We start from the raw sequence: 144,179 nt of genomic DNA, 5'->3' as shown, positions 1-144,179 counted from the left end.
TTTTTGGTGGCCACAAATATAGGAGGTAATAAAAGACTTTGTTCAATCAAGTGACATTTTTTCAAGATCAAAAATTCCTCATCATCGATATTGTAGACTTCTCTAATCATTGCCTATGTCCAAACAACCATGGTCTTCTATTTCTATGGATTTTATTATAGATCTTTCAAGTTCAAATTCATATGACTCTACATTCGTAATCATAGATTGCTTCACCAAAATGGTACATTTTGTACCATATAAAAAATCTATTTTAGGTAAAGAAGTAGCTAAGCTTTTCATTGACAATGTCTATTGCTATGATAGATTGCCAAAAGATATTATATTGGATAGGAAGATTCAATTTGTATCAAGATTTTAGAGAACCCTATTCAAGATTCTAAAGGTTGATATAAAGCTCTCTTCAACTTTTTATCTTCAAATTGATGGACAAACAAAACGAGTGAATCAAGTTCTAGAGCAATATTAAGATGTACCATCAATTATCATCAAGATGATTGGACAACTCTTTTGCCATTGGTAAAATTTGCATACAATAATTTGGTACATTCTTCTACTCAAAAAACATCTTTTTTTACCAATTATAGTTATCATCCACAACTTGATACTTTTGACTTTTTAAAAGTTGATAATTCTATGGCAAAAGATTTAACAAATTATTTGTCAGAGCTACATGTAACAATGAAGATACAATTAAAAGAAGCTAAAGAATAATAAAAGATGAATATATATGCCTATGGCAAAGAGCAACCACAATTTAATATAGGTGATAAGATATGGTTATTTTGTCGCAATTTCAAGACTACTTGTCCTTGTGATAAGCTAGAATATCATAGACTAGGATCTTTTCATATTTGTGAATAAATCAATCCTATTGCTTATCGATTACATCTATCGGGGTCTATGAAGATCCACCTTATATTTCACGTGTCTTTCTTGATCCATATAAGACAGTGAATATCTTGGAAAGAAGACAAATGCCACTTCTTCTTATAGAAGTAGATAATAATCAAGAGTTCAAGATAAAAGCAGACTTAGACTCAAGGCAATGCGAAAAATAGGTTAGAATATCTTGTTCATTGGCATGGATATGATATTAGTGAACATACATGGGAGCCATCAACTAATCTTACAAATGCAATAAAGAGAGTTGAAGCCTTTCATCAATAAAATCCATCAAAACTAGGATGAAGAATAGAAAATCTTTGCTATAAAAGAAACAAGATCAAATGAAGATAAAAATCTACCTTCTGTCTTTCTTTATAGCTTTTGTGTATTTGTAATACTAAGGAGATGGAGAACCAACAACCAGCAAATTCAAGTAAAGAGCTTTCATTTGCAAACTTACTAGATGACACATTATGATTGTCACAACCTTCAAGATGACAAAATTGACATGAAGATCCTCAAAAATGACATGTTGTTCTTTGAATAGATGGTAAGATACAACGTATTTAGTATCATGACCTTCGAAGAGACTCCCCATATTTGGTGATTTTATTAGAGGTATGAACAACTCTTGATAAAGTTCCAAATGTTTTATTTGAAAGAAGTTAGGAAGGCTTAAATAACAACCAAATAACAGCATGGTCTTCTTGCCATAGTATGTGATACTATCAATGGCTAAGAGGGCCTATCAAGCATCTTCAAAGAAAGCAAAGATCACAATATGTGGCAAATACAATTTGTTACATCTTAAACTTCTTCAACATATGAAGACCATTACTTGTGGAACGAATCTCTAGAAAGGCAGGTAATATCACAAATATATACATTTTTCTCAATAGTTACTTATATGATTAGATAGAAGTAGGTAAATATAGATTAATTTTATAAAGTCTTATAAAATAGCTTTCTATAAGCTTCATAGATGCGATTTTGACTTTAGATGTATTTATAGGATAGAAACTTGGCCAATAAATTAGCTACGTGTTGGTAGCTTGTAGAAAAAGTTAATTCCATATAATAGCTTGTGGAACAAGTTAACTCCATGTAATAGCTTGTGGAATAAGTTAACTCCATGTAATAGCTTGTGGAACAAGCTAACTATGTGGCACATACATAGATAATTTGCCTTGCAAGTTAAGACATGTGGCTAGTAAAATCAACACGTTTTAGAGGTCTTATACAACATCACCACGTAATTCCTAGTTAAGAGTATATATGGATGCAAGAGTAAAGCCTTCTTCACTCTTATCAATGTCTTTTTAGTTCTTAGTCTTGATTTAAGACTTTTTAGTCTTCTTATTTTGACAATAGCCATTCTAGTTTAATATTACATCACTTTTTGAGTCACTTCTTAGTTTACTTTAGTGATACAAGAGTGTATTGAGGATTTTCTTTCTTCAAGATTCATATCCTTGACACCATAGCTTTGAACTTGATGTTGCCACCATATGGTTGCTGCATCCCTCAAATAGCTGGTTGCATATATAATTCCTTCACTGGTATTTGATTGAGATAGTTGGAAGTATTGTTGCATATTGAAGAGCTATTGACATACATTTTCTTGTCTTGAAGTTCCAGAGTATGTAGTAGGCTTAATCAATTTCAACCTAACAGATATCAACTCTCTTGTCCTTGAGGCTTCTATTTGTCCTTGCAAAGTAGCTATCTAGCTTAAAAAGTGTTGTATTTGAATCTCTATCTGGGATTGCTCTGCCATATCTCCTATACTATAATTTTTCTGCTGGACTCCACTATTGTAATGTCTTGTCATCTTTAGATTGACTTTTTAAGAAGAGCTTGTGATAGCCTCATCACAATACCTAATGTAATCATAAGAACTGATTTTGGACTAAATGATGACTATTGATATGCTATTAAAAGTAATCATTCTAACACTCGCTCTAATATCAATGAAACATGACTAAAATATTTCAAAAATTCAAGATCCTTTCAATCCACAACAACATAAGGCCACCTCACAAAATAGGACAAAACAATTGAGAACAAAACTGAACGGAACTAAACAAAATAAGACATGAAAGACAAAATTGAGCAAACAAAAATAGAACAAAACAAATGTGAACAGAAAGATGCAAAACTAAACTTTAATAAGAAAAAGGATCTAAAGCCATACTTGACTAGATGCCCAAAAAGGCCCTAGCCAGTTCTATTTATACTTTGTCCTATGACCCTAGACTTTCTAGAATGTTCTTAGGTAGTAGATCCCACCTAAATAACTGCCCTAAATCCTTTCTAGAATGTTCTATAATAGATCCTACTTGGTCCACTAACTTAAGTCCAATTTTAGAAACTTCCATGGTTCTAATTATCTATATTATTATCTTATCTATATCCTGTTACATGTGATTACGCAAAGTACATAGTTTGATTATAGATTGCAACAAGAATCAATGTAGAAACAAAAAAAACATCAATAAAAAGACTTAAATTTCAAGATAAGAAAAAAACATAAAAATATAAAATATTTAGTTATTTTTTTTAAAAAATTAAATAATATTTAAACAAGAAAGCAAAAACCATATAGAAAGAAATAAGTTTTATGTGTAGGTACTTCATGTAAATTCATATGTAAATATAAATTTTCTTATATTTTTTTATTTAATCTTATTTAATTTTATAATTAGCTAAAAATAAAAATAAAATAATATCATATTCTATGTTATAATTAAAAATTTTAAAATTTATATTTATCAAAGTTATAAAGAAATTATGCCATAATATTGCTAATTCTTTCTTATAATTATTATAAATATTCTTTAATTTATCAATTTTTAATTTTTGAAGATAATAATAATATTTAATAATTTAAAAATATAGAATAATAATAAAATAATTAATAATTTCTTAGAAGTATAAATATGTATTTTTTTTCAATTTTAATTGGTCTATACATGTATCTTTTAACTTTATATCTGAAAAATGTCATCTTTAATACTTGTCTAAATTTGATAAGATTATATATCAAATATAATAAATTTTGTGGTACCTTTTATATAAAATATTACAAATTAACATTAAGTCAATATAATTGACTTTTAATGATTTGAAAGGATGTTTCTTATTTTTAGTTTTGAATTTTTAGTTTTAAAATTTAATTATTTATTGTTACTAATTATAATTTGATAAGATATATATTTAACTATTTATAATTCCAAACTTGATAAGAGATATATGGTTGTTTCTTAAGTATTTTTATTTTTTATTGAAGACAATATGATCTGTAAAAACATTTAATCTTTATTTACAAAAAATCCAAAAATATGCCACAAGTCAAAAACCATATTCATGTAGGTGCATTTCATATTTCATTTTTTTAAGGTTTTGTATACCATTACACATGAATATTTGCTTAATTATTATAACCATATTCTTCATCATGGGTAGGTCAATTTAGTAAAAACCTGGGTCTATTCAACATTCCCCTAAATATAAATATAAGAAGAGCAAAGCAAGGGCATTGAATGGTAACATACAAACCGTCGTAGAAACAAAGTGAGGAATACAATACAAAATACTACAAACGCCGAATATTCCCTCCCCTTCATGCATGCGGTTCCAGCCTCGGCCAATAGATGCGGGTCCCGCCAAGTCGGAGCTGTCCAGCTCGGATAGGTATAGCCAGGTGGCGAACGGAAAGGGGTCGGTGGAGCACTTCACAATCAAAGTGGGGGCACGGGCATCGATCACCGCAGATCGGTCATAAAACCCTAGTTTCTGGAAGCACGCTGGAAGACTGCTACTGCTACTACGAAGGAGAATCGAGTGCTTGATTTCGGAGGCACAGATTCTGCTCCCTTTCAGCGCCATCCAGGAGCCCGCTTCTCCTTCGGCGACGCGCAATCGCATCTACCTCGTCGCGTCTCGCTTCATTTTCACACTCATTGCTCTTTTCCGTGTCCGATTCCGTGCATCATTGCTCTGGTAAGCAGCTGCTGAGCTCTGGGGCTTGGGATTTCTATTTGCTTGCGCATTGTTGACGTTTCTGCGATCGTTTGGTGCTTCGGGAGCGTTAGCAGAGGTCCTCGTCTGGCATCTAGAGTGTTTGCATGCTCTTGTGCGTGTGTTTCCGCATTGTTAGCGCCAGAGTTGTGTAATTCGGTTCGTGAATTTCAACCCGGTCAAGGTTCAGAATGGAATATCTTTCGAGGTTTTTAAATTTTTTGATTTTTTAAAAAGAGTTGTGGTTTAAAAGGTTTCGTTGAATTTGTAGGTTGAGTTCAGCAGTGCTGCCCGTAGTCTTTATTGTTGGATGGTGATCTTCTGGCATTTTCTTTTTGCTGTTTTGTTTCCGTCATTGAGGTCTGTGTAGTCTTCTTATCCTGAGCCTGAGTATTCCTGAGTTTCATTTTATTTCATATTTCCGAAATGATTTCAGTGCCATGTGGACCAGATTTTTTTTTAGTTTATTGTGATGTCGTTGACTTAAGATTTGAATTCATCGAATTCTGAAGCTTCTTACTAGCACCTACCCTGGTGTTATCTGCTTTCAATAACGTTCATTGGGCGTAATTCTTTCTCCTAGCATGTGGTGTGCTGTTCCCAGCACGATCACTAAAATGATAGTTGGAGAACTCACCTGCATTATGGGTCCGTAACGTTCATTGAGCGTAAATCTTTCTCCTAGCATGTGGTGTGCTGTTCCCAGCATAAATATTAAAATGATAGTTGGAGGACTCACCTGCATTATGGGTCCGTAACGTTCATTTTGGACGTTTCCGCTCATTACCCAGTACCAGATCATGAATTTCCCTCTTTTCCTGAGGATCTGTCGTTTCTCCAATTTTCACATTATTATGTTGATGAAAACAATTGTCTATTTTGTGGTCGACTGCTGAGGCGCTGCTTTTAAATACTAGAAGCACACATCTGTAATAGCTGTATTTGTTTATTAGTTTTTAAAATTCCTAATTGAAGTCGTTGACTGTGTCTTTCATTCCTTGAAAGCAGATATTTTATTATGTGTTTTTACCACGGTATTGTTAACTGTGGAACTCACAGTGACTTGTTTCAGTCTGCAGCAGATAAGAGTCGCGTCGATCTGCGCGCTCCTTAGGGAGTCATGTCGAGAGCAGTCATTCGTGAACTTGGAGTTCCTAAGCATCTCCGCCCCCAGACATGCCGCTCTAGCATATCTCGATCCGCCTCTACAGTGGTAAACATCCCGAAAAGTTTGATTTCACACATTGACTAAACCCTAAACCTGGTTTTGCATAGATATTGGAGATTTTGTAGTAAAAGGCAAGAATGTCTCAGTAGCAGTGTAGGCTACTGTCGGTGCAAGTCCTTGTATACCACTACAGTAGTCACATGTGCACTGAGTGTTTGTTTTCTCCCGCCAAGTAAAATTCCTGCTTCATGGAATGCCTACATATCATTTTATTATTCTTTCCAATACTGTTGTATCAGGCCCAGGATGCAGGCATGCAAAAGCCGAAGTCCGGAGGAGGGGGATTGGCTGGTGTGGTTGCTGTTTTGGCTGGAGTAACGATTGTTGGAGGATCTTACTACGCAATGACAAGGGAACCCCAACCTAGACCACTTCCTCCAATGACAGTGCAAAGTTTGCCGTCTCCTGCTCCTGCCCCAGCTGTTCAAACCGCATCCCCATTCGCTCCTCCAGCAGTTTCTGCCCGCGATGAGTTGGTGCAGAGGTTGCAGGCCTTGAAATCGGAGCTTGAACAGCTGCGCAAACAAAAACGCGATAAGCTTATCGATGTGAAGAAAAAGGCAATCAAGGAGGAAATTCAGACCATTCAATCTGGTCTTGCTACTCTTGACAAGAGTGCAAAGAAATCATGAGGTGGACAATCTCTGTGATCGCAAGAAGTGTCGTATATGTGTTGGCCATGAAAAGTCTAGGAGTGTAGGTTGTCACCAATCCGTAACAAATTGTTCATTGAAGTATGGTTTACCATAGAACCACAGACCTGCGTGTACATTGTAGATCTCGACAAAATGTTTTGAATACCTCAAACTCTTCCTCTCAGTCTGATCATGCTAGAAACTTTCTAATTTCAAGCTCTGCTGTAGTTCATAATGGCATGAAATGACAAGAGGCAACTTTTCAACGTTCTGGGACGATGATGATTAGAGCAAAGCCGATCCATCTACCCTGTGAGGAGAAAATGTTTCTGGGGAGTTCCTCGTACGTGAAGCGTAAAATTCAAATTAGATCGAGTTTTCATTCACGAATCTTAATGTCTCTAAGCTAACTTGGAATAAAGAGTTCATCCCTTGCGCCAGGGTTGTTTCTTCGACAGAAGATCGTCGTTGTCACACTGTTCTTAAAGTAAATATGTACTGTAAACCAAGGTTAACATGCAAGCTGGATTTCTACTTTGGAATTGTTCATGTATTATCTCCTCTTAAAAACATGTAGCGTGATTAATTTGAAGAGGTTTTTAATCAGTCTCTTCAACTGTTCTGAATCCTCAAGTGAGATCAAGGCCGCTGAATGGGGCAATTTGGATCATGAGAACGCGAGGGTGCAATCCTAGCTTCGTTGATGGGGCACCCAGCCTCATGGCTGGTACTGCTGCCCCTTAGAAGGGGAACGGAGATATTTCTGCTAGGATTACTAGCAGCAGCATATAGGATGCATGTGGGATCATGGACTTGGGGTTCACTGCTAATGCGTGTCTCCGAAACGGTGGTTAAAGGAGTATCGCTCCCGACCACGACCCTCTCAAGTCGTAAGGTGAGACTCTTCTTCCGTTCTGGAGGAGGATGTGGCGCTGCACCGCTACCCTTGCCCCCACCAGCCTTCCACCCAGCCCCTACTCCGCTACATTTTTTGTCACAATTACGTTCTTGAAATTCCGGTTGGCCAGTAGATGTTACGCAGCGCTGGTACATATTGCTTCTTGGATCCACTACTCGTGGTTTTTTGATGACTTCCGGAATGGGTAGGAAACAATAGTGGGTGTTCACCACTCCCACTGTGATGTTGGTGTATCCAGCAAATGCTCCGTGAACCTGGGTACGACATTAATACAAGTTTGATAAGTGAAAATGGTGGCTTGATACAAACAGGATAACGATGACATATCAAAGTTTCATAGGACTCCTAGGTCAGACGAGAACGTGTTCCTAACTTTGACAGAATGCGAACATGCTTCGTGACATCTACATTTGGTCAAATGTGATTATAAATTGTTTGGTGCGAATGCTTACTGCATTTTGGCCTAAAATGCTACAGAAGATGTGGTCGGAGGAATTGCAAGCCCTAGCTCGGATCATGTATGTTGGATCGATGTATTTAACGTCAACTGGAAATTTTTTGGCCCCAAAGTGCGACTTCACCTGATCCAGCAGTCCGACAGTAATCGTCAACATCACCGTATATCCTGCATCACTCATCAAATAGAACTTTCCCGACTTTGTAGGGTAAGATAGTGGTTACTGTGCTAACAAAACATCCAGTTTGAGGTTTTGATCTTGCTTTTGATGTGTGGCACCCAAGAACTCACGGTCTTAACCCTCAATGAGAACCTTATGATGTCATATAACGTCGTAGGTTTCTACCTTATCATAGAAAAACTTTCCAATATCTCCTAGGATGGGATTCCCAGAAGCATCAGTTCCTCCTCCACCTCCCATCATGTCCTGCATAAGCAGAATTCTTAATTGGGATCAGCGCAAACTACAAGTAATGGAAGCAGCGAGATGGATCGATATCAAGCTCCCCGAAGAAGTGAACTAGATCACCTGACCGGCCCCTTCTGCAATGACCACAACCGCAATCCCATTTTTCTTCAGTCTTTTGTGCATGAATTCCAAAACTCCATATTCTCCTTCCAATTGAAACGGAACCTACAAGTGTAAAATAGGATTATAATCGAATCTAATGCTGTGTGAGTTCGAATACAAACATTGAGATAGTACAAGGATTTGAGGTGCATATGAAGCACCTCTGGGATCAACACAGCATCCACTTGCCCACTTGCAATCGTTGCATACATTGAGATGTATCCACTTTGCCGTCCCATCAACTTTACGATTCCAACTCCGTTAAAAGCACTGCTTGCCTATAATCAGTTTCAAAAACCTCAATGAAAGTCGGAGCTACTCAAAACCCAACAAAAGGGATTCACGTAATTGCACTTATTTTAGTTTCCCATTAGAACTTTGAACCAATTTGCTGTGAACCTATTTAATTTACCTCGACGTAGGCTGCATTGATTGCCCGCTGTGCTTCTTCAACAGCTGTGTCAAAACCAAAGGTCTTGTCCAGAATCTGAATATCATTGTCAATGGTTTTTGGGATCCCAACTACAACGAGCTTCATCTTCCGTTTTTCAACCTAACTTGTGTATCAAACACAATGCTTTTGTTTAGGTGAAATCTTCACCAACAAAGCTCCTCATTCGAGCTCATGAGTGCAGTATCTACCACAGTTTTCGGTCCATCGTTTTAACCGCCGTATTTTACGCTAGGTACTACTAGAGAAATGATTAAAGTTGTTTACATGTTGATAGATAGTATTGGCACCCGCATGCGATCCGTTTCCTCCGATCACAAAAAACATGTTGACATGCCATTCCTAGCATCAAAAAACGAATGATCGAGATTGTAATGAATTTGAAAATCATCATCAATGCAGCGGTGTGGAGCACAAGTTTAAAGTCACATTGTGAAACTGGCTATGAAAGTGGAGAAGGTAGAATTTGTGGTACACACCTCAAGTTTGCTTACAATGTCTTCGACCGGAGGACAACCGCGAGACACACCCAAGAAGCTGCCTCCCACCATGTTAATGCGTTGTACAGTCTTCCGAGTGAGCTGTTAGAATCCCGAGGTAAGATTAAACTTCCCAAACATTGCAGAGAAATCAAATTGGTTATCTGCGGTTCGAATATACTACACAGAAATAAGTCATGTCAAGCATGTACCATGATGGGCGGGTATCTCTTGTCCACGAAGCCCTTAAAACCATACTGAATCCCCAGAATTTCTTTCACTCCATATACTTCCAATGTTAGGACGATCTGTGACATGGAATGAAGTCAGCAGCATGATCCAATAGTAACGTTGCATGCATCTCTTTCGAGAGATTGTATAAAGCACTGAAATTCATGGTCCTGCAAAGTTTCGTTGTCACGACTTCTACGCTTCAAGACAGCCATGTCCACACAGTACTGTCTGCTATAGAGGCGAGACTACCTTTAAACTTAAATGACAGGCGAGACCGGCACTTGCTCTTATAAAGCGATGGTAGATCAAGAGTCGATAGGGCAATGTAATACCTTACCTGACGAACGACGTCATTTAGGCCCGGGCATAACCCACCGCATGTCACTATGGCAGCCCTCACCTGAAGAAATAAAACAGAGGTACATTTTTTCAGTAGATGATATATGAAGGGAAATGGCTTTAGAAATCGATAAGTCAGTGTTGATAGCAATAAAGATATAACATACCATCCCCTTCACGGTTGTATCTAGGGTGACATACTCAGTATTGCAGATAACGGCTGTAGCTTACGGAAGGCGGCTCGAAGTAGATCCAAGCGCGAGGTCCTGCTCGTCGAACCCTGGAAGACTCACTTATCTGATTAGGTCAAAATCGTGGCACACTCAAAGCAGACACCTGATAGAAATCAACATTCATCAGTGCAATTGCTGCCCATGCGAGATACATGAAAATTGCGTTGCCCTAACCAAAAATCTGGAAACCATCATCACCAGCAATCACCAACGTTAGCGATACAACTTCTACTCACTCTTGTATCATGGACCAAGGCCTTGGTACTCTTACCACGTAGGTTTAAACTGCCACTCGCCATCATCTTCAAGCTCTATTCCAACTGATGAGGGATGACCAAAATGAACAACCTACAGCCAAAACATAGCCAGGGTAAAAGTTTCAGTTGTAAATCATATTGACACACAATAAACATTTAAAACAACAGCAGCATTTTCTAAGTAGCCCTTGCATGAATGCCTGAAAATCAACTTTACTTGGTTTTTCAACCATTTTTGCCTCTCAAACTTGTCAACAGGGTTCGTCTGACATCAAGAGCGCACCTTGATAAGTACTCGATCATCATCATGAATATAAATCTGCTTCATATCGTCTTGATCTGCTGAAGAAGTGTCACAGACGGCCTCAGCTCTGCAAACAATTTCCAGCATAGTTTTAGGGCAATTTAACCAATGCGGATTTAAGAGGAGATTACTTACTATGAATATACAAGAGGGCATTACTGCAGATCACAATTGCACAATCGCACTGACTGATGGACATTTAAATGTAAAAAATATGAGATTTATCAGAATCATGCGCGTTGTAGAATTAGGGCTTGGATAGCAGAATTTACAGACGAGAAAGTGATGTGAATACTCTCACCCGCTCATGGTGCGGTAGGTTGTTTCCATTGGGGGCAGGTTGATGAGATCACCCAGATGAGGCAGAGCAAATATATCATTCTCTTCCTCTTTGAACTGGAAGTTCCTTGCCCTTCCACTCATTGTGACCACAATCGTTACTCAAACTACTGGAGGCTCGATTGTGCAATGGTTATCTGGTGAAAGGCTATGATAACCAAGCCTTATGACTTTCAGCTTACCTCATCGAAACAAATCCTCAGGCTTCATTCTGTTACCAGCAGCTGATTAGCATCACCCCCTTCAAGCTCGTATGCCACCAGAGTAATGAAGAAGGGCCACGCAGATGATTCCACAAACCCGGGGTCAACTTGCATATCCTATCCCAAGATGTGTCTTCGTTGCACAGAAGATTAAATTGCATCAGAAGCTCCGTTGATCTCGCTCTCGCTCACAATGCGCTTTTAATATGAAACACTAAGGTATGCCTCACGCTGGAGTCCAATCGGAGCAAACTGAAAACCAAACGCATTACTAAATTTCATGTTTTGAGGGAATGTAAAAAGATTCTTTTGTTTGGTGGTGTTCAGGTTTAAATTTGCATGTGAAAGAACTGAAAAAGTGTTCAGTTATCATTTAACAAACAAAAAAAAAAAAAAAAAAAAAAAAAACTTTGTTTCGTAACAACCTTTGATTTCAGTCTGTGCGTGAATATATATATATATATATATATATATATATGGATATTAAAGCGCATGGTGCAACTAAACACAACTTGTAACAAACACGCAACCTTCATCAGTTTCGCTCATGAGAAGATGCAATTTTAGTACAGTCACAGCATTCATCACCACCTACTATGTTCGTCAAGCATTTTTAGGAACCCAAGTTCCGCCTTAAACATCTGCGAACTTTCCAAGGAAAGATATCACCCTATTCTGACACATTCAATGCTGCCAAATCCAGACACTGGAACTGAGTCACTGTCCATCAAAAACGGCTCTAGCATATAATGAAAGGATACAAATGGTGGAACTGAATGTGGAAACATTAAAAAACAGTGACCTAAAAACGGAAGAAATCTCCAGTACCCAACAGAGTAGTCAGGCTTCCACGCGAAATCAGGCCAACCAGAGGTGAGACCAATCCAACATCAACTCTCACTCTCGGCAAATAGTGGCGATTCCCATCTTAGTGGCGGAGGCGCAGCGATCGGGGGCAGCATTCCTATAATCCACCACATTTACCCTGCGAATGTGGATGCAATTTCTACCCGCGCGAAGCCAGTTTGGGGACAAGAGGAGTGGCACCCACCTCAGATCTTAACCCACCTTGTGCCGCAACCAGCCGGCGATTTCGACAAAGGAATTCCGAGCTGCGCGAGGTTGAATGGGGCTCATGAAAGCAACCGCGAGCTCGAGGTCACGAAGGGTTGAAATCGGGGCTCTCGTGATTTCCGAGGCGGTTCAAAAACTAGTTGAGACCTTTGAATACGAAGATGCAACCTACTTTTCTCTACTTTTGGGGGTTTTTCTTGGCGGCAGGGGTGTATATTGGTGCCAAAAAAGTATAATTGTGTGTGTGTGTAAACATATATGTATATACATCTTTAAATCTTCAAAAGATTTATTTATTTATTGTCATTTTATTAAAAAGATTTGGCAGATTTTAACCTTTCCACTTACAAAAGTAGAAGGGTTTTTTGATATCTATATTATACTTTTTTAAATAGATTTTTTATTTTTATGTATATGCTTATTCTAAAATAAAATAAATTGAATAAATGTATTTGTTCCACACATCAAATTAATTGTATGACACAACTTCTAGTCTAGATTTTTGAAGAAAGTGAAATAGTGAATATGTTTAGTAAAAACATGTTTACTTATTTTTTTTCAAATTGGCATTGGCTTGAAAAAAAAGCTTTTGAAAAGAAATCATTTAGTATTTAGTTTTAGAATACTTGAGAAGTATTATGAATTTTATGGATTGTGCATGTGTTTGGAGACATCTCATGATTTTAAAATGAATCTATATATATTCTTTGTATTGCCTAGAAAAATAAAAATATGATGTGTACTTTAATCATTTTTAATAAATTTATTAAATTAAAATCTGTTTTGTGCAATATTTGACAACATACATGTTGTCTAAACTATGAGAACTATAGAATGAATATGTGTACATGGACTAAGGATTCAACACATCTTTTATTTCTAATTTGAAGAATAGAATATGTGAGATAATACTTATTGAAGTAAGTAATTAAAAATAGAATAAATTACGTAGTAAAAGATATTATCTTAGGTAAGTTATTAATGGTCAAAGGGTTGACTCTTGGTGTAAATAAAGGGCATCTTATGGATATAGGACGAGATCAAGGACCAAGAGTGTCACGGACATACGCATATAAGCCAGTAATTATATGTATAAATAAGTAAAAGTAAGTAAAAATAAGTAAAAGTATGTTAATTCTATAATATTTGCCATACAAGCTTCTTAGAAGCTTATCAAGGATATGAACTCTAAAGAAAGATAATCTCAATATACTCTTGTGTCACTCGAAAATACTTAGAAATCACTCAAAGGTGATAATATATTGAACTAGAATGGCTATTGCTAAAGTCTAGAAAACTTGACGACTCTTGAAATTAGACTGGATATAAGAAAGGAGTTGACAAGAGTGAAGAAGGCTTCACTCTTGTCTCTATATATACTATCTAACTAGGGGCTACATGGCGACATTCTATAGGACATCCAATATGTGTTGACTTTGTAGGACACTAGCCTTGACTTACAAGGCAAGTTTTTCTACGTGTGGGCCACATAGTTAGCTTGGTCTTCAAGCTAACAACATGTGTGGCACATGGCCAACTTGTTGACCACGTTTCTAATCCAAAAAGTCAATTAAAGACACCTATGAAGTCAAAACAGTGTCTATAAAGCTTCTAGGAAGCTTCCATATCAAATACTATAGAATTAACTTACTTTTATCTACTTTTATTTACTTCTACCTATTTATACATTTAATTACAAGCTTACATGCATATGTCCGTGACATTACCCCCCCTTTCTAGGGACGAGTTCTATGAAGAGCGGTCAACATATGTTGAAGAAATCTATGATGCGACAAATTGTATTCGCCACATACTTTGATCTTTGTTCTCTTTGAAGATGATTGATAGGGCCTCTCAACCATCGGTAGTATCCCATACCAGGGCGGGAAGACCAACTAATTATTTGATCATTGTTGAGGCCTTCATAACTTCCTTTGAATAGAACATTTGGAACACTATCAGAAGTTGTTCCTAGCTCTTGTAAAATCACCAAACATCGAGAGTCGCTTCCCAAGTCGTGATACCAAACGCGTTGCATCTCACCATCTATTCGAGAAAGAAGATGTCGTTCTTGAAGATCTTCATCTCGATTGCATCATCTTGATAGTTGCGACAATTATAATATCTCATCTGGTACATCAGCAAATGAAGGCTCTTCAGTCGAATCCACTGGTTGTTAGTTCTCCATCTCCTTAGTATCATAATTACAAAGAAGCTACAAACAAGGATTGAAAGTAGAATGTTATCTTATTTAGATCTTGTTTCTTTTATAAAGAAGATTTTTATCGTGGTTTTGATAGATGTCATCGATGAAAAGCCTCCACCACCTTTGCTGCATTTACAAGATTCTTTACTGGCTCTCATGTCCGTTCACTAATATCATGTCCATGCCAATAGATAAGATATTCTAATTTATTTCGGTGCCGCCTTGAATCTAAGTCTTCTTTCACTTCAAACTCTTCTTTATTGTCCACTTCTATAGGAGGAAATGGAACTTGTCTTCTTCTTGGTATGTCCACTGTCTTGTATGGTTCAAGAAGAGACACGTAGAATATTGGATGGATTTTCATTGACTTCGGTAGATATAAACGATATGCAACTGGATTGATTTGTGTAAAAATAAAAAATGGTCCAAGCCTTCAATCGTCCAACTTGTCACAAGGATGAGTGGTCTTGATATTGCGATGAAGTAACCATACCTTATCGCCCATGTGGAATGGTGGTTGTTCCTTTCAATAGACATCTACATTTATCTTTTGTCGTTCTTGAGCTTCTTTTAATTGCGCCTTCATTGTTGCATGTAACTTTGACAATCGATTTGCCATATCTTTTGCCACAGGATTATCAACTTTTGAGAAATCAAACATATCAAGTCATGGATGATAACCATAATTGGCAAAGAAAGGTGTTTGTTGCATAGAAGAATGCACCATATTATTATAAGCAAACTCTGCCAATGGCAGAAGAGTTGTCCAATCATCTTGTTGATAGTTGATGGTACATCTTAAGTATTGCTCCAAGACTTGGTTTATGCGCTTTGTCTGTCCGTCAGTTTGAGGATGAAAAGCCGAAGATAGTTTTATATCCACTTGTAAAATCTTAAAAAAGGTTCTCCAAAATCTTGATACAAATTGAGTTCTTCTATCCAATATAATATCCTTTGGTAACCCATGATAGTGATAGATATTGTCAATAAAAAAGCTTAGATGTTTCTTCACCCATGATGGATTTTGTACATGGCACAAAATGTGCCATCTTGTTAAAACGATCTACTATCACAAATATAGAGTCATAAGAACTTGAGCTTAGAAGATTTGTGATGAAGTCCATAGAAACAGAAGACCATGGTTGTTCTGGAATGGGTAATGGCTGAAGAAGTCCAAAAGATCGATGACGAGGAGTTTTTGATCTTGAGCAAATATCACATGATTGTACAAAATCTTTAACTGCCTTCCACACTTGAGGCCACTAAAAATCCCTAGATATCAGCTCTAAAGTCTTATTGTATCCAAAATGTCATGCTGTTGGAAAGTCGTGATGAGCTTGAAGAACTCGTAAAAGTGCTTCTCCTTTTGGAACATATAGGCATCTTTCGAAATAGAGTAGATTGTTCTTGAACTCGAATTTAAAGGGATCATGAGATTTAGAAGAATTATTCTTGATATTGTGAATAAGAAGGTCTGAAGACATACTCAACTAGACTTGCTTAAAAAAAGTTAAATCAATAGTTAATGTTGATTTTATTGCTCGAAGATGAAATTTCTCCAGCTTCAAGAGAACCGTTCTTTGTTGCTCAAAAGCTGTATTTCCTTCTTTTGGTGCAAGATAAGAATGTCTAGACAAGGCATTGGACAAACCTTGTTGTTTTCCTGGTCGATAAGTTATGATGAACTCGAATCTTGATAATGACATGCTCTAACGAACTTGACTATGATTTAATATGCGTGTTGACATAAAATACTTGAAGCTCTTATGATCCATGTACACGGTGATTGGACTTGAGATGCCTTCTAGATAATAACGCCCTTCTTGAAATGAATCCATAATTGCAAGAAGCTCTTTATAATAGATTTCATTGTTAATCTCGGCTGCTAAAAATTTCCTGGAATGAAAAGCTATTGGATGGAGCTTGTCATTTTCTCCCATTTGTGACAAAATGACATCCAAGGCAAAGTCTGATGCATCTGTTTCCATAAAAAATGCCTTGAAAAAGTCGACGCAATAAAAGATTGGTGCAGAAGTAAATTCCTTCTTTAAAGCATCAAACACTACTTCAGCTTCTTTATTCCACTCAAATTTGTCTTTACAAGTCAAACACGTAAGTGGAGCTACAACTTGAGAAAAGTTCTTGATGAAGATTCGATAGTAATTTACAAAGCCCAAAAAGCATTACACATCTCATACTATTTTTGGAATCTTCCCATCTATGATAGTTTGGATCTTCTTGGGATCCATCATCACGCCTTTGTTAGAAATGATGTATCCTAAAAAGTCAACTTGAATAGTGTGAAATACAAACTTTTCCAACTTGGCATATAATCTTGCATCTCTTAATTTTTGTAATACACGACGAATATGGAATTTATATTCTTCTGTGTTTTTAGAGTAGATTAAAATATCGTCTAAATAAGAAACGATAAAATTATCTAAAAACTCACAAAAACATCATTCATAAGATATTGAAAAGCAGTTGGTACATTTGTAAGTCGAAAAGTCATGACACTATTTTTAAAATGTCCATACCTAGCTCGAAAAGCAGTCTTCCATTCATCTCCTTCTTTGATATGGATCAAGTTGTATGCTCCTCGTAGATCTATTTTTGTGTAGATCTTTGCTTGATTGAGTTGATCAAGAAGTCCTGAAATCAAAGATAAAGGATACATGTTTTTGAAGGTGATCTTGTTAAGGCTCCGATAGTCTACACACATCCATAGAGATTCATCTCTTTTCTTCACAAATAAGATGGATGCTCCTGCTAGAGATTTTGAATGGTGTATGAAGTTTTTAGCCAAGTTCTTGTCAGTATACTCTTTTAGTACAGCCAACTCGTTTTGTGATAAGCTATAGATTGGTCCAAATGACGGTTGAACTCCTTCTTGAAGATCAATTGAACAATCATAAGGTCAATATTCTAGAAGAATATCTGCATTCTTCTTCTCAAAGACATCTTGGAATTCTTGATATTGACTAGGAATACCACTTGACGTCTTTTCACTATTTGAAATGGGCATGGCATATATAGCAAAAGATGACCCCTCTTTGGTTTCATGCATGAAAGCTCTTGTCCCTACTAGTAAGGGCTTAGATGCACTACACTTATGTATTTCCTCTTGATTAATAGAATTTCAAAATAAACTACTAGGAAAGTTAAGATTACGAGAAATCCAATGTATTTGAGGGTTGTACTTTTCTAACCAGGATAGTCTTAAAATTACTGGATTCAAAAGAGATCGTATCACATTAAATATTGCTACACTATTATGATCTTTAATTACTACATCTAAAGGAACAGTCTCATGGATAACATCACCAGAAGACAACAAACGACCATCTATAACTTCCACATGTACGGGTTTGATTTTCTTGACTAATAATATTTCTTGTTTTTTAACAAAGTCTTCATGTATGAAACAAGCTGAGGTTCCTGAATCTAATAATACAAAGACTTTATGATTTTTGGGTCCTAAACACACATCTATTATAAAACAAGGTGAGGGATCTGAGGAGAGAATAGGACCTTAACTAGATGTTGCACATGGTTCCAGCCGCACGGTCCCTATTGTAGCTGGAAGAACTTGTTTTTCAACACATTATTTTCTTTTGCAATTGTACTCCTCATTTTAAGATTGCGTTGCTTCCTTGGATAATGTTGAGCAATGTATTTAGCTTCTCCGTAATATAGACATAAGCCCTCTTGACGTCATCGAGTCTTTTTTTGCTCTGTGAGGAGTTTAAAATGTATCGTATCAATTTGCATTGGCTCTGGCTTTGATGGAAAGGTTTCCAAAAACTTAGAAGGTGTTGCCATGACTTGACTTGTTCCTCTCTAGCCATATCTTTGTTCTTGATGTCTTTCAAATAAATGATTATGACATGCAATAGCTTGAGCAATGAATTATTCTAAAGAATATGTTTTTGGCATTATCAATAACAAATCTTTGACATTATCCTTTAATCCATAGCAAAATTGATTAATAAGGGCTTTATCATTCCAGTCCACATCACAAACAAGACTTTGGAATTCAGCTGCATATGTGGTGGCTGAATGTGATTCTTGTCATAGTGATACAAGCTTCGTCTCTGCTACCCTTTCATGATTACTTTCTCCAAATGTAGCCGTAAATACTTCTAAGAATGAGTTCAAATCATAGAGTAGTGGTGAATCTTTTTCCATCAAAGGTGCGAATTAAGAGAGAGCACTTCTAGATAGAAGTGCGCATATGAATTCAACTTGAGTAAATCCATCAGGGTATTGGAAAAGATGCAACCTTCAGTAGAGTTTAACTTGTTGCAAAAACCTTCGAAATCTTGATCTTGTTCTGTCAAACTTTTCAAGCATACTAATCCTTGCCTCCCTTGAGCTTGTAAAAGTAAAACTCCTAGAATTTGATTGTAAGGTTAATCGACTTGTTTCCTTCAACTGCATAACTTCTTAGCGTAGACTCTGAACTTCTTCCATAGTAATAGGAATAGTGCTTCCATGGTTGGTGTTGGTGATGAGTGAAATTTCGGTCCTAAGAGTGTTGACAAGTTCATGAAGATCTGCAATAGTTGCAAATCTATTTTCACTTCTACCAAGTGTAGCATCCATGATTTTTCCTTCCATAGACAACTCAAACGAATTCGAAAGTTAAATAAGAAGAGGGTAATCTGCAACCTCTAAAAATAAATTCCACAAAGCGGGGTAATCTACTCTCTTTAAGAAAAAGATCAATGTTAGAAAACAAGATTTTTTGTTTAAAGGTGGGTAGTCCGCAACCTTCAAAAAATAATAATAAAAGTAGGATAATCCACTCACTTCTAGAATAAAATAGAAATAATATATTAGCAGTCTTGTCAAACTATCAAGGACATGAACTCTAAAGAAAGATAATCTCAATACACTCTTGTGTCACTCAAAAATACTTAGAATGGCTATATTTTTACGCGTAATATATTGAACTAGAATGGCTATTGCCAAAGACTAGAAAATATGACGACTCTTGAAACTAGACTGGAAATAAGAAAGGAGTTGACAAGAGTGAAGAAGGCTTCACTCTTGTTTCTATAAATATTATCTAACTAGGGGCTACATGGCGACATTCTATAGGACCTTCAATATGTGTTGACTTTGTAAGATACTTGCGTTGACTTACAAGACAAGTTTTTTTACGTGTAGGCTACATAATTAGCTTGATCTTCAAGTTAACAACATGTGTAGTACATGATTAACTTGTTCACCATTTTTCTAATCCAAAAAATCAATTAAAGACACCTATGAAGTCGAAGCAATATCTATGAAGCTTTTAGGAAGCTTTCATACCAAATACTATAGAATTAACTTATTTTTATCTACTTTTACTTACTTCTACTTATTTATATATGTAATTACTAGCTTACATAAATATATCCATGACAAAGCTTCATAGACACTATTTTGACTTTATAGGTGTCTTTAATTGACTTTTTGGATTAAGAACATGATCAACAAGTTGGCCACGTGCCACACATGTTATTAACTTGAAGACCAAGCTAACTATGTGGCCCAGATATATAAAAACTTACCTTGTAAGTCAAGGCATGTGTCCTATAAAGTCAAAACATATTGGAGGTCCTATAGAACATCGCCACATAGCTCCTAGTTAGATAGTATATATAGAGATAAGAGTGAAGCCTTCTTCACTCTTGTCAATTCCTTTCTTGCTTCTAATCTAGTTTCAAGGGTCTTTAGTTTTCTTGACTTTTGGCAATAGCCATTCCAATTTCTTTTTTAATATACATATCAAGTTATTTCTATTTTTTCATCTTTCTTTGAGAGAAGTTTCACTTGTTTATTTGTTTTTATCATGTTCTTGTTCTTCACAAATTGACAAGAGTGCACTTACAATATTAGAGCTTTGTCTAATCTTGATTAAGATTGGATTACTCCTTTCTTTTGATAAAATATAAGTATATTAGAAGTTGCGGATTACCCTCTTCTAAATTGATATTGTCTTTAGTATTTTTTTTGTTCTCAAGTCCTTTCTTTTATTTGTCTTGAGCAATATCAGACATCTTCTCTTTTTTAAGAATATTATTATGATAAAACTTGCTAAAATGAAGAGTGCAATGGCACAAATGCAAGAATAATTGAGGGAGTTAATGCTTGCAATGGATCAACTCAATTTACCACCACAAAGAGCAACAAGATTAGTATAAAGTGAAGATATAGAGATGATTAGAGCTGCTTCAACATCTGCACCAAATCATGTCCCTTTTCCAATGGTAGAATGCCCTTCTAGTGTTAGAGAACCAAGAATTGCCCTACGTGAGAAGTTTGATGGCACTAGATCAAAGTTTAGAGGATTTATCAATCAATTACAACTTGAGATTGAACCTCAATCTCAAAGCTATCCAACTCTACGATCGCAAGTTAGATTCATTGGTATGCTTCTTTCAAGTTCAATATTATCATGGTTTTTATCTTTTTTCGAATGACAAGATCCAATATTAGATAATCTAGAGGCTTTTTTGGCGGAGTTTTGATCTATGTATAGAGAACATGATGCAATTCATATTACAACCAATAATATCCGTACTTTGCAATAAGGCAATGGATTGGTAATGTTGTATGCTTTACAATTTTAACAACTTGCAACTGATATTAAGTAGGATGATACTACATTTATTAGCCAATTTTTCTACGACTTACAATATGAGGTAAAAAAATTAATGCTCAACTTACCTGATCCTCAAACATTGAGTCAAGCAATTGACTTTGCTGTGAAGTATAACAATTGTCTTTTTGAATTCTGATTTGAGAACCATACAAGTAGACCTCAACGTTACTATAATTCAATGGCAACACCAGCATCTCTTCAACACATACATTCGGAAGTAGAGGATATGCAAATTGATGTGGTATGTTTCAAATCTCTTACTAAGTAAGAAAAGATTCATCATTGTCAGGAAGGATTATATTTATATTATGGAGAACCTAAGCACACTACTCAACATTGCCAAAAGAAGCAATGCAACTATAAAATGAGAAGTATGGTGATCAAAGAAGATAGCATGTCAAAAAATAAATTCGTCTAACTACAATAGAGACGGTGTGGCTAGAACTTTGTACAATGCCTAATGAAGGTCCTATCTTCTTTTCAGAACCCTCTCCATATTTTATAATAAATATTATTCTAGGACCTAAACATCTCAAAGCCTTTGTCTTGCTAGATTCAGGAGCCTCAGCATGTTTTTTAGATGAAGAATTTACTGAAAGACAACATATTTTTAGTGAAGAAAACTAAAATTTTTCATGTAGAAGTCATAGATGGTCGTTCATTGTCTTCACAAGATGTCACTCATGAAACCCTTCCTATAGAAATAGCAACTAATGATCATAGTAGCTTTATAATATTTAATATCATTAGATCTCCTTCTAATCCAGTCATTTTAGGTTTATCATGGCTAGAAAAATATAATCCTAAAATAGATTGGACTTCTTGTAGTCTTGACTTTTCTGAAAGTATAACTAAGAGCATAGTTAATCAAGTAGAAAGTCATAAGTCTAGTATAATTAAACCTATATTTGTAGGTTCAAGAACTTTCTTGCATGCTGCAAAAAAAGAATCACCTTGTGTCATTTATACCACACTTGTTTCTACTGGTAGAAAGACTTCAAGTGGCATTCCAAGCCAATATCAAGATTTTTAAGATGTATTTGAGAAGAAGAATGCGGATACTCTTCTCGAACATCGTTCCTATGACTGCTCAATTGACCTTCAAGAAGGAGCATAACTGCCATTTGGACCAATCTACAATTTATCTCAAAATGAGTTGGTTGAACTCAACAAGTATATTGAAGAAAATTTGGCCAAGAACTTCATATGTAATTCCAAATGTATAGCAAGAGCTCTAATTTTATTTGTGAAGAAAAAAGATGGATCATTGCGAATATGTTTTGATTGTTAAGGACTCAACAAAATCACTATAAAAAATAAGTATCTGCTACCTTTGATATCTGGACTCCTTGATCACTTGAATCAAGCTAAGATCTATACAAAAATAAATCTACAAGGAGCATATAATATGGTACGCATCAAAAAAAGAGATGAATAGAAGATTACATTTTGAACAAGGTATGGACATTTCGAATATAACATTGTCATGTTGTGGTTCGTCTATTATATAAAAATAATATAATTATGTATTTAATATATAATTTACTAAGTAACATGGTGAGAGCCATGTTAGTAGATTTTAGTTGGTTGTAGAATATAATTTTATTATTAACTTGAGAAAAGTTTGTTAAAAAAGATTACTATAAAATTTATATAACTTTAATTTCCTTTTGATTGTGACTTTTAAGATTGGTTTTCATTGATAGTAACTTCTAAATATTTAGAGTCACCTTTATTAGACATTGGTGACCTTTGAAAATTTATTTTGGTTCTTTTATTTGGTGTTTAGAGCATAAATTATATAAATCTTATAAGAAAAAGGATTGAAGAAGTGTTTTGGTAGCAAAGGGAGTAATTAGGGCACCAATATAGATGAATGGAGATGAATGATGAAAATCTCCATTCCTATTGGTCAAAAATCATGACCAATGGGCTTTGAGGAGGCTGCTCGAGGACATATTAGAGATTAAGGTTAGTTTTTTGGAGCCATTTGAACTATGAAGGCTATAGTTAGTAAGTTTAGGTTTTTGACTATGGTTTTGGCACAAGTTTTGTATGGTTTGGAGTTTATATGAAGGAGATATAGGCACTCAAAGTTAAGGTATTGATTTAGGAGCTACTGTCATTTTTTTTGACATAACGCACGTGTACAGAGGGCAATTGAGGATCAGCAACCATGATTAGAGAATACACTTTTGCAACTACACTTCTTGAATACTAGTTGCTAGATTCCAAATTGAAATAAAGGAGTTATTGGATTTTAAAGTCAATACATACAATCTAAAGGTAGTAAGTGAATTGATTTATTAGTGGTTATATCTTGAGCTATATCTTCAGCAATTTGATAAGGTTTTGACTTAAAATTTCAAAGTATGTGTAATTTTATGTAAGTAAACTTTTTACATATTTTTTATGACATTCATATATTGAATTCTTGAGATATTAAGAAAATAGTGCTCAAGTGCTTATAAATTAGGGTTTAGAGTATCTGCTAGGATTTCTTAGATGCCAAAAGTTTGGAAGTGAATTTGCGGTTGGTTTTTTTTGTGATAAAAGTTAAGGATGATTTCTATCTATTCTATAAATTTTAGATAAATTGAATGGTTAGATCAAAAGTTATGAATTTCTAAAGTTTGAAAAGAGAAAATCCTTCGCTGAAAAAATTTATTTTGAAGGAATTTTGTTATATTTTGAGTTTTATGCAATATAAAGGAGTTTTGGAAGCTAAAAAAAGATTCATATAAAGTTTTAAGCTACATTCTCTACAGTTAGATATCTAATGTATTCTCAAATAGCAAATCACGCTATACGACAACGTCATGCCTTTTGGACTTACAAACGTACTAGCAGTAATCGAACATCTAATGAATGATGTCTTTCGGGAGTTTTTAGATGATTTTGTTGTCAGTTACCTAGACGACATCTTAATCTATTCTAAAAACATAGAAGAACATAAATTTCATATTCATCATGTATTACAAAAACTAAAAGATACAAGACTCTATGCCAAGATAGAAAAGTGTATATTTTACACTACTGAAGTCAACTTCTTAGAATATATCATTTCAAATGATGGACTTATGATTGATCCTAAGAAAGTTCAAACTATTATAGAATGAAAGATCCCAAAAATGGTAAGAGATGTCCAATGCTTTTTGAAATTTGCCAACTACTATCGGATCTTCATCAAAGACTTCTCTCAAATTGTAGCTCTACTTACACATTTGACTTGTAAAGACAAACTTCAATGGAATCAAGAAGCAGAAGTAGCATTTGAAGCTTTGAAGACACCTTTTGTTTTCGCACCAATCTTATATCACGTCGATTTTTCTAAACCATTTTTTATGGAAATAGACACATCGGACTTTGCTTTGGGTGCCGGATTGTCACAAATGGAAACAAATGATAAACTTCATCCAATAGCTTTTCATTCCAAAAAAAATTCAATAGCCATGATCAAGTACATGATCTACAACAAAAAACTTCTTGTAATTATCGATTCGTTTCAGGAATGGCGCCATTATCTAGAAGGTGCTTCTAGCCCATTCACAATGTATACGGATCACAAGAACCTTAAATATTTTATATCAGCATGTGTTTTGAATCGTTGCCAAACTTGTTGGAGTATGTCTTTATCAAGATTTGAATTCAAGATCACTTATCGACCAAAAAAACAATAAGGTTTGTTAGATGCACTCTTTAGATGATCTTGTACCAAAAAGAGGAGATATTGCTTTTAATCAACAATGGATAATTCTCTTGAAGCCAGAGCATCTTCTTCTTTGAGCAATGAAATTAACACTAACTGTTGATTCAACTATCATTAAGCAAGTTTAATCAAGTATGTCTTTTGATCCTCTTATTTGTGATATTAAGAAAAATCCTTCAAAGTCTCATGATGCTTCCAAGTTTGAATTCAAGAAGAATCTATTATATTTTGAGGGACGCCTATATGTTCCAGAAGGTGAAGCTTGATTACATGTTCTTCAAGCTTGTCATGACTTTCCTGCAGTAGGACATTTTGGGTACAATAAAACTTTGGAACTAATATCCAAAGACTTTTGATGTCCCCAAATGTGGAAAGCAGTCAAAGATTTTGTACAATCTTATGATATTTGCTCGAGATCAAAAACTCCTCGTCATCGACCTTATAGACTATTTCAGCCATTACCCATTTCAAAACAACCATGGTCTTCTATTTCTATGGATTTTATCATAGATCTTCCAATCTCAAGTTCTTATGACTCTATATTTGTGATAGTGGATCGTTTTACCAAGATGGCACATTTTCTATCAAGTATAAAATCCATCACAGGTGAAGAAACAGCTAAGTTCTTTCTTGACAATATCTATCGCTATCATAGATTATCCAAAGATATTATATCAAAAAGGAAAACTCAATTTGTATCAAGATTTGGCAGACTCATTTCAAGATTCTAAAAGTAGATATAAAACTATCTTCGGCATTCCATCCTCAAACAGATGGACAAACAGAGCGTATTAATCAAGTTTTGGAGTAGTATTTAAGATGTATCATTAACTACCAACAAGATGATTGGATAATTTTTTTACCATTGGCAGAGTTTACTTACGATAACATGGTACATTCTTCTACAAAATAAACATCTTTTTTTACTAATTATGGTTTTCATCTACAACTTGATACTTTCAACTTTTCAAAAGATGATAATCTTGCAATACAAGATTTGGTAATTCATTTGTCAGAGCTATATGCAATGATCAAGGCACAATTAAAAGAAGCTCAAGAACAACAAAAGGTCAATGCCAATGTCTATCCAAAAGAACAACCACTATTCTACATGGGTGATAAGGTATGGTTACTTCATTGCAATATCAAGACCACTCGTCCTTGTGACAAGTTGGACTATCAAAGGCTTGGACTATTTTCTATTTCTACATAAATCAATCCAGTTGCATATTGTTGTCACGGACACAGAAATACAGAATCAAGATTTAACAAGAAGTTCAAGAAGAACTGGCAAGAATTAGATTAATCAGATGAATACAAGAACAACACCAGCGAGGTGAGTTAGAGCTCCAAGAGATGTGTTGTCGAGACTGAAGAATTCTTCAGCCTCGATTCCAATATATACTCTTATTTAGGAAGCTTCTCAAGCAACTTCTACCAACTAAGAAGCTTCTAGAAGGTTCCAGAGACTTGCTTCTAGAAGGTTCTAGAAACTTATCTCTAGAAGGTTCTAAGGACTATGTCCCTAACATCTTCTACTAACTAAGAAGCTTCTAGAAGGTTATAGAGACTTGCTTCTAGAAGGTTGTAGAAACTTGTCTCTAGAAGGTTCTAAGGATTATGTCCCTAACATCACCACCTCCTTTAGCTTCGAGGTCTTTGAGAAGCAATGTTGTTGTTAATTAGTATCAATGCAAGAAAATGAAGATCTGTCGCATAACGTCTACTATGAACTCCAACTGTTGTTCACGAGGCAAGTGATTCATCGGCCCTTGAAGCCAACGGTAGTGGCCCACTCCTTCAACTTCTGACCAAGCATGAACTTTCGTGTCTTCATTATGAAATTGTCCTACAAACACGCCTTCTGGCTGACCATCATAAGCAGGCTCGGACTCAAATTCATTCACCAATGATCAGTTACTCGGTATCCTCCATCGTCGTCGTAGTGTAGGCGATTCTTCATCTTGGGGTCGCCTTTGTAAGCTAGTCGGTTGATATAATCTCACTGGCATAGTATCTATCTCTTGGCTATCCATATCAGAAGACCAAACTATGGCTATTGAAAAAATTCTATTTTATCTTGGAGAAAATAACTATATCAACTACGAATTTTAGTGGTGCTCTCTCCCTTTCTTACATTCTTGGGTGAGCAAGCTTCAGAAGGAAGCTATCGTTGAACCGGCTTAGGTTTATGAGGATGTTGTTGATGAAACTCCTCTACCTTTTGTGGCGCATTGGCGAGATTTTCAGCTGGCTCCTACGTTTGCTCATTAATATCGTAGCTGCACCAATGAACAAGATACTCCAACTTATCCCACATTCACTGTGAATCCAACACCTTTTCAACCTCGTATTCCTCATGGTTCTCGATCTCAATACTAGGTGGCGGACATTGCACTCTTCCAGGAAAAAACGACTCTTGATAAGGCTCCAACAGAGAAACATGAAAGATTAGATGTAGCTTCATAGAAGCCAGTAATTCCAGACGGTACGCCACCGGATTGATTTGCTTCTGGATGATAAATGGTCCCAATCTTCGATAGTCCAACTTATCACATGGTCGCTTGGTCTTGATATTCCATCGAAGAAGCCATGCTTTATCTCCAATTTTGAAAGTAGGTGTTTGATTCCGAAATCTATCTGCAGACGCCTTGTAGGATTCTTGAGCGGATTGTAATTGAAGCTTCAACGTATTTTGAAGCTCTGATAGTTGTTTCGCAAATCTTTCAGCTGCTAGATTATTATTTGTTGACGGACTCAATAAATCAAGCTTCAGATGATACCCATAGTTGAAAAAGAATGGTGTGTATTAAGACGACGCATGAAAGGTGTTGTTATATGCAAACTTGGCTAGCGACAGATATGTGGTCCAATCGTCTTGCTGATAGTTAATGTTGCATCGTAAATATTGTTCCAAGACTTGGTTCACCTGTTCCGTTTGGTCGTCACTTTGAGGATGAAAAGCCAAAGAAAGCTTGATATTCACCTTCAGTATCTCAAAGAGAGATCTCCAAAACTTTGATACGAATTGGGTTCCTCAATCTGATATGATATCATCTGGTAGTCCATGATATCGATACATATTATCAAGAAAGAGCCTTGCTGTGACTTCACTAGATGATGTCTTCTTGCAAAGGACAAAGTGCGCTATCTTTGTAAGCCGATCTACAATGACAAAGATGCTGTCAAATGAGTTTGATGATGGCAGGTCCGTGATGAAGTCCATGGAAATTGAAGACCATGGTCGACGTGAAATCGGCAATGGCTGTAGGAGTCTGTAAGGGCGATGCCGAGGATTCTTGGATCTTGAACAAATGTCGCAGGAGAGGACAAAATCTTTCACATCCTTCCACATTTGGGGCCACCAAAAATCTCAAGAAATAAGCTCCAAGGTCTTGTTGAATCCAAAATATCCCGCAGCTAGAAAATCGTGGCAAGATTGAAGAACTCGGAGTCGTGCTGGTCCTTTTGGGATATATAACCGCTCCTCAAAGTATAAAAGTTCTCCCTCCACCTTGAACTTGTCGTCATTGGCACGTTGCTTAATATCAATGGCTACTAAATCTTCAATGGTCACAGCACATACCTGATTCAGGAAGTCAGCATCAATTGGCACAATAGTAGCGCAAAGCTGAAATTGCTCTGGCTTGAACAATGTTGTACATTGTTGATCAAACGCTGCTTCTCCAGCCTTTGGTACAAGATACGATCTCCTCGATAAGGCATCAGATAGTCCTTGCTGCTTTCCACGTTGATAAGTGATAATAAAATCGAATCTAGATAGCAACATACTCTACCGAGCTTGACGTCGATTTAGAACTTGAGCCGACATGAAATACTCCAAATTCTTGTGATTTGTGTATACGGTCACTGGGTGTGTAGCTCCTTCAAGAAAGTGACGCCATTCTTGAAAAGAATCCACTATAGCAAGAAGTTCTTTATCGTGGATCTCATAATTGATTTCAGCAGCAGAAAACTTTTGAGAATAGAATGCAACTGGATGGAGCTTCTTGTCTTCTCCCATTTGTGAAAGTACAGCTCTCAAAGCAAAATCCGAAGCATCAATTTCTAAATAAAAGGCCTTTGTAAAGTCTAGATGTACCAATATTGGAGCCATAGTAAATACCGTCTTCAGGTCTTGAAACGCCTTCTCTGCTAGAGGTCCCCATTCCAACTTATCCTTGCATGTCAATCGAGTGAGAGAAGCAGCAACTTGAGAGTAATTCTTGATGAAGATCCGATAGAAGTTGGCAAAACCAAGAAAGCATTGTATGTCTCTAACAGTCTTCGGAACCTCCCAAGTCACAATTGCTTCCACCTTCCTGGGATCCATCTTCAAGCCTTCCGTAGTCGCAATGAATCCCAGAAACTCCATCTCTATTTGGTGAAATAAACACTTCTCCAACTTGGCATATAGTCCTCGCTTGCATAGTTTTTCCAAGATCAAACAAATATGCTTTTCATGCTCTTCCTCGTTTTTAGAAAATATCAAAATATCATCCAAATAGGTGACAACAAAATCATCAAGGTGCTCTCGAAAAATATCATTCATCATATGTTGAAAGACCGTTGGAGCATTGGTAAGACCAAAAGGCATGACATTATAATCAAAATGGCCATACCTTGTACGGAATGCTGTCTTCCACTCATTTCCTTCTTTGCTTCATACGAGGTTATAAGCTCCCCTTAGATCAATTTTTGTAAAGATCCTTGCATGTCCAAGTTGTTCTAAGAGACCAGAAATCAAGGGTAACGGATAACGATTCTTCTTTGTTACCTTGTTGAGGCCTCGATAGTCCACGCACATCCGCAACGAGCCATCTTTCTTCTTCACAAATAAGATGGGTGCTCCAATTGACGATTTTGAATGACGGATGAAGTTCTTGGCTAGATTCTCATCGATGTATTTTCGCAACTCTGCCAACTCCATTTGTAATAGATTGTAGCTTGGGCCAAAAGGCGGTTGTGCTCCTTCCTGCAAGTCTATGGCGCAATCATATGGTCGGTGTTCCGGTAGTATGTCGGCATTCTTCTTTTGAAACACGTCTTTAAAATCCTTATATTGCTTCAGTATACATGTTGTCGAGAGCTTCTTCTCGGTAGTTGGAGCCGCATAAATAACAAACGATGTACCTTCTTTGGACGATCTAATAAACGCTCTTGCTTTAATGAATAAAGATTTCTCTATTCGGGGTTTTTTACTAGGCTTGCTCTTGGGTGGTTTTGTAGGAAAGGTCATCTACCGCAACCTCTAATCTATGGATGGGTTATGCTTTTCTAACCAAGAAAGACCAAGAATAACAGGATTTGATGGGGTTCTAATAATATTGAAAATAATATGACTACTATGGCCCTTAAACGTCACTTCTATAGGTTTTGATTCATGGGTGACACTACCAGACAATAAAGGTCGCCCATCTATGACCTCAACGTGAACAGGTTTGGATTTTTGTACTAAAGGGATCTTATGATACTTTATAAATTCTTTGTCTAAGAAATAAGCAGATGCTCCTGAATCTAATAATACTAAGGTTCTCAATTTTTGAGGGCCAATAAGTAAAGGGATTGTAAAGCAAAAGGCAAGTTGAGCGGAAAGAAAGGAACCTAGTTGTTGTTGTGATATTTCACTGTCCAGCCGCACGGTTCCTATTGTGGCTGGGCATCCTCGTTTTCCTGAACAAACGTGCCTCTAGTCCTGACAATACGTCAATTTTACTTCTTGGGGTAGTTTTCAACTTTGTGGCCTTCTTCACCACAATACAAGCATAAACCTTCCTCCATATGCCGCTTTTTTTCTTCTAGGGTAAGGGATTTGACACATACCACATCAATTTACATGTCTTCTACCTCTGAATGTGTATTCACGTTGCTTGCTGACATAGTTGAGGCGTGGCGAATCGTATGTTGTCTTGAACGTTGGTCTTGGCAGCGTTGGAATAGGCGATTATCGCACTTCACAGCTTGGCTAATAGCTTCGTTGAGTGTTTGTGGATCAGGAAGAGTTAACAGCAAATCCTTCACATCATCCGTTAAATCCTAATAGAATTGAGTCATCAATGCTTCTTCGTCCCAATTGATGTCGCATGCTAATTCTTTGAAGTCCGTTGCATAGACTGATGTAGAGCGCATCTCTTGTCATAGTGACCGGATCTTTATTGTAGCCCATCGAATCTTGTCGTGTTCACCAAATGCTTCCGCAAACGCCTCCAAAAAGGTTTCAAAGTTGTTTAGTATGGACGATCGTTTTTCAAACAAAGGAACAAACCTTGATAGAGCTTGTCATATAAGTAAGGTTTCAACAAGCCCAACACGTGATTCCTCCGTTGGATAGCGTTCGGGCTGTAAAACTGTTATCAACCTGATTTGATTGACGAATCCTCAATACTTGGAATGCGTACCATCGAACTTGTTTGGAAGGCTAACTCGGGGCTCTTTATATTGTAGAACCAGCAGTGCTTATCGAACTTGAGGCAAAGTTGCTTCTCCAAGTGTAGAAGTTTGAGGCTGGTGCAACCTAGATTGTACCATCCCAGATGTTCCATCATTATGAAGCTTTGCCACGACTCCTTCAATCTCTGCAGTTCTTTGCGATAATGTAGCGAGGGCATTCATGATAGCATCCAACTTGGACTCCAAACTTTCCGTCATATTAATATCTTGGCCCCCGGCCATTCTAAGAGAAAGACAGAAATGACTCTACAAAAAGACAATATTGGTTTAGAAGATGGTACTCCGCAACCTCTAAAATGCTTTAAGAGCTTCAAGAAAAGGGTTAATCCACTCTCTCCAAGAAGAATAAGACTCCAATATTGTAACAAAAGAAGTATCAGTTTAGAGGAGGGTAATCCGCAACCTCTAAAATACTAGTACACTTCCAAGCAGAGGGGTAATCTACACTCTAACGAGGAAGAAAGTAGCTCTGATATCTGAGGTGAGTGAAGTCTTGACAAACTGTCACGGACACAAAAATACAAACTCGAGATCTAACAAGAAGTTCAAGAAGAACTGGCAAGAATTAGATTAATCAGATGAATACAAGAACACTAGAGAGGTGAGCTAGAGCTCCAAGAGATGTGTTGTCGAGACTGAAGAACTCTTCAGCCTCGATTCCAATATATACTCCTATTTAGGAAGCTTCTCAAGCAACTTCTACTAACTAGGAAGCTTCTAGAAGGTTCTAGAAACTTGTCTCTAGAAGGTTCTAAAGATTATGTCCTTAACAATTGTTTACATCTATCAGAGTCAATAAAAATCCATCTAATATTCCACGTGTCTCTTCTTGAACCATACAAGACAATGGACATATCAAGAAGACAAGCTTCACCTCTTCCTATAGAAGTGGACAATAATGAAGATTTTGAAGTGAAAGAAGTTTTAGATTCAAGGCGGCGCTGAAATAAATTAGAATATCTTATCTATTGGCGCGGTGTTGTATTGTAAATGCTTACAGAATGTAAAAATTAGCTAAAATATATTATATGTTGATAAATCTAGATGTATGTTAGAGTGGTTAGTAGATTAAATTAAAAGGAGTTGGAATAAGAAACTTTACTTTGTTTCTTTACTTCTTTTGATTTTGACATTAAAAAAAATATATATATATATATATATATATATATAGGACTTAAATGTTTAGTATGAAGCCTTGGGAGAAGGTGGAAACCTAAGGATGAAAATCTAAACTAGTAGGAGATTAATTGAAAGGGATGAAAGTAAGGCATAGTTGGATGAAGGCAAGGAATGGAGAACTTCATCCCTACTGGTCAAATACCATGCCCAATGGGCTTTGAAGAGGCTACCCGCGACCTTAAGAAGGGTTTCGGCGACTTCAAAGGAGGCATTTGGAGATTAAAAGCTAGAGGTTGTAAAGTTTAGTATTGGGAGAACAATTTGTGTACAAAAATTAGAGGATTTGGAGTTAGAATGAAAAAGTTATAACCGTTTGAAGTTAACGTGTTTATTTAAGACATACTGTTACTCTTTTGAGAATACGAGGAGTTTTACAGCAGCTTTTGAAGATCGGAAGATGCGACTAGATCGGCGATTTCAAGGCCTACATCTTTCATATAAGAATTATTGCTTTTGAAGTTTATATGAAGGAGTTGTAAGGAGTTGAAGGCGACGCTTCCAAATCAAAGGCAGTAAGTAAGTGGTTTTGTTTGTAGTAATGGTTGGAGCCATAACTTAAGTATTCGGATAAATTTTTGGCTCAAACTTTTGGAGAATGTAAAGTTGTGTTAAAAAGCTCTACATACAAATTTCGTGGCATTTGAGCTTATATTTTGTGAGATATGAAGAAAATTGTATGCGGGTATATAAAGACAAGGGTTTTAAGTGATTGTTAGGATTTTCAAGATATCTCAAGATCCGCAATGAAATTGCGGTTGAAAATTGTTGTAGAAATTAATAAGAATACATCAGTACTTCATGTAAAATTTAAGTTTGTTTGGACGGTCGGATTAAGAGATATGAGGTATTGAAGTTTGGAAAAATCTCCACATAAGAATAAACAAGGATTTAGAAGATTTTATCATATTTTGGAAGTTGTGGGTTATTTGAGGATTGTGTATTTGGTGTAATTACTCAAAAAGGGAAAAATTATATATAAACTTAGGACTTTCCTTATTTTCAAGCTTAATTGAATAATTAGTGACAACCAAAAGCCTAGCGTTTTCTTGAGGTAAATTCTCTCTACCCTGACAATGGATATGATATTAGTGAATGTACATGGGAGCCAGTAAAGAATCTTGTAAATGTAGCAAAGGCGGTGGAGGCTTTTCATCGACGACATCTATCAAAACCACGATAAAAATCTTCTTTATAAAAGAAATAAGATCTAGACAAGATAGCATTCTACTTTCAATCCTTATTTGTAGTTTCTTTGTAGTTGTGAAGCTAAGGAGATGGAGAACCAACAACCAACGGATTCGACTCAAGAGCCTTCATTTACTGACGTACCGGATGAGATATTATAATTGTCACAACCATCAAGACGACGCAATCGAGATGAAGATCTTCAAGAACGACATCTTCTTTCTCGAATAGATGGTGAGATGCAACGCGTTTGGTATCACGACTTGGGAAGCGACTCTCGATGTTTGGTTATTTTACTAGAGCTAGGAACAACTTCTGATGGTGTTCCAAATGTTCTATTCAAAGGAAGTTATGAAGGCCTCAACAATGATCAAATAATTAGTTGGTCTTCCCGCCCTGGTATGGGATACTACCGATGGTTGAGAGGCCCTATCAATCATCTTCAAAGAGAACAAAGATCAGAGTATATGGCGAATACAATTTGTCACATCATAGATTTCTTCAACATATGATGAGCGCTCCTCATAGAACTCGTCCCTTGAAGGGGGGGTAATGTCACGGACATATGCATGTAAGCTTGTAATTAAATGTATAAATAGGTAGAAGTAAATAAAAATAGATAAAAGTAAGTTAATTCTATAGTATTTGATATGGAAGCTTCCTAGAAGCTTTATAGACACTGTTTTGACTTCATAGGTGTCTTTAATTGACTTTTTGGATTAGAAACGTGGTCAACAAGTTGGCCATGTGCCATACATGTTGTTAGCTTGAAGACCAAGCTAACTATGTGGCCCACACGTAGAAAAACTTGCCTTGTAAGTCAAGGCCAGTGTCCTACAAAGTCAACACATATTGGATGTCCTATAGAATGTTGCCATGTAGCCCCTAGTTAGATAGTATATATAGAGACAAGAGTGAAGCCTTCTTCACTCTTGTCAACTCCTTTCTTATATCCAGTCTAATTTCAAGAGTCGTCAAATTTTCTTGACTTTTGGCAATAGCCCTTCTATTTTCTTTTTTAATATAAATATTAAGTTATTTCTATTTTTTTATATTTCTTTGAAAGAAGTCTCACTTGTTTATTTATTTTTATCATGTTCTTGTCCTTGACAAAGAGTCAAAGTTAAGAGAATAAAGTATGAATTAGGAAATATTCAAAAACTAGATAAAAGTAATTAGTGTTTGGTATATGATACCCTTATAGTTAATAAAATGTCAAAGAATCTAAGGACTATAAGATATTTTCAAGATACATTAGATGCCAAAGGATCCTAGGACCTAAGATCATGTGTGTAAAAGTCAAAGAGTAGAAGTTGTATTGTAAGATAGCAACCACAACCTATAAATATTGGGTGTTGGAAATGAGAGATATCTTACTCTATATTCTCTTTGTACACAATTTTATTGATGCTATGTGTTGTGACTTCAAAGTTCTATTTCTTCAATAGGTTATGGGTCCACTCACCTTTACTTATGAGTTTTGAAGTTATTTGAAGTCTTTATTTTTATAAAGAGTAGATCTTATGGTTTTTGCTCATGTTAGGATTTGGTATCTTCTATATCTCTTTTTGCATCTAGTTGTTGATATTATTATGCTCTTACTTTTTGTTAGATGCGTTCATGGTCTTAGAGATTGTTATATACTTTAAAATCTTATTTTAAAATACTAGTGGTATGTTTCTTTGTTCACCTACCTCATTGGTATACTAACATTGAACTTTCATGTACTTAAGTTCTCAATAGATCTTCTTATAGTTAAAAGAGGTGTTATGAGATATTAAAGGTGATAAAAGAGTGGCAAAGCTTGCAAGAGAGGTTAAGATAGTGTATAAGACTTGTGAAAAGTCTTATAAGTGAAGTTGAAAGTGATCAAAGAGTGAAATCACTAGTTTACTCAAAAAGAGGGCATTTTAGGATTTTAATGCAACAACACCTTTTTGTTGATTTTTAGAGTTCTATCTTCTCTTCTCTTGATTTTCTTTGATACATATCTCCTTTAGACATGGCTTCAAGTGAGGGTGAGAATTTGAGAGTCATTGAGAAGTTTAGAGGTGACAACTTATACCATTGGAAGAAGAAAATAAAACTTTTATTGGCTTTATTGGATCGTTGGGACATTATTGATGAAAGTGAAGAGCCTCCTAGTGATGATATTGATGTCAAGGTGAAAAAGGAGTACAAAAAAAGTGAAAAGAAGGCTTTTGGCATGATTGCAAAAAATCTTGATGATGCCAATTTTTCACATGTAATTGCTTGCAATAGACCAGCAAAAGTATGTGAGACTCTTTGCAACATCTATGATAGTAGAAACCTTGATAATATTCTATGGACAAGGAAGAAGTTCTTAACAATAAAGATGGAAGAAGGAGCTGACCTCATGGCTCATGTCAACAAGGTAAAAGCACTTGTAAACCAAGAAGCAGTTATTGACACACTAGTTGATGATAGAGAAATTGTATTGACATTACACATGAGCTTTTTCGAGTCTTACAACTACCTCATTGTGGTATTGGAGTCTATCAACATGAAAGAGCTTACCATGAATTATGTCACATCAAGACTTACTCATGAAGTAATTAAGAAGAAGAAAAAAAAAAAAAAAAAAAAAAAAAAAAAAAACTTCAAAGTGATGATTTGGCTCTATTCTCAAGACAAGGCAAATGTAACTTTCTATACCAACGTGATAATTCAAAAAGCAACATAAATAATTGCTATATTTATAAAAATCAGATCATTTTGCTAGAAATTACTACAAGGCTAAAAGAAGAAATAGGAAAAATATAAACAATATTAGTGATAGTTTTGATGGAGATGATTATGCTTTTATATCAAATAAAGGAGCCTCCATGGCTGTCATGTATAAGTAGATTATAGATTAGGGTGCTATTAAGCACATGATACTACACAAGTATTTATTTGATACTTATAAAGCAATTCCAACAACAAAAGTATAGTTGGGAGATAATGACATGGTGTAAGCTATTAGAATTGGCTCCATTGTGGTGGAGATTGTGATAAAGGACCAAATTAAGAGAATCAGATTGAAGGAGGTTTTACATGTAGCAAAGATGAAGAAGAACCTTCTTTTGATGAGCAAACTTGTATCTTATGGATGTAAAGTTTAATTTGACATGGATGGATGTTTTGTGAAGACATTGAGTGGACAACATATTGCCAAAGGCCTTAGACATGGCAACTTCTACTTCATCAATTGTAAGAAGGTGAATAGAGTTGAAGTGGCAACACATGCTGATTTTCCACAAAATCAAGAGAAGTTTGGTATTTGGCATCAACAACTTAGTTATTTGAATACTAAAAGCATAAAAGACCTCCAATCTATGATAAATGGCTTGAACCTTGGTTAATTCAGCTACAATACTATGGTACTTGCTTGTAAAGATTGTATCCAAGACAAACAATAAAAAGCTTCATTTCCAAGTAGAATTGCAATACATACAAGAAAATTCTTGGAGATGGTTCATTCGGATATTTATCAACCAATGAAGACACCATCAATTAAAGGAGCAAGTTACTTTGTCATATTTATTGATGATTTCTTAAGAAAGATATGAATATACATCATTAAAGCCAAGAGTGAATTTTTCTCAAGGTTTAAAGAATTCAAGGCACTTGTGGAGAAGCAACGTAAGTGTAAGATAAAAGTATTATGTATAGACAATGGAAGTGAGTACATGTCAAAATATTTTGATGATTTTTTGAGAAATTAAAACATTACAAGATAAACTTCTATTCCTTATATTCCACAACAAAATAGAGTTGCTAAAAGAGCAAATTGCACCATTGTAGAGATGGCAAAGAGTATGCTTCATGCACAAAACTTTGGGCATGAATATTGGATGGAAGCCATGATTAATACAGTATATACAAGGAATAGATGTCCAACAAGTGCACTCACATCAATGACTCCACATGAAGCTTGGAGTGGCAAAAAATCTTATCTTTTATATATGAAGATCTTTAGATGCATTACTTATGTAAAGAAATTAGATTGCATGAAGTCCAAATTTGATGCAAAAGGAACAAAATGTGCATTTGTTGGGTATTGTGAAGGTAACAAGACATATAGGCTCATGTATTTAGAAACCAAAAAAATCATTAAAAGTCGTGTTGTAGAGTTTTTGGGATACAAGAGTGCTTGTGAGCACTTGGAGATGTGTTCAAATGGAAATAATGGTGTGTTTATGGACACAACTTTAAATCCAACAATAAAAGAAGAAGAAGATAATGATAGTGAAGATGGTGGAATTTCAAATCAAGATGAAGAAGCAAAGAAGGTAGATCATGAAGTACCTACAATTGCTAAAACCAGCAATGAAAAAAATCAAGTTGTTGAAGATGATGATGGTGTTGAAGAGTACCAACTTTTAAGTGTGAAGAGATAAATTTTAAGAGAAAATAAGATTGCAAGAGCTATTGGAGTGCATGAAGGTGAATCTTCATCAAATGAAAGGAGATATCTTATAAGAGATCAAAAACAACTTAGTACATGGTCAAAGAACCACATCTTTCCTCAAATAAGTAAAAAACATGAGCCTATTTAAACACCTTTGGATGCTAATTTGAAGTTGATGAAGCTCACAAAAGAAGAATTTTTTGAAGTTGGAAGACAAATGCAAGGTGTTCCATACAAAGTAACAGTGGACTCACTAATATATGCAATGGTTGGCACAAGGGTAGATCTTATATATGCGGTGAGTGTTGTGAGCTAACACATGTCAAAGGCTAGAATAATCTATTGAACAACCATCAAAAGAATCATCAGGTACTTAAAAGGTCAACAATGAGATATGTATTCTTTTTTGGAGTGGAAACAATTTCATGGAATTGCAAAAGACAACCAATAATTGTAAGGTCAATAATAGAAGCGGAGTACATGGCAGCAAGCTATGGTGCAATGGAAGCAATATGGCTAAGACAAATTTTAGAGGATATTACAGTAGTGCAAATGGAAGAAACTCTAATGAAGTGTGACAATTAAAGATGTCTTACTTTTGCAAAGAATCCAAAGCATTATTCAAGGACCAAACACATTGACATTCAACATCTTTTTATACAAGAGAAGATTGAAATGGGAGTAATTGATATGAAGTATTATACAACGGAAGACATGCTTGCTAATTTGTTGACAAAGGTATTAATAAAGGATAGATATCACATATTAACAAAGGCTTTAGGATTGAAAGCCCCTTGACCAATAGCAAAGTGGAAGTATTGAAGTAAGTAAGTAAAAATAGAAAAAATTATATAGTAAAAGATATTACCTTAAGTAAGTTGCTAATGATCAAAGAATTGACTCTTGGTGTATGGAAAGGACATCCTATGGATATAGGATGAGATCAAGGACCAAGAGTCAAAATTAAGAAAATAAAATATAAACTAGGAAATATCCAAAGATTAAGTAAGAATAATTAGTATTTGGCATAGGATACCTTTGTAGTTAATAAGATGCCAAAAGATCCAAGGACCATAGAATATCCTTGATGTATGTTAGATACCAAAGGATCCTAGGACCTAGAATCATGTGTGTAAAAGTCAAAGAGTGGAAGTTGTCTTGTAGGACAGCAACCACAACCTATAAGTATTGGATATTGAAAGTGAGAGACATCTTACTCCATACTGTCTTTTTGTGCAACCTTGTTGATGCTATGTTTTGTGACTTCAAAGTTCTATTTTTTTAAAGTTCTTCAATAATACTTGCTCTCAAAATAAAGAATAAAATCTTGCAAAACTTGTAGATTTTCTAACAAATTTAATACACAATTTTCTTGAAGAAACAAAGGATTTCCATGGACATAAGAGCCTTCATAAGAATAAGACATATTTTAAAGTATCTACAAATAATTAGATTTAAAGAAATTTTATCATGATTTGAACAATATTTTATAATATTTTTTTTTACAGTTACACATCTTATCATATTCTATTAGAATAAACTACATGATTTAATATTTCTTTCATGACACTATATTTTTTTTTCAAAAATTAAAAAATTTATTTATATTTCAAGGCTCCAATTGCAATTACAGACAAGAAGAGATCATAATCTATGAATTGGTTTGTGTTTTGAAATAATATGTTCATTGTTACCCTCTAAAATCTGCTTGCTTGTTATACCAATAGCTCGAGTAACATTCATTGTAATTAGCATTTAAAAAAAATTAAGAGTATTTTATGAATTAACTAATGACAAATCAAGTCAAAAAATATTAAAAAGTGAACCAAACCAATTTTAAGTTCTTTATGCAATAAGACAGTGCTAATATATATATATATATATATATAGATATATATATATATACATATATATATTGATGTTTTATGTGTATTTATATTTTTAAGTATAAATTATTGAAGACATATATTTGCTCTTCACATTACACTCAATATGTTTGAACCAATTGGAGCAAACTTAATATTAATGTTTTCTTAGAACCACTATTATTTTAAAAACACTCTAATTAAAATTGAATGGTAGAAAACCAATATTTGTGAAATGCAAGTTGAAGGTTGATTGTCATGTCCTCAAAATAGATCTCTTTAATTTACAATATAATAAAAAATATTGCATTATTTTGTGGATCCAATAGAATTGTCAAGGATTAATATAAAAATTTCTTGATAATCCAAAATAGAATCGTTTTGGGTCCTGATGCTTGGAATATTGGCTAGGGAATTCATTGACCCAAACTTCAATAATTCGACATGAAATCAATAAGAAAATTATATATAGGGGCAAGCATGGGCAGCTTTGAGCTCCAAATTCACAAAGCTAATATGACTCAACTTTGGAATAGGAAACTCTCCATAAGGATGGAAAAAGTGTTGTGAATCAAATAGATTTCACATACTGTGATCCTGTAAAGACAATACCAATAATCAAATTAACAATTAATTAATTAATTTGAAAATGTTGATTGGTATGGGAGAACAGGAGATCAGAGACAGACCGATCCGATCATTGGAGAGTAGAGAATAAGTTCATCTGGAAGAATTTAACATTATCTTTAATCGTCCACTATTGTTTGAGTAGAAAGTCTAAATTTATGATAGCCTACATCTAACAAACACAATAACGGGCCTGCAACGGTCAACTTCAACCACACAAAGCTGTAGTTATTGTTCAGTTGGCAGAACTAGGGTCAATTTTCCAACACCACATCGCAAAAGAGTGAATATATTAAGAAAAAATCACACTACAATTTGGTTTGAAGGTGATTGAATGCTGCAAAGAGTAGAAGATGATGAAGTTCAACAGATCAGAAGTGAACTCCAACGCATCCTTCATTATCTTTGCATTCAATTTCTACACTAAAAGAGGTTGTTTCACACCACTTCGAAGCTTTTGTGTGGTGAGTAAGAAAATAGTATGTATACAATGGGGTTTGTGTCTTATGCAAGCTGCAGTACATGATGTTCCACTGGACCCCAACAATCGACACCAGCACTAGAAGCTCGGCATTGGATTGTTCTTCTGTTGATGATGCCGCGGAGGCTTCCATGATCTGAGCTCCTGCAGGAACTTTTGCAGGCTTTTCGGCACTGATCCTCCTTCCGAGACTGCAGCTAACGCTAGATTTCTCAGCTTAAGGGCGTTGATCCTGCACAATGCCCCTTCCGGCTCTCTCATCAGAGACCTCACAACTTTTGAGATATGATCCTTGGTGATGAAGCCATCGGTGAGTGTGCAAACTTCGAGGGCCACTTTCGCTTCGTCCACGAGAAACCTGCAGTCAGGATGCGAGAGTTAGTAAGTGTGTTAGGGCGTGGATTGGGTGCAATGGTGATTGAGGGTTCATAGGTTGTGGACATGGTTCCCACCTGGCGTTCATGGCCTGCTCCGCTTGAATTGGCCATGTGAGCATCGGTAGTCCTTGGCAAAGGCCCTCCAGTGTTGAGTTCCAGCCACAATGCGACAAGTATCCGCCGACAGCTGGGTGCGACAGTACGTACAGTTGCGGCACCCATCCGAAGTGGACGAAGCCTCTACCTTTGATGCGTTCTTCGAAACCTTCGGGAAGCAAGGCCACATTGTCTGGATTCGGTGGTGGGCGAAGAGCAAGCAGAAATCGTTCCCCGCTGGCTTCTAAGCCAAGAGCCAGATCGTGAATTTGAGGAATAGGTACCGTGGCCACGCTGCCGAAGGATGCGTACACAACCGCAGATTCGGGCTGCGTGTCGAGCCATTGCAGGCACGGTTCCTGTTCTTTCATGTGGGCAGATGCCTCATGGATCTTGCCATTGACATAATAATCCGGTAACAATGGTCCAACAGGAAGTATGCTGAGCAGATGTGGTTCCTGAGCAGACAGACAGGCAGCAAGATGTGCGAGTATCGATTCAGGACTATTACAGTACAACTTGATGAAAAAGCGGTTCGACACATACTACTTGTTGAATTTGTCCAGTTGTACAATTGGAGCGAATCAAATCTTGGGCATCGAATCAGATAATCTGGAAGTTTAAGACTGACCTTGCCGCTGATGTCTCCATATACAGTTTGGCGAACAGTATCGATGCACGGAGCCTCTAACTCGTAGTACGTATTGATAAGAACACCAGCCGCGTCATGCATATCGTAAGCGTTTTGGACAAAGAGAGAATAAAGGAACCTAGTGTGAATCTGCAATGGCGATGGCAGATCGACTATGCGAGTTGGGGGAACTCCAGGGATATCGTGCACTAGTTCCAGCCATTTCGATCGATCTATCGGTAAACGACCCTGCCTGATAAGTTCCGGCACATGCAACATTGTGGGCAGTGCGGATGCTGGAGACGAAAACAACACATATCTGGGAATATTGAACTTGTCAGCAACAACCTGCATGAATCGAGGATACTCTAATCAGAAAATCAGCCGCTAGTTTCTGCTAACTCCACGTCCCATACCTGACGCTTCAAAACTAGGTAAAGCTCAACAAAATCTCCTTCACATAGCAGACCAAATAAAAACACCTTACCTGCGTCCACCCTAGAAACATGTCACTAACAAGACAAGCCGGCGGAGCCTCCTTGTTCTCTGCAAACAGTTTTTCCATCATGAACATGGAGTCTGGCACGAGCTCATTCGCGTGTGCCACGTAAGGGAGCTCGCCGCTCCCTTCCCCCTCGGGTGGCTGCACCCCAAGCTCCACCACTCGCATACTGTAATCGAGGCCATCTAATGTCCTGATGTGTTCTTCCGACAAGTGGCTGAATGTGTTCACAAACGTGACAACCACGTCCATCGAGTGTAGACGCTTCGCCAAGTGTAGCAACGGAATACTGTGGCCCTTCGCAGGGTACGGCAGAATCACGACGTGCAATTTTTGTTCGCTCGGGTAAATGGCCACCTCCTCCATCGCGATCGAACCCATTTCGCAACGAGAGCTTAAAGTTACACCGAACTTAAACCGCTACACTACCCGAACTGTTCCAATCTTACTTAAATAGAGCTACATAAATCGCAAACACAGAATAGAGGAGAGAGAGAGAGAGAGAGAGAGAGAGAGAGAGCTACGATATTCGCTAACGCTAAATCGGCAATGCACAGCGGCTCATGAGCTCAACTTTCGACATCATCCGCATTACTACCTACTGAACCCACTCAGGGAGTTCCTATACAACCCAACTTCTACTTCAATATTGTACAGGCTTCATAAGTACTGACTTGACATCTACAACGGAGAGTATCTAGCAGTGCCGTAGCCGAACGACCCGCAGTGTCCTTCATCCGAAAAAAACATAAACTACGCGCCTAACACTACGCTGACTGTAGAAGTGAAGCACAGCTCCAAAAACCCCACAACAAAAATCAGGAGACAAAACTTCGTTGAGCCAACCACGTCAGGTACCGTAACACTAATCAGAATCCACCTACAGTGCTCAAGTAATGCAACACAACACCAAGGGTTCAGATCCCGGGTGCGAAGTGCATCAATGCCCTCAAACGCCTTGGGATTCCCTCACTATACTCACCAGATAGAGAGGCACAGGATATAGAAGCTCAATGCGCGCCGACGCGATGCGGTGGGATGCAGCTCCAGCACCATGAACTATCACTACTGATACTGATACAGCAACCAATAATAACATCCATGAACAACAAGAATACCGAGGTGGGGTCGCGGAGGAGGAGTGATTCCATTCCATTCTATTCGTTTCCATGGCTGCAAGTCCCTCGTGGGATTGCCTTTGTTGGTGCGAGTCCCCGATCTGAGCAAAGATTGAGCGAGTGAGCGAGCAACGTGGGTCTCGGGGCTTGACGCGTCCGGCTGCCGGAGGCCACACAATACTCCTACTCTACTCTACGCTACTGTTATAGTGCTTCATTCTCGTTTTTTTCCTTCCTTCTTTCTCTGTTTATTTCGCCGTGTTGTTCAGTTGGTGGTGGTGGGTGGACTCGACTGTCCTTCACTAATTTGCATTAAAAAAGACGTTGGGTCGGTTTGTCTTATTTTGATCGTGATCTTATGGGGAGAGATTGGCAGTCCTTTACTACTGTTTTGATAGTGTGTGTGTGGAGGAGGAGGGCGTTGCACAGTGTGTGTGCTTTGGTTTGAAATAAGAGGGATTGTAAGTGTTATTGGGCAGGGCAGTACATTTCTTGTGATTCTCTTTATTTGGTGTTGTTTTTGGACGGATGTTGTTGGACGTTTGTTTGAGGTAGAGGGTGGGCAACTGCTTTACCAGTTGTGTAGGGGATTGTTTGTCACCCTTAATCCTTGACATCTTCTACACTTTAGTCCTTTAGCTTAAAACTTTTAAATCTCTTACCTTTAAACATCTTAATCCCTTAGTCCTTATTTCTAAATTTTAGTTAAGCGAAAAGTGTGTGTAATGAGAAATAAAAATGTGTTTGTTTTCTCCAAGATCTTGGGCAACAATAAGATGCAGTAGATGGACATCACGAAGGATAATTATTTGAAAGATCTTTTGGAAGAAATTTGTATAGAATATCTTTTTGAATTACTTATTGATTATTTGCAGGATTTTTTAAATTTTTTATTAAAGTTAGTACAAAGATTTTTGATTAAAGTTAGTACAAAGATGTCTTGTATAACATATTATATATTATCATTAAATAAGACAAAAATCTAAAAAAATAATATACTCTTGTATCAATATAAGAGAAAAATTAGACAAATAAAAAACAAATATAAAATAAAAATAATCTAACAAAGATATTGCTAATTATAAATAAGTTAAATAGTCTTGACTTAAAACTTAAATACAAGAAAGGTATTAATAAGACTAAGGATGGACTTAGTCTTGTTTCTATACATTCTAAATTTCAAGGTCTTATGGAAGCTTTGGAAGGACCTTGAGGCTTGTATCCCAAGCATTAAGTTGTAATTTGCTTCTAATGTAATTTTCTAAAAAATTATAAAATAAGTCTCAATATCCATGTGGCATATATATAAGATTTTAAATATCTAATTCAAATCTTTAAAACTTTTATAAAATTTTATAAAAAAGATATTATCTATCTAAAATATTTCTATATTTTTCTATATACTTCTATTTGCTTATATTTATTTAAGTAATAAAAACATCCATCACATTACATCTCTTTTAGATAAGAAGTGATAAAATGACCAATCAAATTATTTCATAAGTTGATGAAGTCTAAAACCTATTGAATAATACTAGCAACAAAATCTAATCTATATTTTCTAATAATATCATTAAGCATCAAGAGTCTCTTTTAAGATTGTAATATTAAATATGCTATATTTTGCCATCTATTTGAAAAAGAACATGTCTTTCTAAAGAATCTTCATACGAATATCAATATTATCTACATTAAAGCAATCCAAGTCCTTCAACTCATAATTCTATAAATGACATGTCATAAAATGAATCTATTGGATGTTTAATTCTCTATGTTACAAAGAAATTTTAAATTTTTTTTTCCAATTTTTTTTTTGCATTTATTTATACCATCTTTTTTTCAATAATTATTCATTGGTTTTTATAGATGCTGTTAATAAAAAGCAACAAGTTCTAATACATTTATAAGATTTTTAAATGGCTCTTATATGCATTCATTAGTATCATATCTGCATCAATGTACAAGATATTCTAACTTATTTTAATACTGCTATAAATCCAAGACTCTTTTTATCATAACTTTTTAGTTGTTATTTATTTCAATAAAAAATAATAATAATTACTTTTTTCTAGTATCTTGATTGTAATATAAGACATAATGATAGACAAATGGAATATAAGATAAATATTTATAGATTTTAGTAATTGCAATCAATATGTATTTAAAATAATAAATATGATAAGTCTTTAGTAATCCAAATTTTTATAAGATTAATTTGACTTAATATTGCAACAAAGTAATTGTATCTTATCACTAGATTTAAATGGGAGTTTTTTATTTTTATTTTTAATATCATTATCTAATTTTTATTATTTATGAGTCTATATTAATTTATCTTTAAATTAAAGTACCATATTATAATATATATAATTTATTAATGATATTAAAATTATTCAATTGCTTCAAAAATAGTTGATTATGAATTTTAAATATTTTTTCAAAATATTATTTTTATGTACTTGTAGTAGCAAGATCTTTAAAATTCACTTATAAAAATAATATATTTGAACTTGCTTGTTTTAATTGTACAATTTTTTAAAAAAAACACTAAAATTTATTATTCACTTCTTCTACATGTGCAGCAAAAATGCTTCTATACTCAAGATTGCTAGTACATGAGATTTTTGCTTAAGGAATATTAAAATGGTTTTAAAGATTTACAATAGTTACAAATTAATTGTCACTTATTCCAGGTGTAACATGTATAGTTTATTTTCTTGCTATCTAAGTTGATTTAGATTTAAAATAAACAACAATAACAAGCACATAAGTTAAATTAAAAGAGAGTAAATAACATTCCTAATGTTAAATGACTTTTTAAAAAGAAATGTAATCTACTCTTTTTTAAAGTAAAAATATAGTACTATAAAAATAAAAAATAAACAATTGATAATATTACTTTAAATGTGAATAATTTGCAACCTCTAAAAGTAATAATGTTTCTTAAGAAGTAGGATAATTTACTTACTTTTAAAGAAAAAAACCAAAAAACATTAATAGTCTTGTCAAACTATCAACAACATAAAAAAAATAGCTGTTGCTAATTATAAAGAAGCTAGACAATCTCGAATTAAAATTAAAATAGAAAAGGTAATAAAAAGTTAGTGGATATCAAAATAGTCTTACCTCTGTATATATTATATACTAAAAAGAACTTGTAGAAGCTTCCTAAAAAATTTAAATCTTATGGTCCAACCATCAAGTTGTGAATTGCTTCCAATGCAACTTTTTAAATGTGAAAAAATAATATTACAAGTTTCAATAGCAATATAACATCTTTATAAATGTTTAAATATTTGATCTAGGAAACTTTATAAACTTTTTAAAACAAAACCACTATCTATTTGATATTTTTATATCTACTTCTACATACTTCTATTTGTTTGTATTTACTTAAATGATATAGGCATTTGTTATCCATAGTAAATAAAATATCAAATTTAATAACATGTAATATATATAAAATAATCTTTGAAGATGTTTATTTAACATCATTTGTTAATAAAATATTATAGATATAAAAATAAATATTATATATATACATACAAATTATTATTATTTATGTGATTATTTATATGATAAATATAATATTTAATATATTATGTAGTAAATTATTTATATTCTTATAATTAGATGTGTAGTTATTTTATTTAAACATCCATGTGATATTTTGATATTTGAATTGAAGTACATAAATTCTCTAATTTTGGTTTTAAGATCTTATTAAAATATGTAGCACTAATTATTCTTTTAAATCTCTATATACATATAATAGCCTTAAAAAATTTAAAAAGAACAATATAATATTAGATTAATAGTGAATCTTAAATTTTCATATTTTTGTTTTTATAAGTGTGTATAAATATTTTATATATATATATATATATATATATATATATATAGAGAGAGATATTCATAAATATTTTATTCACAAGAGAAAAATAAATAATTCATAAAAATATGATATAAATTACATCAACTAAAATTTTGTATTTTTACTATTTAACAAATTTATCGTGAAATTGGAAATGTAATATTTAGTATAGAAATATAATGTGCATCTTTAATTTCTTCTTGAGCAATGGCATCTATTTTTTTTAAAACAATTATACTTAAGAAATAAGGTGAGAGGCCAAAACTTTTAAATCTATTGATTAGTTAAAATTAAGAAGCATCTTTGAATTAGCAATTTACTTCTTTTTTAAAAATAAAAAATTTAATGGCACTAAAAAAAATCTAAGGTAGAATGCATTTTTTTTCTTACATAGTATTAATAGTACAATCTATTAGAAGTTTTATTGGATCTTGATGGGAGGTTTTTCAAAAAGTTCAAGAACACATGTCAAAAATTACTTAAAAAATCTTTAAAAAATAATGTATTCCATTTTTTTTATGATCACTACCATTGTTTAAATCAAAATACAAGTAGACATATATTGACTTCTTGTGGAAGAGTGATTTAGTCCATTTCACAATCTCTTTTCACTTTATACTAGATCTAAGGGCAAATACCTTTTATGGAAATTTTTTTTTTTTTTATTAAACAAGGGGCATTGGTAAGGCTTTTAAATTATAATCTTTTAAAATGGGATTTTAGGTATTAAAGATGTATTATTAGAAATAATAATATTAATAATAATAAAATAAATTTTAATATGCATGTATATAATTTATAATAAAATTGTGCATAAAATAAATATGCATTTAAAAAAAAATTAAAGGTTACACTTTTTAAATAAAAATTAATAACTAACATACTAAGATTAATATATATATATATATATATATATATATATATAAGTTTCATTCAAAATTGAAACAAAGATCTAAATTTCTACACATCTGTATTTTTAATTTATAACTATAAAAATTCAAATCTTATTATTTTAGTATAGTTTGTTTTAATAGCTCTAATTTTTAGATAAGTTAAAAATTAATAAAAATATTTTTTTATCCATATTAAAACTCTAAAATTGATATGAATAAAGTAGATTTTATTTTATAATACATTTTTATAGAAGTAAATATTAAAATATAGTTGCAATGAACTACATTTTTCAATAAAATCTGTTGCAACTATATTTCAATATTTACTTCTTCAAAAAATAATTACATTATTTATGGTGTGCCTAACATTATTAAATATTTATTTTTTTACCATCATCTTTTTTTATCCATATTTTATTATACAAATAGATATTTAAAAGTAAATAATAAAAAAGCCAAATTAAAAAATAAGATTAAGTATTAAATAATATTAATGGTTTTAATATCTTATGAAATTGTACTTAAAATTTAATTATTTTTTATTAAATCAACATTAATAAAAAAAAGCCACAAGAATTTATTTTATATATTTAATTATTGATGAAGAATTTTTTTTCAAAAGGGATATTAAAAATAAAATAATTTAGATATTATTTTTTATTATTTTTATATGATTTTTATTAAAAAATAAAATTTATTTAATTTTAAACATTATAGAATAGTAGTTAAAATATATTCATAATATTTAAATTTTAAAATATATAAAATAAATTTTATCATAAATTTTTAAGATTATTATTCTTTCTAAATCTTGGCCTTTTAATTTTCATCTCTAATTCTTAAACTTTAGTTAATATACCTAATAATAATAAAAAAAAATAAAGAATTAAAAATGCATATTTGATTTTTCATAAACTTTAGCCATCAATAAGAAAAATGAACATTATAGAGGATATTTATATGAAGAGACATATTTTACAAGAGAATCATATAGAAAGTATCATGTACAACCACATACAAATTATTTGCAAGAAAAAAACATATTTTATACAAGAATGAAGTTAGAAGAAATATTTCTTTTGAATAAGATATCATTTTTTAAATAAATGTCCATGTCAAATACATATAGGTGATTGCTTGTTTGAATTTGAAATTGATTTGTTAGTAGTACCTTTATTTGATTGCTTGATCATGATGTTAAACGTCAATTCTTTGATTTGACATCTTAAATTGATGGGTTGTTCTACCTTACTCTTATGTCACTTATCAATTCATCAGTCCAACTTTGCAGCTTTTGGATTGAGAGTCAATTGTTGATTATTTTTTCCTAAACTAGAGTTCAACTTGATTTAACTAGGATCTTTGATTATATATACTTAAGAGACACTTAAAGGATATTTAAGATCCCTTATGACTATTCTAATCTTTCTAATACTAAAATATGGTATTTTTAGCCAAAATAAATAAATAAATAAATTACTTTCTCTATTTAGCCAATATGTAATAGGAAACCATGAAATTGGTCTTCGATAATAGCTTACAAGAAAAATTTGAAAGAGTTAATCAATCCCTTAAGTTATATATATATATATATATATATATATATAATTTTTAAAACATGTACGAGATTTAAAGAATACGATTCAAAAATCAATATTACATTACATAAGAAGTTTAATTTTTTAAACATATGTTTATATATAAATACATATAAGAATTTATAATATGTATTTAAAATTTTAGAATTTTAATTATTCTATTTATTATAATAACATTAATTTTTAAAATATATATTTATAGTTCTTTTTGAAATTTTTATTTAAAAAATATTATAATATATATTTATGAGTATCTTTTTAATTTTATTAAATATGTAGTCTAAAGAATTTTAATCTAATAAATATATTTTCTGATTAATGCTATTATAATTTAATTTCTTTTATATTAATATTTAATTTATATAAATTCCTTTAATTACAACTATTAAGTTATTCATATATTAATAAGATAATTAAAAAATTATACTTAATCTTACAAAAAATATTAAAATATATGATTTTTTCTATTATAATAATAAGAATATATATACTAGCATATATGGTTATAAAAACTTATTTATAAATAAACCATAAAATCCATGCTTCTATCTTATAACTCTATTTTATTATCTCTTTTTTGTGCTACAATCTTATATGCTCCAATTTTTATGTTTAATGTAAAAGTATAAAGACATAAACTTTCTAACTTTTTATTATTTTTATTATTCATCAATATAAAAAATTAATTATTTTTGTAGGATGTATGGCACAAGAGATTTCTACACAATAAAAGAGATGTATCTACCTTATCATTGTTTTTTTTTATTTATCCTTATTACAACTTCAATGCTCATACTAATATGATATGTTTATATCATTTTATGAAAGAGATTATCAGCCAAAATCATAATTTAACAAGTATAATATATTAAAATAATAATTATTAATTAAATTATCTTTATTTAATGATATTATTGATATAATTATTATGTAATTGTTTAAAAAAATACATACATTTGTAGAGATTTATATATATATAAATTATACATTAAATAAATAAATAAATATATATATATATATATATATAATGCTTTTAATATAACATAATTCCATACATTAATAATCCTATAAAATATTTTTAAAATATAGGTAAAAATAAAATATTATACTTTGTCTTATCTTTAAAAAAAAATCAAATATCACAATTATTACTCTACTACTTAATAAACTACTTTTGGAGCTCAATAATAGTTAAACTTGCTAAAAAAATCTACTTTTTAAAATATATATAAAAAAATGTTAAAAAATGACCTATCCATTTATTAAATTTATCCACCTTTTTGTAAAAAATGAGAATGATCAAGATGAAGAAGAAAGAAAATAGAAGCAGCAGAATTAAGAAGAAGGGGACTAGAAATAAAGACCATGATTGTAGTAATGGTTTTTAGAGATGATTAATTTTTTTAATAATAGTTATAATGTTGTATGATAATATGACTATATAGTGAAAGAAAAAATTAAAGATTATATTATGAAGGAGCTTAAATGAAAATAATTTAGTAAATTATCTTAGAAATACAAATAATAGATAATGAAGTAGCAAAAGTTAATAAATACTAATGTTGTATTTTTAAAGAAATTTGATGTAAAAAATGTAAAAAATTTGATGTCAATTAAGTGTTTAGTTTGAAGGTTGTGAGAGTTTTTGTGGATTATGGTTTCAAATGATTAAAATTTAGGATTAGTGTGGATTTTTGTAATCTTGCAACATTTGCTAATTTGATTGAAGCAAAAATTGGTGAGAGCCATTTAAACTTAAAAATCTATATATTAATCAATTTTTGAAGCAATCGAATAATGGAACAACGAGAAATTGCTAGTGAAAGGTCAACATTCAAGTTGAAGGAGGACAACCATCATGTGAAAGATTTTGACATAATTTCTTTCAATCAATGAATTCAATTCTTTTCAAATTTCATGTGATTGTTAATTGCAAGTGGATTGAAATCCAAGTAAAATTTTAGTTAATAACAATAATTTAATCAATATTTATTGAGATTTTAATCCAACTATAGTAACTAAGGAATATTTATTTAAGAATTTTTTTAGATTATTTAGAATTTGATTAGGATTTAATAAGGATTTAGAATTTCTTTAAATTTTCTTTAAGATCTTACTAGGATTTGATCTAAAATTTAAGATTTAATTAGATTTTTGTTAAGATTTAATTAAAGCTACATCACGATTTGAGAAAAATTCTAGATTAATCTAGAATTTATTTTTAAAAAAAATTAAATTTTATTTTTTAAATTTTGTTTTTAATGTTTTTTACTTAAATATAATTATTTGTCTTAAGTAGTTGTTTTACTATTATTTTAAGTTTTTTTTTTGGGGTTAATTTATAACTTTTTATGTTTCTTTTGCAATTTTGTATAAATTTATTTTGGATTGGTTAAAATTTAATTAGAATTATTAAGAATTACTTAGAATTTTATTATGATTCTATTAGATTTGGTAGAATCTTGTTGCATTTTCTATTTACCTTCTTAATTACTCAATACATTTTCAAACAAAAATTCACATTATATAACAAAGACAAGATATATCAATTTGGTAAAACAGTCGGTTATTTTAACATTTCTCTCTCTATCTCTCTCTATATATATGTGTATTCTAACAATTTAAAATTCAAAGAATGCATTTATTCATAAAAATAAAAAAATAAAAAAATAAAGGATTATGCATTTGAAAATGACAGATTAATTCAGAATCAACAACCAATGTGAAGTAAGACACTAGGTTCAAAATTTAATATTATGTTGAAGATAAATGTAAGAGAATCTGATGATTATATTGAAAACATAATAAAGGGTAGAACTAGGATCTCCTCCATGGCACTTCAAAATAATGATCTCCAGGATGTTACTTCTAAGTGCCCATCTCCTGCATGGTACTTCAAAATGTTTATCTCATGTTTCAGTGACAGCAGTAAAATCGATAAATTCGAAAGTGAGTGTCATGGTTGAGAAAAAGTACCTGAAAAGTTCCCGTAAGAGAAAAAGATGCGTGTATGCTGAAAGTAAGAAATGACGCATCCAGCTTCAAAACATCATTGCAATGATGCACACCTTGGATGCCCGTAGGCAAGTCAATCTTGAGACTCCGCCACTTTTCTCCTAGATCGCTGATCTAATATTTCACTAGTTGCAGCTTCTCTCACAGCATGAAAACAAGTCTTTGAATATCGCCCCCTGCACAAGTGCCCACATAAGAGTTAAAGACCTCTTTCCAGCACAATTGAAGAGTAGCGGTCCATCACAAGCAAGAAGGCATCCTAAACACATACTAACACCTTTTAAGCACACTCAAGTTATGTGCATGACTAATACTACTACTCTCATACAAATTGAGTGTACGCACAGCAGAAGTGGGAGAGAATCTTTTGACGTGTTCCCACTCCAGGCAATGAACTTTGAGAATAACCAAAAGTAAAACTTACCAAAAATGATTCTTGCACCAGGCAGCATAAGGGTAAGCAGGGCTCCATAGTCCATGAAATATACGGGCAACTGCTCTGCCATTGAAATTCTTATTCTCATGAGTTTTCAAAAAGACCTGCACAGGAGGAGAGTATACCAGTTTGAGTGCCATACACCAGTATATCAAAAACAATTCTGTTAGTCGTGTTCGGTTAAGATCAGAATGAATGTTTCACAGACGATCCAAAACAGTTATACTGACGCACACGTTCACCTCAAACAACGCCAACTTTGTTTCTATAAGCACTGAATTACTGTGGAGCTTCGTTTCTTGGTATCATAGCTTTACTACAGGATGACAGTAAGCATACCTTGATGTCTGCCTTCAAGAAAGAGCTGCAATCACAACCGTCCTATCAGTAAAATGAAATATTTCTGAAAACGCAACATTCCAAGAAAAGAAACCATGCGATATACAAGGACAGCTGACTGATAGCAATGTGGACAATGACGCTCAATACTGAAATCACCAATCTGAAATTGGCTTCAACCTTGTGGACTCCACGATACTGGGTACACTTTGATTAATCAAGTCGTCTTGATTTTTGCTAAAGTATGTAGCGATGCAGCTTTGCAGAGATAGCTGTTGATCTGTACATACAGATCCTACGTTCTTGTCTTCGCTACTAAGAGCCGTAGCAGCTGCGGCTGCAGTATACATAGCATCAAGCTTCGCCACCTGATACATTCAAGCCCACTGGGTATGAGACAAACTGAGCGCTGCTTTACAGCGTCTAAAGTGATCGCGCTTTCGGTAACATAAAGCAGAAATGCAGCGCGTTTAGAGTGATGACACTATTGAAATCTGTCGTTCATATTCTGGATTTCATTCTCACCATCCCTATAACTAAGTGCGTTCTTAACATATCTCTAGCGTGGAGTTTAATACACACCTTGCATCTTTCTACCTCGGACAATCGTGCAGAAATCGAAGAAGTCAGAGCACATATATCGTCCGGCACTTCTAGAACGGAGAAGCAAAATGCGAGGTCCTGAAGCTCGTATGCAATTTCTCCAGCGCTCTGTATATTCAAAAATAAATCAAATGGGGTTAGTTTAGAGCTCCCACTCAGATCCAATGACCACACTATACCAGCATAGGTACAAACCAATGCTCAGTTCCGATTCAATGCTAGGCTAGTGGAAAGCCCCTGGGTACAAACCCGATGCAAATTCCGAACTACTCGTCAGAATTTCATTGGAAATACCTGTAATCTTTGGAGCTCTTGCTGCACTTGCAATAAGGAGAGACCGGCATCATTTGCGATGGCAGGAACCTGAAAGGTGTAGTTTCCATTCTTGGGCTGACATCTGCTCAAGCGAAACAACGTACAACAGCGGCGGCCCGTCAACTAGCCGAGATTCATTGAAAGGCTCAAAACAGGTTCGCTCTTTATTTAAAAATGAAAAACCTAGGCAAATGAAGAACATAGTCTCACAACTTGAATCCTAAATACTTGGCGTATGAAAGAGGGCAACACGATCACAATCGCTGACTACTACTGTTCATTCAATAATCTAAAGCGAAAAATACGGATGCAGAAAAAAGGAACATACTTTTGAATGACTGTGGCCACCAACGCACTATGTTTGGCGAGGAGAGCAGCAGATGTCTGACACACAAGCAGAAGACTAATCAGTTCAGAATATTGGATGAAGAGTACAAGTGCAAACCTTAAACTGTGTGCATTAGTTTAAGAAAAATTAAAATAAATTAAAATAGCACTACTCTTACTGCGTAAAATGTTAGGTTGCAAGTTGCTTTAAGCTTGGAATGCACGTGTACATACTGCACGTCCCCTACTTCCATAAAAGATAAAATTGTAGCCATGACCTGTAAAGCCCACGTTTGAGTTACATCGGACAAGAATCACAACGCCCGGCAATATTACTTTTAACTAAAACACCGGAAAGCTCTAACATTGCTAAGGCTTTGAATGTACAGTCGAAAAATCTCGCCAAAATGGAAAGGTATGTTGGAGAAAGTCTTCTTACCTCTTCTTTCAGATCCAATTCAGTGGCTGTCTGTTCAACGTTGATCGAAGTCATAGACTTAGATGCATCTGGTGGGCTCTGAAACACTCGACAGAGAAATTTGTTCACAGCGAAGGTATCTGCGCCGTCACTGCAGTAGAACCGATGTGTCAACTAATTGAAACTGAATTGTCAGAAAATGACCGCGAGAACACACATCATAAAATAAGATGAGAGCCGTCACGTTGATCCTGGACAGTGTTACACGGCATTTACATAAAAAATTATCTTTCTGAACGTTTCAGAGAAGACTGTCCTAAAGAGTAAGGATGCCAACATAAGAGAACCTGTGTGCCAAACTACGAAGTTTCAGATAATCTGTGTCATCCAGAAACAAGTGGCAAAAAGCAGCCTTGCCATCACGACCTGCACGCCCAGTTTCCTGAATCAAAATAAGTTACCGACATTTAGTTCAATCTGCGGCAAAGGGATAGAGTGGTTCTTGCAGAAATTCGCCTCTGAGGAGATAAAGTTGACTACCTGAACGTAATGCTCGAGACTTCTAGGCATATTGTAGTGAATCACCTGCAGCAAAAGTTAACATTCAAGAAGAATGCTCAGTCATCCCACATGCAAAAGATGAAACACAGTATAAATGAATCCTTTTACATGGAAGGAGAGCATGAATTACAAATATTGAACGTTTGAGGCATTATTGACTTACCGAACCAACATCACTTTTGTCCAAACCCATTCCAAAGGCAACAGTGGCAACCACCTGCAAATACACACGGCATGACTTCAACTGTGAAAATAATGATAGAGAAAAGTATCCTGTGTCACTCTTAAGAGCATTGGTATTAAGTCAAGGACAGATCTTACTAGGAGTTCAACTCGGCACCTTTGAGGATCACGAACTGCCAACTTACCACACGTAGTTTATTATGGCAGAAGAGCTGGTACACACGAGTCCGCTCAGAAGATGATACACCGCTATGGTAGCTCTGCAGCAAGAAAAAATCGGTAAAACAGTAACTATGCCTAAGAAATTAACATTCTAAAATAGAACTTGAAATAGCTGTAGACCCGCTGCATCCAACTCTGGTGAAAAGAATCAGATGCTTAGAAAGGCAGACAGACCTTAGCAGCGATCTTGTTCTCCTCCAGGTATCTGCTGATATCATCAGCTTCAGCCTGCACTACCGAGAACATTGTTCAGAGAGTGAACGTGGACAAGGGACACGTACCCACTAAGACTTGACCTAAACTCCACAAATTCAACTTTCAAATGGATACGTCCGGCAAATTTGATACCTGATAGGTGCAGTAGATGATGATACTTTTGATGTCTGAAAATGGAATGGACTGCAGCAGTAAGAGAAGATCTTTGCGTCTGTGGGAAGGAATAAGTCAGGTGCATAAATCATTCCTAAAGATCATTCGGATACGCACTAACTACAGTTTGTATTTCTTGAAGACAAATCTAAAGAAATTCATCCCATACAATCCACTTGTATCAGAAGGAGCCTAGAGTATGGGCCATCAATACCGTAGTGAAGAGCTTGTGATGTAACTTGCCTATGTGAAGATCTTGAAACAGATAGACGAAGATTATGACGAACGCAAGATGCTTCCAGTATTCCAGATGATGGAATAGAGAGGGCTTTAGTGATGGAACACTCAGTATCCTTTGTTGCAGTTGCAGTCAATGCTAGCAAGCATGGAACGCTCAAACGCTGCTTCAATATTTTGCCAAGCCTGTAATATGAAGGTCTAAAGTTGTGTGACCTGGACGAATGAAGCAATCGTTAGTCCCAACAAAAAGGTGACAATATCAAAATCAGGGACCCAGAAAATCTGAACACCTTCAGAAGAACGTATGGCTTAGTTAACATGTATTAAGCATTTCACGTGAAAAGATATGTCGGACATTACCATTCCGAAAGGCAATGTGCCTCATCAACCACAGCCAACGAAATTTCGGGGAGGGAATCCATGGCTGTCAAAAATGTCTCACTGAACAGACGCTCTGGCGAGATAAACAGCACCTTCAATGCAAGAAAACAGGGTACCAAATGAGGTTTAGTTGATAAGCACTACATAGATGTTCATCAAATTGGCTGTAGATATACGATCTCAGTGGTCATCTCATAGCAACGCGCAGGTTGAGGGCCTGCCTTCAACAAAAAACAAGGATACCTACATAGTCATTGGTCGTAGGCAGAGAAATTTGTATTAATTAACAAAATTTTAAATTTTAAAAATTAAACAAGTAGACATTCAGCTGGTAGGAAACGAACCTTGATGTGGCCAGAGATAACTTTACTCATTATTTCGGTGCTCTCACTAGCTGTCTGGTCACACGCAGAAAATCATAATCCGGTAAGTATTTCGTCAGGTCTTGTGGGTGCTGGTACTAATGTGCGTTTCAAGACTCTGGTGCAAAGGGCAAAGAATCCATCAACAAGAGTGTAGATAATAGCAATCGAGATTCTCCAGAAGCACATGTCTATTACGAGATTTATACCTGAGAACTATTAATTAGACCTCCAGGAAGCAGCGGAGGAAGCTTTTGGAGCTGGTCCGCCATTAATGCCACCAACGGACTAATCACCAATGTGAGGCCTGTTAAAATGTACGCTGGGAGCTGCATATCGAACAGTTCGTATACAATGTCACAACGCCACAGAGAGAATCAAGCAATTAACTCCTACGCTAGAACAGTAAGGATGAAGCTACAATTATTAGTCACACTTTGGTCGACCAGAGATGGAAAGAAGCGCAAGACGTTTTCGGAACCAACGGGGCATTTATAGCGTGCACTCACCTGATAGCTAAGAGACTTCCCAGCACCTGTAGGCAACACCAACAAAGTAGATTTCCGAGCCAGAACACGTTGGATAGCTACCAATTGTCCTTGCCGGAATGTCTCATGCCCAAATACGCGCTTCAATATGAAAGACAAATTCTCTTCGGTCGGGTCGAGCAAGGCCTTATTGGCAGCTTCTTTGCAGCGCTCGAGATCCTCCGGGGACTTCTCCACAGGTACTGGGCACGATGTAGCTGCGATTTCCGTAGAGACACTTTTGTTAAACCAACCTTCGTCAACCCACAACGACCGCCCTAAAGTCGACGCACCACAGGCATCCACTCCGTTTTGATTCTTCATTACAGGTTTCCGTATGCTTGGCCCAACCGTTGTATCCACGTTGTTATCACCTTCATCTATCACCGGTTCGCCATCGTCCTGAGATGTTTTCTTGTATCTTTTGAATGTCTTCCGTCGGCCATATACACTTGGCCTCTTAGCTCTGATGCCATTAGTAAACTTACGACGTCCCCCTCTCCCATTTATATTCAGTTTCACGAAGTTGTCTCTCTCCCCGGTTCTGAGCTTGGTCGGTCCGCTCGCAGGCTGTACTCAATCAATGTTTACCAATTATCAAGAAGGATCGGCGGTCAAACACGAATGTAATAGCTGTCGACAAGCAAGCTAATATCCGCGTTGCATCATCGCAAACCAAACCATGTGGATATGTCAAAATGAAAAATAAAATTAGGAGACTACCCAAGGGTCTGGTTCCATCATTCGAGGTCCAACCTACCTGTAAACTACCAATTGAACTTCGATTAGCTTGAATTTTTTTCTTTAAAGCCTTTGGATTCGACCAAGAACTCTCTTCAACTGCTTCTGAGGACGACACCCTCGGCCTCCCCCGTGATCTTTTCGTTGGAAGCTTTTCAGCATTGCTGCCGGATGTTGAGGGCACATCCTCTCCCTCATGTGATTTTGAAGGCAAGTCCCATTGCTCTTCCACATTGATTGAAGTTTTCCCTGCATCGCAAGGATCAGAACTGCGAGTGGTTTTCGCTCCTAGAGTCCTCTTAACACTTGGAGGTGAAATTTCTTCGTTCGATAATTGAGATAATGAGCGATTCGGTTCTTTATCAGGATCATCAGATACACCTCTGTTTCTAGAAGACCGCCGCACCGGCAAAGGCGCTGTAGCCTGGGTGTCTTCCTTAGCAGTAGAACGAGAGAGTGGACGGAGTTTCTCAGACACGGCAGCATTCGGAGCTAAAACTGGTTCAGCTAACACCCCAACATTTGCACTCTGTCCAGCGGTAGGACACACATTCATGAACTGAGACAACCGTGAAACAGTCTTCTGCCCCACAGTTGCCTCGAGTGCAGGTTGCGAATCCCTTCTTACAACCGAAGCAGAGCCCACCGAGGCTGTCTCCAAAGACACGTCGCCTCTTGAGCTCTTCCCGACCAAACTAAAACGTCCTACACTAGCAAAGGAGCCTGCACTCACGGCATTAGTATCCCTGTTCTCCGATACATCAGTTGCCCTACCATGCCGGTGCACTTTAATTGTGAGCCCCAAAGGACCGCTTAGGGGTGAAACAAGCTCCCCAATCCGACCACCCAATTTCCCGACCTCTCTCTCCAATCTCTCTGGTTGAACGCTTGTTTCCTTCCGAGGAAGCCTCCTCTGGGATGCCGCCTCACTACGGGAACCTTTGAATCCCAGCCCCAGGCCCAGATTACACTGGCTCCACGACTTCAAATCATGGCTACAACTACCAATTCGATGACCAGAACTGTTTCTATGCAGTGCGACTGGATTCGCAGCCTTCAAGCTTTCCTGCTGCATCTTAATCTTCTTACAGGCTTGCAAAGGCTCATCTTCATCCGGCCCATCGACCGAGACTCGCTTCCCTAGCCGGCAACTCCTCAACTGCGCCTTCGTATTCTCCTTCTCAGATTCCGATCCCTTACCGCTCAAGCCTCCGTAAAGCTCCATGGCCGCCAGGACAAATTACACTCCAACGAAAATCCACCGGCTTCCCATTCACCAACAAATCTGACAACGAGCCATAGCCCTCTAAATCAAACACGACCACCTCACGAGCATTCGCACTCCATGCTCCTCATCTACTCAGCCTAACTCAGCCATTTCAAACTGCAATTCTCTCGATCTCAACTCACACGACTGTAAGCGGGGCTTCCGCTCAGATCAACATCAACCCTGCAAAGGGAACCTGCGAATTCAAATTCAGCAAGGACCGCAAATGGTCACGGATTGCAATACCGGTCGACGAAGACACACTCTGATACTTCACATGCGAAATGGCGGGAGCACGTCAGCGCGGGAAAATAAACCATTTGTTAATCTTTCCAACCGTTACTGGTAAGAGCGGGTACTGCGGGAAAGTGTCCTACGTGACACTCCCAGTGTTGGGGAACGTCGCGTTCACATGGATTTAAAAGATCGTGAATTAGTATACATTTTTATCGTTCCGAGCTTTGGAAGGATAAGGGATGTCCAGGTTCGGTACCAGACCCAACTCCAACCCAGATGCAATTTAGAGCATCTCCGGCCCACGTCTCAATTTACAACTACAAGCTCGTATTTCCCCTCAAGGAGGAATTCCGTCTTAGTTTGATTGTTGACTGTGATGTGGTGGATTTGAGCAGAAACACGTTAGAACTGCTGTTGCGTGGTCATGCACTGTGCAGTGTGAAGAAATGCATGCATCTGTTGCTCATACAAGTCTCTACGAAGAGAAGTCGAAAGCGATTAACGCAGATTCTTGTTGAATCCCGTCTTGTATCAGTTCTAATTCCAAAGTTATGTCTTACATTCCGACGAATTCCATGCTGTGCGCAAAGAAAACCATCGTCACTGGATGTGGTTATGTTTACATGGAAATACATTTGTACCTAATCAAAGTTGTGAGGTTAGATTGGTGGAACTTATTGTACACGGAACTAATGCCCTAGGAGTTTTCTTCTACTTATCGGAGGTCTAAAAGGATGTGTTCCTCAAAGACAACCGTGATGCGAAGCTCCTTCTGTGCTTGATAGGGATACGCCGAGCAGCGGGCAAAGGGCACTTCAAGAGAGGAGTAATCTAGAACTATGTGAGCTTGAATCTTATTCTGCTAGATTGGTGTCGCAGCGCCACAATTAATACACGAGGGGCATTGCAAAAGCAGGAAACACCCATGGCATGCTCATGCCTGCACCTCGGTACGGGTCCATGTAGTGCGGACCCATGGATGCTGCGGTAGAACCCTCCATGTTGCTTTCAAGGCTGAGCATCATGTTCACATACGCATCCCGAAGCTTCTTCAACAAATGCAGAGGCGACAGCCGCTTGATCTTCAACTTAGACACTCTGAATCCCCACCTCAGTCGTGTTTCGGTGCTCTTGCTCCTCCTCCCGAACTTCAGCGCCATCCTCTTTTTCCTCCATCCCGACAAGAAACTCTTCCGCCATTTTGTGAGCTTTCCATCTTCATCATCGACTCGCTTGTACGGATTGCTCATACATTGCATCCGAGCAATCGCCGGAGCTAACACCATCACTCTCCTCCTTCCCATTGCGGCCACTACTACAGCATTCGCCCCTGTGAAGACAAACAGAACTCTGCAACCATCAACCCCGATATATTCCTACCAAACCTACTAAAACCTCCTCATCTCATTGATTGCTAAATTTGGATCACGTTGGAGAATGAGGTCACCAGAGATCACATCACTCCACAAGCACGGCTGGTAGGGAAAGGAACACTTGGCGAGCAGCAGTCGTAGCTTAAGGCCAGCTCCATGATTGAAGCGTGAAAACACCTTCACCAGCAGCGAAAAAGAGCCGTAAGCTGCCCGAAATTTGTCAGGGTCGATCGACAGGGTCGCATATATGTACGCGGGTGTCGCGTGTGTCAGAATGATCCTGGCGATGCATGCCACAAAAGCTGCGCCCGGATCAAACTGGCCCTAGAATCTCGAGCCGTGAGTCGTATTGAGATCCGTTGTCCTTTCGAAAACAGCCAATATCACATTACGCATTGCATTTAATAAGAGCCATGTCTATGAACAGGCATAAAATTGTGTGCGACTAGGTAAACGATGCGCGGTTCAACGATTGCTCTCATACTCACCTTGATGGCATCTCTTCCTGCTGCGCCATTTGTTTGCTCCTTCGATCCTCTGATTCTAAAGCAGGCAAGCATAACTTTCGCACCTTTCGCCCCCTTTCGCTTCTTTTTCTTGCTTGCTCTCTTTCTTTCATTTTTCTATATGTCCCCTGTTTTTAGGGGTCGTTACGAGCGTATTTTGTTTTATGCTTTGTGTTTCCTACTTGGCTTCCTTCCAACCACTGCAAGATGGAGAAACAAACACTACAGTATTACTCCATCTCGCAGTGGTACAATACTCGCAGATGGAGTAGTATTCTCGTGAACAAGAGCTCTCGTATTGTAACACTTCGATCAATTTCAAACTGATGAATGGAACAATGCCACCATCTTTAATTGATAATACTGATTAGTGAAATTCGTAAATAAAAATGATTCAAGAGTTGTAACTTTTTCTGATTAATTGATGAATGTGTATGCGTACATTCCTGCATTTTGTCCTTTCTCTTTTCACCGAGTCAATGTGAATCAAGTAAATGCGAAGCGAGTCATAATCACTTTTGCTTTTCCTCCTTCTAGAAGACAGGTAATCCACTGTACACTATTCTGTGGGGACTATACGGATTGGGAAAGCCATTCTAGAAGTGAAGCATGAATAAAATGAATGAATGAATAAAGAGGTACGTGGGAAAAAAGCGAAAAGAAAACAATTAAAGAAGGAAGAAAAGAAGAAGATTGTTTTGGTGATTAAAAACTGTTGTCAGAGATTTTGAATTTCTTGACAATTTTTTACAGTTCATTCTTTTCCCTGTTGTGGTATATTTTTTTGGATGACTAGTCGATTCTTGTGTTTAGTGTAGGATTGGATGCTCAAAACGTGGTCATGTTTAGTCTACATAAATGATTGTGGGTTTTTATTTTATTAAAAACCAAACAGAATGAATTTGGTTTCTTGTGTCAATTAGATCTGAACTATTTCAAGATTGGTGACCTTTTAAAATATTTCTTTTGGATTGTAAAACTAAATATGTTTTAACTTTAAAATTATCAAATACAACATTGGTTTTATTTTATTTGTATATGTATATGTATAATAATTCTTCTATAATATTTGACTTTATCTAGTAATTCAATATCAAACTTATTAAGGGTAAAAAATATCATGCATTAAAGGCTATTGAGTTATTAGATAAAATCAAATGTTGCAACAAATTGTGAATAATACATATAGTATCATAATATATTGCAAAGAATAGATGCAACTATTGCAGCTTTACTACACATACAAATAGAAATTTTCTATGCATCTCTACAATAATTTAAGCTCTAAATGGCTTTCAGACCTCCACAAAAATGTTTTGTTAATATCATGCTTACCTTCATTCTAAGTTTCTAATTCATCTACACAAACCACACAATGCCAACTAAATGCATAGTACTCCAAGACTTACAAGTTGCTTATACTTGCTATACTAAACATTGTTTTTGTACAATACTTCTTTTCGCTTCTATTTTCTTTCTCAATTAAATTAAAATTACCTCTAAATACTCCAATATCCACTTTATTAAGTAAATGCAATTGCTTTGACTTAAAATCTTATATTATATTATCAACTATATAATACACAAATATTTTTATAGTAGCCAGGCATCAAATATCATTTAGAAGGAATTACAAACACATAGCTTGTATTAGAAGTCTTTTAGCATTGTATACGCTAAGAAATACATACATTTTGTAATATCAAGGAGTTTGATTATAAGGTAGAAAACAATAAACTTATCCTTCTTTAGCATCTCTTGCTCAAGCTTGACTTCAAAGTCTTCACCTTCATCTTTAATATCTATGTTTTTGGTACTTCCTAGTATTTTATTATTAGACAACTACTCATGTTCCATTAAAGCGTCAATATTAAGGTTGAGAAGGACTTCCATCAATATTAAGTTGTGAAAATATATTCATTGGATGCTATTTAAAAATTCATTATTGAAGACATCTTCATCCTTGTGATATTAAACTTCTTTGGAGAAGCTTAGAAAGAATCTTGTATATTAGAAGTAATTTGTAATTATTATTATATCCTTATCAATCGAAACAATTTTCATCTAGTATATCAATATTAGTTAATCAATCTTATAAATATTTATTTTTCCTTGTTTGTCTTTGTCAATTATATTTTATAAATAAAATTATTAATAATGCTATTTAAATGTAGCAATTATGTTAGCATCCATTATTTATAATTTGGATGTTGTCTCAAAAAAGAGCAATGCTTCTTCAATGTGTTAAAATTCTAAATTATTTTTTTTATAGAAAAATATATTATTATTAATATATATATATATATATATATATATATATATATATTTGTAGCTTTTATTTATTTTATTTTATTTTATTTTATGAATTTTCTAGCCATTTTAAAAACAAGAGTCCATTCATCTATGCCATTATGTTACTTTGATAATAAAATCTAAGCTCTTTCAATAAACTTCTTATTGAAATAATAGAACTTTATTATATTATTATTAATAATTCTTTTAAATTTTCTACTTCTATTTGAATTTTTATTAAATACAATTACAATCCAAGTTTTTTTGTTCTTTACCTACTTGATTTGCTTCCATATGATTAGATAATTTTTAAAAATAATGGCATATTTTATCTATATAAAACATATCTTTTATAGCAAACATTAAATTTATTTCTATCAAAGTAATAAGCAATGAGAAAACAAGTTTTTTATTAGTTGACTTGCTTAGTCCAATGACTTAAATAATTTGGATAAGAATTGCTTTTGGAAGTGGTAGATCCATCTATTGAAAATTTAAGAATCTTTTTTTTCTATTAGTATTGAAGCATTTAGTAAGTTATTTCTTTTTTTTAATTTATTGTTAGTTCTTTTGTATTTGTTGCTATGTTTACTTATTGTTCGAGGATCCAATTTACAAATGCCTTTTCAACTTCTAGAAAACAAATAATGTATTTTTCTTTGGTGAAAGTTGCACCAATTGCATGCATTTAAGGCTTTCATGTTGCTTCAAGATGTTGCTCATGGTAGATTATAAAGGGGCTTTGCAAAGCTAGAACTTTTTTTTAGTCTACAAAAATAATCTTTTTTATTTTTATTATAGATTATTAATATTAAATAAGCATAATTCTAACTTTTTAATCTTTATTAATGATATACATATTCTAAAAGAGATTTTAAGAAAATCATTGCAAATAAAAATTAAATACATTTAAAAAAATTTAGCTTATTCCATCTCAAAGTAATTTAGTATATTCACATCAAATAAATACTATTTCTTGCATCAAAATATAGAAGGTATAGAAAGAATTATCTCTTTTCTTTTAATTTTCTTGATAGATGTGAGCAATAAATATTACAAAGTGACAAGAATTAAAAAACTTCTTAACAAAGAATTCTTTAACATGTTGTATATATTTTGTTTATTTTTTTCTTAGAATTATATAATACTAATTTGAAAGGAACTAAAAAAAATACTATCATTGATTACATAGTAGTTACACTTCTTATATAATACTTAACTTTTTAGGCATGATTGTTTTGGTAAAAGACTTCCAAGCAAGATATTAGTTTAAAATTATAAAATATTAATTCAAAAGAAATCAAATAAATCACTAATATCAATTTTATTTATAAAATACTATTTTCAATTCTAATTACTAAATATGACTTTAATTATTAATTTTAGTTAAATTCTTAATTTATATCATTACTCATCTTATTATGTTCATAAGATTTTTTAGATTATTTGCAACTACATATGTGTTGAATAATTACATGCTTGCAAATTATACAATATATTGCTTAAAATAGATGGAGGTGAGTGAATAAATGAGTGAATTAAGTGAGCTTTAAGATATTCTTTATTAGATTCTACTTATTTGATAATTATGAATATAAGTGCAAAGTGGTGGTAGTGGTGCCAACAAAAGTTTTATTCTACAATGATTCAAATGTATATTTTTATGATAAAATATCATCCATTACATAATTCTAGATGCTGCTTTAGTGACTTTAATTCAATAATAAGATATCTTCTATAACTCAATAATTTTTTGGTCTATTCAACTCATCAATTTATATGGAGATTATTGAGTATTATATATATATATATATATATATATATATATATATATAAGATATTATCAAGGATATGAATCTTGAAGAAAAAAATTCTTAATACACTCTTATGTGCCTCAAAAATTCTAAAAAGTAACTCAAAGATGATATGATATTAAACTAGAATAGCTATTGCCAAAGACAAGAAGACTATAAAGTCTTGAAATAAGACTAATGACTAGAAAGGTATTGACAAGACTCAAGAAGGCTTCACTCTTGCCTCCATTTATACTCTTAACTATGAACTATGTGGCAATGTCTTATATGACCTCCAAAACATATTGACTTTGAAAAACACATATCTTAACTTGTAAGGTAAGTTTTCTATATGTATGCTACACAATTAGCTTCTTTTGCAAGCTCAAATACATGGCTAACTTGTTGATTAAGTTTTTAACCTATCAATCAACTACAAATACATATAAAATCAAAGCAACGTCTATAAAGCTTTTAGAAAGCTTATTTAGAAGGTATTATGAAATTTATTTATTTTTATTTAATTTTAATTATTTCTACCTAATTATATAGGTATTTACTAGAGTATATATGTATATCCGTGATATTATCTATTTTTTAGGAACAAATTCCATAAGAAGCAATTATCATGTATTGATGAAATCCAAGATGTAGTGAATTATATTTAATACATACTCTAATCCTTGTTTTTTTCAAAGATGGTTGATAGGTTGTTTCAACCATTGATAGTATTTTATACCACAACAAGAAGACTACTCTGTTATTTTGTTGTTGTTGAGGCCTTGATAACTTCCTTCAAATAAAAAATTTAAAACATTGTTAGGAATTGTTTCTATCTCTAATAAAACCACCAAACATTAGGAGTCTCTTCTAAGATCATGAAACCAAACACATTGTGGAGATGTAATAGGATTACATGATAAAAATAGAATCAAAAATAAAATTTTAATTAATATATAATTATTTTGATTGAATAATAATTCAAAATATTTAAACATGGTTTTTATAAAAACTTCTTAATTTATTTTTTTGTCTTAATAGTTAATAAGTAAAAGGTTGGTTAGTAATTTTACCTTTTAAGCTGTAGAGACTCTTTTATTGTCTTAGAAAGACCATAAATTAATAAAATCAAGTTAAAAGACATAAATAATTAATATGGTTGATATTAAGATTAAATTAAAGATAGGATTGGCCTAAAAAATCCTTAAGATAGGTTAGATTAATACTCAAGGATTGGCCATTTGTGAAATAGGGTTGAAATCAAACCTCCAGCCACTAAAACGATGACTTAGGACAAAATAGGGTTTCATTTGAAGATTGGAGATTAGAATTTGAGAGCTGGCTTAGAGTTGGTTCCAAATACATAAGGCTTATTTTTGTAGGATTTGTTTGGACTTTGCAATTGTTGATCAAAATCAAGATTTGTATTAGTAACTTGGGATTTATGCAATACAATTAGGGTTAGTACTTTTGGCTAGTTTGTAAAATTGATATCACATCTATAATTCAAAATTTGAAAGTACTTGGTTAATTGAGTGTGCTAAGTGTCTGTAAAAATTTGTAAAAATCTAATAATGCAATTGAGAGATATCTGAGTTTTGGTATAAGAAAGTATTGAAAGTTAACAATTTGAGGTTGGATATAATTTCTATGATATCTGAAGATTTACTAGTTGGATCAAAGTGAAACTTAGCATGGTGTTAGAAAACTTGAAGATCAAGATACACACCAATTTTGAGTTGAAGTTGATGGTTGAAGAAGGAAAAATCACTGCTAGAATATTTACATTAAGTTTCAAGTTGGCAGCCAAGTAAAATCAGTGTAGTTTTTGGACGTTTTTTCATGATCTATAAGTTGGATTTGGATGAATTCTTTTTGAATACATAGACTTATAGTGGAATTTATGTGTAAATTTTTTTTCCAAATGGATAGTTAGATTAGAAGCTATAGCTAACTAAAGCTTATTAATTAAGATTAAGATTTACAAAAATAATTCAAAATTATCTAATTATAAAAATAACAAGGCAATTGGAATTTATGTATAGTTGAGATTACTAAGAAGAGTATTTTTGAGCACTTTATATTGGATTTAAGTATTCTTGAATTAAAATTCAAATTACATTCTTCTTATAAAAATAAAATATATTAGGATTTATGGATACTTCTAAAACATAATTCTACCTTCCACAATCAGATACCCAATGTATTTCTAAGTAAGACGACACATAATATAACATAAATTGTTTTTCACTATCTATTCAAAAAAAGACATGTCATTCATGAGGATCTTTATCTCTATTAAGTTATCTTAAAGATAGTGACAATTATAATATCTCATCCAATAAGTCAACAAGTCAAAGCTCTTGGATTGAATCTACTGGTTGTTGATTCTCTATCTCCTTATTATCACAAATACCTAGAAGCTACAAAAAAAGGTAGAAGGTAGAATATTATCTTCTTTTATAGCAAAGATTTATTATTCTTCATCTTCATTTTGATGGATGTCGTTGATGAAAAGCCTAAATTTTCTTTGTTACATTTGCAAGTTTCTTTGCTAGCTTCCATGTTTATTGATTAATATCATATCTATATTAATGAACAAGATATTCTAATCTATTTTGGCATTGCCTTAAATCTAAGACTTCTTCTACCTTGAATTCTTGATTATTATCCACTTTTACAAGAAGAGGTGGCATTTGTCTTTTTTCCAAGATATTCATTGTATTATATGATTCGAAAAGAGACACTTGAAATATAGGATGGATCTTTATAGACTCTCATAGATATAATCAATAAGTAACATGATTAACTTATTTAAAAATAAAAAAAGATCCAAACCTATGATAGTTCAACTTGTCACAAGGACGAGTAGTCTTGATATTGTGATAAAATAACCATATCTTGTTACTTACGTTCAATTATGGTTGCTCCTTACAATAGACATCTACATTAATCTTTTGTCATTCTTGAGCTTTTTTTAACTTCACTTTCATTGTTACATGTAGCTTTGACAAATAATTCGCTAAAACTTTTACTACACGATTATAAACTTTTGAAAAGTTAAAAATAACAAGTTGTAGATGATAACCATAATTGACAAAGAAAGGTATTTATTGACTAGAAGAATGTACCAAATTATTGTACGCAAACTTTGCCATTGATAAAACACTTGTCCAATCATCTTGATGATAGTGTATACTTCAAGTACTACTCCAAAATTAAATTCATCTGTTTTGTTTACTCATCAATTTGACGATAAAAAGCCAAAGAGAGCTTTTTATCAACCTTTAAAATCTTGAAAAGGATTTTTTAAAAAATTGATATAAATTGAATCTTTTTATCTAATATAATAACTTTAGACAATCAGTGATAGTAATAGATGTTGTTAAAAAAACTTAGCCATTTCTTTACTTATAGTATAGATTTTATACATGATATAAAATATACCATCCTGATAAAATAATCTACTACTACAAATATATAATTATACAAATGTGAGAGTAAAAGATTTGTGATAAAATCTATAGAAATGGAAGACCATGGTTGTTCTAGAATAGATAATGGCCAAAGAAGTCCATAAAATCAATGGTAAGAAGTTTTGAATCTTAAACAAATATGACATGATTTTATAAAGTCTTTAATTTCTTTTTATATTTGAGGCCACCAAAAATCTCTAGATTTTAGCTCCAAAGTCTTGTTGTATCCAAAATATTTGGCTATTAGAAAGTCATGACAAGTTTGAAGAACACATAATCGTGTTCCACCTTATGGAATGTATAATTATCCTTCAAAATAGAGTAGATTGTTTTTAAACTCAAACTTGGAAGTATTATGAGGCTTAAAAGAATTATTCTTGATATCATAGACAAAAGAATTAGAGGATATATTTGATTGAATTTATTTCTCAAAGGTTGAATCAACAATCAAATTTGATTTTATTACTCAAAAATAAAAATACTTTGGCTTCAAGAAGATTTTTCTTTGTTGATCAAAAGATGCATCTTCTTCATTTGGTACAAGGTAAGAATATTTAAAAATGGTGTCTAACAAACCTTGTTGTTCTTTGGATCAATAAATGATCTTGAAATTAAATCTTGATGAAGACATGCTCTAATAAGCTTGGCAACAATTCAAAACTTGTACTGATATAAGATACTCAAGGTTCTTGTGATTTGTATATATGATGATTGGATTTGAGGCACCTTCTAGATAATGATGCCATTCTTAAAATGAATCTACAATTGCAAAGAGCTCTTTGTCATAGATCTCATAATTAAACTTGATTACTGGAATTTTTTTGGAATGAAAAGCTATTAGATGAAGTTTGTCATTTGCTTCTAGTTATGATAATATTACACCCAAAGCAAAGTCTAATGTACTAATTTCTATGAAAAATACCTTAGAGAAATCAATACCATATAAGATTGGTATAAAAATAAACTCCTTTTTTAAAGCATCAAACAATGTTTTGGCTTCTTTACTCTACTCAAGTTTGTCTTTACAAGTCAAATATATTAGTAAAGTTGCAACTTAAGAAAAATTCTTGATGAAGATTCAATAGTAATTGGCAAATCTCAAAAAGCATTATACATCTCTTATTATTCTAGAAATCTTTCAATCCATGTTAATTTAAATCTTCTTTAGATACATCATTAGTTCTTTATTGGAAATGATGTATTTTAGGAAGTCAACTTGAATAGTGTGGAATACACACTTTTTTAATTTGGTATATAGTTCTGAATCTTTAAGATTTTTAACATACAATGAATATGAACTTCATGCTCTTCTATATTGTTAGAATAGATTAAGATATCATTCAAATAACATACAAAAAAACCATCAAAAAACTCACAAAAGACATCATTCATTAAATATTGAAAAATAATTGGTGCATTTATAAATCTAAAAGGCATGACATTATCTTCAAAATGCTCATATCTGATCCAAAATACAATATTTCATTCATCTCATTCTTTATTGTCTACCTAATTATATGCTCTTCATAGATCTATTTTTATATAGATCTTTACTTGATTAAATTGATCAAAAATTACTAAAATCAAAGGTAGAGGATACATCTTCTTGATGATGATCTTGTTGAGTCCTTGATAGTCCATACACATCCATAGAGATCCGTCTTTTTTCTTCACAAATAAGATTGGAGCCTCAGTTGAGAATGTAAAATGGCATATAAAATTTCTAACCAAGTTTTCATCAATTTATTCCTTAATTACAATCAACTCATTTTGTAATAGGCTATAGATTGGTTCAAATGTTGGTTGAGCTCTTTCTTAAGGATTGATGGAACAATCATAAAGATAATATTTTGGAAGAATATATATATATATATATATATATATATATATATATATAATTTAAAATATCTTAAAAATCTTGATATTAGCTAAAAATATTACTTGATATCTTCTAATCATCAAAAATAGATATGTCATATATAATAAAAGTTAATCCAATTTTTGTAGCATGCATGAAAGCTCTCATATCTATCAATAAAGGTTTGGATGTATCAGACTTATGTATTTTTATTTGACTAATGGAATTTTAGATTAAACTATCAAAAAAATTAAGGTGAAAAGAAATCCAATTTATTTGAAGATTATAAATTTTTTTTTATTAAGATAATCCTAAAATAATGAGATTGAAAAGAAATCTTATTATATTAAATATTACTATAGTATTATGATATTTAATTATTACATCTCAAGGAATAGTCTCATATGTGATATTTCTAATAGATAACCAATAATTATCTATGACTTCTACATGCATAAGTTTAGTTTTCTTGACTAATAATATTTCTTGTTCTTTGACAAAATCTTTATTTATAGAATAGACTGAGGCTCATGAATCTAACAAAGCTAAGACTTTGTGATTTTTTAGTCCTAAATAAACTTCTATTATAAAATAAGGCGAAGGATCTGAGGAGAAATTAGATCCTTTACTAGGAATCATGCAAGATTTTAGTTATATGGTCCTTATTACCACTAGAAAAACTTTTTTTTGACACATCATCTTTTTGGCAACCATGCTTTTTATTTTGTGGTTGCATTTTTTCTTTGAATAATGTTAAGTAGTGTGTTTAGCTTCTCCATAATATAAGCATAAGCCCTCTTGATGCTATTAAGTCTTTTCTTACTCTGTAAGGAATTTAAAATGTATCATATCAATTTGTATTAGTTCTGGCCTTGGTGAATAAATTTTTGAAAACTTGAAAGCTACCGTTGTCGATGTAGAGAGACTTTGCCTCAAGAAAGTACTATGCTCCTTACTGCCACTAATTGCTCAATCAAGTCTTAAGATAAAGAAGACCAATTTTGTATATATATATATATAATACTTTTAGGTGCTATTATACCAAATATATAAGTATTAAGTTCCCAAAAACATCCAAAATATGATAAAACCTCTAAATCCTTTAATATCCTTATAAAATATTATTCTTGAACTTCAAAAACTCGTATCTTCCAATTGGACCGTTAAAACACATTCAAAATTTATATGAAGTACTGATGTACTTCTAACAATAACTACAACAAATTTCAAATGAAAATTCATTGCGGATCTTAAGATATCACGAAAACCCTAACAATAGCTTCAAATCCTAGTTTTTATACATCCATGTGTAATTTTCTTCATATCTCACAAACTAAACATTCAAATGCCAAAAAAATTATACATATAGTTTTTTAATATAATTATCTACCTTCTTCAAAAGGTTTGAGCCAAAAATTCTTTCAAAAACTCAAGATATGGCTCCAACCATTACTATGAATAAAATCACTTACTTACTACCTTTGATTTAGATGCACAGACTTTAACTCTCTATAACTTCTTCATTTGAACTCCAAATTTATCAAATAGTATATGAAAAATATAGTCAAAGAAGTGCTCTCTTCAATCTTAATTGCCAATCTTTTTTTGCTATCTGTAAACGTATGTTATGCCCCAAAGAGTGACAGTATATATTAAATTGACACCTTAACTTTGAGTGCCAATAACTCCTTCATAGAAACTCTAAATCACACAAAATTTGCATCCAATTTGTATCCAAAATCTTAAACTTGCTGATCCTAGCCTCCAAAACTTCGAAAGAAAAATCCTAATTCCTAATAAGGCCTTGGGTAGCCTCCTTGAAGCCCATTGGGCATGGCCTTCGACCAATAGGAATGAAGATCTCCATTCCTTGCCTTTATCCAACCATGCCTTGCTTTCATTCCTCCCAATAAGCCTCCTATTAGTTAAGATTTTCTTCATTAGGCTCTAATCTCCTCTCAAAGCTTCATACAAAATATTTAGGTCTTATAATTTTTTTAAATGCTATAATAAAAAAAGATAAAATTCAAAATAAAGTTTCTTAAATTCACTCTTTTTAAATTAATTTATTAACCATTCTAACATACACCAAGACTTGTGAACATATTATATGTCCGAACTAATTTTTACATACTATAAGCATTTATAATACAACACCGTCATTATTTGACTTGTTCTTCTCTAGCCAAGTCTTTATTCTTGACATCTTTCAAATATTAATTGTTACATGCAATGGTTTAAGCAATAAATTATTTCAAAGATTTTACCTTTGGCATTATCAATGATAAATTTTTGACATTATCCTTCAACCTATATCGAAATTGATTGATAAGGGCTTTGTCATTCCAGTTCATATTGGAAGCGAGGTTCTGGAATTCAACAATCTATATAGTGGCTAATTGTGATCCTTGCCATAAAGATAAGAGCTTCGTCTCTATTACTCTTTCTTGATCATTTTTTCCAAATATAAGCATAAATACTTTTAGGAATGAATTCAAATCATAAAAGAGTTGTAAATCTTTTTCTATTAAAGATACAAACCAAGAGAGAGCACTTCCTAATAGAAGTGCATCTATGAATTTAACTTGAGTAAATTCCTCAAGATATTAAAAATGATGCAACCTTAAATAGAGCTTGACTTGTTACAGAAATCTTTAAAATTTTGATCTTATTCCATCAAACTTCTCATGCATATTAATCTTTGTCTTCATTATACTTATAGAAGCAAAACTCCTTAGATTTGGTTGTGAGGTTGATCTACTTGCTTCTTTCAACTTCGCAACTTCTTTACACAGACTCTGAACTTCTTCCATAGGTGTAGGAATAATACCTCCATAGTTCACATTGAAAATACATGAAATTTTTACTCTTAGAGTATTGACAAGCTCATGAAGATCTGAAATAGTTGCAAATCTATTTTTACTTGCGTTGAAAGTAGCATCCTTAATCTTTCCTTCCATAGACAATTCAAGCAAATTCAAAAAGTTAAATTAGAAGAGGATAATCCACAACCTCTAATATCAAATAAAAATTTCTACAAAGAGGGATAATTCACTTTTTTTTAAGAAAAAATCAATGTTAGAAAATAAGATTATTTATTTAAAGATGGATAGTCTACAATCTTCAAAACGCAACAAGAAAAGTGAGATAATCATCTCACTTCTAAATAAGAAAAAAATAGTAAGTTAATACTCTTATAAAACAGTCAATGACATGAATCTTGAAGAAAGAAATCCTTAATACACTCTTCTGTCTCTTAATAAAATTAGGAAGTCACTCAAAGAAGATATGATATTAAATTAAAATGGCTATTGCTAAAGACAAGAACACTAAAAAGTCTTCAAATAAGACTAAAGATTAGAAAGGCGTTGACAAGAATGAAGAAGATTTTACTCTTGCCTCCATTTATACTCTTAATTAGGAACTATATAGTGATATGATATAAAACCTCTAAAATGTGTTAACTTTGCAAGATACATATCTTAAATCGCAAGGCAAGTTTTTTATATGTGCACCACATAGTTAGCTTGTTCTACAAGCTACCAACATGTGATTAACTTGTTAACTAAGCTTCTAACCTATCAATCAACTACAAATACATGTAAAGTCAAAGTAACGTCTATGAAGCTTCTAAGAAGCTTCTAAAAAGCTTTTTTGAAAGGTATTATGAAATTAATGTACTTTTATTTATTTTTACCTACTTCTACTTAATTATATAGGTATTTACTAGAATACGTATGTATATCGATGACAAATATTTTATCAAGAAGTTATTATAAAAAATAAAAAATTATTTTAAATTATTTTAAATTATTTTAATAATAATTAAAAATTTAAGATTTACTTAGATTTAAAAAATCTATTTAATTATGATTTATTAATATGAAATTAAACTATGAATGCATGGCATTATTTTTTTTAATCTATATATATTTATCTATGTGGTCTTTCATAGAAAAAAAAGAAAAAAAAATAATATATTTGTACTATTGTACCAAATATTCTAATTCATTATGTTTCATCTTTAAATCAAAAAACTCTTCTATATAAAACTCTGTTGAATCGTTATTTTTAAAAAAAGAAATAATATAATTTATTAAATATAGTATATATTTAGTAATGTTAATAAATAAAATTAAGCCTAAAACTTTATTTTAAAATCTAATCCATTTGAATTTTTTATAATATTTTTAAAATAATCTCTCTCTCTCTCTCTCTCTCTCTCTCTCTCTCTCTCTCTATATATATATATATATATCCAATTATATTTTAGACAAAATTTATAGAATAATATATAATTTTGTATTTATAATTCTCTTATAACAAAGATCTAATTGTTTCATCTTGATAACTTTATTAATTCATTATATTTACTTCTAAAATCATGGAATTAAAAAATATATAATAGAATATTTTTATAAATTCTATTATAGTGAAATATTGTGGTTATAAACTTCTTTTAAATATAATACTGAAGAGTTTAGAAAGTATAGAGATGGCTCACTATGTAACATATTTTCAAGAAATATTTTTTACTTGAGCCATAAAAAATTCGATAAAAAAAATTAGTCATTTGTTCTTTTAAAAGCTAAAAATATTTTAAATTTTTTAAATACAATGTAATATTTTAAAAAATAGTCATTATATTTTAATAATTTAAAAATAAAAAATAAAATGATATACCTAAATTTATGATATTTGTGTAATGTTAACAGGTATACAATACTTTTAATAAAATAATTCCATTCTTGATAGAAATTTGTAATAACAAAGAACATTATTTATATGATTTTTTTAAATAGATATTAGCAACAATGAATCTTTTTAATAAAGAGAACTGATGAGTTTGACCAAAGAAATCTGTTGCATTATTTGAAATTTAGAGACCAGAAATATTGTTTTTATATGATAGTCTGGGAGCAATTTAGCTTGTGAATGCAACAATACTTTCCTGGATTTCGGTAACCAACTGTGTAAGAGTTGTGATAAGTAGGTAGTTCCCAAACAATTGCCTAATTGCCTCTTATATATCCTCACGGCAAACTACACATTCACACTTTGGTTTGTTTTGGTCACTGCCATGAAGCATTTTACACACGCATGCTTGAATTTGTATTTCGCTGCTCATCTTGGAATTGTATTACTTGTTGCTATCGACAGTTGTTCTCCCAAGTACGATAATGTACATATGCACGAAAGTATTCTTTGAGTTGTTGATTACTTGCTTATTGCATTAAGTACTTGCACGAGCTATAATTACAGTTGAATTGATGTACATGACTGAACAAAATATTGCTGAATTCTAACCTGTCCCAATAAAACCGTAAGCTAGGGCAGTAGCTGTAATTGGCATTAATCACATTTATATGAATTTTTCCACCAATTGTTGCTGAATCCCAACACATCTGCTTGTCACCTGATCAAGTGGTTTAGGGTTTCTTAGCCCTTGAGTTTGCAGGGTATGAGCATCCTTTTGCTGCAATTCTGATGTTTTAATACACTTTGATAACAATAATGCATCCTTTGCAATATTCTCATAGTCCAACTGATTGCAATGTGCAATTATAAGGGATACATCAACCAATATACACATGTTTGTGCACTTCAGCAACAAAGATTTTCCACACATGCTACTTTGAGCACTTGCTTGCCGAGCAGTGGAAAAACAACACACCTCTCCTAAAGCATTCCCAGTCATCACAACCATCAACACGATTTATGAAACATGATCGTGCGATAATACTAAACCCTAGCTCACACAAATTCCAACCACCAGTTGAGAGACGCCAGTACTACAATAGTTTGAATAAGAACAAGACCAAGACCACCACCACAACCATCAAAAAAATCATAGTCATCAAGGACCATCCCTGCCCTAGGTTCTTGTTCAGAAACCCAAGTCTTCTCTGTGCCGCCTGCAGATTACAAATGTACAGGAGTGAGTTACTGGCCTTAAGGTGTCACATTCATGCATCTGTGTGATGTTACGAATTAGGTGAAGTCGTGCTTATCATTAGCACACGAGCATTCTGCCCAAACAAAACATTCCAACCCAGAGACAACAATACTCTTACTAAAGCAAAATTCATCAATCAAGACACACAAACTGACAAATTTACCTTTTTGGATTCATGTGCATACTCTGAAAAAAACCGAAGGATGTAACAAAGCAAACGCATCAAAAGACGAACTCACCAAAAGCTTGTTATTCGTTACATCTGCACTCTGATCCATGTCATCCTGCATGAACCAAACGAGTAGTAATAAGCTTACTGTAATCGAATTTATTAATAAGACACTAAGTAAAAATGAAGATAGCAGAACAATAACAACAAATGATAATAATGATAATTAAGATAATGACAGTACCAATAGTGATAATAACAATAATATTCCTAGTAAGGATAATAAGGTGAACATAAATTACCAGTAAACGAGTGTGAAGATTCAGCTCTTCATTAACAGCAAGCGCAATGTGTTTAGTACTCATTACTGTTTTCTCGAGACTCTCTAGATCTTGGTCTTGCTCTTTCATTATTTGTCTTTGTAACTTTACAAGTCCGCTGTTATCCAAACCCTGTGTTCGGCCGGTCTCCACTGGGGCAATACCACCTTCCATCAAACTTGCCCTACAAAATGATACATTATTTGAAGGGAGACAGTAGAAACGCTGCGACATGGAAATTAACCGCAGAGTGCTCCAGATCCATTATAAAGTAGACAAACTCGAACTAAACAATTCATCCAATAACATCCTGCAAATAGCTAGACAAACACTCAAAAACTTTCACCAAGTGAAATTAAGCACACCTGTTATCCTGTGCAGAGGAAAGTGATGCAGACATTTGTTTGGATTTGTAGCGGATATCGACAAGCATATTTTGCCGACGATACAACTCCTTTTCAGACCTAGCTCCAATGCAAGTCAATTCTAAGTACGTTAGAAAGGAATTCATCAAGCAACAGAGTAGGGCAAAGCTGGTTCATTAATACTCCAGGAATGAAGCAAGCTCACAAATAATATATTCCATACGCCGTGAGATTCGCTACATTTGCGAAGTTGTACCATTATCAACTCCTTGCGCTTCATGTGATTGACTTCAGTTAGCCATGTGCAATTGTTACAAACAATCTAGCCGGAAAATGTGTACCACCTTTTTCCTTCATGAGCTTGCATGTGATCAGACAAAAACTACACATGCTGAAAGCCAAAACTGTGGAACAGATGATGGAATCAACTTACAAGCTGGACTTCAAAGAGCCATTCTGAAGAAGAGATTCGAGGCGATCCAGCTTGTTGTTAAGCATCGCCAGTTTCCTTCGAGTAACAGAAACAATTCGAATGCTCTCGCTCGAGTGAGGGGGCAAAGCATTCTTTTCCGCAATCCGCCCTTCTATGTCCTCCGTCAGCCGAACGGCCTCTTGAAACTCTTTCGTCCATGAGTCCGCCATCCCCCTCACCACCCCAACCTCTCCTTCGATTCAACCCCTTTTCAAACCCTCACGATTTCGACTAACGCTCTCAAAACCCAACCACTAGATGCATAAAATCGTCACAGAGAATGTCCAAAGATTGCTTAAAAATAAATTCCCACAAATTCCACAAAAATATCCACTAATTTCTTCACCCACTCTCGTTTGATTCCTTCCCTGACCTCTCTAGGGTTTCCAACCTTTACAGATAAAAACTCCGCTCAAAATTACTCTAATTCTCCAAGTAAAAACCGCCCCACATAATCAAAAAGCCTTCCCAATCCAGCTCCAAACTCCTTCCTCCCGCTCCTGCTCCTCCCCTTCCTAACCCCAGACGCGTAACCGCTCGTCCGCAGCGAATTGTGCGAGAACGAAATGGAGGAGCGACTCGGGGAAAATACAGTGATGGACGGGGAGGGAGCACGAGAATGGAGGAAAGACGGGGAGGGAGGTAGGTAGCAAAGCTTGTTAGGTAGTACTGTGGGTGGGGGGTCGGTATACAGGGGTTCCGTCGAAAGTCCCTGCTGCCGCGTGGATAATACAGTGATGGACGGGTGCAATTTTATTCCAGCATCGTAGTAGCTCACTAGTAAATTCAAATTGTAATGTATTTAATATTGGAATTAACTAAGAGATATGTCTAGGGAAGTATTATTTAAAATAAAATTACATAAAAAACTTCAGAATAATCTTAAATTATTTTTAAAAAAGAAAAAAATAATAGTATGATTAGTTTTTGATAACCTCTTTGCAAAAGAGATTAAGTTCAAGTTTGAAACAATCTTCATTTTTTCATAAGTGTGTCTCTTTTTTTTATTATTTTTGATTTAACAGTAATGCAAGACCTACTCTTGGATTTGTCAGAAGTCATGACATTTTCAAAACATAATATTTATTTCTTCTTTTACTATTATTTGAATAAGTATATATATATATATATATATATATATATATAGTGTTATACATTAAAAATAATTTTTAGGAAAAAATGGATGCATTAAAAAATGTATATATAGTATTTTAATTTTTTTTAATGAAAAATTACTATGATATTATATTTTTATATATTAAACAATAATTACATCCAAGATATGATTTTATTTTATACTCTTCATTGAAATAAAAATTAATTTAGTAAAATCAATCAAATGAATGTTGCAAGCTTAGGAGATATTTATACTAAGAAAAGAATAAGAAACTATATATATATATATATATATATATATATAATGAAATAAAATCTATTTTTTTATATGACATAAATAATATTTTTTCTTCAAATTTATAATAAGACTAGCTATGAAGTGGTAATTATGTAAATTTAAAAGTGGTGTTATCAAGGACATGAATCAAAAATAATAAAAAAACCTTAATGAACTCTTTTGAATGACAAAAGAGTAGATATTCATTCAAAAGTAATATAGTATTAAAACTAGAATGGCTATTGCTAAAGACATGAAGATTAAAGACTCTTGAAATAGGACTAAGAACAAAAAAGGTATTGATAAGAGTAACAAAGGTTTTACTATTGCCTCTATATATACGATCTTACTAAGAGCTATATGGTTATGTTTTTATAGGACCTTCCATACATGTCAAATATATAAGATATGTATCTAATTTGCAAGACAAGTTTCCTACATGTGTATTACATGGCCAATTTGCACCACAAGTCGCCATCATGTATGATACATGACAAATTTGTTGGCTAAGTTTCTATACTAGTATCATGGACATATACATTCATCTCAATAGTTACTTATATGATTAAGTAGAAGTATGTAAATATAGAATAATTTCATAAAGTTTTCTAGAGTAACTTCCTAGAAGCTTCATAGATGTAGTTTTGACTTTAGATGTGTTTGTAGGTTAGAAACTTGGCCAAAAAGCTAACCATGTATTGGTAGCTTGTAGAACAAGCCAACTACGTGGCGCATACATAGATAACTTGCCTTGCAAGATAAGACATGTGGTTAGCAAAGTCAACACATGTTGGAGGTCCTATAGGACATTGCCATGTAGCTCTTAGTTAGATAGTATATATGGAGGCAAGAGTGAAGCCTTCTTTATTCTTGTCAATGCCTTTCTAGTCCTAGTCTTATTTCAAGACTTTTTAGTCTTTTTGTTTTTGGCAATAGCCATTCTAATTAATATTACATCACCTTTTGAGTGACTTTCTAATTCTCTTCAGTGATAGAAAAGTTTATTGAAGATTCTCTTTCTTCGAGATTCATGTCCTTGACAGTTTGACAAGAGTGCTAATATATTGTTTCTATCTTGTTTTAAAAGTGAGTGGATTACTCCACTTCTATTGTTGTGTTTTGAAGATTACAGACTATCCATCTTTAAATAAAAAATCTTATTTTCTAACACTGATCTTTTCGTTAAAGAGAGTAGATTATCCCTCTTTGTGGGATTTATTTTTAGAGGTTGTGGATTACCCTCATGTAATTTAACTTTTGAATTCGTTTGAGTTGTCTATGAAAGGAAAGATTATTGATGCTACTTTCAATCGAAGTGAAAATAGATTTGCAACTATGACAGATCTTCATGAGCTTGTCAACACTCTAAGAGTGGAAATCTCACGTATTTTCAATGTGAATCATGGAAGTACTATGCCTACACCTATGGAAGAAGTTTCGAGTCTATGACAAGAAGTTGTGCAGTTGAAAGAAGCAAGTAGATCAACGTCACAACTAAATCCAAGTGTCACGGACATACTCATATAAGCTAGTAATTACATATATAAATAGGTGGAAGTAAATAAAAGTAGATAAAAGTAAGTTAATTCTATAGTATTTAATATGGAAGCTTCCTAGAAGCTTCATAGATGCTGCTTTGACTTCATAGGTATCTTTAATTGACTTTTTGGATTAGAAACATGGTCAACAAGTTGACCATATGCCTCACATGTTGTTAGCTTGAAGATCAAGCTAACTATGTGGCCCATACATAGAAAAACTTGCCTTGTAAGTCAAGGCATGTGTCCTACAAAGTCAACACATATTGGAGGTCCTATAGAATGTCGCCATGTAGCCCCTAGTTAGATAGTATATATAGAGACAAGAGTGAAGCCTTCTTCACTCTTGTCAACTCCTTTCTTGCTTCCAGTCTAGTTTCAAGGGTCTCTAGTTTTCTTTTCTTTTGGCAATAGCCATTCTAGTTTCTCTTTAAATATACATACTTATTTATTTATATTTTATTACCTTTCTTTGAATGAAGGCTCACTTGTCTGAATTACTTTTTCATCGAGTTCTTGTCCTTGACACCAGGGAGTTTTGCTTCTAGAAGTATAACAAGGACAAAGATTAGTATGCATGAGAAGTTTGATGGAACAAGATCAAAATTTCGAGGATTTTTGCAACAAATCAAGCTCTATCTAAGGTTGCATCTTTTTCAATATCTTGATGGATTTACCCAAGTCGGATTCATAGGCACACTACTATCAAGAAGTGCTCTCTCTTAGTTTGTACCTTTAATGGAAAAAGATTCATGACTCTTTTATGATTTGAATTCATTTCTAGAAGTATTTATGGCCACATTCGAAAAAAGTGATCAAGAATGAGTAGTAGAGACTATGCTTTCATCCTTACAACAAGAATCACAATTAACCACTATATATACTACCAAATTCCAAAACCTCACTTGCGACGTAGATTGGAATGACAAAGCACTTATCAACCAATTTTGATATGGGTTGAAGGATAGTGTCAAAGATTTGTTATTAACAATACCAAAAGTAGAATCTTTGGAATAATTTATTACTTAAGCCATTGCATGCGATAATTGTTTATTTGAAAGGCATCAAGAAGAAAGATTTGGTTGAAGAAGAACAAGTCAAATAATGGCGACAGCTCCCAAGTTTTTTGAAATGTATTTGTGAAAGCCGGAACTAATACAAATTGATATGATACGTTTTAAATCTCTCATGAAGTAGGAAAAGACTCAACGTTGCCAAAAAGGATTGTGTTTATATTGTAGAGAAGCTAAACACACTCCTCAACATTGTTCAAAGAAGCAACACAATTACAAAATGAGGAGCACAATTACCAAAGAAGATAATGTGTCAGAAAATGAGTTTCTCCAGCTACAATAGGGACCGTGTGGCTGGAATCATATACAACACCTAGTAAAGGTCCTATCCTCTCCTTAGATCCCTCACTTTATTTTATAATAGAAGTATATTTAGGACCTAATAATCACAAAGTCTTTGCCTTATTAGATTCAGAAGCCTCAACATATTTTATAGACGAAGATTTTGCCAAAAATCAAAAAATACCTTTAATGGAGAAAGTTAAATCCGTACATGTAGAAGTCATAGATGGTCGTTTGTTGTCTTCTAGAAATGTTACACATGAAACTATTCCTTTAGATGTAGCTATTAAAGATCATAATAGTGTAGTAGTATTTAATATAATAAAATCTCCTTCTAATCTAGTTATTTTAGGATTATTATGACTAGAAAAATATAATCCTCAAATAGATTAGATTTCTCATAACCTTAACTTTTTTGATAGTATAATCCAAGATCACGTTAGTAAAGTAGAAGTACATAAGTTTAATACATCCAAACCTTTATTAATAGGTGCAAAAGCTTTCATGTATACTACAAAAGAATGATCATCTTTTGTTATATATGCTACACCTATTTCTAATGGTGAAACAACATTGAGTGGTATTCCTAATCAATATTAAGAATTCTAAGATGTTTTTGAAAAGAAGAATGCAAATATTCTCTCCGAGCATTGATCTTGTGATTGTTCAATTAATCTGCAAGAAAGAGCTCAACTACCATTTGGACCAATCTATAGCTTATCACAGAATGAATTTGCTGAATTAAAGGAGTACATTGATGGAAAATTGGCAAAGAACTTCATATGCCATTCTAAATCTCCAACCGAGGCTCCTATCTTATTTGTGAAGAAGAAAGATAGATCTTTGTGAATGTGTGTGGATTATTTAGGACTCAAGAAGATCACCATTAAAAATAGGTATCCTATGCCTTTGATTTTAGGACTTCTTGACCAACTCAATCAAGCAAAGATCTATACCAAAATAGATCTACGAGGAGCATACAACTTAGTTTGTATAAAAGAAGGAGATGAATTAAAGACTGCTTTTCGAACTAGGTATGGATATTTTGAATATAATGTCATGCCTTTTGGACTCATGAATGCACTAGCTACTTTTCAATATCTTATGAATGATATTTTTTTATGAATTTTTAGATGATATTATTGTTTGTTATTTAAACAACATTCTAATCTATTCTAAGAACACAAAAAAACATGAGCTACATCTTCATCATGTGTTACAAAAACTTAGAGATGCAGGATTATATGCTAAGTTTGAAAAGTGTATATTCTACACTACTCAAGTGGATTTTTTAGGATACATCATTTTCAAAAAAAGGCCTTATGATGGATCCTAAGAAGGTTCAAACTATCATAGATTAGAAGATTCAAAGAACAATATGAGATGTGCAATGCTTTTTGAGCTTTGATAATTACTATCGAATCTTCATCAAGAATTTTTGTCAAGTTGTAGTTCTACTTACATTTTTGATTTGTAAAGACAAACTTTAGTGTATAAAGAAGTAGAAGCACCATTTGATGCTTTAAAGAAGGAGTTTATTTCTGCATCAATCTTACATTGCGTTGACTTCTCCAAGGCATTTTTCATGGAAACAGACATGTCAAATTTTGCTATAGGTGCCATGTTGTCACAAATAGGAACAGATGATAAACTCCATTCAATAGCTTTTCATTTGAGGAAATTTTCAGCAGCCGAGATTAATTATGGAATCCATAACAAAGAGCTCCTTGCAATCATAGATTCATTTCAAGAATGGTATCATTATCTAGAAAGCATATCAAGTCCAGTTATCATATATACAAACCATAAGAACCTCGAGTACTTTATGTCAACACGTATCTTAAATCGTCATCAAGCCCGTTGGAGCATGTCTTTATTTAGATTCAATTTCAAGATCACTTATCGACCCAAAAAATAATAAGGTCTATTGAACATTCTTTTTAGACATTCTTATCTTGCACCAAAAGAAGGAGATGCATCTTTTGATCAACAAAGATCAATTTTCTTGAAGCCCAAGCATTTTCATCTTCAAGCTATAAAATCTTTGATGATTCAATATTTGTGAAGCAAATTCAATCAAGCATGTCCTGTGATTCTCTTGTTTAGGATATCAAAGATACTTCCTCTAAGTCTAATGATAGTTTCAAGTTTGAATTCAAGAATAATCTATTATATTTTGAAAGATGCCTATATGTTTCAAAACGTGAAGCTCGATTACGTGTTCTTCAAGCTCGTCATGACTTTCCAACAGCAGGACATTTTGGGTACAATAAAATTTTAGAACTAATATCCAGGAATTTTTGGTGGCTGCAAATATAAAAGGCAGTCAAAGATTTTTTACAATCTTGTGATAATTGCTCAAGATCAAAAATTCCTTGTCATTGACCTTACGGACTTCTATAGTCGTTATCCATTCAAAAACAACCATGGTCTTTTGTTTCTATGGATTTCATCACGGATCTTCCAATCTCAGGTTCTTATGACTCTATATTTGTGATAGTAGATCGTTTTAACAAGATGGCACATTTTGTACCATGTACAAAATCTATCACAGGTGAAGAAACACCTAAACTTTCATGGACAATATCTATTACTATGATGGATTGCTAAAGAATATTATATTGGATAGGGGGACTCAATTTGTATCAAGATTTTAGAGAATCCTATTCAAGATTCTAAAGGTGGATATAAAGCTTTCTTTAGCTTTTCATCCTCAAACTGATGGACAAATGGAACGGATAAATCAAATTGTGGAGTAGTATTTGAGATGTACCATTAACTATCATCAAGATGATTGGACAATTCTTTTACCATTGGCAAAGTTTGCATATAATAATTTGGTACATTCTTCCACTCAACAAACACCTTTCTTTGCCAATTATGGTTATCATTCACATCTTGATACTTTTGACTTTTCAAAAGTTGATAATCCTGTGATAGAAGATTTAGCAAATCGATTGTCAGAGCTATATACAACAATGAAGATACAATTAAAGAAAGTTCAAGAATGACAAAAGACCAATGCAGATGCGTATCACAAGGAGCAACCACAATATAATATAGATGATAAAGTATGGTTACTTCGTCGTAATATCAAGACTACTCGTCCTTGTGATAAATTAGATTATTATAGGGTGGGATCTTTTTTTATTTGTGAATAAATCAATCCTATTGCCTATCAATTACATCTACTAGAGTCTATGAAGATCCAACATGTATTTCACATGTCTCTTTTGGAGCCGTATAAGATAGTGAATATCTTTGGAAGAAGACAAATGCCACCTCTTCCTATAGAAGTGGATAATAACCAAGAGTTTGAGGTGGAAGAAGTCTTAGACTCAAGGTGGCACCGATATAGGTTGAAATATCTTGTTCATTGGCACGGATATGATATTAGTGAATGCACATGGGAGCCATCAAAGAATCTTGTAAATGGAACAAAGAAAGTTGAAGTCTTTCATCAACGACATCCATCAAAATCAAGATGAAGAATAGCAAACTTTTGCTATAAAAGAAACAAAATCAAAGGAAAATATATTCTACCTTCTATCTTTCATTATAGCTTCTGTGTATTTGTGATGAGATGGAGTACCAACAACCAGTAGTTTCAACTCAAGAGCTTTCATTTGCGGACTTATCAGACAAGACATTGTGATTGTGACAACCTTCAAGACAATGGAATCAAGATGAAGATCCTCAAGAACGACATGTCCTTTTTCAAATAGATGGCAAGATACAACATGTTCAGTATCATGACCTTGGAAGAGACTTCCAATGTTTAGTAATTTTATTAGAAGTAGGAACAATTCCTGACGGTGTTCCAAATATTTTATTTGAAGGAAGTTATGAAGGCCTCAACAATGACCAAATTACAAGGTGGTCTTCTCGTCTTAGTATGAGATACTATAGATGGTTGAGAGGACCTATCAACCATCTTTGAAGAGAGCAAAGATTGGAGTATGTAGCAAATACAATTTACTGTATCTTGGACTTCCTCAACATATGAAGACCGCTCCTCGTGGAATTCGTTCCTAAAAGGGAGAGTAATGTCATGGATATATACATTTATCTCAATAGTTACTTATATGATTAAGTAGACGTATGTAAATATAGAATAATTTCATAAAGTCTTCTAGGAAAGCTTCCTAGAAACTATATAGATGTGGTTTTGACTTTAGATGTATTTGTAGGTTAGAAACTTGGCCAAAAAGATAACCATGTATTAGTAGCTTGTGGAACAAGCCAACTATGTGGTGCATACATAGATAACTTGCCTTGCAAGATAAGATATGTGGCTAGCAAAGTCAAGACATGTTGGAGGTGCTATAGGACATCGCCACGTAGCTCTTAGTTAGATAGAATATATGGAGGTAAGAGTGAAGCCTTCTTTACTCTTGCCAACGCCTTTCTAGTCTTAGTCTTGTTTTAAGTCTTTTTAGTCTTCTTATTTTTGGCAATAGCCATTCTAGTTAGTATTACATTATCTTATGAGTGACTTTCTAGTTTTTTTCAGTGATAGAAGAGTGTATTGAGGATTCTCTTTTTTAGAGATTCATGTCATTGACAGATCATCATAAAGTATGGTTATTTCATTGTAATATTAAAATAATTTGTATTTGTAACAAGTTAGATTATCATAGATTTGGATCATTTTGTACTTGTGAACAAGTCAATCTAGTCACTTATTGATTATATCTATTGAAGCCTATGAAAATACATCTCATATTTCATATATCTTTTTTGAAGCTATATAAGACAATAAATATCCCGAGAAGAAGACAAATACCACCACCTCTTATAAGAATGGATAATAATCAAGAATTTGAGGTAGAAGAAGACTTAAACTTAAGCCAACTCCAACATAGGTTGGAATATCTAATTCATTTGTATATATATAATATTAAAGTATGTACATGAGAGCCAATAAAATTTTTTTTACAAATACATTAAAGAAAGTCAAAGTTTTTATTAACAACACTCATTAAAATTAAGATAAAAGATAACAAATCTTTATTATAAAAGAAACCCAATTTAGAAAAGATTGTATTCTATCTTTTATCCTTGTTTGTAATTTTTGTGTAATTATAGAATTAAGGAGATGGAGAACCAATAGCCAACAAATTCAACTCAAGAGTCATCATTTGCTAATTTATTAGATGAGACATTGTAATTATTACAGACTTCAAGATGCCATAATAGAAATAAAGATCTTCAAAAGTAACATGTTCTTCCTCCAATAGATGATGAGATACAACATGTTTGATATCATGACTTGAGAAGAGAGCCTTAATGTTTGGTGATTTTATTAGAGGTAGGAATAAATCTTCATGGTGTTACAAATATTTTTTTTGAAGGAAGTTACGAAGGTTTTAACAATGATCAAATAACAAGGTGGTCTTCTTGCCTATAAGGCACTGTCAATGATTGAGAAGACCTATCAACTACCTTCAAAGAGAACAAAGATTAGAGTACATTGCAAATACAATGTGCTACATCTTAGACTTCCTCAACATGTGATCATCACTCTTTGTGGGATTCATCTCTAAAAAGAGAAATAATGTCATAAAAATATATTTATAATAATTATTATTTATGTAATATGAATTAGTAGAAATAAATAAAAATAGATTAATTTTATAATATCTTTTAAAAAAGCTTCTTAACAACTTTATAGATGCTACTAAGATTTTACATGTGTTTGTAGTTCATTGATTAGTTAAAAACTTGGTCAATAAGTTAACGATGTGTCACACGTATTGGTAGCTTGTAAAATAAGCTAATTATATGGCATCCATATAAAAAACTTACCTTGCAAGTTAAGATACATGTCATGTAAAGTCAACATGTTTTGGAGGTCTATAATATGTTGCTATGTAATTCCTAGATGGATCGTATATATACAAGTAAAAGTGAAGCCTTCTTCACTCTTGTTAATTTTTTTTCTTACATTTAGTTTGGTTTCAAGAGTCTCTAGTTTTCTTATCTTTTGGCAATAGCCGTTCCAATTTCTTTTTAATATATATACTTCTTTATTTTTATTTTATCATATTTCTTTAAAAAAGTCTCACTTATTTTTTTTGCTTTCATCAAGTTCTTGTCCTTGATAGTTATTTAAGTAATAAAGTATTTCTAAAATAAGTATTAATATTACCAAAATAATCTTATATATATTAAATATATAAATTATAACTATAATTATATATATTTTTTTAAAATTTTAAAATCATAATATAAATTAAAATATTAAAATATGTAATAAAAAATAATTTGATGCATTTAATAACATTTTTTTTATTTTATAGGAAAAATTTAAAATATACTACTTGAGTATCTTAAAATATCAAGAATATCCTTGAATTTTTATAATAGCAAACATATTGCTTAAGGTAATATCCTAGCATATGTTCACTTCATCGTTATTTAAAATTTGTAATTGCCAAAAGCCTATTTTGCAAGTAAGTTAAAAGGCACACCAATAATTTGTATACATCCATATATCATCTGCACCATTTTAGAAATTAGCTACCAAATGGTCATGTTTATTTAAATTTGGCTTATTCAAGTAGAGATGCTCAATAATATAATAGATTCTTCAAATTAACTCTAATTGTATCAAAGCATTTAGTATAGAAACTTAAGTCACATTTTAAGGTTGCAAAACTTTGTAATTGATTAGATAGGTCCAAAAATATCTTTATCAAAGATTTTCATGCCTTCTTATATATTAATAAAGATGGTTGGTTTGATGTAGTAGTCATTGTTCTTCAAACGACCTCTACTTATAAATCAATGTTACAATTTGTATTAGAAAATGAAAAGATTTAAATTGCTATGAATATCTAAATTGTAGGAATTAAAGATGGAATACAAATATATTGATTGTCACATGTGAGAAGGTTGGCACCTTATTTTATATTGCTTTCAATATAATCAAAAACCTTATAGAAGTGGTCCTTGTCTACTTGAAGACCATATTCCATGTCCTTCTTAAATAGATCATTGATGATGCGCTTTCAATGCGCATGCCTTGGATTTCTCTACCAACTTGTTCTATATACTCTCATGGATAAAGGTACAAGAGCCACCTCAATATCACTAGCCCTAGTTGAATAATAGAGCAAAATGAGCAAGCTCAATTATTTCATCTACATTTGTGATTTCATAAATGATCATGAAAGATTTTCTTCTAAGCTCCAAAGTCATAGGTTCCAAGTTGTTGTACAATATAGCAGCCATGACAAGCTTCTTAATTTCTATTGACCTTTTGAAGGACACTTTGTATGTACATTAGCCATATATAATATGAGGTTGGAGGGTTGTGAAAAATATATTGTAGAGCTAGTTTTGACTAAAAATAAGTTGTAAATCAATCTTTTGGCAATAATATGTGATTTTTTTTCATTTTTTCCAACACAATGGTTGTAGAAATAGAGCTTCGGCTGACAATATTGTTTACATTACATCTATATTCAAAAAAATAGACGTTTTTGCACATAATACAATCTAGAATTTTTTTAAAATATTTCTTTGAAGTATCTTAAAATATCAAGAATACTCCTATATTTTCTATAATAGCAAATGTACCTCTTATATACGATAGGATATTACCACAAGAAATACATTTCCTATTATAAAAAATGTAAAAGTATTCTTAATATTTCAGGATATTTAAGGAACATATTTGAATTTTTTTATACTTTATACTATATCCAAAAGCCAAGTCTTTTTAAAGCAAGTTGATGTACACCAAGTGGAGAATCCCTAAGAAGATTTTGCACTATGGTCTTTAAAATAGGCTTTTAGACTTAAAGACCCTCTTTAATTTAAATTGTATTAAAATTTTCAATGAATGTATGTATGTATATATATATATATATATTCAATTGTATTTCAAATAATGAATTTTAAAAAACTACTATTTCTCAATAATTAATCAAAAACTTTATGAACAAATTCCAACTAGATTTTAGGTTCTTTAATGTTATTTTAAAAAAAAATTAATAACCTTTAATATTTAATATTTTTTTCTTGTAACATATAATATTAATTAGCAAGGTGACAACTATATATCTACAAAAAATTATATAAGTTATAAAATTGGCTTTTGTTTTATAAAGACCTATTATTGATTTTTGAATAATTAAAAATATATCAAAATTATACAATTCAAACACAATAATTAGATACAACTAATATAAGTAAATAAGTAACTATCAATAAGTTCATAGAATGAGATTACACTTTTAGATCAAACTATATTATAATAAAAATGAAGTAAAAAAAAACTATACAAGCTCTACAAATTTGCTAATTAAATTTATGTCTTACAAACAAGATTTTTTCAAGAAATAATATCTCACAAAAAAAAAAAAAAAAAAAAAAAAAGTTTGTGTTTGTATCAAGTTTTTACATATAATCAAAATTAAAAACAAAAAAAAAATTATAGTTAAATAAATATAAACACATGTTTGAAATATTGAATTCATGCAACTTATTACTTATATTTCAAAGAATAGTGTGGCTTTTTGATTGCGAATTAATGTTGAAGAAATAAAAGTCAGCACTTTTAATATAAAAAAACATTAATTTTTCAATTGTGATTACCTTGATCCAATTGAAACTATTTTAATAACCTCACAAATAATCTACTAAATTAATGTTTAATTAGTTTTATTATTGTTATTTTTATTTAACACACAGATAATAGCTTATTATAAATATAGAAATAAAATCTAATATGATTTTTAAATTTAAATTTTATCCTGCAAAAACGAATATTAGTTTGTAAATTATACATAACTTTCTAGTGAAAATTTCAATTTCTATGTAACTATGCTATTGTGCATTTAATCAATATAAAACAATATATTCAACATATTATCATAATTTTAATCAAATTTTTGTAAAAAGTTACATTTAACATGTTTAAAATTTATGAACAAATCATATATTATAAAACATAATTCAGTTTAATTCGAAAAAAAATAATGTATTAACAGAAAGATAATCATTATGTCGTGTTACTATATTTAATCATACATTTGATATTTGGCTTGATAGGAAGCCAACTCTCATTCAGAGTTTCTAATTTCAAGTTTTGAGTTCCTAATCAGCTCTTCAACATCCAAGTGGCCCCAGTATCTAAGTTTGCGTGAATGCTGAAAAATTGCTGGAGTGTTGCAGATTGAACTCTTTGAGCTGCAAGAGCAAATCCATAAAATTAGATCTTGTGCAGCGACTTTCAAAATAAGCACACTGAGAACTTCGCTAATTCTTTCAAAGGGCATCTTATAAACAAACCTCCAGGACACGGTTCCGATTTACATCGAAGAGACGAAACATGAGGTCCAGCTCACTCTGCAGGCACATCCAAGATATTGCAATGTGAGAAAGTAGCAATGAATTAGAATAGTATATTTTGTACAATTCATTACAGGCGATAGCATCACCCGAATGCATCATTAAATGGACTTTTGATGATGTAATGTGAAGACATGCAGATGTGCATATTTTAAGTGCACTTCAGACTAAAATTATTTGTAAATGATACCAAAAGTTTGAGCAACAAATCAAAGCCAGCAGCACATGCATAACTGAGTGAAGGATGAATGAGTAATAGCACAAAAAACTAACAAACAAAAGAACAACAGGTCGCCAACAGAACATTCAGAACATCAAACCTGACTTATATGCTGGGCAGAAGGATGCTTCCGCACAATTTCCATGAATTCGAGTTGTGTGACTGGCTTTCCTGCCACTGACGCATCAACGGCTTCCTAGGATTAGAGGATCTAGCTAGATCGATGTTGATAACAAGCTAGACCAAACGAAGATGATGATGCAGCTAAGCATTGCTACATCAAATTATTTTGAATGAAATATTGGGTTCCCTATCTACCGTAACCCTTCACTTGTATAGAAAATGTTGGACGGACGTGAATAATTTTAAGCAGCATAAAAGCTAACGGACAAAATTTATATTTCAGGAACCAATCAAGATTTTCAGAGGCTTCTATAATTCATCGTCTAGACAAGAGATGAGAAATGCGACGTAAAAGAGGTAATTTGGTGTTACTTAAGATAACATCATTAATTGTAGAACACTTTTTTAATGTTTTGGAAGCCCCAATCATCCTGCGATCAAACCTTCAGTGATGACCACTTGGAAAATGTCATCAAGGTCGTCCAAGTGTTGTACGAGATTTTGCAGCCCCGCTAAATCCTGAAAGAAAGAGCATTTGGAAAAATTTCTTGTCAGCTGAGATGCAGGTGATTTAATGAATCTGAGGGTCTTGCAACGGTGAAAGTTCCACATTAATAGTCAACATCAACTTGGTATCATCTTGAAAATGTCCGTAAGCGTACTGAAAAACTGACCTGAGCACGCCGTCTATCATCCATCTTGGGGCCAACACGAGAGTAAGCAAACAACATGGTAGCAGCACATACAGATGTGGCAGTGGCACATCCTGAAACCCACCAAAATAGGGTTGGATGTTCTTCAAATCCACTGCAGAAGGGTAGTGTAGTTAATAGCATTTACTACATCTCTATATACTGCCAAACATAGCATGGTCGTCAGTTCAACATAAAGTACAAACCTCTGAAGATTCATGCCGAAAAATGCCCCAATAGCTGCAGCTCTGTGAACATCAAGATGTATTGATGTAAGAGATATTTTACATGGAGTTAGCTGTAAACAACAATATAGCATCCACTTATTGCCAAAAGATGTTCAAGAAAAACTCAGTCAAGAATTCATCACAACCGACCTAGTTAAATACACCAATGTTTAATTTTCTCTTTCGGTCATAAATTATCAAAGTTTCAACTACAACGCAGATGGCAGATTTTCTAAGCATCGCTCTCCTATAGACACACAATATTTTTTAGGATGACTTTCACAAGAGCCGCACACGTTTGTGTAAAAAATTACTTATTCATATTGCATTACCAAAAAAAACAGGAAATCAAAAAGAAAAGAAAAGAAAAGAAAGCATCATCTCACATAATCACTGCTAAGGGTCTAAATCTTTCATAAATCAAGGAAAAGACAGCAATAGCATTCCGATTACTTACAAGCTTACGGACAGGGTGCACATGCTCATCATCAGATCTGTGCGTATGATTCGGTTTCGAGTTGTGTCTAATCCCAATTCCCAAATCTGTACACATGAGCTGTCTCAGTATGACTTACCTACAAGTGAATGTAGACATTGCTTCACAGCAGTTTGAGTGCTTTTAGAATTACCTCCTGAGCCGCATTCAAATCTTTTCGCAGCTCCTCAAGTGCACCACCAGCATCATCAAACTGCGCTACCACGAAGACACAGTCAGAACCCAGTTTTCTGCACAACGTCGTTATATGCAAGAAAAAGGCAAGCGCTTCTCAACCTTCAGAAAATAGATCAATACCTCTCGCTGATATGTCAGGAGCATGTCAGCTGCTGCCTGCCGTAGAATACTATGATGAAATGATGCCTCTTTGGTTCTACAATGTCAAGAGATTAAAAAAAGGTTACCGAAGCTATAACTTTACAAAAAATATAAAAAGGAAAAAAAAGAAGAAAAGAAAAGCATCCAACATAGTTTTATAACTTCCAAATCTACTGTCTCACATAATTCACTGTGCAATGGCCTTCAAAGAATAATTATTTCCATACCAGAAATGGATCCCTAGACTATATTCTCTATGTGCATGCTGTGTCTGAAGTTCAAGTTTCCGCTTCTGCATAAGTTCAAAGACAAGAGTGTACTTATTGGGAGTGCTCGAGCTGATTGAGCACAGTGTCTTGTCTTCAAGACAAAGGGCCTGCAGATTCTCATCACTATTTAACACCTGAAAATTCCGAACACATTCACCAACTTTAGATGCTATTTCGATTGAGCTCCAATGAAAAATTCTAAATAACGTGGATCTGAATATGAAAAATTTCAACTAGAAACTATGACTTATACCTAGTGACTTTTGCACGTTTAACAGAAATATAACAGGCGCAAAGAGTAGAGAGCATAGAATGGTATTGGTCTTTATAAATGGGGGAACCTAGTTGTAGAAAGTTGCTAAGGATAAATTCCCTTAGTAGGTTTTTCACCACTTGGGAATGTGTCAAAAGCTTCTTTTATCAGGCAACATATCGCCAAATTAACCTTACGAGAAAACTAATACAGCTGCAAGGCAAAAAGCAATGGACTCTAATTCCAAGAGATTGCTAGGAAATGGTATTGGGTGTATACCTGCTCCATAGCATTATGGGCATCGTGAATATCATGCTCCACTTCTGTGAGGGCCCTCTTTAACGGCAGCAATCGCTGGAGCCTACATTCCACTAAAGGTTCAATGCGGTTAATACAGTTCTTGTTTGTCTTTATTGTAGTCTTCTGCATCGCTGTTACCTTTTACGGTGTCAAAAGATTCTGTAAGCATGTGAATTGCTCTTCACAGTGGTCAGACAAACGTAACTCCAGAACACCGTAGCTGCTAGAAGCTAACCTAGAAAGTAAGGTTTGTTATCAAGATGCGGTAGCAAAATCTAATGAGAAACTGTTTAACGAGACTGAGGGTAAAGAAACACGCACCCTCCCATATTCACGTCTGACGTAAGCTCCTCAAGGATGCGCTCCACCAACACCTTAAGTCTTTGCAGCTAACCGTATGAGCCTTTGTGCCCAAATCTTTAAAAACAATTATTGACAACAATACTTCACTACCTTAACAAGAATTTAAGTGTTTTAAGGTGCATTTGTAAAAGCTTCTGACCTGGAAATTCTCAAAGAAAAATTTTCTACACTTTTTAAAAGGATTAGTCAGTAAAGGTCACTTGCGTTACTGAACTCTGCCGTGTGGTACTGGTCCGAGCTTGATTAAGAAGAAGGACAATCATAACAAGTATAAAAACTGATCACAATAATACATCCTACCGACGATCATTGTGGTTTTGTCACAGTATTACTGTCGAGCCATTAAAGATGAGAGTCTCACTAGCACAACGATCTGTGAAATGAAACTATTACCAGAAAGTGAAGAGAGTATCACCTTTCAACTTTCTGATTGAAAAAATTGCTGGTCTCCTCAAGCAAGCACTCAATCATTTTCAAGTGAAATGGCATGATCTCATAAGTGTATCCTGATGGATTCTTCACTTGCTCGGCCATGGAAATTGCAAAAAACTCCCGTGCCCTGCAGGAATTAGCATTCGACAAATGATGCTGGATTGTAAATACACCCAGTGATCGAAAGCACTTCGAGACTGGAAGTAATGACTAAACACAGCCATTAGGTATCATAACGAACTCAAAAGAAGATGTCATCGGAATCAGCTGGTACGATTCAAGCATTACGATGAATATTCATGCTCTGAATGACTGCAAACTAACCCCGCATTACATGCGAAATGGTGCTACTGTATCATTTGAGTTCTGAGGTTTTTAAAAATTAATTTCAGATGCAATACACCTATTCAAGGCAATCAATTCTCAATGTTCATTGAAGGCTAAGCAGCACAACAGCAAACAAATGTTGCACCTTGTGACTTCTTATTCGGTGACCAATAGGTACCTGTCCATTACTTCATTTGTAGCTTTTCTCTTACTTGATAGATTTCCCACGGTTCCACCCACCTTGCCGATTCTACAATCATCATCAGATGCCAAGAGGGTTACCAGGACTCCCCTCTACTATGACGAACATGGGAAAATAGTTGCAGCAACCAGTATGTTATCTAATTATAGTTTCACGTGACGTGCAGAGTGACTAATCCAACGACTAAATCTGCTGTAAATCAATAATATCTAATAATACCTCGTTGTTGAAACAACGAACATCTAGTGCCTTCTCTTGGCATACCACAGCGAATTATGATTCGGATGATATATCCTGGTAGCATTTGTCTGGTGAACCAAACCTGACCGTAATAAGAGAAAGTCGAAAAAAAAAGAAAAAGAAGAAAAAGAAGAAAAAAGAAAAAAGGACGTTGACAACTGATAAACGCCTTACACCCTGATACATAATTACAAAATTAGACAAGATGAACTAGAATACGATCTGTCAGTCCTCTTGAAAATACTTAATGCGAGCGAAAGGCGTGGTTGTGCAGACATACGGAGGACGGCGAGCTTCAAAAAGTATGGCGTGGTCTCTGCAGACTAGTGCTCTCACATTCTCCATGCGCACGATCACCTAAAATGAGAATTACACATGCAAAGTCAATCTCCTGAGCAGCAGGGTGCAACTGAGTTTAACATTAACGAAACTGAGAAACTGGTGCACTCGTCGCTCAGACATACGACTTAATTCTAATAGGTAAATAAATTAAATAGTACAATCTAATGACTATACCTTTTCGTTCCGAACAGATATCGTCGCCCGTTGGGGTACAAAGGACTTAGACCTCGCCAACAAATCGATGTCCCTTGGATGAATATTCTAAATCATACAAACACAAGCTTCCTTCAGATTCAGTACGTTGCAGAGTCATTGACGATTGCTTCTTTGGTGTCAACCACACCACAAACTATAAACACGCCTATAACAGTCAAAATTAAGACTTGTTCTACAATAAGAGAAAACACATCGACTGCTGTCCAAACCCAAGGAAAACCTAACAATGCAAGGGTATAATTCTTACAAACTCGGAGGTCCTCAGCGAAAGATGATGCCATGAACCGTCATCGTCTATTCGAACAACATTGAATTTTGCGCCCCCGTCCAGAACCTTCTTGGGAGGATTCTTCCCTTCTGTGTTTTTGATATCAGGTAGAGAGACTATCTCTGAATCGTCACTATGATTGTTTCTTGTACAATATCTCGAAATGTGTCCATGCGACCAGTAACGATTATTCTCATCATGTGAATATGAAAAAATGCTATGTTGAGCTGAAGTAGATATCGGGCGGACCAACGCAAGAAACCTGTTCGCCGAAATGACTGTACATGACATATTGCTGGAGGAACCTAACGTTGCTAATATTCTCGAAGTATTGAGGAAGCCACGTGACCCAGTTTGTTGGCTCAAAATGTAAGTGCTGGCAAAACGCTGCAAGTGTACCCTGGCCATCTTCGTTTTCGTAGTGCACCAATGTTTATTTCAACAACAACGCAAGGTTTCTAGTCTTTATCATCTTTCTCCTGAGTATGAACCCTCCGTGTCTCTTAAGAAACAGACACTCCAAGATCAGTCTGTTTTCATCAATAGAACAATTCTTGTCCTGCACCTCAAAAGTAGTCGACATCAAGACATAAAGTAAAAATGTGGAAAATGGTAGGTAAAATTCTCATCGTAGGACTCAGAAGCCTCAACCCTCACATGGAGCAATGAAATCATGACCAATTGAATGTTGCTGAGAAAACGAAAAAAACATTCCTATCTCTCAATCCAAAAGAGGGTCGGTAAAGCCAGTGCAAATTACACTGACAGTTGCAGGTGCCTACAAAACGCAGAACCTTCAAATTCCTTTAAATGGTCCCCAAAACTACAATTAATCAAAGTGTTTGATCCCTCAGCCCAGCGCGCTCAGCTAGAATGAGATAGCACGTACTGCTTACAAGATCGACTCCTGAAATTCAAAGAACACTTGTCGAGCTACCACAATTACCACCATTCAGATCCTCTACTAAACGTTGACTCACAAGTTCGAGAAAATTTGACCTCAGCCCAGCAGCAGCGAAAATTCGCCGACACACTGAAACCCACTCCACTCTGCTGAAAGCTGAACCCTGAGTCTGTCAAAATAACTCAGGCGCGTGGAGAGCAGCATGCATTAGCAGAGATCAAAAATACGAACCATGGTTACGAATAGTTCAAAGTTCCAGACAAGAGACCAGAAAACTTGCCATACCCTAGCGAAAAGAGACCTTCCCGTTACTGCCACGGTGGCCTCCTAACTTGCACGTAAACATTCTTCGGCGATACTAAAATTGGGGGGGCGGGCCTTGACGATATCCCTTCGCAATCTTGATGTCCTAGACTCAACCCACTTTCATTTCGCTTTCATCCACTCAGATGGTGGTGTGCCTCCAAGCCACCTCTGGTGCAACGCTCCCAAGGCGACGCAATTGAGGCCTTGAATTAGGGCTTCCACTTCCGAGACTTTCGACGATCCTGACTCTTTCTTTGCAACTCGGGTTCCAGTTGTGGTGTATTAGTGAAGTTGGTGTGCACATATGTGCAGCGTCGTGTTCAGAGAGGCTCTGTAGCTCGGATGCTTTGGAACTGCGATGAGTTCACATTTTAAAAGCAGAGTGACGATGCTGGGCTGTGCGCTCGTAGAATTCAGTTTGTTTTGGATGATGGTTGGGTAGGTTTTGTTATGAGTTGCAAGTTAGGCGAGCAAGACACGTCCAGAAGTTCTTCCAGGGATTGGCAGGAGTTGGTGGCAGAAGTCAGACTTGAGGTATGGGTTTCCAGTATCTATTGCTTCTAGTTTTGCTTCTTCTGCTAGTCTTGCTAATGGTTTAAGATGAGGTTGCTCCATCTAAAGTGGCTAGAAGCAGATGGGGTTAGAAACAGATCATGTCAAGTCCGCTCCGAGAGAAATTCAGGCAGAGGTTGGAGAAATTGGAGATCACTGTGGTTTGTACTAGGGTTTCGACAGAGTCCTTGCAGTGGAGTTGCAGTGATTTTTGTTGGCTGGGAACCACGATCATGCACTGGGAACTGGGAGTTGGAAACGGGGAGACTGCCCGAGGGAGTTGGGTAGATGACGTTGATATGAGATAGGTGCGTGTGGGGGCAACTGCAGAATGTAGACTTGCTGACCTGGAGTATGAGCAGGGGGTGGAATTGGCGGCAGCCAGTGCACAATGTTCAGATCATGATGTTGCTCTGCATCGACGATTCGGTACCAGATACAGCGTTCTTTGTGAGCCTTTGATGAAGATTAACGCCACAATTTGCTTTTGTCCCTAGTTCGTAATTCATAATACTGGCTTTATCCTCGCGAGACAGGTCTATTAGCCTGGGCTGGTTCCAGTGAAGTGACAGGTCGAGCGTATTGGGAGTGAATTGGGGGATGATGATTAGGAGATGATCGCAAGGGTGCTCGGGAGTTGGTCTGGTACATTTTCCGAGGAGTGAATAGATTGGAGGGCGTGTTTTATGTAAGAGCGTGCAAGGGTAGGTTTCCGTGAGATCGTTGATGCACTGGAGTGCGACTTGATCTGGAGGCAATTTGGAAGTTGTGGAGCGGACAGGAAGGGGGTGTGAAAGTGAATCAGTAAGAGTGCGGGAGCAGCAGGAAGATAGGAGGCAGCGGAGAGGATGGCGAGCCCTTTTCCCAACGATGGATCGTTTTTGGAGAGGTTCAAGCAGCTGCAGCAGGACGGTCCCTCGAAGGCCGACACAAGCGGTCCCGTGGTGTTGAAGAATGTGAAGTCGTCAAAAGCGAGCTCGAACAGCAAGGGTGGAGGTGGATCAGCGTTCGGAGGGCCCAGGAAGGGATCTTTACCGAACGGGAAGCTAGCATTCAGTCTAAAGCAGAAGTCGAGGTTGGCGGTGAACGCAATCAAACTTGGAGAAGACGAGGACGAGGAGGAAGACGGGGATGCCCAGAGACAAGCCAAGAAGGTGAAGACGGAGAGCGCGTCGAAGGGCAAATCACCGGAGCCGAAGGAGTCGGGTGAGATAGCATGGGGGATGGTGTTGGGTGCGGTTATTTGTGATGACTTTGGGTGAGGTGGAGGTGGAGGTGGAGGTGAAGGTGAAGGGCAGTGTGAGGAGGGTGATCGTGGAGGGTAGGGAGGATTGTAGGGGAAGGACGTAGTGACGGGATATTTGAATATGACTGAGGCCATAGCATGTTGTTGTGTGGAAATGGTGCAGTTCCTGCTCCTCCAGCAGACGGAGAGGTGAAGAAGGTGGCGGATAAGCTAGCGCTGTTTGTAGCAAAGAACGGGCGGCAATTCGAGGAGGTGACCCGTGAGAAAAACCTTGGCAAGGGTCCGTTCAGGTGTGTAGTCGTGCGTCAAGTTAGAAGTTGCGGTTGCAAGTTTTGGATGGTGGGTAGTGGTACATGTGGAGATGGTGGTGTTGGTGATTTGGGGATTTTGGTGCATGGCGTGGATGGCGTGTGGATGGTTGGAGGGCATGTGTGGGGCGGGTGATGATTTTGGAGGAGTGGCGAGTGTGAGCAGTTTTTTGTACGATACGGAGTGTGCGGAGTATAAGTACTACGAGTATCGGGTTGCTCAAGAGGAGGCAGTGCTGGCAGGCGAAGCGGGTGGATCGCAGGCATCGCAGACAGGTAGGGAGTGGGTGCTGGAGTGGAGATGATATTTGAAGTGGGGGAGTTGGTGGGGATGTATGTGTGGGTGTTGGAGCGGTAGAAGCGGTTTGGGGTTTGTTGGAGAGGTTGGCAGGTGGTGGTTTGAGGGGACGACATGTAATTGGATGCAGGAAGCAGTGGCGCGAATCAGGGTAGCTCTCACAGGCAGTCGAGTGGAGGACAGCAGCAGAGGTATCAGACACCAGCTTCGGCATTGTACAGCGGCGGCAGTGAGCAGCATAAGGCAGGTTATTCACCGGGGCCTTCACAGGAGTCGGTGCAAGGTACGGATGCGGGGACAGGAGGTTGAGTTGGTTTGTGGCGTTGTCGGATAGTAAAGGTTGGAAGAAGCAATACGGAGGGGTGATGTGAGGTGGAGCATACAATGTTGAGAGCATGGGAGTGGAAAGCTGGGCGTGGATGTGTGGCGTCGTGAATAGTAATGTGGTGGGAGGATTTGGTGGTTGATGTGGGCGGTTGTGTTTGGTGGGCGCGTGGTGGTAATGTATGGATGAGGTGGTGCAATGGGGAAAGGCGGTGATGTGGTAATGCGGTTGGAGTGGGTTGTAGGGTTGGCAGATCGATACAGCCAGCAGGGTTATGCAAATGATTCAGTGGCAATGATGGAGTTTTACATGAAGAAGGCAGCGCAGGAGGCGATACGAAGACCTCCGAAGCAGTCGAAGGATGAGATGCCTCCTCCTCCGGGGCTGCATCCGCCAGGATCAGGTAGGGGAGAATGGTTAGAGTGGTAGCATGCAAGGGTGGGAAGGTGGTGGTGTTGTGAATGATGGGACATGATCATGGCTCGGGGGGTCCTGGCAGGATGTGCAGTGGAAGGTTTTAGTGGCATGGATATGTGTGTGTGTATGGTGTGGCATGCGCACATGGTGGAGGGTGCGTGGAACGGAGCTCGAGTCTGATGTTTCGAGGTGGTTTGTTGATGACAGATAGTTGGAAACACGAAGAAGCGGGTGTGGCAGGTAAAGTGGAAGATGTAGGGGTTTGCGTTGCATTGGCGTGGTTTTGTAAAGACGTGGAATGTTGATGATGCAAAGCATTGGTGTGGTGGTGGAGAAGGTTGATGAGAATTGGTAGAGGTAGCGGCTTAATGCAGTGATGTGTGGGATTCAGAAGATGCACGTCCCAGCTATGTAACCCCTAGCGTAGGGGTGGTCGAGGATGGTGGCGCAGGTTTATATCCTGACAAAACTATCTGAATACATGCATGGATGTGGGGTAGAGTATGTAGGTTTTCTTGCGCATGCATGGGGGAGGCGGAGGACGTTGGGAGTGGAGGGCATGCAAGGGACGCGGGGTTGTAGAATTGTTAGAAGTTGCAGTGTCACGTGGGAGTGGATGAAGACTTGGGAGGTTGTGGATGTTGGACGATGGCATGAATGGAGGATGTGAAAGATTGAATGAGTGGATTGAGTGGGAGATTAGATTATGGTAGGAGGGAGTGTTGTAGGTGTGTGGCAGTGTTTGCGGAATAGTGGAGAATGTGCAGGATTGGAGTGAATGGAGGGTGAGGATGGAGGGATTGAGATGTAGGAGGTGTATGCGTGCAGGGAAGAAAGGGCATCACATGGGAGACTACATTCCTCCGGAGGAATTGGAGAAGTTTCTGGCAAAGTGCAACGATGCGAAGGCCGCAAAAGCAGCAAAAGCGACGGCCGATCGGGCGAAGATTCAAGCGGACAATGTGGGACATCGGTTGCTGTCAAAGATGGGGTGGAAAGAAGGTGGGATGGGAGGGGGGAGGGGGGAGGAGGGGGTTGCACAGGGGTGGCGTGGAAGAGAATGATGATGGAGAGGAGGATTAGGTTTGGAGAGTGTGGTGGTGTGGGTTTGTTGGAGAGGGGCGTGGAGGGTGATGGTGGGTGGGATGAAGAGGCTGACAGATGTTGCGGGTGGCGATGGTTTGCAGGAGAGGGTCTGGGGAGTGGGAGGAGCGGGATCGCAGATCCAGTGCAAGCTGGAAGCGTGAAAGTGAACAATCTGGGAGTCGGGGCGGAGCAACCTGGGGAGGTGACAGCGGAAGATGATATATATGAGCAGTACAAGAAACGGATGATGCTTGGGTACCGGTTTCGACCGAACCCTCTGGTAAGGGTGGATGAGTTAGTGAGTATGGGGATGGAGTATGTGGGTGTGGATGGTTTGTGGTTGGATAGTTGAGGATGTTGCAGTTACGATTAGGGGTGCATGTGTGGATGGATGTGGAATGCAGAGTGAGAGCGTAACATGTTTGTGGTGGGTGGGGAAATTGAGTGCAGAACAACCCTCGCAAAGCATATTATTAAAGGATGGATGGCGCATCTTGTATGGAATCGAATGATCGGTTTTGTAGAAACGGTGTAATGGGTTGGAAAAATCGAAAGTTTCAGTTGCTGTTTATTCGCAGGTAGGTACCTCATATGTCAAGGCGTCTTCTCAATCTTATTTACTTAGGTTACCACTCGTGCACATGTGATGATAAATTTCGACGGATATTGTTGTATTGGGTCTGTGCTCATTGCGGTGTAGCTGGCTTATTTGATTCCACCGTATGACGTCTACACGTCCCAGGCTCGCAACTGTTGGACGCTGTTTTTTCCGGCTCGCATCTGGAAGCTCAATTCGGTTGCATGATATTACACTTTCTTTTACTTGACTATCTTAGATTTAAAGTCGTTTAGCGTACTGTTTCTTTTGGATAGAGTCTAACTTTGTTTAGCTAGGTGATATCCATTAGTGTTGAAGCAAAGCAGTTCTTCGTGATGATTCGAGCAGTTTTGCAGTCGTTAGGACAGATGCAAGTTATATTGTTGTCCAGGTTTTCTGGTGTAATATAAAAGTTCAAGTTCATTAAATCTGAACACAGTTTATTGGCCAGCTTTGCAACTAAACTCTTGAAACAATCCCCTTTGATATCGTATTGTACTCCGTGCCTTTTTCAAATGTCGTGCACATTGAGATACGCGTTTGTTGTGCGTTGTGTGTTATGTGTCGTCCCCATGGGTTGCAAACATACTGAATTCTTTAGAAGTACCACGCGCTTTGCTCCCCAGATTCAACGAATAGGAACAGTAATGTACTCTAACAAGTCACCTCCGTTGTTCAGAACCGGAACGTCGTTTCAAGCATCTTGAATTTGAGAGGATTCTAACACAATTGGGTTCATTCCTTTTTGTTAGAAATGGTCGTTGGAGTAGCACAAACGCTTTTCGCACACATCGAAGGAATCATCGAGCCACGCCACACTTGACTAGAATGATTTACACACACTGTGGGTCTTTTTGTAGAAACTGAAAGATCTTGATGGGTTTAGCGCAGACAATACCTCCATATTGTAGCAATTTTACCTTCGCAATCTTTGCAAAACAACTGCACAGCACACTACCAACCCATGAAGCCTGCTCGCACAAAGACAAGGAGAGGAATCCACGCAATCCAAGAACTCCCAAGCACACAAGCCAAATCCAGATGGCAGCCAGAGAACTGAGCCCAATCGCGGTCATAGATGTGGGGGCATCATGGTCACAGACACGACCCCCTAAGTTGAGCGTCAAACTCACCCAGCTGGACCAGGCCCCTGTTTCCGCGCCTCCCGCTCTTCGCAAATTTGCCAGCCTCCTCCTCCTCCTCAAAGACACATGTCATCGCAAAGTTTTGAATTAGCTGCGGCGTGGATGTTGTTCTTTCCATTGTTATTACATTTGTTGGCCAGGAGGCGTGCAGAATCTGTTCTGTGCCGGTATGTGGGCGCCTTCTTTATTGTCGTAGTAAGAGATGAATTGGGTGTCAGCTTTGTGCGGTTGCTTTTGGCCTCGTTCCGATGGTGTGAGTCGTTAGGTTGAAGTGCTCCGAAAGGATTTAATTTTTCTAATTTATCTATGAGATTTGAAAACTTGGGTTGGTTTCTGAGGTTGTGGGGAGGATTCCGAGATGGTGTGGTGGATTGAGTGGCGGTGCGAAGCAGGATTGGAATCGTGAAGCTGTTTTGAAGATTTTTCTGATTGGTATCTGGAGGTGCTGAGGAGAGGGAAGAGTAGTTGCTGTGTTGATTGACGACGAGGGAAGTGTAGTGTGCTGTAGGAACGGTTAGGGGTGTGAGGCTTGAGATTTATGGAAGAGTGATTCCAGATGGCTAGGGTATATAATTTACTTCAAGAAGATAATATACATTTTAAAGTTTTGGGGATTGATTGTATAGGTGAGCAGCTGAGATCGTGGTATTGAAGAGTGGAGGTCGAGAAATCTAGTGTTGAGGTTGTGGAGTGACTCCTTTTGCCATACTCCACTCGTGATGATGGTCCCAACAGGAGAGCAACTTTTATGGGATTCAATTTCTGTCGGAAGCAGTTAGGGGAATCTCGTACTTTAGGGTATTGTGGAGCAGAAGTCAGTCAATTTTTGATGTCTGCAAGAACTTGATGCACTTTTTTTGCGGGCCATTTTATAACGTCAGAGCTCGAAATATTTGCAGATTTACAGGTTGGCATCGTTTGCAGATAAATACCAATTCACGGCCCACAGTACATGTACATTTAATCGGTGCTTGATATGCCACTCTTGCGTAGTTATGTTAGCCAGTGGTAGCTGGTTCAATTACCGAGCGAGTGCGAACGCATCTTAGTGTTAGTCATGGGTTGAATTCTGTACAGAGAGTTTCTTGGAAAAATTCACTTAGTATTAAATCTTATAAGCATTCGCGAATTAGTTGCAATTCGCATTATTGTCTAGTTTGCACTGAATTTCTAGGTTAGACCTTGTGTTCAACTCGCATCTATGAATAGACCTCGCATCGTCGGATGGGACTACACACTTCGTGACAGCTTATTTATGTCACAATCTGAATCCTTGCTCAATGTTGTTTTGTTTCAGGTGGTAACTTAAGCAAGTGCAGTGGATTCACGCACTCGTTGGAATCTAGCAATCACTGTTACGATTCAGCATTTGTCATCAATCCACAATTGGTCACCTTCGTCGAATATATTATCTAAAATCTAGTCGGAAGTATTTTAGTGATTACGGCTGGGCAAGCAAACACTTGGAGGTTCAAAGCCACCGATGGCATAATTAGCCTGTATATGTGAAATAGGGTGGAAAGTGATCATTTCGGGCACTGCATCGGCATTTTCTTTGCGTCATCCGTTCTGCATTGGTGTCCGTTTCACACGATGTTGGAGCCCAAACCCTAGTGATCGATTTACTATGAGGGTGCAGAATGGCGGCCCTTGGTTTCAACTCCACCATCATCGGTATCTTGATCTTGTTCTTGCACGTAGTCTTTTATTCCAGCTGCAGCACATCGGACCATGCGGTCGCTTTGTGGGTACCGACAAGGAGCCTGATACGAGAACCTCACCCTGGTGGGAGACCTGATCGGAGACTTAGGCAGAGCCCGGGAACACCACTAACTCCCGATGTTTACCATAAGTATGCCGAACAGTCCCTGACATGTGAAGAGGATTTATTGGGGGCGGGCTCTTTGGAAACGGTGTGTGTGCTCAAGCAATCCGTGTCCTTCGCTGCAGATGAAACCTTTGTGGTCGGAAATGGAACCTTAGAGATTCAACCCAACGTTTCTATCTCGTGCATCAAATCTGGGTGTAGTCTAACTATACTGCTAGATGGGGACCTGAATATGGGTGAAAATTCCACCATAAGAAGCAGTTCGTTGTGGATACAAGCCGCTAATGTGAATATAGGAGATGCTGCCAGTTTGGACTCCTCTGAGTTTGGAGGAAAGCCTCCGTCTGGTGCTAGTGGTACGCCGTCTGGAATTGACGGAGCAGGAGCTGGTCATGGAGGTCGGGGTGCGTACTGCGTGAAGGATCACAGTAAAGAACAAAGAGATAGCTGGGGTGGTGATATGTATGGCTGGTCAACGCTCATGCAGCCGTGGTTTTACGGCAGCAGCGGTGGAACTACAAGTAACACCTCTGATCTTGGGGGTAAAGGTGGGGGCAGAGTGAATGTCACAGTGATGGGAATCCTAGTGATCAATGGCTCAATTGAGGCGGATGGGGGCTCCGTTGGGGAAGAGGGGGGTGGTGGATCTGGAGGCAGTCTTTTCGTGCGAGCATCTAGAATGTAAGTTATTTAAGCTTCCCAAGTAGCTGGATACATTCGGTTGTTTGTTTCAAAAGTTTGGATGAACTCAGTGTGTGTGGGTTAGAGTAGTAGATGGTGGTATATTTATGATTTTGGTTGGAGATGAGGTCTTTTACTCAATTTGGACAGATTCTTTGCGGGTGAGCTTGCCTGGTTTTGCATACGGTTCTAGATGCTCAGATTTGAGGTGGTGGTTGCAATGTGATGCAAATGCTTTCTGTGTTATCATGCTGTGCTGTTTTCAACTCCACTTGGACAGAAGTTTTTGACGGCAGAAGATCTGGTATACCTTGAGTGCAGAAAAGGGAATGGACAAATCAGTGCTATTGGTGGTTCCGGTCGAGGAGGTGCTTCAGGAGGGCGTATTGCAATTGACTCCATGAGGCTTGATGGTGTGACTGTCCGTTATCATGGTTAGTTTTTCTGTTGACTCCAAGAGGACTGATGTTGTGACTTTGCGCTTACTCTTGATGAGCACAACTGTTACTAAGTTCTTGCAATTTTAAGTTTTTATTTTATTTAATTTTAATTTTAATTTTTTTGTTGTGCTTATTACATGTAGAACAGAGCGATGAAACTGTAGAATGAAAACCATGTCCAGGCGTTTTGGTTGTAAGCTTATACGTTCATTTCATGTTGAAGCTGGAGGTGAAACGAGGTTCATAGAAAGTTTGTTAGGTGCAACTTGATGAAACACTGCTGTTTTCAACTTCTGGCAGGTGGGGATAGTTTAACCTGTCTGCAAAACAATGGGGCCTCAGGCACACGGTTTGACATTTTCTCGGCAACCTTATATGTCTCTAATAGCAACAAGACAACTTCTACTGACACGTTACTGCTGGAGTTTCCTAACCACCCTTTATGGTCCAAAGTGATTGTGGAAAATAATGCGAGTGTATTAGTCCCTCTGCTGTGGAGCAGAGTACAGGTACCTGTTTGAAATTAAATCTGTCCCGGCCTATTGTTATGATCTTTCCTGCAATATTGCTGCCTCCGAATCCAAAGAGATTGAGAAAGGCATCATCTATATTTGGTTTAGATTTTTTGTGTGTGATAATTTACTAAAAACCTTTTCTATCAACTTCAAAAAAGATTTGATGTTTCGGGAAGATTCTCATAGTATAATTGGTCTTGTGAGTGTGGATTAAAGTGTTTTTTTAGATTTAAGTACTTTGAATGTGTTCATGACTGTTGAAGGGGAAAATGAAGTCCCAGGGTTTTCCGATGTTTTCCTTGTTGAAGACACTTAGAAACTATTGCTGATATAATCCTTTTGTTAGACATGGGCAAAACAGATGAGCTTTTTCACAAGTTTTCTTATTTGATGTTCGCTTCATGGCCGAAATTTGATGCAGGTTCGTTCCATGATTACGTTGCAGTCGGGAGGTCTCCTTAGTTTCGGCTTGGCTTCATTTTCGAGCTCTGTGTTTGAGTTAGTGGCAGAGGAGGTGCTCATGAGTGATTCTACGATCAAGGTGTATGGGGCTCTCAAATTGACTGTGAAGATGCTGCTCATGTGGAACTCGACCATCAAAGTAGATGGCAATCCCGATGATTTTATGTTGGCTACGTCCACTGTTGAGACCAGCAACTTAGTTATTTTACGGGTGAGTATGCTGAGCTTTCTTCCCACATGCAACCAGTTCAAATTGAGCCATTGTCGTAAGGATTCTGTCATGTGTGTTTTAACTGAACAGGAGATGCAAAATACCCTTAAAAATCATGGACCTCCGCATATTTTAAAATTGCCATGTATCGTCTATATTTTAAAAAACTATAGTTATTGTTTGCAATATATCATGAAGTTGTCTTTGTTTAATGGCTATCCTGATCATTCCAGGAAGGGTCAGTGATCGAATCAAGTGCAAATCTAGGAATGCATGGACAGGGTTTGCTGAAGCTCTCTGGTCCTGGTGACATGTTAAGAGCACAACGACTTTTTGTTTCATTATTCTATACTGTGCATGTAAGTCGAGTTCGAACCTTATATTGCGGGAACTCTTATACATGAGACATCTTTTTGGAATGGGTCATTGTACTTTGGTTGTTCACCGATCCTTTTGCTTAAGAAATCCCTCATGTGGTATGTTGATAAACCAAGCTTTGATGCTAAGGGATAAATTTGGTTGCTAGGTTGCTAAAGGAGCACTGATGCAGGCGCCACTTGAGGAAGACTCTCCAATTAAGGAGGAGTAAGTTTTTGTACTGTCTTTGTTTCTTAAAATATATCGAATTGTATTTCAGAGTTTGGTGCACGATTTTTAAGCTTCACAAACTTCAACGTGTATCCAAGTATATTTTGCTAGGCGATCGTTGTATCACTGTGAATACACTCATTCCCTTATGGATTTGTTGTCATGTGAAAACTGTATACACAGGATCTCAAAAATTTATTGTGAAAACAATATTTGCCCAGAAGAGGTGCTAATGCCCTCTGAAGACTGTACGCTGAATGTCTCATCCCCATTCACAATGCAGGTATGGCGTATTATTGGTTTCATCCTTCTTTACATGTTCGTACTGACCTCCTGAATGGAACTGATTATGAATTGTTGCTTTTGTGAAGTGTAAGTAGGCGTTCGTCCTTTAATATTCCAAGCAATACTGATGTGCTGGGCACCAGCTTCCAGTGAACTTAAAAGTCATACCTGGGATTCTATGCTGTCTAAAGTGCACCAAGATTCATTTAGTTCGCAAAGATATTAGGGCCCAAAAATCTGAGTGTAGTCGGTGATTCTAAGAATGTAAAGACAGGTACCGTCGTATTAATGCTCATCAACGCCTTTGGTCAGATCTGCCGTGTTGAAGATGTGCACATCAATGGCACTGTTTTGGGAAGCGCTGTTCATGTACAGCGAGTCAAGACAATCTCAATTCGAGGCCTTTTTTCTTCGTCATCACTAGGTGTGTCTCTTTACGCCTTGAAGCAGCCGCATGCTGTGCCTCAGCGTTCGAGAAGTGATACACTTTTGAGTTTTTCCACTGAGTTTGTGACTTTCAATTGCAAGTTCAATATGTATGTCGAAGCAACTGTGCGAGCTTCTCGAAGCTGGATTCTTATTTAAAGTTTTACTGATATTGAAAAGATCTAGAGCCCCGGACATGGTGATTTGAGGGATCCGATGTGTTTACATTTTGTCAATAACGCTTTCTGAACCTTCTGTAACTGGTGACGTGAGCTTTCTTTCAACCTTTCTGGAACTGATGTAGTGTATGATTCTGTCAGGTTGTGAAGGAGGACTTGGAAGAGGAATGATTGGATCAGCTGGTGCAGCAGGTGGTGGTGGCCATGGTGGTAGAGGTGGTAAGGGCTATTACAAAGGCCATTCTGCCGATGGTGGTGCAATCTATGGCAACCATAAGCTTCCCTGTGAGTTCGGCAGTGGTAGTGGCAATGCAAGTTTTGGGGACTCTACGACAGGTGGCGGTATCATAGGTTTGCTACATGCTGCCCACCACCATTCTCATCAGTTAATCTTACTTTTGAAAAATCCCAATATATCATGTTTCCTTGGGCATGCTACTGCCATGAATCCCATGAAGTTGCTACTCAATTAACATACTTTCTTGACATGAATTTCATACAATTGTGTGATCTGCATGTATGAAGTGGCTTGTCTGGACTTGGTGAGCACCACTGTCAGCATTAAGTGATATTGCTTGACAATCACGTGCACTTTCAATTAATGTGACGTGTGTTCGAAGACGTTACTCAACTCGGTTACACACTGCGCTGTGGCTTTGCAGTTATGGGCTCTAGCGAACATCCTATCAGCAAAATTGAAATTTTTGGAGCCCTCTCTGCGGATGGTGGGAGTTTTAATGCATCGCAAGGCCATGCTAGGGGTTCAGGGATGGGTGATCCAGGTGGAGGCTCTGGTGGTAGCCTACTTCTGTTTCTGCAGACATTGGTCATGGGGAACGAATCTATACTATCAAGTGCAGGAGGTCACGGTGGTCCAGTGGGTGGTGGAGGCGGTGGTGGTGGCCGACTCCACTTTCATTGGTCCAACATTCCCACGGGGATTGATTTTGTCCCCATTGCTTACGTCAAGGGCGTCTACCATACCAGGTTCTTACACATTCTTTCATGAAAGGAAAGAATTGGTTATGATTAAGACCTAATTTTCAATTTTCAACTATCAAAGCAGGGACCTCTAATCCTTGTCTGATAGGAAGATAAAGTTGAGCTAATTAGAGCTGTTTGGATGTATAGACGTGTAGCGGTCGTATGTGTCGAAGTTGATCTTGATTATTACTGATGTGTGAACAGGGGTGGTCATGCTGGAGAAGACGTTATTCATCCTGAAGGTGACAAATCTGAAAAAGGAGAAGATGGTACTATAAGTGGAATTGATTGTCCACCTGGCCTGTATGGCATCTTCTGTGAGGTTTGTAACCTCTTTGCTGTTCTGTTCAAGTGTGTTTCGTCTGTAATAGCAGCACGTGATTTTGGTTAAAGTCTCCAATTTTAAGGAAGCATGGAAAAACTGTTTTTAGTAGGCTACTAGCTTCAGTTATTGGAGTACTTGCAAATGCTTATGCATTAGAATCTTAAAGTTGTGGACAAAACTAGCTAATGTACATCAGTTTTTTCAATCTGTATATTGGGTGTTATCATAACAGGAGTGTCCAGTTGGAACGTTTAAGAATGAGACTGGCTGGAAGCCTGAGTTGTGTAAGCCATGTCCACCTGAGAATCTGCCAAGGCGTGCTAATTACACATATGCTCGTGGTAACTTTTCTCTACTTTCTGAGTTACTCTTAGATCCAAGTTATATGTTCTGTACTGGCTTTGAAGTTCACTTCGAGTTAACATGCTTATGCTGATGTTTTTCACAGGGGGTGTCGTTGAGACAGCTTGTCCTTATCAGTGCATTTCAGACAAGTATCACATGCCAAACTGCTACACCATGGTGGAGGACCTGATCTACACGCTTGGTGGTCCTTGGTTGTTTACACTTTTGCTCTCAGTTGTCATGGTTGTTTTGGCTATGGTGTTAAGTGTTGCGCGAATGAAGTTGGTTGGCAATGATGACTTCACTGGACCTGCTCCTACACCACATGGGGGACATATCGATCATTCCTTCCCATTTTTGGAGTCCCTTAACGAGGTTTTTTTCCTTCCTCAACTCCTACAGTTGCTTCACCACAGCTTGATTCCAACTGTTACTTACCTGGAGTGTCCTGTGCTGAAAATTTTAAGATGTTTGTTACAGGTGCTTGAGACTACGCGAGTGGAAGAGTCACAGAACCATATACATCGCATGTATTTCATGGGCAATAATACTTTTAACGAGCCATGGCACCTTCCTCATTCCCCTCCTGAGCAGATTATGGATCTTGTGTAATTTCTTATCTTTTATCGCATCCATTCGTCAGTTATGCTTTGGCATTTGACATACTTCCTTTTAAATGGTTGCGTCTGAGTTTTATCACTTGTTTCAGGTATGAGATGTTTGATCACTTGAGCAATGCGTGATTTGATTGTGTAAGAAAGTTCTTTTTGCGCTCATATGTGTCCTTGATTGGCAGTTATGAAGATGCTTTCAACAGATTTGCAGAGGAAATCAACTGTCTGGCAGCTTATCAATGGTGGGAAGGATCGGTGCACAGTATTTTGTCAGTATTGGCATACCCAGTCGCATGGTCATGGCAGCAATGGCGTGCACGTAAAAAATTTCAGAGACTGCGGGAGTATGTACGCTCAGAATACGATCATGCATGCTTAAGATCTTGCCGATCTCGGGCACTCTATGAAGGGCTAAAGGTGACTTATTCTGGACTTTCGGAATATCTTTAAGTGCACAGCTGATTCAATGTTTTTCCGAAAAATAGTAACACGGTCATGTCTTCATCCTCACTTATGAGATAGCCCGTGTACACCTCCTATCTTTGTTACCATGAATTTTGAAGGGAGTAAACCTATTGTTTATGCCCTAGGTTTCCGCTTATTTACGTACTGCAACGTGATTATTAATCCGTCGCTACTTTTTAGGTTCCTATATACATGTGTACAATTTGACGTGCATTGATGATTGTCTATATTACATGACTCTTGGCTGGTCTTTCTGTGAGAATACAGCATTTGTGCTGTTGGTGTTCATGAAAACGAAAATCTAATACTCATCAGACTTTTCTGAGCTAAACATGATTTACGGTGTTTGTTGTTGTTGGAGGGCTTTGAATGTATCCAACTCTCAAGCTTGGTCTGTGCAGGTGGCTGCAACACCTGATTTGATGCTGGCGTATATTGATGTATTTCTGGGAGGAGACGAAAAACGACCTGATCTGCCTCCCAAGCTGATGCAAAGATTGCCAATGACCATCATTTTTGGGGGCGAAGGCAGCTATTTGGCTCCTTACAGCCTCCACAGCGACAACTTACTAACCAGCCTAGTTGGCCAGGTAAAATCCTTTGTCATAAATAATAGAAATGATGTTTACTCATTTGATTCACAAGTATACGTGCGCTAGTTAATCCAATTCGTTGATTCAATTGCAGTTAAGCTGGCTTTCTCATCTAGATGCCGTATGGAGTTGCATCCATTGGTTTTGTAGTAGGTGCCATAATGTGTATGTCGTTGAATATGTGGTGTGGTTTATGAAAACAGGCTGTCCCTTCAACAATGTGGTACAGAATGGTAGCTGGTCTGAATGCGCAGTTACGAACAGTGCGAAGGGGATCCCTTCGCAGCAGCTTACTGCCTGTCATGAACTGGCTAAGTACCCATGCCAACCCAAGGCTATCAACTGTTGGTGTTCGAGTGGATATGGCTTGGTATCAAGCTACAGCCACAGGCTACTATCAGCTTGGCTTAGTAATGAATCCTGCTGACGATGCTCCTCAGTCCTTGCAGTTTCCAGATGAACTAAGCCCAAGTAGTTTTTCAAGGAGGTGCTACTACTAAACTAAAGACTTGTTGTCCAATCGATTGTTTGAGTCATTGCTGGAGACTCTTTCAGTACCTAGAACCAGTATTAGAATTCGATCTATTCAAATGAAATTTCATCTAGCAGTGCAGGAGTATGTCATGTCGATGCATTTGCCATCGACGAAAGGGATATATTTACAGTGTTGGATATTGACGTCTCTTTTTGCTTTCTTGGGCGCATCTTTTGAGAATTGTCCTTCACGTATGCTACTCTACTTCAGAAACTTTACTAACTTATCTTTGGTGCAGTAGAAATTATATCCCATCAGACCAGGATGGCAGATTCAATGCACCCCAACAATGGCAGTTTAGTCACGGTTACTCTCAATTGGGCTTTTCAAGGCGACGAACTAGTGGTGCAGTTATAGATCCTACTAATCTACGTTCACTGGAAGAAAAGCGTTATCTATTCTTTCCAATATCACTTCTCCTCAGGAATGCAAGACCAGTTGGTCATCATGTAATTTTTCTTGACTTTTTTCTTTTTTGATCTGCTGTTATGCTACATTGATGCTTTGGTGTCATATTTGCGAAGCATTTGCTGCTTTAGTTTTGATGAAGAGAGATGACAAAAAAAAAAGTTGCATTTATTCTTGTTCTTAATTACAAGTTTTTTCAAACCATCATAATTAATCCTAATCTGCGTAAATCTTGCCAAGGAGTCACGCAAATAGGACAACTGTTTAATTTAATCCTACAGTGTGCTGGAGGATCTGTAATTGTTTCTTCGCCAATCACGGTGATTCTATGTGCAGGCTTCTGTGGGACTCGTTATATCTCTGCTGCTGCTTGTGGATTTGAGTTTGACACTCCTGATGCTGCTCCAGTTTTACTCAATATCGTTGGGGGCAATGCTGGGAATTCTGCTGGTGCTACCTTTTGCATCAGTTCTCCCAAGTGCTGCGGGACTGAACGCTCTTTTCAGTCATGGTCCTCGAAAATCTGCTGCTCTAGCACGGATTTATGCTCTCTGGAACATCACTTCGTTTGTGAACCTTGTAATTTTTCTAATCCTCACTTCTGTCATTTTCCTATGTCCAGCACAGCTTTTGTGTCCGATGATTATCTACACACCTATCACTCTACTTTTAGTGCACTGTAATCAGTCATTGTCCTGCATTTACCTTCTGGGATTTTGAGGCATTGGATTTTTGAAAGGGCGAGGTCAGAATTGTGGTACGTGGAATGATATTAATGCTGCTTTCATTATGGGTGCAGCTGACAGCATTTATCTACGGATATATTCATTATGTCATGAAGTTTGGTGCTGCTGGTTCCGATCTGCAGGGCCTCAATTCGTAAGTCGCTTCTTATTCTTTCGAGCGTTTGTTTTAATTTTCCGGTTCCACTCTGATCAAGATCCGAATCACTCACGGAGATGAGCTGATAGTGTCCATAGGGAACAGTGGTACAAAGTGACACTAAATGAATATGGAAATTCCTAATGTCACTGTCCTAATCCTGGTCAATTCCATTTCCCACACTCATTTAGTATATATCGTGACAGTTATTCATCGTCATAAGATGTTAATCAAAAAGATATCACGTAACTAACCCGGTTCTTTTGGCTATACGCAGGGAAGAGGAAAGTTGGTGGCTATTTCCGGCACTACTGGTTCTGGAGAAAAGTGTGCAAGCTAGAATGATTGATCTCCATATTGCCAATCTTGAAATTCAGGACCGCTCTTTGTATTCAGAGGATGCCAGCAGATTCTGGGAATCTTGATTAAACTTGTAGTTTATTGTAATGTTAGACTGTCAAGTTGCCGTCCAGATGGGAGTGAACAAAAGACGAGGCAGCTACTGTTTTTTCTGCTGAGGGGATGGTTGTGGAGAGATGCCTGGATCTATAATTTTTGTGTTAAGGATTCGAAAGGTCGCGCGTTGGAAGGTGGCAGCTAGCTTAAGGAAATATCGATTTGGCATGCTATTGAATGGCTTTGAAAGAGTTTTGTTAGACGTAGGGGGGTATATTATAGCAGGAGGCAACACAAGTAGAGGCGTTGTGAGTGTTCATATTCTGTTCTACAAGTTCCACAATGTATTTGTAGACCAACTTCAAGGTGCATTTGTTACAGCTTAGTGTTTGCTTAATGTTCTCAATGGTATTTAGTCAGGTTATCATTAACTTGGTGGGGCATTTTGGAATTGGCCCTAAAACTCTTGTAGAATTTATTGTACAGATCTCATTGGCACATATACTGATTCTTCAAGAATGCGGTTCTGATAAGTGATTTAAATTGGCTGGAATCGTGTTGCTGTTACTCTTTTTTATTCTTTGTTTTGTTGTGTGTGTGTGTGTTTTTTTTTTCCCCTTGCCTCACACTTTCGGTTGCAGCGTGGGCAAGGACATTAAAAGCACTTGGTCAGGATTTTCCTGAAGTTGCAGCGTTGCAGAAGTTGAAGTGATGTCCCATTTCGAGGTTGTAACAATTGTGTGTTGGCTTTGATTGATGTTTGTTTTAAGTTTACAGGGTAAAAGGTAGCAGATATGGCACTAGGTTATGTGACACCGTATTCTATGTTCAGATCAGCTGGTGTCAGTTCTTGTCATTCACTTATCACACAACAGTGCATATAAAAAATTCTGTTACAGATGGAAATGAAATCCACAAATGTATCCTTCCCAAGCATTCGTTTGCTCACTGGATGAACAATGGAGCACTTAAATCACTATTCTATCAACCTTGAAATTGAGTTGTCACGGTTAAAAACCACTGGGCATTTGACAGTCTCGTTCATTCCACGTGAAAAATGAGCTCAACCCAAACCACAAGTGCAACTGTGACCTCCAATACATACTTGCAATTGTGACCACACAAGCCGATCAAACCCTTCCACATAAAGTCCACATCCCAAGAGTCAAGTAAAATTGTCCAGTGGATAGAATTGTGTGTACAGAACCAGAAAATCCATTCAACTCTCATTCATAAAGCCTCTCATTCTCGCAGTAGAGCCAAGCGTCTCTCATTCTATCAACAGGACAAATTCAACCAAAAACTCGTCCTGAACTGACTCTTCCTCTATCATCGAAGAAGCCAAGCCGCAGGAACTGAATCTGGTTTATCGCCATCCCAACTCAAATATCTCCCGACAAATCGTAGAAACATGGAGCTTTTTCATGGGCATTAACCAAGCGGAGCATTCAACACTCATTTCACTCATCCAGTATCTACTTTTGTTGTTTGTTGGATATACTTGCCTATCAACTACTTGTAACAAATCATCCACATGAAAACACCTTTTGATAAAAAGGTAAAAAGGTAAACAATAACTTTATTTTTAGTAAATACCAAGTTGACACAAGTTAAATCCAAGTTGATATAAGAAAAGCCACAAGGGCATTGTTTTATATAGAGAAAGAAAAAGGATTTGGCAAAAAAACACTCTATACCTATAAGCTTACAAAAACATTACTACTAATAAAGTGGATGAATGATTAAGTATCAATATATAAAAATACACTACAAAGTAAACAATATGATGTAGTAAAGTATTTGATTCTATGAATGTTTGCATGTATTGTGTTTCTATATGATATTAGAAGAAGTTTGACACAAAGCAATGTGTTTTTGAAAAATAGAATAGAGTGACTAAAAGAACTAAATATTGTAGTTGCCAAAGAGATGGCTAGGCAACAATTAAAGATTGATTTGTAGACGTCTTTGTAAGTACGTGCATAGTATAGAGCTAACGTTTTAATAGCTACAACAAGTAGAAGATGCAACAATAGATCTACGAATAATAAAAAGAATCAAAACTTATCAAGAATAGAGAATGTTAAAAGGTTTGTTTAGTATTTCTAAATATAACAAACTAGAAGGTGCTTCCAACTATTAGAACAACTTTAAGAAAGAAGTAACTATGGCATTATATGTATCCTAAAGAAGCTCACAAAACAATAGATATTGCAAAAAATTCAAAAGAATTAAAAAAAAAGAAAACAAAAACCAAGCAATGATAATGCTCATCTTGTCACTAAAAAATAAAACATGTTGCACCATATTTTAGGTGCAAAAGAATCAAATATAGCATGAAAGATCTTCAAGAATATATTTGAAGCAAGCAATTGAGCAAAGGTTCTACATCTTGATAAGAAGTTGTTACTGACATATGTATTTATTCCAATAATTACCTATATGATCAGGAAGAAATAGATAAAAGTAGATTAATTAGATAATAAGTTGTGAAGAAACTTCTTAGAAGGTTTATAAATGTGGCTTTGATTATATATGTGTATGTAGTTGATTGATAAGTTAGAACTTGATCAACAAGTTAGCCATGTGTTGCATATATTAGTAGCTTATGGAACAAACTAATTATATAGTATACATATAGAAAACTTGTCTTGTAAGTTAAGACATGTGCCACAATTTGGACATGTATTGGAGGTCTTATAGAATATTAGTACATAGTTTATAGTTAGATAGTATATACAAAAAGACAAGAATGAAGCCTTTTTTTAGTCTTATCAATGGCTTTCTAATTTTTAGACTTGTTTCAAGACTTTCAAGTATTCTTGTCTTTATAAATAGCTAATTTAGTTTAATATTATACCATCTTTGAGTGTTTCTTTAATCTTTTTGAGTGACACAAGAATGTATTGATCTTTCAATTTTCTAAGATTCATATCTTTGACAGTTTGACAAAAGTCCTAACTCATTGTTTTTTTTTTTTTTTTGTTTTAGAAATGAGTGCATTACTCCACTTCAATTATTATGTTTTTTGAAGATTGTAGACCATCCACGTTTAAACTAACTTATAGTTTTTTTACACTATTTTTTTTTTTATAAAAAGATAGGATTATCTTTCTTTGTAGAAATTTTCATTTGATATTAGAGGTTGCAGATTATCCTCCTCTAATTTAATTTTTTGATTTTTTTTGAATTATTTTTGGAAGAAAAAATTATAAATGCTACTCTTAGCAGAAATGAAAATAGATTTGTAACTATTGCAAATATTCACAAGCTTGTCAACACTCTTAGGGTACAAATCTTACATATTTCTAATATGAATCATAGAGAAACTATTCCTATGTCTATAGAAGGAATCAACAATAAATTTTAAAATTTGCTCAAAAAAATCATGTAATTAAGAAAAATAAATAGATCAAATTCATAACTAAATTTGAAAAGTCTTGTTACTATAAGTATAAAGGAGGCAAGGATAAGCATGCTTGAGAAGTTTAATAGAACAAGATCAAAGTTTTGAGGGTTTCTACAACAAGTAAAGTTCTATCTAAGGTTGCATTCTTCTCAATACTATGATGGATTTAATCAAGTCAGATTCATAAGAACACTTTTTTCTACAAGTATTCTTTTTTGGTTTGCACCTTTGATAGAAAAAGATTCAAGACTACTTTATGATTTATATTCATTTTTGGAAGTATTTATGGCTATATTTAGAAAAAATGATTATGAAAGAATAGCAAAGTCCAAGCTTGTATTTCTACAACAAGGATCACTTTCAACCACCATATATACTACTAAATTCTTAGCCTTCTTAGATTTAGGAGCTTCAATTGGTTTTATAGAAAAAGACTTTGTCAAAAAATAAGAAAATATCTTTAGTCAAAAAAACCAAATTTATAGATGTAGAAGTAATAAATGATCATTAATTATCTACTAGAGATATTATCTATCAAACTATTCTTTTAGTTGTAGCAATTAGTGGTCATAATAGCTTAATAATATTTAATAAAATTAAATCTCTTTTTAATTTAATTATTTTAAGATTATTATAGCTAAAATAATATAATCTTAAAATAGATTAGATTTATTATAACCTTGGTTTTTCTCTCAATTTAATTGAAAATTCTACTAATTAAGTAGAAATCTATAAATCCAATATATTCAAATCTTTTTGGTAGGTATCTGAACTTTCATGCATATTACAAAAGAAGGATCAATATTTGCTATATATGACATATCTATTTTTAATAAAAAAAAGATTTCAAGTGGCATTCAAAGCCAATACGAAGATTATCAAGACATTTTTTAGAAAAAAAATATAAATATTCTTGTAGAGCATTGTTCCTATGATTAATCTATTGTTCTTTAAAGAAGAACTCAACTACTATTTAGACTAATCTATAGCCTATTACAAAATGAGTTGGCTACACTCAAAAAATATATTGACAAGAATTTGGCTAAAAGCTTCAGATACTATTTTAAATCTCTATCAAGTTCTACTATCTTATTTATAAAGAAAAAAGATGGATCTCTGTGGATGTATATGGATTATTGAGGACTCAACAAGATCACCATTAAAAATAGGTACCTTCTATCTTTGATTTAAAGACTTTTTGATCAATTCAATCAAATAAAAATATATACAAAAATAGATCTATAAGAAATATACAACCTCGTATGCATTAAAAAAGAATATGAATGAAAAATTATGTTTCATATTAAGAATGGATATTTTGAATATAATGTCATGCTATTTGGACTCACAAATACAATAATTATTTTTCAATATTTAATAAATAATAAATTTTATGAATTCCTTGATGACTTTATTGTCTTTTATTTAGATAATATCTTAATATACTTTAAAAATACAAAAGAATATAAACTTTATATTTGTCATATATTACAAAAACTAAAAGATACAAGATTATATACTAAGATGGAAAATTATGTATTTTATACTAATCAAGTTGACTTTTTAGGATATATCATTTTAATTGATGGCCTTATGATGGATCTTAAGAAAGTTTAGACTATCATGAAGTGAAAGATTCCAAAAATACTCAGGATATAGAATATTTTTTGAAATTAACAAATTATTATCAGATCTTCATCAAGAACTTTTTTTAAGTTATAGCTCCTCTTACATGTTTGACATATAAAGAAAAATTTAAGTGAAGCAAAGAAATTGAAGCATCTTTTGAAGCCTTAAAGACATCATTTATTTTTGTACCAATTTTGTATTGTGTTGATTTTTTAAGGCATTCTTCATTAAAAAAAAAATGCATTAAACTTTGCCATGGATGCAATTTAGTCACAAATAAAACCAAATGACAAATTCCACTTAGTAGTTTTCTATTCCAAGAAATTCTTAGATTCTTAGAATAAAAAATTACAATTAAGATTAACTATAAGATCGATAACAAAGAACTTCTTACAATTGTGGATTCATTTTAAGAATGGCGTCATTATCTAGAAAGGACTTCTAATTCAATCACCATATATACAAATCATAAGAACCTCAAGTATTTCACATCTATATATATTTTGAATTGTTGTTAAGCCCATCGGAGCACGTCTTTATTAAGATTTGATTTTAAGATCATTTATCAAACCAAAAAAAACAACAAGATTTATTAGATGCCTTTTTTAAACGTTCTTATCTTATATCAAAAGAAAAAAAATACAAATTTTAATCAATAAAAAATGATTCTTTTAAAACCAAAATATTTTCATTTGTGATTAATGAAATCAATATTGATTTTGACTCAATCTTTCTCAAGTAATGAAATTGACATTAATTATTGATTCAACTTTTCTCAAGCAATTTAATCAAGTATGTCTTTTAATCTTCTTATTCATCATATTAAGAAAAAATCTTCTATAACTTATGATATTTCTAAATTTGAGTTTAAGAATGATTTATTCTATTTCAAAGAAAAATTATACATTCTAAAATACAAAGTACAATTACGTACTCTTTAAGCTTGTTATAATTTTTCAATAGTCAGATATTTTTGATACAATAAAATTTTAGAATTAATATTTAGAAATTTTTGATAGCTTCAAATGTGAAAGCCAATCAAAGACTTTATATAATCATGTGATATTTTTTTAAGATAAAAAAATCCTTGTCATCAACCTTATAGAGTTCTTCAGCTATTATATATTCTAAACTAATCATGATCTTCTGTTTCTATGGATTTTTTCAAGGATCTTCTAGTCTCAGATTTGTATGATTCTATATTCATGATAGTAGATCATTTTACTAGGATAGTTTATTTTGTACCTTGTACAAAATCTATCACATGTGAAGAAACAACTAAGATTTTTTTTGACAATATCTATCACTATTATAGATTACTTAAGAATACCATATTGAATATGGAGACTCAATTTGAATCAAGATTTTGGAGAATTCTTTTCAATATTTTAAAGGTAGATATAAAAATCTCTTTGGCTTTTCATCTTCAAATTGATAAACAGATGGAATATATAAACTAAAATTTGAAGTAGTATTTGAGGTATACCATCAACTATTAATAAGATGATTGAATAACAATTCTTTTATGATTGGTAGAATTTTTTTATAATAATATGGTATATTCTTCTATGTAAAAAATATCTTTTTTTTTTATTATAATTATCATCCACTATTGATATTTTTGACTTTTAAAAAGTTGATAATCTTGTGGAAGAAGAGTTGGCAAATCATTTATTTGAATTCCATACAATAATGAGGGCTTTATTAAAAGAAGCTCAAGAACAATAAAAGACTACCTCAGATACCTATTACAAGGAGCAACCTCAATTTCATATTGGCAACAAGGTATGATTACTTTGTTAAAATATCAAGACTAGCTGCTCTTATATTACATGAAGCCTTGGTCTAGAATGCATGGGATACTTGATTGTAGAAGGTAGAAAAAAATTACAACAATAAAATCCTAACTTTAATAAAATATTAAATAAATATAATAAATCTTTTAATAATGCTAAAAAAACTTTAATAAAATTCAAAAGAAATCTTAAATAAATTATAAAAGAAACAATAAGAAATCTTAAAGGAGTTAAAAAAAAATCCACAATAAATCTTAAAAGAATCTTTAAGAAATTTTAAAGAAATATTATAATAATCACAAATATATCTTAAATAAATTTCAACCAAGTCCTAATTTAAATCTAGTTAAAATCCTAATACACTTCAATCAAATCCTAAGCCAAATCCTAAATCCTAAGTAAACTTTAAATATCGAATCCTAAAAAAATCCTAAATCCTAAATCAAATCCTAAATCCTAGTTCAACCTTAAATTCTAACCAAATCCTAATCAAATCCTAAATCTTAGTTCAACCTTAAATTCTAACCAAATCCTAATCAAATCCTAAATCCTAGTTCAAGCTTAAATTTTAACTAAATCCTAATCAAATCCTAAATTCTAACCTAATTCTAATCCTAAACCAAATCCTAACCAAAAACCTAACTAAATCAACCTAATTCTAACATAATTTAGAACTTCAATATCTATTGATTAAATCATTGTTAAAGTAAGTAAGTATTATCTTAAGTAAGTTACTAATGGTGAAAGGGCAGCAAAAAGATAAAGAAGAGTAACTAAGGTAGTAGCTAGGATTTATGTGGCAGCTAGGTTAAGAAAGAACCTAAGCTTTAGTTGGATGAAGTAGAAATAGATGTTATATTAAGAAGATGGAAGTTATCTTATAGGTTAGCAATCTCCACCTATAAGTAAAAGGTGTTGAAAGTCGGAGGTATTTCATTCCACACTTCTCTTATATTTAACCTTACTGATTTCTACTTACTTATGTTTTGCTTATTGTCTTCATTCAATAGGTTATGGGCCTACACATACTTGATTTTGCTTCTTAAGTAAGTTGAAGTTATTTACTGGTTGTTGCTTTTGTATGAAATAGATCTTATGGTATTTCCTGATGTTAGGATTTATATGATCTAATCTTATGTTTTGGCTTGTGGAGGTTCTTATTTGGACCTTATAGATTCCTAAAATTTATTTGAAGGCTCTTAATTCCTAGGATTAAGTGATTAAGACCTTATACAAAGACCTTGATAGTGTCTTTGGTGTTGTGGAAGTTTTACTAAGAAAGTGAGTTTTATGAATTAGAAAACTTGATAGTGAGGTTGATTGGAGTCTACATATTTATTAAAAGCTTTGAAAGTTGAGTTGGGAGTGTTTGGAATGAAGAAACACTCATGTATTCACAAGAGGGCATTCAGAGATTTAACTAGTCTAAAATTATTTTGGTGATTTTAAGCACATACAGACTCCTTTTTTTAATATTTTTTTGATAGACTCATTCTTAGACATGGCTTTTAGTGAGGGTGAAGATTTGAGAGTGATTGAGAAGTTTAAAGGTGACAATTTCTACCATTGGAAGATAAAAATGGAACTTTTGTTGGCATCTTTGGACCTTTGGGACACTGTAGATGAAAGTGAAGAGTCTCCAAGCATGCATGCTGGTGCTAAGGAGAAGAAGGACTTTACAAGATGTAAAAAGAAGGCTTTTGGTATAATTGCCACTAATTTGGATGAAGCCAAGTTTTCTCACATCATCTCTTGCAAAGAACCAGCAGAAGCATGGAAGATCCTTTGCAACATATATGAGAGTAAGAACTTGTTTAATATCATCTTCTCAAAAAGAAAATTCTTCACTTACAAGATGGAAGAAGATGATGACCTCATGGTTCATGTCAGTAAGGTAAAGGCCCTTGCTATTAAACTTGCAATTGTTGACAAGCCTTTAGAAGAGAGTAATATTGTCATGACCTTGGTTATGAGCCTTTTCAAGTCTTATAACTTCTCTATTGTGGCATTGGAGTCTATCAAACTAAAAGAGCTTACAATAGATTATGTGATGACAAGACTTGCTCATGAAGTGACCAAGAGGAAAGAAAAAGAGCCTCAAAGTGAGGATTTGGCTTTCTTTTCAGGACAAGACAAGGAAAATTATTCTAACTAATGTGGCAACGCAAGAACTTACTTCATTTGTAAAAAAGTATGTCATTTTTTTAGAAATTACTATAAAGCTAAGAAAAGAGATAGAAAAAGTGCAAACAATATTCATGGTAAATATAGAGGTGATGATTTTGCATTCATGGTAAGTGAAGGTACTTCCATAGCTGCCATATCTAAGTAGATTGTTGATTTGGGTGCTACCATGACTCCATACAAGTATTCATTTGATACTTATGAAGAAATTTTAGCAACAAATATACTCATGGGAGACAATGGCTTAGTACAAGCTATTGGAATGAGTTCTATTGTAGTAGACATTGTTGTGAAAGGTCAAACTAAGAGAATCAGATTGAACGAGGTTTTAAATGTGCCAAAGATGAAGAAAAATCTCCTTTCGATGAGTAAACTTATTTCACATGGTTGTAAAGTACAATTTGATAAGAATGGATGTTTTGCAAAGACATTGGAAGGAGATGATGTTGCAAAGGACTTTAGAGATGGCAACCTCTATTTCATCAAGTATAAAAAGGTTAATAGAGTTGAAGTGGTGGCATTTGCTGAATTTTCTCAAGATCAAGATAAGTTGGACATTTTGCATTGACGCCTTCGTCATTTGAATGCCAAGAGCATGAAAGAGCTCCAATCCATAGTAAGTGGCTTAGATCTTAGTCATATAAGCTATAATATTATGACACTTACTTGTGAAGGTTGTATTCAAGACAAACAACAAAGGGCTATATTTCCAGGTGGAGTTGCAACACGTGCAACCAAATTATTGGAGATAGTCCATTTTGATGTTTGTGGACCTATGAAGATGCCATCAATAGGAGGTGCAAGGTACTTTGTTACATTCATTGATGATTTTTTAAAGAAGGTATAGATTTTCATCTTTAAAGCAAAGAATGAATATTTTACAAGGTTTAAGGAATTTAAGGCACTTATGGAGAAGCAATAAAAGTGCAAAATTAAAATATTGTGCATGGACAATGGAGGTGAATATATGTCAGTATAATTCAATGATTTCTTAAAGATGCATGGTATTGCAAGACAAATCTCCACTCTTTATACTCTACAATAAAATGGAGTTGCTGAAAGAGTAATTCAAACTATTGTGGAGATAGCAAGGAGTGTGCTTCATGTCCAATATCATAGACATGAGTTTTGGGTGGAAGCAATGGTAAATGCAGTGTACACAAAAAATAGGTGTCCTACAAGTACACTTATATCAATGACTCCGAAAGAAGCTTGGAGTGGAAAAAAACCTTGTGTTTTCCACATGAAGATCTTTCCTCAAGTAAGTGAAGAACATACCAATGTTGCACTTCTTGCTGATCCGTTGAGTTTGTGTGATGCAATGAAGTCCATAGATGCTTTGAAGTAAGAAAAAGCCATGGAAGAAGAGTATCAATCACTCATGGATAATGGAACATAGGAATTGACTCAACTTCCACCAAATTGAGCTTTAATTGGTTGTAAGTAGGTATTTAAAATAAAGAGGGATGCAATGGATAATATTGTGAGGTATATGGCAAGATTGCTTGCCAAAGGCTATTCACAAGTTTTTGGTGTTGATTTCAATGAGACATTTGCTCTTGTGGCCAAATTCACCACCATTAAAACCATTGTAGTAGTAATGGATTTGGAGATACATCAAATGGATGTGAAGATAGTTTTTTTGAATAGAAAGTTGGAAGAAGACATTAGACTTATACAATTGGAAGCAACTCCAATGAAATGTGACAATCAAGGATGCCTTGCCTTTACAAAGAACCCAAAGCATCACTCAAGAATCAAGTACATTGACATTTAATATTACTTCATAAGAAAGAAGATTGAAATGAGAGTGATTAATATGAAGTATTGTGCAACAAAAGACATGCTTGTAGATTTGGTCACAAAAGCACTAATAAAAGATAGACATCAGAAGTTAATAAAGGCACTAGGATTAAAAGCCTTTGACCAATAGTAAAGTGGGAGTGTTAAAGTAAGTAAGTATTATCTTAAGTAAGTTACTAATGGTCAAAGGGTAGCAAAAGGGTGAAGAGAAATAACTAAGGTGGCAGCTAGGTTAAGAAAGAACCTAGGATTTAATTGGATGAAGTAGAAATGGATCTAATATCAAGAAAATGGAAGTTATTTCATTGATTAGCAATCACCACCTATAAGTAAAGGGTGTTGGAAGTGGAAGGTATCTCATCCCACACTTCTCTTGTATTTAACCTTACTGATTTCTACTTACTTGTGTCTTGCTTATTGTATTTATTCAATATTCATTGATCTTCTTTAAAATATTTTATAAACTTCTCAACGATCAAGTTGGCAAAAAACATGCAAAATTTTAAGAGATTTGAACTTACCAAAAAGAAGAAAAATATCAAAATCTACTCACGTGTTGATCGACCTCCTTTTTTAACCTTAATATTGGTTTTTTAGTGCTAATATCTCCTTCTCATACTGTTCAATTTTTTTTAAAATTCACAAATCTATAGAAAATCAAGTCTATTATTTTTGCACATAAATTTCACTCCAATCCAATTAATATATTGCTAAAGATCTTAGAATTATAAATGTCCTTCAAAGTCCAATTTTCAAGATCTTAATCTACTTGAAATTCAATAACCTTCAATTCAACCATTCAATCAAGCTCAATCTTACAACATATACTCTAAACAACTATTTACATAAGTTCTCAAAATTTGAACTATAGATCTACTACCAAATTCACAAAAAATTTCAAAATATAATATCTTTTTTATTTTATAAATTCTAGAGTCACTTAAAACAACCATGACTTTACAAAGTTCTTATAAAGTCATTACATACTTGAACCACTCAAAATCAATGTTCAAAAAAATCTTATTAAGTTTTCTCTTAAACCTCATTCTTTGATCTCCTAAAAAATCCTGGAGTTACCGTAGATACCTGGTTTTGTGTCTTAATGTCTGATTTTGATCCAAGTTGATAATTGGTCCTCTTGAAGTATCAAATTTTACTTTTTTGAATTAATTTTTATTAAAATCAATTCCTAACTTTGTCTTACGTATAATTATATCTTTTATTTTTTTAATTTATCTTATTTTGCCTTATTTATGGCCTTATAAAGTAAATAGAAGTCCACTTTATAAAAAGGTAGTATTTATATCTTTAGTTTTATTTTCTTTTGGATTATTGTCTATTTTTTAATTTAATTTGCTACAATATTTGAGGTAAGATTTTCTATAATATAATAATTTCTTCACTCTTTTCACCTATTAGTCATGTTACATCTCGACACCATTCTTGTAGTAAATTAGATTATTATAGGCTTAGACCATTTTCTATTTGTAAACAAATCAATCTTATTGCCCATTGATTATATCTACCAAAGCCTATAAAGATCCATCTTGTATTTCATATGTCTTTTTTTGAGCCATATAAGATAGTAAATATCTCAAAAAAAGTCAAATTCTACTTCTTTCTATAGAAGTGGATAATAATGAAGAGTTTGAGGTAGAAGAAGTTGTAGATTTAAGGTGGCACCAAAATAGGTAAAATATCTTATTTATTAGTATAGATATGATATTAGTGGACATACATAGGAGCTTGTAAAGAATCTTACAAATACAAAAAAAAAATTAATGGTTGTCATAGACAACATCCATCAAAATAAAAATAAAAAATAGCAAATCTTTTCTATAAAAAAATAAGATCTAAAAAATATAGCATTTTACCTTCTATTCTTATTTGTAATTTCTATGTATTTGTGATGTTATTGTATTACATATATTCTTGCTTAAGAATGCATCAAGCACCTAATTGTGGAAGGTAAGTAATAATGCAACAACAATTATACTAAGTCTAATAGAATATTTATATAAACTTCAAGTAATTCTTAATAATCTAATCAAATTTTAACTTATTGAAATAAATTTAAAAGAAGTTAGAAAAGAAATACAAAGAATCCTAAAAAAATATTAAAAATAAAAATCTTAATATATTCTCAATAAAATCTTAATTAAATCTTAGGTCAATTCCTAAGTCAAATCCTAATTAAAATCTTAATTGAATCTTAATCAAATCCTAAATTAAACCCTAATAAAATCTTAATGAATTTCTAAATCCTAGACAAATCTTAGATAAGTTTTAAATTAAATCCTGAGAAAATCTTAATTCTAATTAAATCCTAAATTTTAAAAAAATTCTTAATAAATCCTATAATAAAAAAGACCCTCAATAACTAATGATCAAACAGTTAATCTTAAATCAAAATTTCCACACTTTATAAAATCTTAATAAAGAACAAGTATAAGAAAAATAAAATCAATTGCACTTACCAATTGAGAGAAATGTAAGAGAATCCAATTAGGTGTTAGGTGGCTTCTTTCTTCAATCTAAATATTAAAATTTCAACTCCAATATTTCCTTCTTGAAGTCTTGAATTGCTCTCAAAGTTTATCTAAAATATTGAAAACTGATTCTAGTATTTATACAAAAAAAATTCACTTCAATCCAATTGAAAGATTGCTAAAGATCTTAGAAATACTTATTAGCCTTCAAACTCCAAATTTTGAGATCTCAACTTACAAAAACCTTCACACACTTAAATCTAATCATTTGATTGACTTTAAAATTTGCACACATTTATAACTAGCATACCAAAACATTGCCAAAAATTCATCCATACACATACACAAAATTTAAGAAACATTCAAATTTGTAAATATATTTTTATTTCTCAAAATCTAAACCAATTGAGAACATCATTAACTTTGAAAATCCTTCAAAAATTCAATATTGATTCAATTGATATAAAATTAATTTTCAAAAATCTCTTTTCAAGTTTCTCTCAAATCCCACTCTTTAATCTACCAAAGAACTCTAGATTTACTATAGAAGCATAGTTTTGTGTTTTAGAATTTGATTTCAATCCAAATTGACAACCAATCTCTTTTAGATATCAATTCTTGGATTCTTGAAGTAAATTTTATTAAAATCCATTCTTAATTCTTTTTTATATATGCCTATATTATTTAATTTTTTAATCTTTTTTTTTCTTTATTAATGCTCATATAGAATAAATATAAGTATATTTTGTAAAAAGATAGCATTAGAACTTTTTTAATTTTATTATCTTTTGACTATTATCTATATTTTAAGATAATTTTCTATAATATTTAAAAATAAGATCTTCTATAATATAATATTTTATTCTCTCTTTTATTTATTAGCTATGTTACATCATCACAATGCTAAAAAAATAGAGGATCAACAATCACCAGATTCAATACAAGAATTAGTATTTTTTAACTTATCAAACAAGATATTATGATTGTTACAACCTTTAAGATGTTATACTTGAGATGAAGATCTTCAAAAATGACATATTCTTCTTCAAATAAATGGCAAGATACAACACATTTGGTATTACAACCTTGGAAGAGACTTTTGATGTTTGGTGATTTTATTAGACATAAGAAAAAATTTTGATGGTCTTATAAATGTATTATTTGGAAAAAGTTACTAAGGCCTCAATAATGATCAAATAATAGAGTAGTCTTTTTACCTTGGAATGGAATATTATTGATGGCTAAAAATATCTATCAACTACCTTAAAAAGGAACAAAGATCAAAGTATGTGATTAATATAATTTGTTGCATCTTGAACTTCATCAACATATAATTACTGCTCATCATGAAACTTATCCCTAGAAAGAGAGGTAATATAATGGATATACATATTTATTCCAATAATTATCTATATGATTAGATAGAAGTAAATAAAAGTAAATTAATTACATGATATCTTATAAAAAAGCTTTTTAGAAGCTTTATAGATGTGGCTTTGACTTTATACATATTTATAGTTGATTTATAGATTAAAAATTTAATCAACAAATTTTTCATATATTTCATATATTGATAGCTTATAGAACAAGCTTATTATGTGGCATACATATAAAAAACTTGTCTTACAAGTTAAGACATGTGTCACAATTTGGATATGTGTTGGAGGTCTTATAAAATGTTACCACATAGCTCTAAGTTAGATAATATATATAAAATAAGAATGGAGCCTTCTTCAAACTTGTCAACACCTTTCTAGTTCTTGGTCTTGTTCCAAGACTTTTTAGTCTTCTTATCTTTAGCAATAACCATTCTAGTTTTATATTATAACATCTTTGAGTGATTCTTTAGTCTTTTTAAGTAATAGAAGAATATATTGATTTTTTAATTCTCTGAGATTCATGTCCTTGATACAAATTTAACAAAATCAAGATGACAGATGCAACAACAATAAAAGACTTTATAAAAAGAATAAGAGAATTAATTATTTAATTTTTCAGCATATGAAAGCTAATATTGGGTTCCAAAATGGTACAAATCATACTTGAAGTATTATAAAAAAGCTATAATTTATTTATTTAAGCCATCTTATGTTAAGATCAACTTCCTAACTTTGAACAATTATATAGCAAGTTGTTTTTTGAAGAATTCCAATGAAAAGAAGAATACATCCAATATGAAGTTTTGTCAATGACCAAGCATAGAGGACATCATAGCACATTCTATAAAAATCAAAGAATAATTAGTATCACAATTTTAAGATATGAAGTTCTCTAAAGAAGTCTATTTTTAAATCATCATATGAAAACTTTAAAAGTAACAAGACCAATACAAAGAAATAATTGTAACAATTCTTGAAAATATGGTTATTTTGCTTGAAAATGTCACCATTGCAACTTTGAAAGATCTAACCACTAAGACTTGAGAAGGCAAGAGTATAAACCATACATTAATACAATATAGAATGAACTAATACCAGAAGCAACAACAAATGCCTCAAAAATATTTAAGGCTGTTATGATGTTATTAGACATTAAAATTAAAGATCCAAATTAGTATCTAATTTTAGGAGCAATAAAACATATTATTAGAGACTCATCAAACATGTTCAAAATTACAAATGTGAGGCACTCCAATATAGTTAGTTCAAGAGATACCACTAAAGTCTTAGTAAAGAGATTGATGGATCCTACCAATATACTATACAAGTTATAAACCATCATAATAAATACAAAACCTACATAATAGATGAAACTGCCTAAGTTGGTGTTTGATATGGTCGATTAGAATATATTAATTATCAAAAACTATACAATATGATTCAAAATATTGAAGGACTATCTTACCTCAAAATATAAAACAAACCATATGAGTATTGCATTAAAATAAAGCAAAAATGAATAAATATTCCTAAAATTAGTTATAAATGTGTGACACAAAAGAATGAGATAGTCAACTTAAACTTTTATAGACCTTTTTCTTTAATATCTTAATTAAGATTTAAGTATTTTATAATATTTATAAATAATTTCTTGTAGAAAATTTGGATCCCAAGTCACAAGCCTTCAAAATCTTTAAGAATTTCAAAGCCTTAGTTGAGAATAAAATGAGACACAAGATTAAAATCCTTAAATTTGACCGAAGAGGTGACTACATCTCACAAGAGTTCAAAAAATTCTTAAAAGACAATGGCATATTAAACCATAAGACACATATACATAATTCTTATAAGAATAGAATGACAAAGAAAATAAATAGAACACTACTTACTAAAGCATGTAGCATATTGATAGCATATAATACTCTAATATATGTATGAAGTGAAGTTATTAACACAATGACTTATACAATAAATAGATGTCTAATAAGCAAAATGGAAAATTAACTCTTGAAGAGGTCTATACTGAAATAAAATCCAAAGTAGAGTACTTATGAATTTTTGATTATTACGTCCACGTACACATTCTTGAATATGAGTAAAAAAAATTAAAATCTAGATCAATTCAATATTTATTCTTAAATTATGACTCTACAACCAAAGTATATAGACTATTCAATCTTTAGATAAGACAAATTATTATTTCAAAAGACGTAGTATTTAATTAAAAAATAATTAGATTAAAAAATATTATACAACCAAATATATAAAAAAAATTCCAAATATGTATATATAAAAAAGTCATACTTTTAAGTATTGTCGGCATGACTTTAGAGGATAATTCTATAATAAACAGTCTACTTTAATCTTTAAACAAAGTCCATGTTTTTATATCAAAATAAGGTGTTTTTTCATAAGATACATTCAAGGACTCTAACATCTATCATATTTCCATTGACTATGTTAATATTATAGCCATGGAAAGAAAATCAATAACATCCATGACAAGATAATCATCTTATATACAAAAATCTCTATTATTATTAGATGATTATATATATGTTGTCAACATAAAGATCTAATAATATTTGAGCAAGCTATACAACATCTAGTATGGACAAAAGCAATCAATGAAAAATTAAATTTAATATAAAAAAAATAAAAATAGAATATGGAATTTGATAACATTACCACAAGGCAAAAGCTTAATAACTTCCAGATAGGTTTTTAAAACCAAAATAACTACCAATGGTCATATAAAAAAACTCAAAACAAAACTCAAAGCAAGATTCATTGCAAGAAGCTTTGAGTAGAAAGAAAGAATTGATTACCATGATACTTTTTCTTCAACCGTTAAATAGCCCATGATTAGATTTGTAGTAACAATTACAACATAAAGAGAATAGAGCATTGAACATCTTGATGTTAAGACCATCTTTCTCTATGATGACATTCAAAAAATTGTTGATATAGAGCTATCTCAAGGCTTAGAAATATCAAAGAAAGTTCAAAATAAAATGTGTTTATTAAAAAAGATAATATTTAAATTAAAACAAGTAAGTAAAGCATGGTATATCAAGATATATTCTTTTCTAATAGATTTTGATATGATTATGAGCAAAATAAAGCATAATCTTTATTTCCATATAGAGGAAGATTCAATATTAATAGTTTTGATATATGTTGATGATTTATTAATAATAAGAAACCACCCATTTAAAATACAATTATTAGAACAAAAATTAGATTTTTTTTTAAAATTTTAAAACTTGAGGCATTGACATTCTACATAGGAATTGAATTTATATGTATTATAATAGGAATGATACTGGTTTAAAAGAAATATTTATACAATTTACTCAAATGGTTTGACATACTAGATTGTACATCAGTCACAACTCCAGTAGAAGAAGGCACAAGACTATACTTGAATATGGATGTAAAATATGTTGATGCAATATATTATCAGAGTCTTGTGGGAAGCCTGATTTACATCACATACATGAGACTTGACATTTTATATGTAGTCAATTGCTTGAGCAGATTTATATTGGTACTATAATGTCTACACTTCAAAGTGGCAAAAATGATCTTCCAATATATCAAAGACACAAATAGCCATGGTATTTATTTTCTAAACATTCAAGTGGTATATTTATAGCTTATGTGGAATTAAGTTGATGCAAAGACTTAGATAAAGGAAATCAACAATAAGAATGATTTCCAAATTAGAAGATACATCCTTCTGCTAAAGTAACAAACTGCAATTGACAATGGCACTTTCCACCACTAAAGCAAAACATCAAGTATTATGAGATGGTGCATAAAAAATAATGTGGATTAAGACATTGATGAATGAATTGGAATACAATATGAGAGAGGTGACAATCCAATACAATGATAATTAGATCTCTATTAAACTAGTCAAAAACCTAATACTACATGTAAAAACTAAGCACATAGAACTATAATACTACTATATTTATAAACAAGTGGAAGAAAAAAAATCCAAATATCATATATTCACACCAACAAACAACAAATTGGCATTTTTATGAAACCCTTAGAAAAGATACTCTTTCAGTATATATAATATAAGATAGGAATTCACAATTTTGAAGAACTTTCAAAATGAATATTCTATCAATAGATATTTTCTTTAAGAAAATATTTATTGATACTAAGACGACAACTTTTCATCTTTTTTCTATCATTCTTTTTATTTTTAATTCTTTTTTTTTTCTATTCATATCAATGTTATATATATATATATAAATCTTTATGTAAGAAAAATCTAAATTATTTAATTTCTATGATAAATTAAAGAACTAAAAGAAGAAGGTCAATTAGAATGAACTTGCAATTACAACAATAGCCTTAGCAATCAAGCTTAAGAAAGGAAATGATTTGCTATTCCAAAGAATTTTCAAGAATAGAGTACCATATTCTAAAAACTTATTCCAAATTGTAGATAAATTCTTAAATACTACCAAACAGGTGCATATGTATTGCAACGTAAGGTTATTAGAAAGGATAAGGATTGAAATCCCTAAGACCACTTCTAGAAGAGGCACCACTGCTAAGCCATTGTTAATTGTCTCTTCCAAATAAGTCAAATCCATCATGATATTTGCTTTTGAACCATTTGTAAACTATATTGTAGCATTGACCTAAAAATACATAGGAGAGCCACAACAATAAGATAAGCATCTTGATTTGCACAATTTTCAAACTAAATCAATCCTTTCTATAAATAAAATGATTAGATTTTTAAAATTAAAAGAATGGAAAATCCAACACCTCTTTCAAACTAAAAACTCACAAGGTGAAGCTAGTTGAAATGATGAATAAGAAACAATCACATTTGTGCTATTATTGTGAAACTATTTTAAGTTTTTCATCATTAAACTTAATACTAGAGTGAGATGATGACAATATAAGATGCAAGAGAGAATGTTGGAACAAATCATCTACATTGACACACTTTATGATAAAAAAAAGATAAAAAATAAATTTATTTATAATAAATTCTAAATTAATATAAAAAATGCTACAAGAATTTTATTTTATATAGACCAAAAAATAGGATTTGGCAAAAAATATTCTACGTTTATTGGCTTGCAAAAATATTGCTACTAATGAAATAGATGGATGATTAAATATCAATATGTATAAATACACTGAAAAGTAAATAGTATGATGTAGTATAAAAATTTACTTCTTTAGATGCCACTTTATTGTAGCATTGATCTAAAAATTATCATTGATTTTATGAGTGTTTGCACATATTTTGTTTCTACACAACTTTCTTTTGATGTTGATTGTAATTTCGATTTTTTTTCGTTAAAATTGAAATCAATGTTTAATTGCAAGAAGCTTCTAAACTACCATTAAAAAAATTATTGTGATTAAAAAATTAAAAAAATAAATTAACTATTGGAAGCAAGCATTTTTATTATTTTTTTAAATAGTTTAGAAAAATAAAATTAGTATTTATAAACTTAGATTTTTTTATTAGGGTTAAGAAAATAGAAGTAAAAGAGCTATCTATTCTATTAATATTTAAAAATAATTTTAAGTCTAATATAAAAGCATTAAGTATATTTAAAGACAAAAAATTACTATTAAATTTTTTAATATTGTATTTAAATAAAATTCTAAAAATCAAAGATTATTTGTGATAAAAAATTAAAATCTAATAGTTTTAATAAATTATTTAGGTTCCATGAATTAAAATTAATTTTAAATTATACATAATAGAAACAGTTTTAACATTATTGAAAATTAAATTATATCAATATTTTATACCTATTTGATATAATTATATAATTTTCTAAATATTATATTTTATATAAACTTTTCTACTTAATTTAATTTTATATTAAATAATTATAAAATCTAAAATTAAATAAATCTATGATAAAGAAGATTTTAAGATATGAAAACTTTGAAAATTATTATTAATATTAATTCTTATGATGATCGGATTTTCTTTCAAATTCATTTGTTTATAATTTATTTTCTTTAATAACTTGATTTATTTTAAATTAAAATATAATTAAAATATAATTAATTCTTCTAAGTAATAATAAGCATATAAATTTATTTATTTTCTAAATAAATAAGATATTGGTATAAAAATAATTAATTATATTTTATTAAAAATTCAAAAAATATTTGTATAATTACCACTCTTTAGAATTTAATTTTAGTCAATTTATAATAGTAAAAAGATAGAAAAGACTTATAATAAGTTATTAGAATAATAGCTAGAATTTTGGATGCTATATAGGTTAAATAGTATTTAGGATTTTATTAAATAAAGTAGAGTAGAATGAAGACTATTTTAGATAAAGTTTTACTACAATAGATGAAATCTCCTTCTTTATCAATAAAAAGTGTTAGAAATGAAAATCATCTTATTCTATACTTTATTTTATGTACAACCTTATTGATATTAAGTATTAAAAATTTGTATTACTCTTTTCTTTAAAATACATTTAATTGAATCATTATGTTTGTATGTTGCTTTAAGTGTTATATTTTTATGTTAATTTAAGATAAGTCATCACCTCATTATAAGATAGTTATATTTTCTAATAATACTAATATTATTAAAAAAATCATATGTTATCTATTCTTATGATTTTTACACTCTATTTATTATTTGATATTAAATCATAACAAGAATCTGAAGAGAACCATGCACTAATTTTATTTTTTCTTAAAAATATCATCTACACAATCACCTCTAATCTCTAAGTCGATCTCCTTAAAGGCAATTTAATCACCTTGCTTGATAATAAACAACTTGTTTTTTGACAACTACTGAGCCTATTTTTAGAGATATTATATGACATATATAATATACCCATTGTCATGCTAAATTCATCAACTTCTTTCAAAGCTAATTTTGATTGTAAGCTATTTGTTGAGACTTTACATTCAAGTTGAAACTTCTTTTTAGTATCAAAATACCTTCTCATTCTTTCATTTTGTTTTTTTTATTATTTCAGTTTATATTTTTGGTTTTCATAGCTATATCAATATCAAACAATTTTTTTTTTCATACAATACTCTACCTCTTATTATAGCTAATTATTCCACTTAAAGCATTAACATTAAAATACTCCTTATTTGATCTAAATTATAGACTGATGTTTGTAATGGTTTATCTATCATTTAAAAATTATATATATATATATATATATATATATATAGTAAGGTTAGAGCTACATAAATAGAATTTAATTTATTAAAAAATATGGTTATATTATTATTTTAGAATGAGTCTATTTAAAAAGGATATATTGAGTTTTTACCATCTTCTTTTTTTTACAAAAACCTTTGACATTGATTTTATATTTATAGTAACTATTAAATATATATAATTATATGTGTTAAAAATTGGTAAATCTTAAAATCATATTTCTTTATTTCTTTTATTTTGTATTTAGAATACATACTATGTAAATCTATTTAAAAAAAGATAAGAAAGAGATCTTAATATCAAAAGCATAGTTAGGCTATCTATGTGGATGGATGGAGATGGATGACCATAGTTTCTATTCTTATTGGCCAAAAGTCATATGCAATAGGCTTTGAGGAGGATGCTAGATGCCTTATTAAAGAATATGATTACTCATTTGAAGTCATTCAAACAACAAAGATAAAATTCAGGAAGTTAAGGTTTTTAGATATAACTTTGGTACAAAAAATAAGTGATTTGAAGTTCTTCTAAAAGAAACATAGCTGCTCAAAGTCAAGGTGGCAATTTTCTAACCACTATCTATTCTCATGGCATAATAAATATGTACAAAGAAAAATAAAAGATTGACAATTATGATTGAAGAGATTGATTTTTGTTTTAAACTTTAAATATATAACTTGAAAAATTCTAACTTAAGCTAAAGGACGTATCGAAGGTTGAACTCAATACTTACAATCTAAATGTTCTTAGTAACTTGATTAACTAACGGTTGTATTTTAAGCTATATTTCGAGATTTTTGAAAAAAAATTGACTCAATAAATTTAGAAAAGTGTATTATTATATTTTAAATCTATGTATAAGTTTTAGTGGAATATTAGTTTTAGGTTTTTGAGATATAAAGAAAATAATATATAGATGTTTGTAAATTAGGATATAAAGCACCTACTAGGATTTTTGAGATATCAAAAAATCAAGAATGAATCTATCAATATTTCTATTTTGATAAATTTTTAAAGTATAAATTAGATTTTTAAGAAATTTGAAGAAAATTAAACAATTGGATCAAGATATATTAGATTCTAAAGTTTAATAAGAAAAAATCCTTTATATGTCAATAAGATGTTAAATTATTTTTTTTATAATTCAATTTTTAGTGTAAACTAAGGGATTTTAAGAGCTAAGACTTTATAAAAGTGTAAAAGATGGATATATGAAGCTATGACAAAATTTTAATATAAAAATGAGTTTTTGAAAGGAGATTATGGATTTTCTTTGAAATTATTAAGAATCTAACTCATCAATAATTAGTTAATTATGATTTAGCATAGTAAATGATGTTGAAGAATATTTAGATTCCATAGAAAATTCTATGTATAAATTTAAGTGATATAAAGGATTATTATTTATATACTATTTTTTAATATTTTTATTTTTATTTTTCTTTTATATTATATATAACATGGAATTTTTTACTCAAATATATTTTCTAAATTTAATTACACTAGTTATATTAATTTCTAAAAGAAAGTGTATTATATGACCATGTTTATAATTAAGAAGTAATTACAATTTTAGAAACTTTGTAATGTACTAAAAAAAACTATTATATATTGGACTTTCAAAGATCTTCAACAAATTAATTTGAACTTGGCAACTCTATTTGATACTTAGATCCTATATATCACCACTTAAAGAAAGATTTGGCATTACCTTCATATATATTTTTTTAAAATATCTTACAACAAAATAATATTAATAACTTAATAATATCCAAAATATTAAATCTACAATACATATCTTTTATATTAAACACAATTTATATATTATCTAAAATAATTTTACAATATGGATTTAAATATTTTTTATAGCTTTAGCTCTATTTATTAAAATATTTTTTATAAAATAAAAATAATAAAAAATATTATTCTATTTTTTATTATTTATTATAAATATTATATAATAATATTGAATTATAAAATATCAAATTTCTAGAAATTAGTAAATAAATAAAAATCATAATAAATTTAATTAATACTATAGAATTTATACTAATAATTTTATCAAATATAAATTATTTTATTTTTTTAATAAATTTTAAAATATTCTTGATACCTCAAATTTTTCGTTTTTAGATTTTAAAGCAAGTTAATATATAAGTCTTTGTAAGTATTTTCTCTAATATTATTAAAATTTCCTATTTCAAGATGAATAGTTTTAGATGATAATAGCTCTTACCAAGCAATTAGTTTTGGTTTTATTTAGATACAACATCCAAAAAACATCATGTATGTTATATATATATATATATCATTTATGTCTTAGGCTTATTAAAATATTTACTTTTTTAGTTAAGATTATAATGAGTAGAAATACCATTTTGATTATTATTAAAATTAAGTTTTATTTTAATAATAAAAAAGAATTTACCTTCAAAATAATTTTAAATATTTTATAAAGATTTTGGCATTTAACATTAATCTCCAAACTTCTTCTATTCAACTCAAAAAAATATTTCTAAATGCAAGAACAAAACTTTAGTTAGATGTTTTTTAAAGTAGATAATTTTAATAATTAATTTCAACTTAAATAAATTTGAATAGTGTACTATTTATAAGATATTTATATTATCAAAAAAACTAAATAATTTAAGATTCTATTATTTGTGAATTAATATTTATCTTAATTCATCACATTTACAAATATTTAATAGCTTAGTCTAAATTCATATTCCTAATAAACATCAAAAGGAACTTGATGTCAAAATTTTAAAATACATTTTTATTAATTATAAAAATTTAATAGTATTAAGAATTATTGCATGTATAAACTTGTCTAATATTTCATCTTTTTAAGTCATGATGTTAACTTTTATGAAAAAATATATTCCAAAGTAGTTCTTTTATCTTAAACTAAAACATTTTCATATTTAAAAGAATTTTATATTGATTCTAATCCATCTATTCTAAATCTCATTTCTTATGGAAAAGTTAATTTGTCCAATTTAAATATTTTGGTCCAATTTTCAACACTTAAGTATCATCAGATTACTATTAGTTCTAAATCTACTACTTCTTCTCAACAATAAGTGATCAAAGTTTCAATACCAATATAATCACCTTGTCTTTAAGCACATTATTGCCAAACCCAAATTACTTCTTGATTTAGTTCTTTATAAGCAAAAACCTTTCAATTGAATTTTCTTTTAAGAACTACTCAGCATCAAAATTATAGAATTTGGCAATGAACATAAGTCTACGATTCAAATCTAAATAAATGATATTTCTAGAAGACTTAATTTTTTTTTTTTAGAAATCAGTATTGAACAAAGAAAATTATTATTTTATTAATGATATAATCTAACAGCTAATTAACTTTTATCTAATAGATCAATAAGTTATTCAAAATGAATCTTGTAAGAAAGATTCAACTTTAGAAATTCACTAACTTATTACAAAGGAAGAGTTTTTTCTTATAGCTTCTTATAAAAAGAAAGAATTCATTACTTATATACTTACTTCTTAATAATCAAATCAAATTCTTTCCATATCTTTTTATCACTAAGAATTCTATATAATTAATTTATTTACAAAATATATATAATAATATTCTCTTTAAATAGTATCTTATATAAAGAAATCTATATCATTGAAATTGATGGATATACCAAGCTAAAAACTAGACATCAAGTTTGCAATTAATTAAAATCTTTCTATGGCCTAAAAAAAGCATTAGAAAGCCCAAAATCTTTGATTTCAAATCAAATTCTTAATAATGTTTGTTAATCTAGAAATTTTATGAATAGAAGTTATATTTGAATATTTATATGAAACAATCATAAAATTCTAAGTTTATTCTTAGTCTATAAATTTATAATCTTATTATAATCTTTGACAACTTTAATTCTTATATTAGACCAAAGCACTATTATTTTATCAACATTTAATAATTGATAAATAAAAAATAAATATTTTTTTATAATCTAAATCTAAATTGATTTATCAAATATATCAATGATATTATTATAAGATAAGTATATTATTATTTTATTAATTAAATTTATTATAATTATTCAAGCTATATTATTATTATTCTAACATTTGTCATTTAGTATTTGTATCATCAAAGTGATGAATTTTCTTCTTAAAGCATGCAACTTATGAGCTAAATAATACATGAATAAGTTATTGAAAGCTTAAAATATTTTCTTCTTTGTACATGTTAAAAATTAGCATTTAAAGCTAATCATTTACTACACTTTAGAAAAAAATCTAGCTGCAATACATTAGCTTGGATTTCAATAAAAATTTGATATTTGCATAGAATTGCTCACCTAAGACTTTTTTATTCTAATCTTACATTTAATCATATGTATTTTTATTAGTTATGTCAATAGATTAATATAAACTGACTATGTGATGTTAACACTTATAAGACTATTTCAATATATTGTAGCTCTATCTTAAAAAATGTTAAAAATATTACATATATTATAGCTACTAATGAATTATAGATTTAGATTATTTATAGGAAGTTGTTAAAGCCACACTCCAATGTTGTTAAAATCACATCCCACATTACCATTTCATGATTGATTCCATCTATTTCCATCTCCATCTTTTATTTCATGTTCCTTGTCTTGCGATTCCAACCTTCGTCCCTTCTTTCTTATCCTAGTCTCTTATTCCATGTCCTCCAAAATAAATCATCAAATGGTTTAAGAGATGTGGCTTTAACAATATTGAGGTGTGACTTTAACAACTCCATATTTATATTGAATTGTTTATTACCTAGTGTTTTATATTTGAATAAGTAATTTTCTATTTTATTCAATAAAAATACTAAACATTATAATAGATTAGAGAATATTGATATTTGATTTCACATCTTACATGAAAAAGTAGAATCTAAAATACTTAAATTTGAATTTTTTCTAATAACAACCATGTGTGCAAACATTTTAACTGAATCATTTTATAGAATAAAATATTAAACTTGTCTCAAAAGAATTAATACTGCAACTTGTTAATATTTGCAATATGAAAGCATACCATGAAGCATTTTTTTTAAAGCTTACACTCATTATTACATTAAATTTACTACTTTAAATCTAAAGTTATACAATTGTAAGTTAGCTATGTACCTAAAGAAGGTATGTTAATATAATAAAAACTAGTTACATTATAACTATATTTATCTATTTGTAAAGTTATCATACTATTGTATAAATTTAAGAAATATTATCACATTACTATAAGATAACTATATTCTTTTGTAATATCAATAATATTAAAATATATATTTATGAATTTTACATCGTTTTTACAATAAAAGGTATTTTTTAATAATATTCTAATTGTTAATTTTAAAAATACTCTCTTTATTTTAAATCA

General features: G+C 33.5%; 9 protein-coding genes across 36 annotated transcripts; 3 read left to right on the top strand and 6 right to left on the bottom strand.

Annotated features, from left to right (window-relative positions):
- Positions 1–4,710: 4,710 nt before the first annotated feature.
- LOC112288807 (uncharacterized) lies at positions 4,711–7,231 on the top strand. Of its 4 annotated transcripts, none has more exons than XM_024533401.3 (3): positions 4,711–4,890; positions 5,988–6,121; positions 6,376–7,231. In XM_024533401.3, the coding sequence occupies exons 2-3, from the start codon at positions 6,029–6,031 to the stop codon at positions 6,766–6,768; spliced, it is 486 nt and encodes a 161-aa protein (XP_024389169.1). In that variant the 5' UTR covers positions 4,711–4,890; positions 5,988–6,028; the 3' UTR covers positions 6,769–7,231. The 4 variants fall into 4 exon arrangements, with proteins under 4 accessions (XP_024389169.1, XP_024389167.1, XP_024389168.1 ...); XM_024533399.3 differs by having other exon boundaries at positions 5,981–6,121; XM_024533400.3 differs by having other exon boundaries at positions 5,968–6,121.
- Positions 7,116–12,782, bottom strand: LOC112288805 (ATP-dependent 6-phosphofructokinase 5, chloroplastic). Of its 11 annotated transcripts, none has more exons than XM_090254092.1 (16): positions 12,386–12,781; positions 11,983–12,058; positions 11,317–11,809; positions 10,995–11,082; positions 10,726–10,802; positions 10,453–10,501; positions 10,220–10,282; positions 9,861–9,956; positions 9,649–9,750; positions 9,437–9,511; positions 9,131–9,271; positions 8,880–8,996; positions 8,677–8,781; positions 8,494–8,574; positions 8,143–8,271; positions 7,116–7,944 (listed from the first exon to the last, which is right to left on the bottom strand). In XM_090254092.1, exons 3-16 carry the CDS (start codon positions 11,436–11,438, stop codon positions 7,411–7,413), a joined length of 1,779 nt encoding a protein of 592 aa, XP_090110218.1. In that variant the 5' UTR covers positions 11,439–11,809; positions 11,983–12,058; positions 12,386–12,781; the 3' UTR covers positions 7,116–7,410. The 11 variants fall into 11 exon arrangements, with proteins under 11 accessions (XP_090110218.1, XP_090110221.1, XP_024389156.1 ...); XM_090254095.1 differs by having other exon boundaries at positions 12,626–12,781; XM_024533388.3 differs by having other exon boundaries at positions 11,983–12,781.
- A 28,409-nt stretch (positions 12,783–41,191) lies between these two features.
- LOC112288752 (chalcone 4'-O-glucosyltransferase) lies at positions 41,192–44,060 on the bottom strand. The gene is made up of 4 exons (XM_024533280.3): positions 42,991–44,060; positions 42,504–42,851; positions 41,852–42,330; positions 41,192–41,757 (listed from the first exon to the last, which is right to left on the bottom strand). The coding sequence occupies exons 1-4, from the start codon at positions 43,384–43,386 to the stop codon at positions 41,478–41,480; spliced, it is 1,503 nt and encodes a 500-aa protein (XP_024389048.1). The 5' UTR covers positions 43,387–44,060; the 3' UTR covers positions 41,192–41,477.
- Positions 44,061–53,211: 9,151 nt separating this feature from the next.
- On the bottom strand, positions 53,212–60,896 carry LOC112288240 (ATP-dependent DNA helicase Q-like 5). Its single transcript, XM_024532235.3, has 22 exons — positions 59,547–60,896; positions 58,769–59,356; positions 58,469–58,588; positions 58,242–58,295; positions 57,877–57,989; positions 57,520–57,729; positions 57,256–57,334; positions 57,082–57,135; positions 56,871–56,945; positions 56,666–56,719; positions 56,482–56,526; positions 56,289–56,383; positions 55,963–56,092; positions 55,703–55,801; positions 55,525–55,580; positions 55,176–55,278; positions 54,861–54,989; positions 54,459–54,646; positions 54,279–54,303; positions 53,928–54,043; positions 53,465–53,679; positions 53,212–53,371 (listed from the first exon to the last, which is right to left on the bottom strand). Exons 1-21 carry the CDS (start codon positions 60,750–60,752, stop codon positions 53,577–53,579), a joined length of 3,642 nt encoding a protein of 1,213 aa, XP_024388003.1. The 5' UTR covers positions 60,753–60,896; the 3' UTR covers positions 53,212–53,371; positions 53,465–53,576.
- A 623-nt stretch (positions 60,897–61,519) lies between these two features.
- Positions 61,520–62,995, bottom strand: LOC149988106 (uncharacterized). Its single transcript, XM_090254090.1, has 2 exons — positions 62,893–62,995; positions 61,520–62,728 (listed from the first exon to the last, which is right to left on the bottom strand). Exons 1-2 carry the CDS (start codon positions 62,962–62,964, stop codon positions 62,420–62,422), a joined length of 381 nt encoding a protein of 126 aa, XP_090110216.1. The 5' UTR covers positions 62,965–62,995; the 3' UTR covers positions 61,520–62,419.
- A 14,871-nt stretch (positions 62,996–77,866) lies between these two features.
- On the bottom strand, positions 77,867–80,258 carry LOC112288137 (syntaxin-52). Its single transcript, XM_024532001.3, has 5 exons — positions 79,573–80,258; positions 79,140–79,238; positions 78,757–78,958; positions 78,525–78,569; positions 77,867–78,244 (listed from the first exon to the last, which is right to left on the bottom strand). Exons 1-5 carry the CDS (start codon positions 79,779–79,781, stop codon positions 78,122–78,124), a joined length of 678 nt encoding a protein of 225 aa, XP_024387769.1. The 5' UTR covers positions 79,782–80,258; the 3' UTR covers positions 77,867–78,121.
- Positions 80,259–92,889: 12,631 nt separating this feature from the next.
- Positions 92,890–100,022, bottom strand: LOC112288521 (uncharacterized). Of its 8 annotated transcripts, none has more exons than XR_012218566.2 (18): positions 99,435–99,671; positions 98,525–99,104; positions 98,236–98,322; positions 98,000–98,076; positions 97,456–97,527; positions 96,934–97,077; positions 96,477–96,536; positions 96,135–96,216; positions 95,654–95,736; positions 95,313–95,388; positions 95,149–95,208; positions 94,977–95,062; positions 94,499–94,540; positions 94,275–94,366; positions 94,044–94,119; positions 93,578–93,654; positions 93,198–93,254; positions 92,890–93,095 (listed from the first exon to the last, which is right to left on the bottom strand). XR_012218566.2 is itself a non-coding variant. In XM_090254083.1 (18 exons), the coding sequence occupies exons 2-18, from the start codon at positions 98,951–98,953 to the stop codon at positions 93,039–93,041; spliced, it is 1,698 nt and encodes a 565-aa protein (XP_090110209.1). In that variant the 5' UTR covers positions 98,954–99,104; positions 99,735–100,022; the 3' UTR covers positions 92,890–93,038. The 8 variants fall into 8 exon arrangements, 7 of the variants coding, with proteins under 7 accessions (XP_090110209.1, XP_090110210.1, XP_090110207.1 ...); XM_090254083.1 differs by lacking the exon at positions 99,435–99,671 and adding an exon at positions 99,735–100,022 and having other exon boundaries at positions 94,275–94,407; XM_090254084.1 differs by lacking the exon at positions 99,435–99,671 and adding an exon at positions 99,681–99,772 and having other exon boundaries at positions 94,275–94,407.
- LOC112288522 (SURP and G-patch domain-containing protein 1-like protein) lies at positions 99,967–105,049 on the top strand. 6 transcript variants are annotated; one of them, XR_016505387.1, is made up of 12 exons: positions 99,979–100,289; positions 100,670–101,513; positions 101,717–101,843; positions 102,028–102,137; positions 102,290–102,442; positions 102,729–102,887; positions 103,109–103,141; positions 103,293–103,352; positions 103,730–103,903; positions 104,089–104,267; positions 104,438–104,565; positions 104,730–105,049. XR_016505387.1 is itself a non-coding variant. In XM_090254086.1 (11 exons), exons 2-11 carry the CDS (start codon positions 101,156–101,158, stop codon positions 104,462–104,464), a joined length of 1,377 nt encoding a protein of 458 aa, XP_090110212.1. In that variant the 5' UTR covers positions 99,967–100,289; positions 100,670–101,155; the 3' UTR covers positions 104,465–105,049. The 6 variants fall into 6 exon arrangements, 5 of the variants coding, with proteins under 5 accessions (XP_090110212.1, XP_090110214.1, XP_090110213.1 ...); XM_090254086.1 differs by having other exon boundaries at positions 99,967–100,289; positions 103,296–103,352; positions 104,438–105,049; XM_090254088.1 differs by having other exon boundaries at positions 102,738–102,887; positions 103,296–103,352; positions 104,438–105,049.
- Positions 105,050–105,758: 709 nt separating this feature from the next.
- On the top strand, positions 105,759–117,277 carry LOC112288662 (uncharacterized). Of its 3 annotated transcripts, XM_090254079.1 has the most exons (23): positions 105,807–105,897; positions 106,630–106,684; positions 107,028–108,239; positions 108,561–108,673; positions 108,980–109,188; positions 109,616–109,867; positions 110,101–110,226; positions 110,394–110,452; positions 110,639–110,738; positions 111,053–111,164; positions 111,487–111,696; positions 112,008–112,332; positions 112,534–112,651; positions 112,887–112,995; positions 113,103–113,374; positions 113,480–113,607; positions 113,796–114,030; positions 114,480–114,668; positions 114,875–115,158; positions 115,445–115,655; positions 115,951–116,193; positions 116,414–116,493; positions 116,774–117,277. In XM_090254079.1, the coding sequence occupies exons 3-23, from the start codon at positions 107,371–107,373 to the stop codon at positions 116,919–116,921; spliced, it is 4,392 nt and encodes a 1,463-aa protein (XP_090110205.1). In that variant the 5' UTR covers positions 105,807–105,897; positions 106,630–106,684; positions 107,028–107,370; the 3' UTR covers positions 116,922–117,277. The 3 variants fall into 3 exon arrangements, with proteins under 3 accessions (XP_024388875.1, XP_024388868.1, XP_090110205.1); XM_024533107.3 differs by lacking the exon at positions 106,630–106,684 and having other exon boundaries at positions 105,759–105,897; positions 115,448–115,655; XM_024533100.3 differs by lacking the exon at positions 106,630–106,684 and having other exon boundaries at positions 105,759–105,897.
- Positions 117,278–144,179: the final 26,902 nt, after the last annotated feature.

The sequence above is a fragment of the Physcomitrium patens genome, chromosome 11, assembly GCF_059467195.1.
Source record: "Physcomitrium patens ecotype Gransden chromosome 11, ASM5946719v1, whole genome shotgun sequence".
Lineage (NCBI taxonomy): Eukaryota > Viridiplantae > Streptophyta > Bryopsida > Funariales > Funariaceae > Physcomitrium > Physcomitrium patens.
The sequence above is the reverse complement of the archived record's forward strand: the minus strand, read 5'-3'. Positions and strand labels throughout refer to the sequence as shown.

What these genes read in the sequence shown, in the direction of transcription:
- LOC112288807 (XM_024533401.3), top strand. Translation starts at nt 6,029, where the DNA reads ATGTCGAGAGCAGTCATTCGTGAACTTGGAGTTCCTAAGCATCTCCGC. An exon ending in CTCGATCCGCCTCTACAGTG is followed by an intron (nt 6,122 to 6,375) that starts GTAAACATCCCG and finishes CTGTTGTATCAG; the next exon opens with GCCCAGGATGCAGGCATGCA.
- LOC112288805 (XM_024533388.3), bottom strand. Translation starts at nt 11,438, where the DNA reads ATGAGTGGAAGGGCAAGGAACTTCCAGTTCAAAGAGGAAGAGAATGAT. An exon ending in TCTACTTCGAGCCGCCTTCC is followed by an intron (nt 10,283 to 10,452) that starts GTAAGCTACAGC and finishes TTATTTCTTCAG; the next exon opens with GTGAGGGCTGCCATAGTGAC. An exon ending in TAAATGACGTCGTTCGTCAG is followed by an intron (nt 9,957 to 10,219) that starts GTAAGGTATTAC and finishes TCCATGTCACAG; the next exon opens with ATCGTCCTAACATTGGAAGT.
- LOC112288752 (XM_024533280.3), bottom strand. Translation starts at nt 43,386, where the DNA reads ATGGGTTCGATCGCGATGGAGGAGGTGGCCATTTACCCGAGCGAACAA. An exon ending in ATGGAGACATCAGCGGCAAG is followed by an intron (nt 42,331 to 42,503) that starts GTCAGTCTTAAA and finishes CTGTCTGCTCAG; the next exon opens with GAACCACATCTGCTCAGCAT. An exon ending in GAGCAGGCCATGAACGCCAG is followed by an intron (nt 41,758 to 41,851) that starts GTGGGAACCATG and finishes TCCTGACTGCAG; the next exon opens with GTTTCTCGTGGACGAAGCGA.
- LOC112288240 (XM_024532235.3), bottom strand. Translation starts at nt 60,752, where the DNA reads ATGGAGCTTTACGGAGGCTTGAGCGGTAAGGGATCGGAATCTGAGAAG. An exon ending in GTCTAATTAATAGTTCTCAG is followed by an intron (nt 58,296 to 58,468) that starts GTATAAATCTCG and finishes GCGTGTGACCAG; the next exon opens with ACAGCTAGTGAGAGCACCGA. An exon ending in GCAACCTAACATTTTACGCA is followed by an intron (nt 55,581 to 55,702) that starts GTAAGAGTAGTG and finishes CTTGTGTGTCAG; the next exon opens with ACATCTGCTGCTCTCCTCGC.
- LOC149988106 (XM_090254090.1), bottom strand. Translation starts at nt 62,964, where the DNA reads ATGCTTGCCTGCTTTAGAATCAGAGGATCGAAGGAGCAAACAAATGGC. An exon ending in CAGGAAGAGATGCCATCAAG is followed by an intron (nt 62,729 to 62,892) that starts GTGAGTATGAGA and finishes TCGAGATTCTAG; the next exon opens with GGCCAGTTTGATCCGGGCGC.
- LOC112288137 (XM_024532001.3), bottom strand. Translation starts at nt 79,781, where the DNA reads ATGGCGGACTCATGGACGAAAGAGTTTCAAGAGGCCGTTCGGCTGACG. An exon ending in TCCTCTGCACAGGATAACAG is followed by an intron (nt 78,959 to 79,139) that starts GTGTGCTTAATT and finishes ATCATTTTGTAG; the next exon opens with GGCAAGTTTGATGGAAGGTG. An exon ending in TAACGAATAACAAGCTTTTG is followed by an intron (nt 78,245 to 78,524) that starts GTGAGTTCGTCT and finishes TGTAATCTGCAG; the next exon opens with GCGGCACAGAGAAGACTTGG.
- LOC112288521 (XM_090254083.1), bottom strand. Translation starts at nt 98,953, where the DNA reads ATGGCCAGGGTACACTTGCAGCGTTTTGCCAGCACTTACATTTTGAGC. An exon ending in ATGATAGACGGCGTGCTCAG is followed by an intron (nt 94,120 to 94,274) that starts GTCAGTTTTTCA and finishes TCTTTCTTTCAG; the next exon opens with GATTTAGCGGGGCTGCAAAA. An exon ending in CTGCCCAGCATATAAGTCAG is followed by an intron (nt 93,255 to 93,577) that starts GTTTGATGTTCT and finishes ATGTGCCTGCAG; the next exon opens with AGTGAGCTGGACCTCATGTT.
- LOC112288522 (XM_090254085.1), top strand. Translation starts at nt 101,156, where the DNA reads ATGGCGAGCCCTTTTCCCAACGATGGATCGTTTTTGGAGAGGTTCAAG. An exon ending in TTCACAGGAGTCGGTGCAAG is followed by an intron (nt 102,443 to 102,728) that starts GTACGGATGCGG and finishes AGTGGGTTGTAG; the next exon opens with GGTTGGCAGATCGATACAGC. An exon ending in GCTGCATCCGCCAGGATCAG is followed by an intron (nt 102,888 to 103,108) that starts GTAGGGGAGAAT and finishes TGTTGATGACAG; the next exon opens with ATAGTTGGAAACACGAAGAA.
- LOC112288662 (XM_024533100.3), top strand. Translation starts at nt 107,371, where the DNA reads ATGGCGGCCCTTGGTTTCAACTCCACCATCATCGGTATCTTGATCTTG. An exon ending in GACTCTCCAATTAAGGAGGA is followed by an intron (nt 110,453 to 110,638) that starts GTAAGTTTTTGT and finishes CTGTATACACAG; the next exon opens with GATCTCAAAAATTTATTGTG. An exon ending in TAATTACACATATGCTCGTG is followed by an intron (nt 112,996 to 113,102) that starts GTAACTTTTCTC and finishes TGTTTTTCACAG; the next exon opens with GGGGTGTCGTTGAGACAGCT.